The 104,601-nt window shown below is 42.7% G+C and overlaps 4 protein-coding genes across 4 annotated transcripts; 1 reads left to right on the top strand and 3 right to left on the bottom strand.

Annotated features, from left to right (window-relative positions):
- Positions 1-1,385: 1,385 nt before the first annotated feature.
- On the bottom strand, positions 1,386-16,577 carry MCM8 (minichromosome maintenance 8 homologous recombination repair factor). The gene is made up of 18 exons (XM_080616211.1): positions 16,365-16,577; positions 16,109-16,183; positions 15,509-15,591; positions 15,180-15,329; positions 14,327-14,430; positions 13,654-13,852; positions 12,746-12,831; positions 11,104-11,255; positions 9,834-10,032; positions 9,329-9,359; positions 8,659-8,799; positions 6,858-6,999; positions 6,042-6,237; positions 5,569-5,782; positions 4,420-4,629; positions 3,635-3,711; positions 2,971-3,160; positions 1,386-1,488 (listed from the first exon to the last, which is right to left on the bottom strand). The coding sequence occupies exons 1-18, from the start codon at positions 16,489-16,491 to the stop codon at positions 1,396-1,398; spliced, it is 2,469 nt and encodes an 822-aa protein (XP_080472337.1). The 5' UTR covers positions 16,492-16,577; the 3' UTR covers positions 1,386-1,395.
- A 467-nt stretch (positions 16,578-17,044) lies between these two features.
- On the top strand, positions 17,045-32,582 carry TRMT6 (tRNA methyltransferase 6 non-catalytic subunit). Its single transcript, XM_080615820.1, has 11 exons — positions 17,045-17,157; positions 19,483-19,610; positions 20,052-20,161; positions 23,317-23,408; positions 23,495-23,578; positions 25,008-25,132; positions 26,369-26,733; positions 26,942-27,027; positions 30,258-30,360; positions 30,451-30,537; positions 31,460-32,582. The coding sequence occupies exons 1-11, from the start codon at positions 17,057-17,059 to the stop codon at positions 31,631-31,633; spliced, it is 1,455 nt and encodes a 484-aa protein (XP_080471946.1). The 5' UTR covers positions 17,045-17,056; the 3' UTR covers positions 31,634-32,582.
- A 3,257-nt stretch (positions 32,583-35,839) lies between these two features.
- Positions 35,840-61,754, bottom strand: CHGB (chromogranin B; the record flags this gene model as incomplete). Its single annotated transcript, XM_080616009.1, has 7 exons — positions 61,667-61,754; positions 59,146-59,283; positions 56,753-56,852; positions 42,370-42,413; positions 41,000-41,093; positions 37,571-39,312; positions 35,840-35,923 (listed from the first exon to the last, which is right to left on the bottom strand). Exons 3-7 carry the CDS (start codon positions 56,820-56,822, stop codon positions 35,840-35,842), a joined length of 2,034 nt encoding a protein of 677 aa, XP_080472135.1. The 5' UTR covers positions 56,823-56,852; positions 59,146-59,283; positions 61,667-61,754.
- A 4,795-nt stretch (positions 61,755-66,549) lies between these two features.
- SHLD1 (shieldin complex subunit 1) lies at positions 66,550-103,645 on the bottom strand (the record flags this gene model as incomplete). Its single annotated transcript, XM_080616010.1, has 2 exons — positions 66,550-67,186; positions 103,483-103,645. The coding sequence occupies 2 exons, from the start codon at positions 103,643-103,645 to the stop codon at positions 66,666-66,668; spliced, it is 684 nt and encodes a 227-aa protein (XP_080472136.1). The 3' UTR covers positions 66,550-66,665.
- Between the last annotated feature and the right edge of the window lie 956 nt (positions 103,646-104,601).

The raw sequence follows: 104,601 nt of genomic DNA, 5'->3' as shown, positions 1-104,601 counted from the left end.
GGCCCCATCCAGCCTGGCCTTGAGCACTGCTGGGGATGGGGCATAAATAATAATAAATGTTATTTATATTTCCATGGCACAAATATAAATAGCACATTCCTATGACGTAATGGCCATTAACACCTATGATGTGACGGGTTAACCAATGTACAGGGAGGTTAGGGTTAAGCCACTTGCTTAACATGTTAGTGCTTACTCATGCTTACTCAACAAATGCTGCTCAACACTTACTGTGCTTGCTGGAACAGGTGGGAGGATCAAGGCCATTGATAAGAGGAAGGAACAGTAACTCAGTTCCTGTTCTCTGGCCACCTAAACCAGCTGAAATCAGCTTTGCGGTTTGGACAGTGACTAAACACCAGGGAACACGCGCGACGACTGAAGGTGAAGAGTTCAAGGAAGACTCGTTTACTTCATCTTGAGACCCTCGCCCACAACCTCCAGGAGACACTATGCAAGCAAGGACCTTTTACGTCATTATAATACGAAGCGGGGATAGGACATGAATATGTATAGGTGTGTTGCGTAACCTCAGGAATATGTATAAATATGAAGGAGAACAACACTGAGGCACGCATACCTTTGGAGGAGCGATGCCCCATGCGTCTCAGCACTGAATAAAGCATACCTACTTTACAACTTTAACGAGTTGTGGAGTCTACCCCGATATCACCTACACCAGCATTCACTATCACTGGGTAACACTTAAACAAAACACAGATTTCTCATACATAAAGTTTAATGAAAGACATAAATAAAAGCCAAATGCCATTTTACAAATTAAATAGGGTAATAACGATATTTTCTTATATCAGACTTACATTTCAAATGAAAATATCATCTACAAAGAGCAACAAATACAGAGCTACCAAACAAAATCAGGTCAGTTTCAGTAAGGCAGCATTTCTTAGGAGTGACAAAACTGTATTGTCTCAACATGAAGGTTCCCAACTTTTGGGCAATATTCCCATATTTAAAATTCTTCTAATGAACTACAGTGCTAAAAATATAACTCCCGTGTTCTCATGAAAGAGGATGTTGTGGGTCCAATGTTTCTTGTAGAAGTAAAATCTGTTACGGTACTGCAATCATGTCAATACAAAACACACTCCCCCTTCCTCATGGATGATGAAGCATGTGCTGGTCTCACCCAGTCTCATATCCTCAAGCAGACCTAAGATGTGTCAAGCAGCAACGCCAGGTGTCTGTCCTACAGCACCCTGTGGGCACCCTTAGTTTCTGAAAGGTGATCTCACACCTCAGTGAGCAACAGTGCCAGCAATACCTTGACTGCTGTGCTAGGCTGCAGCTCAGTGTGCTTTATTGCTGCAGGGCCATCAAGTCCATTACAGGTGCAATGATTAGGTCTCTAAAAGTTTTGCACTGTGGCTGTTTTCACATAGTCTGAAGCTGATAAATTCTTGAGCCTTTTTTCAAAAGATAACCCTGATCATTTAGGGATCCAATAAAGCTTTCAAAATCAGATACCTGGGAAAAGAAAGACAAAAATGTATCTCAAACTGGAAGAATGATATTTTATCTGATGTAAAACAACAAAGTTTAAAAGAACTGAGTGAAATAAATTGAAACTTGCCTAAGAATTGGTTAGTTTCCTTAGCAAATTGCTGATCTGCTAGGAGGTTGCACCCTTTTGCACTCTACTTACACACTGTTTTTAATGTGGTGTTACACAGAACAAGTGTTCTCCACTTAATGACATGCAGAAAGTATGCAATTACCTATGTCTAAGTTCTGAAACACAAATATCTGTCGAAGAAAAGTCCAATTTCTACATCACTCACTGATTCCCAACTATTTGTTACAGGTGTAGGGCTTTGAATGCGGAGAATAAATTATTCTATATATGAAGGGAAGACTGGAATGAATAATCCTGTGAGAAGAGAGCTGGCAGTAATATGTTCTGTCAGACAGGATTCACACCAAATCCAGTCTTATGTACAGTCAACATCTGAAGAAGTTTGGAAACTGAAGCAATCTTGCTCCAGCAGACCAAAGCAGGCTAACCAGGGAACAGAAAGAATAACACTATTGCCCATAATAAGTTCCATAAAGAGAAATTAATTATCACTACTTTTCACTCATTACATGTGAAATCCAGTTTTAAGCTTTAAATTGACATCTGAAGCTTTTTCATAGAATCACAGAATGGTTTGGGTTGGAAGGGACCTTAAAGCTCATCCAGTTCCAACCCCCTGCCATGTGTAAGGGACACCTTCCACTAGACCAGGTTGCTCCAAGCCCTGTCCAACCTGGCTCTGAACACTGCCAGAGATGGGACAGCCACAGCTTCTCTGGGCAACCTTTGCCAGGGACTCATCACTCTCACAGTAGAGAATTTCTTCCTAATATCTCATCTAAATCTCCCTTCTTTCAATAGAATGAGCTATCAATATTTTTGTTTGGCTGAAGTCCCCACCCATGTACAGAATGCAAATCAATTGCAGAATAAAACATGTTTGTGGCCATGTGTCCCACAAGATGCTCTATCAAGTTACAGCATGAGGATGCCTGAAGCAGGAATGAAAACCCCAAAGGCGTATTTGGGCTAGAGGTCAAGCAGAAACATCACTGCACTGCTGAAATAGAACACTGACACCACAAGAGTCTAAATTTGGGAACAAAAATAGGTGTGTCCCCTGGGGAGCCAGAGGAAGTAGAGAACACTGAAACCCACATTGCCTTTCACAAACAAAGCAGAATCTTGTTAAGGACCAGAAGCAGAACCAGCCCTTACTAGTGCAAGGAGCCATTCCTGTCAAACAGCTAGTAACATCAGTAAAGCTAACAAACAAACAAAAGGCAATGCAGGAACATTGTTGAGCCTAGTTGCTTATTTCTGTTCATTGCAGAGGCACAACAGATGTGCCTTTTCTGCTTTCCATTTTGCAATAAATCATTTTGACTGATCTTGCAGTTATTGCAGGAGAAATGCTCAATTTCCTAACTTACTCGGATCTGCAGCTCCTTTGCAATCTGCCGAAGCTGTTGCAAGTCAAAGAGATTGTTGTAAGTTCTCTCTGCAATACTGTTAAGGGCAGAAACAAATCTTTTCGCTTGTGACCGATTGCTCATCCCAGACCCATGCTGTGAACGCTCGAAGTCCAGTTTTCCAAACTCATCAGAGTAGGTTCCCAGCATGCTAAAAATATATTTAAAACAAGAGCAACAGAAGGAAAAAGCAAAAGTGCATCAGTTTGCTTCCTGAGGCATAACCACTTGAGGAACCTTTCAGAAGGCACATAGGAAACCATCCCCTGGTAAGAAAGTCACTATCTAGGTAACTTAGACTAAGCATCTGTCTAAATCACTTTTAAAGTTAAATTGTTCAACTGCAACAACAGAGTAATTACACAAGAGAAAAAAAACCTTTGGCAGTGCCTCATGTCTAATTTACTGTGCACAGATCTACATAACCACTATAATGATACAACTCAAAGGCCTAAGCAATCATAGTCAACTTACAGTTTTTAAAGAGCTAACAAATCTGAATATTTGCATTATGGGCCTAAATTTGATAAAGTAATTTCTTCACTGTGTTTGTGTATCAAAAAATAAAAGGTTTGAATGAATAGCACTGTGATTCTCGGTTTATTTTTAAAGCAGTGTATATTACCTATATTTCATTATTTCTATTACATCCTCAGCATCTTCCTTGGTAGATTTCTCTCTTAATTCCAGTCTTGATCGTGCCTTAAAACAAAACAAAAAACTCCACAAAAGTATATTTAAGATATATTATAGCCGATACGAAAAAAGGCTACAATCACTCCATAACAAGCACAAAGTTCAGGAGCAGAGATGGAACCTAAGCCCACAGGATTTGGAGGAAGATTTCTCTATTTTTTCAACAGCGCTTCCGTGTCATCTCCTGCACATTCACATTATCAGGCTGTAGCTTGGAGTTTATTTGCAGCAGTTTCAGCTTATTCCTGCCTGCACCTACTTTTTTTCCTTTTGGGAGAATGTGATAAATTCTCTTTCATAGAACCGCAGAATGGTTTGGGTTGGAAGGGACCTTTAAAGGCCATCCAGTTCCAACCCCCCTGCCACAGAGGCAGGGACACCTTTCACTAGAGCAGGTTGTTCCAAGCCCCATCCAGCCTAGCCTTGAACACTGCCAGGGATGAGGCAGCCACGGCTTCTCTCTGGGCAACCTGTGCCAGGGCCTCACCACCCTCATAGTGAAGAATTTATACCCCATCAAGGGTGTTTTACTTTATAAGAGGCTTTAAGCAACAGCAGCTCTTAAGCATTTGCAAGTCTCTTGCATTCTTACTGTTTCGTTAACAACAAAAAAGCACAGCAGTGAATAAGCTGTCAAAAACTATAGGGTATCAGCAGCAGTTTAGGAATAATCTGTTTGCTTCCAATCCATTCAGTATTACAGCTTGCATTTACCTCAGTAAGTCGTATCAGTGATTCCAGCTGCCTTGTGGTGATCGGGGTGCTGTCTGCTCCTTGGTTCTGTTTCCGGAGCTCAAGGTAGAATTCCTGGAGGACCTGAGCAGCTTCTGAAGATAAATTTGGATGAACGTACTGCCGAGCATATCCAATGTACTTCCTCAGCAGCTGATGTGGAATGGCATCAAAGTTTTCTCCTGGTAAGATCTAACCCAGTTACAAAGAGTTTAGATTTCTGCCTGTCAGAACCCCATAGAATACAATTTTTAGCATAAAATCTTTATCCTTTATGCTTTATCTGGTGAAATCTTCACTGGAAGGGTTTTAGTGCTTCATATATGAACTGTGTACTTTAAAAGTCCATACACTAGGCTTAGGCATGTAATTAAATACATGTGGCCATCTCAGAAAAAGCAGCTAAAGCTGCTTGTTTGCAGTAAGTGCCAAATACGATTTAATTGTATCAAGAATTCTTACTCAAAAAGAGAAAATCCAATTTCACAATTGTTATACCATATAGCTCCACAGATAAAACGACAACTGCTGATATTCCATTCCCAAAAGTGCATGGGTTTAGCTGCACTAGGAGATATATCTCCCAAGACTTGGCATTTGACGACATTAGCCCTCAAAAAGATCACTTAAGTTCAACAAGAAATATGATTCCTCTCCTATAATCTCCAAATCTGTCATGAGTTGCAAATGCTCAAGGATTTGTTTACATACTGCTTTATTCGGATTCAATACTTCACAGCATATCATGTTATATTAAATTATTGTATCCAGTCCAGTTCTGTAGTTTTTTATTGAAATCTAACACAGCAAATTTGCTTTAGAGCATCACACACAAATTATCTTCTTGCTACCACGACTGAACCCAGCTTGGCTAATAAATTCTTTTCTGTGTGGAGATGAAGATGGCTTAGGCACATCCAGCAGCTCCAGCAGGGTGGGTAACGTTAGCTACAACAGACAGTTATTGGGAACTGGTGGCTGGAACCTTAAATGTTGCTTTAATGCAGAGCAAATTATCATGAGAAGAATGAGAGTGGGAGACTGAGGGCATTCAGCAAGTCAGGCTTGCCCAGGATCCAGCACCAAGAACATCACAGGAAGGGGCACAGCAAGTCACAGGACAAGTCCTACCTTTAGTCTTTCCAGCAGGGGTCGATCTGAAGTGGCTTCAAGAATAGAGCGATCCTGTGTGTTGGTGCGAGTCACAACAGCGCTACTGCACACTGCCTGCTTTCCAGCGCGGATTGCCATCACGTGCTCAGACAGCAAGTGATCGTGGTCTTCATTTGGGGTGTCCAGCAAAATGAAAACAAGATCAAATCTCGACAGCAAAGCACTCCCCATTCTAGAGACAAGAAAGCCACAATGCTCATAAAGAAGGAACTCTGCTCTACTTCAAAAAACACTTAAAAAATCGTGCCTCATTATTCAGAATGAAGTAGAACATCATTTTCTCTCTCAAAAGCCATGAAAATTAATTATTACAGTAAGTTTGTGTTCAAGCTCCAGGAAACTAGAAAGCAGTTATATAGAAGCTACAAGACTATTATAAGCATCTACTCCAGACAGTGAACTATATAAACAGCATTTCAGAAAGTGCTCACTTTAAGTTCTCAGACACGGTTTTGGCTTTGTTATAATGACCTCCAACTGGGTTTGCTGCAGCAACAATAGATGTCCGAGCTGGCAGACTGCAAACAATGCCAGCTTTGGCAAGGCTGATGCTTTGCTGTTCCATGGCTTCCAACAAAGCCTGATGCTGGTTTCCCATCTTATCAAATTCATCTATTCCACAAATTCCTGGAAGCAATTAACAACAGGGCAAAGACTTATTACAGAATGCATTAACTGATGGACGAGTGAGTGCATGTTACAATCCAATGCTACATCAGAAACCCAGCCTAGAGTCTTAGGGACTGCAGGAGACATCGGATCAAGTATCAATTTCAGCAAGTGCTGTTTTCATTTCATGGTGCTGCAGGTGAACCATTATGCAGTGGGTCTGGCTTGTGCAAACAGTGTCTTGATCACACATTAAGATAACAAAACAAGCTTTTTAAAAATATAAATAGATGACATCTTGTAAGCAGCTGTTTTTCAAAGCCAGTAAGAGCAGCTGCCATTAAGTCAGAGATTTCTCAAAAAGGAAGTCCTAGTTCTTTGCCACAGTAAGGCTGGTTTGTGAATTGCAGAACACCAGTTTCATATACATCCTAATCCCTAAGAGAGCAGGAACCACCTCCAGAGAAGTCACTGGAGAGGCTCAGAACTTCTCAAGGTGTGGAAAGCCAATATCATACTTCAAATTTACATTTTTAGTCCACAGTTATGCAAGCACTGTAGATAATCTTATACTCAGTAGCATATACACCCACCCCCCACATACAGTCATATAAACCCGGTAGCATTACATGTATTACCTTGATCTCCAAGCACTAAAGCACCAGCTTCTAAGGCAAAATCTCCAGAAGCGCCATCTCTAGACAGTGTAACAGTCAGGCCAGAGCTGGTGGAAGTGTTACCACAAACATACACACCTCGAGGAGCAACATTGCACACTGCCTGGAAGAGAAATAAGTAGTTTTTCCCTCCCCAAGATGAAGAATTTCATAAGCCTTACTCTAGAGAAACAATTTAAGGTAAACACAAATTTGTATCTTTCTCCTTATGGTGGCCCAGCACCAAAGTTGTATGTCTTCTGGGGTTGCAAGGTGTTACTTCTGCAAAACAGTAGGAGTAACTTTGATCACAATACTTGCAGCACATCCATGTCTACTGTGTTATCAAAACTGCTAGGACCTTGGGCATAGCACTTGATACCTGTCACAGAACTGCAGATACATAGTTTCTGTTACTTCAGACCCCAAGGTCTATTCAGACTAATACCTTGTCCTAATGCCCAACATGCTGGCTGCTTCAGATGCATGCATAGTTCTCCCCACAACTAGGGGATAAAGGACAGTCTAGTCTTTTCTATGTTCTTAGCATCCAGAAAGCAGTCTGCAATTGAAATATGAGCTAGAAAAGCAAAGCATGGTAAGCTTGAACACTGACACGCTGCAGTTCAGTTTGCCTAGAATACAGTTCTAACTGGATTCTCCCAGTAAATATCTATAGTTTTGGGTGCCCATTTTATTTAAAAGATAATACTCAAAGTGTTTTGTTCAGTACCACATATATGACAGGCACCAAGTATTACATAAAACCCCCCAAGCACCCAACCAGACAAAAAGCCCTGGCTCTTACACAACTTTGCTTTTCTCCTTGGGATTTTTTTTCCTGTCACAGTAATGACAGAGGAGCCTTGCCTCAAGGTCTTAGCTGAGGAACAGATTACTAGCTTTTCTTGAATGGCATTCAGCTGTTTAGTAACAGTGTGGAAAAACAAATCACCTGCTGCATGTAGAGAGTCCCCATTCAATGAAAAAAATAACTGAGAAATTTGTTTGTCAAGATGCTTGCATACAAATCCATCACTTTCAGTTATTGCAATTTGTATCCTAACGTAACATGTCCACATCAGAAAGACTCTGACTTTTTAAGTGAGGTACTGCAAGTCCAGGTGAACTCTGTCCCTCTGTCACTTCACAGTAACCATGGGAAAAGACATGGAGCTTTAGAACCATTTGGTTTAAGGTTAAAAAAAAAGTCTATTACTAACGGATTTTATCACAGCCATGCAGAAATGTCCACCAAGATTAAAACCCAAATGCAGCAGCAAGTCTCTTTCTCCCAAAAGCCAAGATCTGTCCTAGCAACATAGCAGGTAAGAGAATGGAGGTAAACCTCATAGAAAGTGAATAACATAATATTTTAAGCTGCATTAGTTCCAAGCGTGTACCTTCTTCATTCAGCTAGTCCATTGTCAAATAAAGTTAGGAAGGAGTAAAACTCTTCACTAGGAAAAACCTCAACTATATAAGGGCAGGACAGCAAGTCTATACTTGAAAACCCACAGGCTTGACCAAGTATATCTGCTTTGGCAAGAGTTTTAATAGGCCTGACCCCTTCGGCAAGGCTCCCTGGAAGGAGAGGACAGCAGGGGACCGCCCTTTCGGTTCTATCCTATATTTGAGGTGTCCTACATTAAAAGATAGCTGTAGCCAGACCCAAGCAACCCTTTGGTCTTGGCACAGCTATCCTAACATGCTTACAAGAAGTCAAGATAACAAGGAATTGGAGAAAAATACAATAGCACAACAGAAGTAAATCAAGCCTTACTTGCAGCATTTGACTTTTTCCCAATCCTGGATCTCCAACAACCAGAACATGTGGATCTCCTCGCACTGGGATTCTGTTCTTGTCATCTACAAACTTCTGACATCCTCCAAATAATGCCAGGGCCAAACCTGCCTTTACAATCTGTAGTGGTACATACCAACACTTGTAAGTATTTGATCATGGTGACAAATTCTGACAGTTCCTTGGTATTGGCCATAACAACGCTTTCCTTCTGGATGGCTGAACTTAAGGGTATAAAGCTGCCATCTCCTTGTCACTGAAAGTGGCTCTGAGTCACAGTTACCTGCAAGTACATTCCCTGCTCCTTCCCGTCACTCTGGATAAGCTTTATAAATCACAGAAAGGTTTGGGTTAGAAGGGACCTTAAAGGTCATCAGTTCCACTCCCCTGCCATAGGCAGGGACATCTTCCACTAGACTAGGTTGCTCCAAGCCCTATCCAACCTGGCCTTGAACACTGCCAGGAATGGGGCAGCCACAGCTTCTCTGGGCAGCCTGTGCCAGGGCCTCATCACCCTCATAGGGAAGAATTTTTTTGCTGTCTAAGCTAAATCTCTCCCCCATCAGCTTCAAGCCATTCTCCTTTAGATGTTTACTGTGGCATAAACATTCCAAACTGAAGTTAGAGACAGAGCTGTTAAATTACTTACCTCATGGCCATAAATTGCAGGACAAAGAGAGCTGAAAAACAAAGAAGATTGTAACCTAAGGGAAATACAAATCTTGTAGAAGAGTACTTCTCTTGTCTGAACTGAACTGAGGGTCTTTCACACCCTCTGCTCAATTCTTGCACCTCTTTCCTCTGCTGTGGAAAAGCAGAGTGAGGAACAAAACAATACTCTTGAGCTGAATATACTCAGTGAAGAGCAAAAATAATTCATTGCTTTTTTTACCCATAGCTTTCCGTCTCGAGGTTGAACTAAAACACTCCTAACTTCCCTGTATCCTTAAATCCCTCTCAAAGTTCTAACACCCCAACTGCAATACTTCTACTTCTTCCCAAGCTCCTTGCCCACTAAAGTTTTTTAAATCTCTGTGGCGTCCGCTGCACAAGCCTTAGATATTTCATAGCTTTGACTGTCATGTTTGTTTGAAGGTGGTCATGCTGATTCAGAAATCTAATCCTAGACCTAGTGTAGGTCTGACACAACTTACTTCACAATGAGCCTGAACAGGTTTTCCTCAGCTTGAATTTCTTGAACAGCGTAAAGGTCTTTGAGTGAAAACTCCATGAATGATCTCTGAAAAGTCTCATCATCAAAACTCTTTGGTTTTTGTCCTTTACTGTTGCTGACAGAATTGGCCTCAATGTACAACAAGAACATACACTTGTCATTCTTACTTTTAGAAGCTCCTGTTAGAAAAATTGAGAAAGGATGAAGGAATATTTTTTCTATCATTAAGTACCAATGTTATTTACAAATGGCATAGGACAATTCAGAAATATTAAATTCAGCCGTGTGCAAAATGTTCGTATTTAAGTAATGGAACATCTGCATTTTCAAAAAAAAAAAAACAGCAAGTTTCTGGTTACATTTGTTCTTTAAGTTCCCTCCGTTTAGGTACACAATAAAATATTCTGCTGGATTAGGAGGTTATATGTATATAGAAAAAAAAACTTTCTCCCATAATAAATGAAGTTTTCCAGGAATTTCAAATTATTACATTATTTTAGTCAAAGTTGAATACAAAATGTTCCCACTCAATATTTAGAGGGAAAAAAAAAATCCATAGTGCAGAATAATTAAACGTGGCTTAATAATTACTTATTTTCTATATCCCCAATGATTACTTAGCAGAGAACGTGGTCTCATGGTAAATCAGTACTGCATTTCTCTGCAACATATTCTATCACAGTTGTGTGCAACATAACTCTTCACTTTGGGGAAAAAAAAAAAAAAAAAAGGAAAACAAGTTGTAAGATTTCTCCAGGAAGGACTGAACTAAGAAAGGTGATACACCTTCACAGCAGAGTGACAGCTTTCCAATCTTTTGAAGGAAACCTTAAAGGGAAAAGGCTAAGCAAACAATGACTCTCAGTGAGACTTCAAGAAATAAGGATGTCCTTGCTATGTTAGTGCTCCAGAGAAAGCTTTCCTATCAGCTGACACTAAAACATCAGATGTCACACTGGTACTTAAGATTCAGGTCAATAGTTGTGTCTAGACCAGTGGACTGCGAACCCCAACATGTCACTGATGGAGGTCTGTGGACGTTAGAGACAGTGCTCCTCTTGGACAGCACTATATCTGGCTTTCTCAAAATAACTCCTTATTATAAAACTTTGACAACTTCTGAAGAAACACGCTTTAACACATCTACAATTTTGAGGCTCACATCAAGGGAATAGCTGTTACCGTTCTTGTGTTATCACTAGAAAAAACACTGCCCTAGGAAAAAGATGTTCTCAGATGATGCGTTTTACCTTCCTCAGTGCTTGATACTTTTACTATGCCTGTAACAGTGACCACATCTCCCGGGACACAGCTGTCCACAAGATCTTGAACCAGTTCACATTCGATTGTGCGAGGGATTCGCCCTGCTTCTTGCTGATCATCTGCCATGAGCTCCTGCACCCTGCAAAACATGAGGTGGGTGCACAATCAATGTGTAACATTACAAATTCAATTACAGCACACAAGATCTGCAGCTGTATGCTTCCAACCAATCCAGAATGGAGACAGCAGGAATGCCCTAAAAAGCTCTAGAAAATGCAGCACTGAATTTGGAGAAAGACTTTTTCAGTTCAGACTTCAATAAATGGGTATACATTATGTATAAACCCCAGAAAGACAATTACCTATAAACTCCAGAAATAATAAAAATTCAGATTTTCTAGCACTGAGGAGCAGAAATAAGTACAGTATGTGAAATAAGATGGAACTCACATAAAAAAAAAAAATTAAGGTGTCAGACACGATAACCCTGATGAATGTTTAACTGGCATTTTAACCCTATCAAAGCCCAGAATATCCCTCAGACCGTAACAAGAACAGTAGCTCGCTCTTTGTATAGTTGTAAAAGGCAAGCAACTAACAAGTTCTTTAAAAGGTTCCAGTTTGCGATCTGCACCTAAAGCTCTGATAGTTTTCCTTGAAGCTCATTGTCAAGCTTTTCTTAAGCAGCTGTGATAAACAGCACCCCCTAGAGTTGCTGACAAGAATGTCAGCATCGGTTTTTAAATAAAATCTTCAAATTACTTTTATTACAGCACGTTAATAAATGAAAAACATTTAGGTGCCATTTGACACGATAAAACTTTTGATACAGAGCACATGAAGTTACAGAATCTGAATCTGAAGTGGGAAAAAGTAAGCAGAGTCCTGCTTTTTCCAAGCCTTGTCCATCCCCTTATCTTAGTCAGGAACCACACATCAGACTCTTCTGAATGTATATTATAGGGCAACAGTAGGCTAGGTAGTAGGCACATAGTAGAATGGAAGCAATGAAAACCAGATCCACCGTCCACCTTCCTATACTTTAGCATTGTTAATTTGTATAGAAAGAGTGACTTGTTCCCCTATAGCAGAATAGCGAAAAAAATATTTAGGCATGCCCACTTGCTGATTAGACATAGAAAGCAGATGAATGGGCACACACAGCACTATTTCCTTCTACTGAGTGTATTTTAGGTGCACAACATCACTTCAACCTAAGATTTCTAGCCCTCAAATTTACTTCCAGTTCACTCAACTGGCATAGCTGACCAATGTAATTTAATAGGGCTTTATAGCTGACTTATAGCATGGTAAAGGGAATCATTAAATAATAGATGCAACTAGAAATGATCAAAAAAAGCTCCAAAGAGCACAAACTGGACATTTCCCAAAGAACTCAGTCATGGTAGGAGGAATTTCCAAGAAACTATTATATTGGGTAGCTTTAATACGTGAAGTATAAGAGTGCTCAGATAAAACCAGTGCTTAATAATATAAATTTTGAAGAGTGCTTGCCACAAAAGAGTTAGATTATTAAACTTATGCCATGTAACATGGTATGAGCCATCCTGTCCCTCTTTGACTACCTTGTTGCATTACATCTTTGAGCAGAAGTGGAGACATGCTTACTTAACAGATTGCCAGTCCACTGTAGTGGTTAAAGGAGAGCTTCTGTCAGCTGTGAAAGATCGACCCCGGCACTCAGGAATAAGGCACTGTAATGATAGTCATTCTAGTTCATTCTCAACTGCTTTTTTAAACATCATAATTTTAAATTGCCTAATTTGATTTAAAAAATATATATATATAAAGAGTGAAAACAAAGCAATGTGATTCATTGACATCACTTCAGGAAAACAGCTAGTTTAATTAGGGCTACAAATTAGCACATACATAATTAATGAAGAGCTATCAGCCTCAGACACATGAACTCAGAGTTGTTAGAGCAGATATAGCTGAATTTTATGATCCCCTTGGTGAATTGGTTCGAGTTCTTGGGTGCTGGGGGGGGGAGATGGTGGGTGAGGGTTTTTGTGGGTTTATTGTTTGTTTGCTTGCTTGCTTGGTTGGTTTTGGTTTTTTATTTTTAATACCTGCAGATGTTCCAGAGGAGATAATTTTTTCACTTGAGCACATCAGCTAACATAATTGGGCACTGTCTTAGGCCTAATAACTTTCTAAATCCAGATAAAAACCAGTGAAATTAAAATTTTCTAAACAAAACCTACAAAAGATCCCAATCTAAACATAGTAAACCACCACAGTGAGGTGGAGGAGGATTTTTAAACATAACTAGTGAAATGGAAATGAGAAGATAGTTCATTTTTTCCTAGATTTGAGTGAGTTTCTACATATTGCTTTTGTTTCAGCAGGATACAACCTTCAAATACCAAGGGTATGCAGTAATACAAAGTTGCTTTTGGTAAGCTTTATGGGTTTTTTGCATGTCAGTTGTGTAACATAGCTTTAAAGATACTGCGTTTTCTCAGATCAGTACAAATAAGAGAAAAGTATGAAGTTAGATGGTTTTAACTTACTTTAGTTGGAAGGGTATACTTTCCATCAGGTAGAGGAACACTTTGAACATCTCCACATGTGCCACATACAAAAGCCAGCTTAGTGCACAGAGGCTTAATGTTACTGACACGCACAACAGTGCCACGCAAGGCAATGTATTTCCCATAGCAGTTGGCTCGAACGTTTTTCAGCTGAGTTAGCGGATCATAGTTGTACACCCTACAGAGAAGTTATAGAGTAACATTTGAAAACTTACCACATTTAAATACAGAAACAAACAAACCCAACAAAAAACCCCAAACCTCACTAAATGCAACCAAAAAAAAAAATTCTACACCCAACTAGTAGCAGTAACCCAGAGCAATAAGTAGAAGTAATCTGGCTGCAGACTCATGGCATAGTCTTTCATTCCTGTTCTAGAAAGTGAAACACTTGATATTCCCCAGGTGTATATATATTAACATCTGTTTCTCCGTTTCACTCTTTTGTTCACAAGGACAGCTTAGCCTTTGCCATGGTGAACCAAAAAGCAAAGTGTAGACTGTTCTGCAAATAGCTTCACAGAGTCAAGTCTCTCAATAAGATAAATACATAAACCTTATTACTATGCATGGATACTGACAACCATTAGATGAGAAGCAAACAGATCTTCCTGAAAAAAAAAACAAACAACAAATACTCAACACACATTACCTAGCATGAATGAGAGGCACATTTATTATAGGTTCTCCTACAAGTGGTAATCCTTCCTGCACCTGCAGCTCTGCAGCATGCCGTTCAAGGTCCTTTGTTAGCACCTAGACACAACAGAAAGGCAGGCACAAATGCAGCGTGCCATGCAACATGGAGTCAATTTGCTGTTAGGTTTGATTCCATTCCTTTACAGTCAGATCCCCCTACTGCAGTCTGAAGAGTTCTCTGCTGTCCAGATCCCTCACTCTGCTTTTGAGCAGTTTTAAGCTTCATTTTAAATGGAACTAAAATTCAACATATTTGTTGTGTTTTGGTTTTTAATTAACAAAGTGTATATAATAATCTTTAATGCTATGCTCAACATACGGATTTTTGTATGACATAAGCCACAAACATCTCAACTTGTCTGTCAACAAGTAGTGAAATGCTCCTTTAAGAGATAACAGAGACAGGAACCTGCTCACCATTCACCCACCAGCTGTGGTTTTGCCACGAGATGGGAGACACAGCACAGATAATTCCCAGTGTATTAAAAAAAAGCCAAAAAACAAAACAGGAATTAGAACTCCCAGTAGGGAGTAACATAAGTGTTGGAACTACATTTAATCTACTGCTTTGATGATGAATAAGCACGAAAGAAAACACCAAGACAAAAAGATTTTCAAAAACATGATTTTGTGGGCCATACAGATATAGTTGGGAGATGGAAGAGTTTCAGTTTTAAACAAAGAGTAATTTCCAATAAGACAGAAAAAAATAGATTTGGGGTTTATAACATAATTGCCTCCAAGTCCAACTGACTTGTTTTTCATTTTGAGGATTATGCCTCTGTGTATTAGAACATCTTATTTACCTGGTGAATTGCCAGACCCATACATTGCAGTATCTTCTGAGGCATGTCCCTTAATTCAGTAGATATGTTTGGTATTGATTTAGTCAGTTCTTTGTCTTGTATCAGTTCTTTATAGTCCACAAGAATACTTCCTTTTCTTTCTATTTCATCCTGTTAAACATTAAGTTATAAAATACACTTAAAATTTTAAACACAACACATAGAAATCACATCATAAATATTTCATATCTATGATGGAAATTATTTTTGATAGAGAAAACACAAGATTTGTAATGTTATTTTATCAACACCAGGCTATTGGGATGGGATATGTTTTATTTTGTTTTTACCTTATCATAAAGCTCAATGCGTTGCATGAAAAACTTTTCAAAGGCTTGAGTCTTCTGGACAAAAGGAGACTTGTCAGCATAAGCTAATTGAAACATGCCATGTTAGTAATGGACAGAAATAATTACTTCCCATTTCACAAAATACATAAGCATTATTTTTCTGCATTCCAAACCTGAGAAAGATGATAGATCATTACAATATCACAGTTATGTTCTATCATTAGACCTGATAGAAAAAAAAACCAGAACTTTGTCTAGGATGGCATAGGACAAGCACATAGGAGTAAGAGAAATACAGCAGAGGTATGTAAGTTCCAGTCTTTGGTAGCTGCAGGATTTATGTAGCTTATTGATCAGGTTTAAGAAAGATCATGTTTTACATTATGCAAGACTCGTTTTCACAGTTTGGAGCCCACAGAGATTACAGTATGCCACAAGATTGAAGTCTCTGTTGTATTCATGTTTATATACAACAAATAAGAATTTCAGTTGCTTTTTGTTGAACTTATCCCCTCCTACTTATAACCAATTCTAAAAAAAAAAAAAAAAAAAAAAAAAAGGAACAAAATACTTTCTAAAACAATTTTAGTCTAAAAATACCTTCAGAGAAATAAAGCTTCCAGCCTTTATAGGGAATAAATTGGTCCAACGTTGATTGAACTAGTCGAGATTTTACTAGGAAGAAAATTATAAAAGTGGGGATTAAAACAATGTGGATATTAGACCTTTGCAAGTTTTATTCTCAGTGATTCTTTTGACCGTGGAGAGGCAAATAGCTGTAATCGCCTAGTGCAGTAGGTCAAAAGCAAAGCATTATAGCTTCAGAGAACAGGTAGAAGCACAGGAGCTGGCTCACCAGGCTCAGGCACTTTTCTCCACTCTTCCTTGTGTCCTCTGCCTCGCCATCCGCTTCGCCATCCTCCTCGCCACCCCTGAAAGCCTCTCCCGCGGACACATCCCCTGCCTCTGAGGTCCCTGCTCATCCCGCTCCGCAGGCGTCAGCTTCGGGATGCGGCAGCAAACTGAGCTGAGAGAATCAGAAGTGTCACCAGAAGAGATTTAATCTATATGAGGGTCAATTGCCGGGAGGGCTTCACCTGCGGGGCTAAGAGCGAAGGCCTTGAGAGACCTCGGAGGCCCTGCGGAAGATTCGGCCACCCTCTTCCTGCCACAGAGCCTAGGAAGCAAAGAGGAGCCCCGCTGAGCAGCCCCGGCAGCGAGGGGACGAAACAACGACACCAAGCTCCGTCAGCAAGAACCTCCACCAGCCCCTGAGGAGACAAGGAAGCTCTCATACCCGCCTCAGCACTCTATTTTAGCGCCCATACACTCCTTCCAGCGCTGCAGCCAATCCCGAAGGAGCATATAGTGTCGCCATGGAGCAGGGGGCGCAGCTCGCCCGCTCTCATTGGCTACCCCTTTCCGTTCCGAGGGAGTCCCACCCCGCCCACTCGCTCTTTGCCTCGGCTTGTTCTGCTCCACCTTCAATGTGCACTTGCGCATGCGCACTGGCCACCTCCGCGGTACGGAAGTGCACGAGGGGCGGCGATGGAGGACGGGCTGAGGTTGGTCTCGTGTATTCGTGAGGGGGACTGCGCTGTCCTGAAGCGGGACGATGTCTTCAAAGCGGTACCCGTGCAGCGGCGGAGGTGAGGGGTTTTCGGTGCTGCTTGTCGTCTCCCGCTTGGCCGAGGTTTGCGCGCTCCCCTCCCCCCCACCCTTAAGGCGGCTCCAGTGGTGGCCTACCTGAGGGAAGGGGGCTCCCTGTGCGGCTGTTGTGGTCTACAGGTCCTTGCTGTGCAATCAGGAATAAGAAGAAGAACAGTCCGGAAAATCACCTGGTTGCGTTTCTTATTTAACTTTGGAAGTTATTTAATATGTTCTTGTGTTTTCGTTGTTAAACGGGTGCTGATTGAAGAGGAGGAAAGGTGCAGCAGTCTGAAAAGCATGTCTCCATCATATTTCTGTCACTGTGGCATATAATATCTGCAAGATGCAACATTGCATTCTTAAATAGGGATTGGCTTCAGTGTTCTCATCGGTGTTAGTCTGGAGGAAGATGCTAGGTGTCAGGTCTGTGTAGTTACTGGCTTGGAGAGGGTGCTATGGAAGGTTTCCTGTTTCTTTTTCCTAGGCCAACTGACATAGCAAGAAGCACCTGCACCCCAGCAGGAAATACTGTAATCAGTGGACACAGCCTGGGCTCTTCCCATTGCAGCAGACAATTTTATAGACTAATGTGTAGAAGTCAGTGTTGGGTAATGTGGCCAGACATCTGATGCAGTAGCATGGAGCTTTAAAGGTACTATGCTTGAATGAGACTGGTTTAAAAATGACATATTTCAGACCTAGAGATTTGGGAGTACTGGTTATTGACAGTCTTAATGTTCACCAGTAGAATCTGGCACTGGAATCAGGTAGTTACCCTGTTAGCCTGCAGAGCTCTGCCAAGATCTGCTCATTGGGTCCCTCTTCACTTTTTGTTTAAAATCCTTATCATAAAATAAAGAATAAAAAAGTCAGAGAGTAAATATTGCCATCTAAATGACAGTTCAAATGACAAAGGAAATTAAATTACTTTTGCATTGATTTTTCCTTTTTTATAATCTGATGTGGGTCAGGACAGTCAAATAACACATGACAGTAGCTGTGGTTGGATGTTCTTTTTTGAATGGTCATCAAAATAAAATTTGAGTACTTGCATGCAATTTTTTATGTATCCACATTATTTTCAGTAATTTCAAGTTTTTATGAACTTTTATTAGTCTTTTAAGATCTGGTTGGCAGGGATTAATAGACTCTGTGAGCAAGTATGTTAATTTTGTATGAAAAGAATTTGGTAATGTCTGACAGAACTTTCTTCTTATGCTTTATCTAAGTTCTGGATTGTACTTGGAGATTTAAGTAATATTATATGCAAAGAATATGCATGAATTGCATTCTTCAGCCAGTAGAAAACTGGAAATAACAAAGAACACAACCTTTTTGCTTAGCTTCAGAATTAGTAATGAGTCTAATCAGCAAAATAAGAGGTCTTAATGATAAATTTTGATTCAGATGTGCGTGTGGCATATACACTGGTACCTGTTTCATTTGACAAGATTGGTATTTCCCTGGTCAGCAAGAAAACCTTTGTAGGTCAGGCTGAAAGGTAAAGGCTTTTTGGATCTTGTTTTGTGTGAAGGAGGAAGAGTGCAAACCTCCTTTAGTGCAATCAAACTGAAAGTGATAATAAATTTTTGTATTAAACATTTCTGCTGTCTTCTTCATAGTCTTTGGCAAATGTTATTTCAAAGGAGCTCTGCAAAATACAGGCTCATAGTCACCAAGGGTATGGCTTTAAACTGAAAAAGGGTAGATTTAGGTTAGATATTAGGAGGAAATACTTTACTACGAGGGTGGTGAGACACTGGCACAGGTTGCCCAGAGAAGCTGTGGCTGCCCCATCCCTGGCAGTCTTCAGGGCCAGGTTGGATGGGGCTTAGAGCAACCAGCTCTAGTGGAAGGTATCCCTGCCTGTGGCAGGGGGTTGGAACTGAATGAGCTTTAAGGTCCCTTCCAACCCAAACCATTCTGTGTCCTTTCTGCACTATTCTGCATGACCCAGCCTAGATTTAATATACTTCAGATTTATTTCATTCCTTACCTTGCTCTGATGTTCTCTGTCACAAATGGTACTGTGCAATTCAAGTGCTATAGACTTGTTTTAGCTGCCATTATAGAATTCTTTTGAACTGGGAAAAAAAATCTTCTTACTGTATGCTCAACTGAAGTTCTTTGTTCTTTCCTGACCAGTTTCAGTTAAATGTGGTTTTGTGGTTAATTTCACTTTTTATGCTTGTCCTCCTGGTTTTCTTCAAGAATATAGATAAAAATAGCATGTGTGAAGCTGTAGTTTAGTTTCAACTGTTGTGGGTTTCAGACATGGTAAAAAATAATGCTTTTAATATCATCAACTTTTTTTATTATTTCAGAAAAATTATTTTTGAGAAGCAGTGGTTCTACCTGGATAACGCCATTGGTCATGTTTATGGAACTGCATTTGAAGTAACGGGTGGTGGAAACCTCCAGCCAAAGCAAGAGGTGGAAGAGATTAACAAAGGTATTGCAAAGGATTGACTGATGTTTGAAAAAAAAAAAACAACCAACAAATGAATTCTAGTTAATTTGTTTCTTTGATAATACCAAAGGTGATGGAAAAACTTTGTATTAATCATTGATTAATCATTAACTTAATGGTACTTAACATTTTTTCTGTCATAAAAGTGCATGGTTTTGTCTTGATCTGCTGTTTCACTAGTCTCATAACAAATAAGCTTTTTAATATGGGAGAATATTTGGGCCTTACTTTGGGTGAATATATATACATTAAGATGTGTTCGACATATTACATTTCATTGATTGCTTAGGCAATACTTTGCAAGGCCATGAAGCATGTGTGTTTAATCCTGAGAAGTCTGCTTTCTGTGAAACTAAAATCATGTTTTTCCAACTTAAAGATGTTTAGAAGGAGATTTTACAAATCTATATCCTTTTCCTTTAGAAACAAAAGAAGCAGGTACAGATAATCGTAACATAGTTGACGATGGAAAGTCTCAAAAGCTGACTCATGATGACATAAAGGCTTTGAAGGACAAGGGTATTAAAGGACAGGTAAAATAAGGTTTTGGTGTAATTTCTGTGCTACCTTGATGGTTATATTTTAGCTTACGAAATAGGCTATTCTTTTTATCAATGCATAGACTTCAGTGCTTTTTCTTTGTTCTGCTGCTCAAGTCATTGATTTCCCTAAAGATCTGTTTTTACAAAAATGCAAAGGCTATTTTGAGAGAAAACTTCATGTAAGGTTGGTAGTTCTGTCAATAGAGAGTAAATTATGAATTTATATGGCATCAGAAGTCATAACAAGACAAAAAGAAATATTAAAACCTGTAAAGAAAGACAGTTCACATAATCACCTTTCAGTTTTGTTTGTTCATAAGGTTAAAATCAGTGTTTCTATATTACAGACCTATTAATTATGCAATAATTAATCAAAGGTGTAGGAAAGGATTATAGATGAACCTCGAAGTGGTAACAAAGAACACTATATAACCTGTATACTATCAGTGTGCTTTTAGGCAGTACCTACCAAACACGTGATGCAAAAACACGTGTTTTATCTGCATCTCAAAAGTGAAGAATATTCTTAAGAGATCTGTTCTTTTAGAAAAGGGTTTGATTTTTACCCTGTAGTTTGTCAAAAAGAAGTGAGGCCATATTAAATGTTAATAAACCACTGCAGCCAGTTCTGTTGCGCACATATTATCAGGCAAAATTCTCTGTTGTCTTTGGTTTATCCTTTCAAATAAAAATAAGAAATTGCTCATGCTTACATCAAGTTCATCTCCTTTTTGCATCTTGCTGTTTGCTGCTGCTCCTCAGAGCAGCTGTTCTGCTTTTGCCTGCTTAATAATGGATGGCTCCAAGGAGTTTAAATTGGTATTTCTTCTGCTTCCATGGTTGTGCTGCTAGTTGTGTTACCTCCTTGAGAGGAATGTACTAATCAGTCTGATAGCTTTGATGTTTTTCATTCAATCTCATTATCTGTGGCAGAAGATCGCTCTGGCCTTTCTGTATGTCCTCAGCATGCCTATGCCATGTACCTACCATACTTTTATTTTAGATTATTAAAATATCCTACTTTGTTAACTCTGGTTTCTGAACTGTAGCTGAATATTCATTTTAGACTGTGTTATATGGACAGGGACTCTTCATCTCAGGGACTGTAGTGATAGGACAAGTGGTAATGGGTTTAAACTTAAACAGGGGAAGTTCAGGTTAGATACAAGGAAGAAATTCCTTACTGTGAGGCACTGGAACAGGTTGTCCAAAGAAGCAGTAAATGCCCCAACCCTGGCAGTGCTTAAGGCCAGGTTGAATAGAGCTTTGGGCAACATGGTCGAGTATGAGGCATCCCTGCCCATGGCAGTGGCATTGGAACTAGATGATCTTAAGGTCCTTTCCAACCCAAACCATTCTATGATATGAACAGTGACAGATATTATTCTTCCATAAATGACTGAAAAATCTGAACTCATGTTTGTGAATGGCATGTCTTTGTGATGCAGGCTCATTTTAGAGATGATTGTTACTCGAAATAAAGCAACCTCAGTGTTAATGGGGCCCATCACTTCCCAAATCCTTCCCAGGTGCTGAGGGATAGTTATTAGGATGAAGACATGAAGTGGCATGTACTCCCAGGGCATTGTGTAGTGCTGTCAGGGCATTGTGTAGTGCTGCAGCTTCCTTGTGGCTTTTGATTGCTCTAGAGAAATATTCCTCAGTTTCCTAACTGTAAATTTAACAAAAAACCCCAACAAAACAACACAGGTATTGCATTTAACTTTTTCTGAGAATAAGGCAAAAAAGGAAAGATAAGTTGTCTCATGCCATTAATAATACCTTTTAAGTGCTTGAAGGACTTCTAAGAACTAATAGTTTGAAAAGCAGCAATAGCAAGTGAAAAGTACATGCACCACTGCATTTTGGAGCAGGTTCTTAAAGTGCAATAGGAGATGCGGTGTCCACATTGAAAAGAATCCTTTTTGTCATTCTTCCCCCTGCCAATTCCTGTGAGGCCAGATTATACTATTGTTCTTGTTTAATAGAAACTTACAATTTTAGTAGTTAAATTACTTTGATCACAACAACCAAAACAGCACTCTGCAGCATTTGTTCTTGTATTGCAGACAGGGAGACAAATCCATTTTTTTTGTTGGAGGACTTAGTGATCCCTCCAGCTGTAACCCAAAAATACGAGGAAGAGTTTGATTTGGCAAAGAGAGGAGATGAGAACAAGGAGACCAGGAAACAAAAACTGGAATTCTGAGAAAACCTGGAAGATAGACAAGGAAGAAGTCAGGGGAGTATTGTAGGAAATAGTAAATGCTGAGTTTGACATTGTGCAAGGAGTACAGGAGTCCAGCACAATTTGTGATGCAGACGAAGTGGTATAAGGAAAATGTCTGCAAAGTAGTCAGACTATAGGGGAAGAACTAGGACAACATGGAAAAAAAAGATACCCTCAAAGATAGAGATGCTGAAGTCAGACAAAGAGACCCAAAGAGGGAGTTGGATTAAAGTAAATGTTACATATGACATCAGATCCCTTATTTTGTTTTGTTGTTGTAAAGTATTTTGTCTGTATAGCTTGACACAGGACTTGGGGTACTGTTGTGCAATCCAGTTATTATGGGGAATGTTAGACTAACAGTGTATGTCAGTTGTTCTATAATAACTGACATTAAACATAACTGACTCATTCAAAATACAGGATAATAAAAAGTAGCTAATCACTTGGAGAAAGCAGGGTAGTCTCATCCACATTCAGCATGGGATAGGAATATTTAGGTACTGAGGCTTTACAGTACGAGTTAAAGTAATGACTTGCTGATGCCAAAAGGAACAATCATGGTTTTAATTCATTTTGGGCCAGTATGAGCCTGACCTCTCTCATGAGTTAGTTCTGGCACCTACCAGACTCCTTCCCCACAAAACGCCCTATTTCCAGGATAGGTATTTTCAATTGCACATTTTCATGCTGGCATTAGTAGCTACAGAACGCCAAGAGACAAAAGTAGACGATTAAATTACTACGCTTGTCATGTTGAGTAATAGGAATTTACTTCACAGTTAATGTCAGTCGAAATTAATGGTATATATGCCTCTACTAGAAGAAAATATTTTCAGTGTTTGTTTAAAAAAATACTCTATATAAAATGAACAAGAAATACCAGCTATAATAAAAAGAAATTGTCTCTTCCAAGGAAATAGTTCAGCGGTTAATAGAGAACAGTACAACATTCAGAAACAAAACAGAATTTGCTCAAGATAAATACATAAAGAAGAAGAAAAAAAAGTAAGTGAATTTCAAGGTGTAGAAAATATTTAGTAGTTCTCTAATTTGCAGAGCTTAGAATTAGACTTGCTGTGTGTTTCTTACAGATATGAGACACTTATTACAATTGTGAAACCATCCACTCGCATTCTTGCAACTATGTATTATGCAAGGGAACCTGGAAAAATTAAGTAAGTTTTTATTTTGTTTCTTTTTTCAAATTATAATTTATAAAAAAATATAAATTCTGTTATAATTTTAAACAAATTATAACAAAGATATTTTAATATTCTTTCAAAATACCTGTATTATTCTGGAGTATATAATATTGAGTATATAATATTGAGAAGGCAGCCTTCCAGTATCTGAAGGGGGCCTACAAGGATGCTGGGAATGGACTATTCATCAGGGACTGTAGTGACAGGACAAGGGGTAATGGGTTCAAACTTAAACAGGGGAAGTTTAGATTGGATATAAGGAGGAAATTCTTTACTGTGAGGGTGGTGAGGCACTGGAATGGGTTGCCCAGGGAGGTTGTGAATGCTCCTTCCTTGGCGGTGTTCAAGGCCAGGCTGGATGAGGCCTTGGGTGGCATGGTTTAGTGTGGGGTGTCCCTGCCCAAGGCAGGGGGGTTGGAACTAGATGATCTTAAGGTCCTTTCCAACCCTAACTATTCTATGATTCTGTGATTCTATATTCACATATCTTTTTCCCTATTAATGGAAAGAAAATTTAAAATGTGATATAGAAAATGAATCAATATGCTATTGCAGCAAAGACGAAGACTTTTGCATCCAAACTAAGCTTTCACCATTTCCCTACCACCACCATCTTGCTAATTATCTATGGAGGCAGAGGCTTTCCACATGTTCAGAACTATTTCTTATCTGGTTTTGGTCAGTGGCATATCACCTCTTGTTTTCTCACTCAGTAATCAAAATAACAAGCCACGTACCAGAAGTATGAATTTTTGTTTTTAATGTGTTAGGGATTCAAAACCTTCTTCAGTCAGAAGTCTTTCTAGAATTTAAAAATATGTGGTTAACATTGAGGATGGGGGGTGACAACAACAGAGATCTAGCAGTGTTTGATTTTCACTTACCTAAATTAAATGGCGCACTGTTACAGACATTGTTTGAAGTGGACTTATTGTTTATAAAGCAGTAAGAGTAGATCTAAGATGATGAGACTTAAAACCCCCAAACTTATGTTATTTAAGGCTTCCCAAATCTTTTTCCTTCTCCTTCGCCCATGTCCATCAGTTAGCTTTATTTATCTGCTATGATTATTTGTCATTTCCTTGGCCATCACTGAATCTCTCTAGTACATGTGCTGTGGCCAGTAGAGTTTGGTTTTGGTCCTGGATTGCAGGTGGTGCATGTTGCTGCAGCACAGGTAAACATCACAAAGGACACATCACTGGATTAGGAAATACATCCAAATACCGTTTGTTCTTTACAAAAGTGACCTATCAGAGAAAACAAAGTTTAAAAAATATTTTGTCTCACTGACACAGCAGGTGTCCAATTTAGCTTTTTTTGACAGGCTCCTGAGCTAATACACTATTTCTAACTCTTAAGAAAACTAATTTGATATTGCTAAACCCCCCCTGTCTTCCAGCCACCTGCGGTATGACACCCTGGCTCAGATGCTGACTTTAGGAAACATCCGTGCTGGCAACAAGATGATTGTAATGGAAACATGTGCAGGCCTTGTGCTGGGTGCAGTGATGGAGCGAATGGGAGGTGAGGAACATGGTAGCTTAAGTAATGTATGGACTGAGGGCTTACTTGAAACTTAAGAAATGCATATGTATGTGGTACATCTAAAAGGCAGTACTTCAAAATGCATTCTCAGTTTTTAAAATTACTTTCAGTGTCTCCACTATTCAAAGAGATACTTGGTTTTCCATTGGAGACGGCTGTATTTTGCATATTTCAGTTTGATTTATTTTACACCATTTAAAAAAAGAATAGGAAATTTAAAGTTGCTATCACTCTATGTAGGTCTGTTTTAGTTTCTGTCTTAGCATAATGATATTGTGTACAAAAAAGGCTGTAAGGAGCTTGTATGCTGATTGTTCCCAGGCACTTGGGAAGTCCAGGAAGGTCAATGGCAGAAAACCGGAATAGTAGCACTGGAATTCAGACAGCCCACAGCACCGGAAATGTCATCATTCCTCTTGTTCACTGCACCAGAGGTTTAATGTATGCAAAATGTGCATTTTAAAAACTAAGTCAAACTTATCCTAGAATATGCTCAAGAAAATGTCATATATGACTTTTATGTTTCAAACTTAGTTAATTAGTTTCATTACAAATCAGTCAAAGACACTAGAGAGAGGTCACAGTTATGTTCCAGAAGCCTAGAAAGGTAGGAAGTGTGATCTAATGTTGTGCACCCAGATGTGCTGACTGTTGGCTGAGGAGCTCACTGGCAGCTGTACTGTAACTTGGTTTCTGTTTCAGCAACTTTTGGCCATATGGATACTTTCTGAAGTACATTAAATAAGATGCCATTTCAGTCTAACTATTGAAAAGTTCTTTTTAGTATGTTTAAACATCTGACATCTCTTCCTTCAGCATCTGGATGTTGAAGAAATTCTTTGCCTATTAATACTGTTTAAACTAAACCACTCCATAGTTATAAGTAACAAATACTATATCAAATGTCTTTTAATTCTTAATTAAATTAGCTTTTCTAACAATTTGTTACTACTTACATGTTCTGTGCTCATCCTAAATACATGCAGAATCTTTGAGTTACCTTATCCTTTTGAATTTTAGTAACTTGTTCTTCCAATAAAGATCTTCTGCCTTGAGGCATGCTTCAGCATCTTTAACCTAATGAAAGTTAGATTAAACCCAGGCAAATTACTTATCTGTTTCTAAATGAACACTTTGTTTTAGCATTTTAGAAATTTTAAGCAATTTAAGAAATTCTGGCTTTCCAATGTGTTTTTGATTCTCTTGCTCTTGTAGGCTATGGATCCATTATTCAAATGTATCCAGGAGGGGGACCTGTTAGAGCTGCTACCAGTTGTTTTGGATTTCCGAAAGTCTTTTTTGATAACCTTCATGAATTCCCTCTCAGCAAAGTGGATAGTCTGCTCTCTGGGACATTTTCTACAGAGACTCTGCCTTCAGAACCCAAAGATAATGCACTAGTGGAAGAAGAAAGCAATGGATTGACTGATGAGAAGCAGACTTCCCTACAGGAAACAGAAGAGGAATCTACTACTGAAGCAGCTATGGAGACCAACCAAACAGAAGAGCAAGAAACAATGGACATTAATGCTGAGGATGTAGAACATAAAGAGAACAAAGAAAAAGAAAATAAAGAAAATGTAAGAATATTTATCATGGCTACTGAAGTTTTACAATGTCTGCGTACTGTCACAGTGCCATCGGAATCAGACATGCTGAAATACAGCCTAATCAGGTGTCAAAATGGAACTCTGGAAGTTGTCTTTTGTCTTGCATTTTCTGCATCTTAGATGGTTTAATGCATAGTTACCAGTTAAAGTGCAAACTTATTTGTTTTGTTGTTCAAAGGCTCAGGAAAAGCAAAGAAAACAGTGGGAGAGAAGGAAAAAGCTGTTAGAAACCGCTGCTTTGTTGAGAGAGAAGAATGCTGATGGGTGAGTTTGTAGTCAGAAACATGTTTGAAAATACACCTACAGGAAATAATTTCCTTTGAAACAAATCAAAGCTTTGCTTTAAAAATACCCCAATTTACTTCTTTATATTTACAAGCAAGCAGTCAACCCACATGTGTCTTGGGTCTGGTTTGGTTCTTACCTGATTGAGATTTTTTTTTTCTGTTATTTAAACAGTTCGAAGTTTCATGATCTAACAGTCATGGTTTCCCCACTAGCTATGAGTAAACATTTAAAAAGAAATAAATCTCTTCCATCCAAAGAGAAACAGAATCCAGGAGGAATTTCATACAAAATGATTGCCAATTAAAAATAATTCCAGGATTCTAATTGGCAAAGTAGAACCTGAGGGTTTAAGTTTATTAAATTGGATCCAAGTTTGTTGGTTTGGAGTTGGTTGGTTGTTTTTAGAAACTCATTTCTTTCTTACACAGGAGAAAACACATAACTTCATTTTACTGCTTTAGCCAGGATCAGTTGTTCCCAAGGAACAATTTAAAATAAAGATTTAGTATCATAAGTTTAAAACAAATATAATAAATATATTCCTAGAAATAAATGTGGGAATATATAAAAATAGTAAACATGTATTCCCACAGTAGTGTAAGAGCATTTGGTGGTTTTAAGTTGTGACTTCTTCATGATGTTCATAGCAAATGTTGAAGTTATTTGAGTTAATCAAGTAAAGTTGATTTAATTAATAACATTCATTTTCCCATCTTAATAATATTGGCTCACTGGGAATAAAGCAGTTCTGCTTGGGTAAATTTTAATACACATTTATTGGTTATCTTTAAATGCTTGTGTATAGCTTTGTATTACTATGAAATATTTTAACTTGTGCTCATTCATGTCTAGCATTTTTAAGTGGTAGAATTACTATAAAAAGGGAGGGACAGGGCACTCTGTGTTCCCCAAAGCAATCAAATGGTACAGGACGTTTGTAAAAAGTCCTGCACATCTGTTTGGCAGCAGGAGCACCACTGGCCATTGCAGTGGGTGACCATTGTCCTGGTTTAAACCACAACATCATTAAGCTGCCTAAATAGCACTGGAGTTTTACCCTAGCTGGTTTTACCACTGTCTCCTGCAGCCATCATTATAATTAGTGTCTGTGTGTGGTCTGGCAAAGTGGAAATTAATATATGATTTGATATTTCCTATAGTGTAAAATAGTATTTTTTATTGTTGATTAAGTTTGAATTTAAGGAAGTCTATTTAGTATTTGTCTCCTGTTCAGTTGTTTTCAGTCACTTGTATACTACTTCTGCCCTTTGTAATGCATGAAAGCTGTAACAAATTACCTACTTGAAGGGAGGAGTGATTTCTTGCTTTAGGAAGTCTTCAGCATGATGGGGGGAAGTTTATGGTTGCCTGAAGGCACTGTCACAGATGGTTCAGTCAGGATCACTTTTCTTTAGTCATCTGCCTTTTATAGTTCACCATTTGTTTAGATCAAGAACCGCAGGGAACATACTGCTAAGCCAGGAAAAATTGGCCTGGAATAAAGAAATGCTTCAAACTAACGACCTCGTGCATGAGTAGAAGCAGGCAGGGAAGTTAGGGGTTTGTTTTGCAAGAGAAACAGGGAAAAGGATAGGTAAAAAAGGCTGGTTAACACTGGAGGTGGGCAGAAAGATTAGGATTTACTGTCAGAGTAAAGAGGAACTGGTTATGAGGTGAAGACTCGCACCAGCTTTAGGAGAATTAATTTTTGAGATCCTGGATTTAACAATATTTACTACTTAATGTAGAAGATAAAAATTTTATTTAAATTGTATCTTCTGTGCTGTTATGTGCTAAAACATTGCTTGTACTACACTGATTTGTTCAATTCCATTTTTATGAGAGTTGAAGTCTGTCACAGGTCTTTGGGGGGGGAAGGAAGACATTACAGATTTGGTATTCTTTTAAAGAAGACTTCTTTACGATAGGGTATTTTTCTGATACTACAGAAGTGGAAATTTGTTCATAGACACTTCATGTGTTCAGAATTAGACCATATCCTCCTCCCTGCCCTTCTGTGCCCTTCCTCTCTCCTCATCCTCCCCTCTCACCCATTACATTAATTTTGTGACTGGCCAGACCACCTGCCAACAACAATATGTGCTGCCGTATGAGGGAACAGAATTTGATTTTTCACAGTCTGCCTCATCTCTCACCTTCCTGTTGTCTGGCAGAGCTCCTGGCAGCATCAGTGCAGCATTCCAAGCCTTCTGAGACTCAGTTTGGAGTATTTCTCTTTGTGGTCTGCTTGGTTAATTACTGAGCATGTTTTGAAGTTTGGATTTGAAGTAAATGGCTCGCAAGGCCACAATGGGCAGAAAAACAAAATGAAAACCACTAAAAGAATTGTCTCACCTCTTTATTGTGTTTAGAAAATTGAACATCCATTTATACCTCCCTTTTGATAGGAAGTTTAACAGTGTCTCCAGTGCTTCATGCTCCCCTGGAGAACAAATGTAAATTGATGAGTCTTCTCGTAGAGTATCTGTATACTGGAGAAGTAGTTTTATTAGCCAAATCTTTTCTGCATCAGAACAACTTACTGATTTACTCAACCAAATCTAGTTTAGCAGTGATTTTCTTGATTAAAACTCTACATTAGTCTATAGAGAATCTTAACTATCAGTTATACTATGATATTGAAATGTGAGAATGGAGAATAAAATATGAAACCTTTAAAGGACAACTTAAGTTGGCAAGGACATAATTTCTTTTAAAAAAGTTTTTAGTCATATCCATTAAGGGATTGTTTTATATAATAACTTTTATATAAAACACTTTAAATAGATGAAACACTTTAAATAGATGATCCAGTCTATAAAGAATCACAACTGAGGTTCCATTCTAGGCTACAATTATCAGTCACAAAATGTAAACTCTATTTGGAGGGTGGGCTTAGAGTAGAGAAAGCAGCATGCAGATTCTTGGGTTGGAAGAATTAGTGTGGAACTCAGCACAGCTGAACTGAGTGCTCCTGTGGTGCCTTCAATATACTGCACTTTAGGGAGCAAGTGTTTTACCCTCTTAATTATGCAAGTAGGAAATCGTGATCTGTTCTTGTATTTGGGGAGTTGGTGGAGCCATGAAAACATGCTGATGAGCAACATTTAAGCTATAATTGATTGCTGTACTAAGTAGGAGAAAATGACACTTGATGAATAGGTTTCAGAAGGAGAAGACTAATGTGCATGAAATTTCTTTTGCAGCTTAATTGTAGCCAGCAAGTTTCATCCCACTCCTTTACTGCTTGCTTTACTGGAATTTGTTGCTCCTTCAAGGCCTTTTGTTGTCTACTGCCAGTATAAAGAGGTAAACCATGTTCGTTACTTTAGCTGTTATAGCTAAAGTAAAGTTTGGGACTGTTCTGCTCTGTAACCTACTATTTGTTTTCTCTTTAAGCCATTATTAGAATGTTACACAAAGCTGAGGGAAAGAGGCGGTGTTATTAACCTAAAGCTGTCTGAAACCTGGCTACGAAACTACCAGGTAAGGAGTACAGTGAGTGGCTGTAAGAGAGGGTAAAATGCCTCCACAATGAAAAATACCGGTTCCTCTAACTTAGTTTGAATTAGATGTTTGCACATGTGGAGTAGTACCCTCTCAACAATGAAGAAGCAAAACCATGCCTGATTTCTGAGCAGCTCACCACTTCTGAAGAGGTTCTTTTATCTTCCTGACTTTCTCCTTAACTATAGGCTTCTGGAGTCCATGAGGAATTACCATTTGGGGGATGACTTAATTCAAGGGTAGCCATGATTACTGACTATTGATCAGGCAGCCAGACTGGGAACAGTGAGGAGACTCATAGATGAAGATGTCCACACAAGTTAGGCTTGGCGAGGGTGACTGTGTCCAGGTGCAGATAGGAACAACACACTGCAGTGTCCTGAACACAGGTAAATGAGCGTAGACCTGTGATGGCAGTCACAGCAATGAGGAAGCGTAACTGAAGAGAAAGCATTTACGGAAAAGTACAGTGTAGCTGAAAGTGATGGTTCATTGCCATTCCTTACCTGAGGAGTAGCTATGTAAAGATGATGGTGACAGAACTGGAAATTACTGTATTACTCAATGCTGTTAGACCAGCTGTGGCTTTTTGCAGAGTACACCAGTTCTGAACACGTTACTGGGACTTTCATGGATCGCAAACCTTGGCTTTACAATTTTGCTGGAAAGGCAATAAGTAGTAATCAGCAAAGCCCCTAATCTCATGTATTTCTGTGGTTCCTGGTATCAAATACTTGGCCCTTTAAAGACAAAATACGCTTTCCAAAGGGCTGTTGTGATGACTGGAAAAAAATGACATCTTGCACTGTAAGTTTAAAATACACAATTTGATGTGCACCTACAGAGTGAGTTTTTACAGATGCTTGTTTTCTTGTTTGTTTTGGGTTTTGTGTTTTTAAAGGTCTTACCAGATCGAAGCCATCCAAAACTGACAATGAGCGGAGGTGGAGGGTACCTTCTGTCTGGTATAACTGTTGTCTTGGATAAGGGCAAATCTGATTCTGGTAACTTAGAAGCACTGAAGATGGAAGAGCCATCATCTAAAAGATGCAAAGTTCAAGACCTCCATTGTTAACATTTGAAGAATTGATTTGGTTTTTAGATCTCAGGAGTCTTAACTCTTAGTAAAATAACAAATACACATTCTGTGCTCCTGACAGCACAGGAATTGTACCTGCCATACATCTGTCAGCAAAAAGCAGCAGAAGTGCCTGCTACAGAGGACTGGCTCACTTTTTACCAGCATACGTGATCAGAATGAGAAGAAAAACCCCTTGGAAGCAAACATCACAGTGATTTCAAAGAAAAGAGAAGATCAAGTATCGGTGAAGTATCAAGTATCCTGCGCATGGCAGGGGGGTTGGAACTAGGTGATCTTAAGGTCCTTTCCAACCCTAACTGTTCTATGATTCTGTGATTCTATGATTCTATGAAGGCATTCCGTTTGTTTGGTGCCAAAAGTGGGCATGATGAGGTAGTTTTTAAAAGGTTGAATTCCAAATCAACACATGGACCTTTGCTTTCCATTTTCCCAGAACAGCATCAAGATGACATATTGTAGGTAGTGATCTACCCCCCCTTGGGACATAGAACCTGGATGTGGTCAGCAATTTAAGAAAGTGGAATCAACAGCAAAAATCAGGTTTCTTTCCAAAGGAACAGTAAAAAGAGAATACTAATGCCAGAACTTTACAGCATAATACCATTTTCCTAAATAAGTACAGAAGAGAGTGCATGTTCATAAATTAAAATATCAGATATTTAAACAGAATATCTCTGTTAGCATTGCCTGTCATTTTCCTGGGAGTTGTGATATGGTTTGACACCACTATGTGTGTGTATATGTATTTATTCTCCTGGCTTATCTTTCATATGTAGCCTCTTTTTAATTATTTTTTTTAACTTTGTCATTTCAGTTAAACCACAGGATGCTTATCCTAAGCAGCTTTATTTTAATTTTCTTAGTTTTCCCTCTTTTGGGAAATAGAGGTCTGGCAGAGGCTTTAGGAGGGGAGCACCCTTGCGGCTGCGCACCCTTGCTGGCTGCGCACCCTTGAACCTCCTGTTGGGGAGCTTTAGGCTGTGGAGCCAGCAAGCTTGGGCATTCTTGCACTTGCTCGTTAGGGGCAATCTGGAGCTCTGGGGTCAGGTAACCAGACTTCATAAAGCTGTAAAATTCTCTAATGAAAGCAGCATTGTTGAAATGCAGGTTATGATTGAAACATGTGGGAGCCTTTATTTTTTTTACAAGTAAGTAATTGGGGAAAATAATACAAAATTGAGAGAGAGTGCATCCTGCAAGATTTTAATATATTAGGTTGAAAATTATGTAATAAAAAGTGTATCAAAGAGAAAAGACACACGGGGGGCTGAGGAAGAGATAGATGGCACTTGCATATGTGTGTTTAGTCTCTATCAAGCATAGCTCAGGAATCTGCTAATCAGGATGAGTGCCTTGTGTGCAGCTGCCCATTATCTGCATCTCCTGATGTGCTCCTCCAAGCATGAATCCTGCCCAGAGAGGGTGACGGAGGAGACCCAGGTGCTGCTGACACCTCAAGAGAGCCTCAGCCTTCCTGCAGCAGCCAGCAGGTTCTCAGCTCAATGGCTCACTGAAAGCTCAAGCCTCTGCTCCTGTAACACACTGGAGATATCTGGCACGGCCTGCCTTGGCCTGGCAAAGGGATCGCTGCATGTAAAGGGACTTGGCACCTGTCTTTATTTCTGCCTTTCGTCACAGAGCAAACAGACAACTGCCTTCACTCTGCAAACTGGTTGAAAATAGAAGATTAGAAGAAATGAGCAGTTCCTGAGCTTTCTAGTCCTGTGCTTTACTAAAACTACACATCAGATTTACCTCTAGCCAGGGGTGCATGAGCCAGAAGCAAGACAACACTTTCTTTCAGAAGCCAAAACCACCATCTGTGCTTCACTTGATTTCCTGGAACAAGGTTGTGCACGTCAATACACTGAGACTTGTTTTAAATTGTACCACCTCGCTTCAATGCCAAAAGTATGCAATTTGCCTTTAAATAATGCAAATTAATGAAAATCGTATTGAAGGGCTGTTAAAAAAAACCCCTCTCATGTTACCCATCAAAAAGTCTTGAGCAGGGAATGCAAATGTGTGGATAAAACGGAACAGGCACCACAGTCAACAGCCGCTCGGCTCTTGGTGCTGGTGGTGTCAGCCCCGCAGAGCAATGCAAGTGGAGCAGGGAAAGATGACAGATAAAAGGGCTGTCACAAAGCTCTTGGAGCCACCAAATGATATTTGGTTTTCAAGTCTTTTCAGGGACGTGTTTAAGCAAAACTCTGCTGATTCATGAGTGTGTATTTGCATAAACTGAGCTTTTGAAAGAAGTTACATGCTTGGAACAGTTTAGAAAGTTTTCTGTGCTACAACTAAAGCTGTTTGCTTCTCGGTGTTTACATACTCATGGACATGCTTTCTCTCATACCAGCTAGGGGAGAGAAAAAGTGTCCTCAGCTGGGACACTTCCTAACTGTCCTTACTGTTGCTGGAAAAGTCTCATGAAACCATAGAATCAAGTAGGTTGGAAAAGACCTTTGACACTGTCAAGTCCAACTGGACTTTGCCAACTCCTTTGAGCCAGGATTCAGTCTTCATGTACCTTAACCAAGCAAGATGAAACATCTGAATGGTCATACCAAAGTCCCTGCCATAGCCATGCTCACACAGTTCAAGAATCAGCATCTTACTATTTTCACTTTGTAGTGCCTTATAGTTAATTGGAGAGTGTGTTTGTGTTTTACTGAGCAGGTGGATTAAAAGGATTAAGCTGGGATGATGGACACTGCACATTTACTGATAACATGACTCAGCTGAATCCTTGGTACAGCACCTCTCTCCTGTGTGCAAGCATAGCATCACAGAATGGTTTGGGTTGGAAGAAACCCTAAAGCTCATCCAGTTCCAACCCCCTGCCATGGGCAGGGACACCTTCCACTAGACCAGGTTGCTCCAAGCCCCATCCGACCTGGCTTTGAACACTGCCAGGGATGGGGCAGCCACAACTTCTCTGGGCAACCTGTGCCAGGGCCTCATCACCCTTACAGTGGAGAATTTCTTCCTCCTACCTAATGTGAATCTACCATTTGTCATTTTAAAACCATACAAACAAGACACTGTCACAGCAGAAAGTTTATAAAAAACATATTTGGGTAAGTTTAATTAAATTGAACCCCAGATACTTGCAGTAATTGAAACTAATTATGGGATCATTTCTTTTACTGCTTTGTAATTCACACAGCTTCATAGGTTACTGAGTGGTTCCTTCCACGCATCATTTACTCATGGAAGGCATCCTACCAGTGATTACAGAGCCCATCCTGCCCCATCGCTGCCTGCTGGGAAACTCACCTTGCGCATCGTCAGCTCTGCTCCAGTGCTACATACAGGCTCTGCAGTGCTGCTCGCCACGACCTGCTTGCCTGCAGCAGGCAGAAAGAACACATCATTAGCAAAGCATATTCATTAGGTGATTAAAGTAATGGTACCACCCAGTCTTAGTAAGTGGCAAAACCACCATGTAATGCATTGATTCTGAAACACCACGTGCTTTCCAGATTAACAGACATCCATTTGGCATTGCAGCCTCTGCTGCTTTAATGACTAGTTTCCAAAACTAAATAATTCATAGGATGTTTCTGAGTTACTGGAGCAAATTAATTGTTCCTTCTTACCTCTTGTGCTCCTGCTAACTGCCAAATAAAGGGCATGGGCAGGCTCCCTGTAACTTTGAAAATCATTGGTGAAACACAAGTCAGTGTGAGTTTTAGTGTGAGGTGTCCCTGCCCATGGCAGGGGGGATGGAACTAGATGATCTTAAGGTCCTTTCCAACCCTAACTATTCTAAGTCAATGTTTTGTACACAATCTGATACAGCTTACTTTGAAATAACCCAATCAATCAAATAAGCAAGGAGAAAGTTTTGTCCAAGATCAATGGTTTTTATTATTTCAAACTCAGACAAATATATCTCTGAAGAACACCAACACAATTATTTTCACAAGCATATTAAAAATATCTGCCTTGCATGAAAGGGTAGAATACTAAAATTCATGCTATTCAAATCTCAATAGCATAATAGCAAATCAAAGACATTTTCAGCTGTATAAATCACTACACTATAGTGGACAGTAAATAGTATTTCCTGTCTTTAGGGCAAACAACAATCCAGTGGCAGTGAATTTACCACAAAATACAGGTATTGTGAGTGCAGCTACACTGAGCTTTGAAGCGCCAAGCAGCTCATCTTCAGCCTCTCCTGTTGTCGTTAAACTTCTCAGCTATTTTCTGCAGCTCCAGATCCATAGCGGCCAGGTTCTCCAATTCTTTTTCCTGGGGAAACAATAAAGAGCATTTCACACATCAAATAACATTGGCAAATGTTTTGTTCCATGAGAACAAGAGACAGACATCTCTGGCTGCTCACTGGTCCCTGGGCAGGCTGCTAGGGCTAGCAGTGTTAACAGCAGCACCTGCAGCACATACTTTGGGGATTTGTGTAATTTCCTCCTTTTAACCAAATTAGGGCTGGGGAATGTATTAAAATGCTCATTCTGAGACCTGGCCTAATTACAGCTTGATGTTCTTAGCTTTAAAGCACCATTATCAGCTCTGGGGCCCCCAGAACAAGAGGGACGGGGACCTGCTTGAGCGAGGCCAGAGGAGGCCAGGAAGATGCTCTGAGGGCTGGAGCACCTCTGCTATGGAGATAGCCTGAGAGAGCTGGGCTTGTTCAGCCTGGAGAAGAGAAGGCTCCAGGGAGACCTCAGAGCAGCTTCCAGTGCCTAAAGGGGGCCTACAAGAAACATGGAAAGGGACTTTTGACAAGGACATGTAGTGACAGGACAAGGCGGAATGGATTTAAACTCAAAGAGGGGAGATTTAGATAAGATATTAGGAGGGTGCTGAGGCCCTGGCACAGGGTGCCCAGAGAAGTTGTGGCTGCCCCATCCCTGGCAGTGTTCAAGGCCAGGTTGGATGGGGCTTGGAGCAACCTGGTCTAGTGGAAGGTGTCCCTGCCCGTGGCAGGGGTTGGAACTGGATAAGCTTTAAGGTCCCTTCCAACCCAAACCATTCTGTGATTCTATGATTATCTAGCAGTGACCTCCTGCTATCTCACAGCTGCTGCTCCCTGAGGTGTGCATTCTCTTGCTGCCCAGGTGAAGATCCCTTAGGAGACTACAACCTTGTGATCACAGTGGTTCAGGTTTATGGCACACAGCAAGCACTGTGCAACAAGACGAACACCTCCACGTTAACAGATGCTGTGGGGGAAATACATGCAGCCAGTTCTTGTTTATTACTATGACTTGCTAACACTATTTAACCTCTATGTAAATGAGGATTAAACCTCCACTGCTCCCAGCCCAGCTCTGTGCAATAGATACAGTAACATACATGAGGAGCATCTAGCTGATGGGTGTAGAGTCAGTTTTCCTAGACATAACAGGAGGTTCCAGAGCATAACAGGAAGTTCAACAAGAAAAGGACTCACATCCATGGGAACTACATGCACGAAGCAGGCTTACAAGTGCAAGCCAGGCTCTGCTCTGCTGTTACAGCAGAAGTCAATGGACAGCTCCATTTTACTCAATGTCTAACTCACTTTTCACTCAATTTAAACAACCGGACAGACCAAGTGGTGCTTGTTAATCGCCTCTCTGCTCCTTGCTGTTTTATTAGTCTGCAAGACTCTAGGGGGCCCAAAGAGGAAGAAAATCTCCTTTCTCTTCCTTGTCTTGCAGCAGATATAAGCTAATATATCTAATGTGTCTTTATTGTATGAACTGCGCCCTAGGGTAGTTCTGCTGAATTTGTTCAAAGAAAGCAGATTTTTGTATCATTTAAGACCTGTCAGTGTGACTTAAATCATGCTTGTGTTTCAATAAGCAGTTAACCAGCTGCCCTGGGAATGGATTTAGAAATGTGCATGTGAAGTCAGCTTCCCCTGGCTTTGCAGGGAACCACCGGCACACGTACCTCCTCTTCTGTCAGAGGCCTCTGGCTCAGACTCCTTCTGTCATTCCTGATGTGACGTTTTTTCATGTCTTCCCCAGAACTGTACAACTCTGGGAATTCAGCTGATTTCTTCCTGTAACTCAGGAGCTGTGCGAGTGAATCCATCTTCTTGTACTGCCTTTTCATATCGTATCTGTTCATCTTGCCAAAATTATTCTTCTCGCTGCGCCCGTGGTTCAGAGCACTCAGGATTTGCTTTTTCTCCCACCAGTCATAGTCATTATATTCAGGGAAAAGACTCTTCTCGTCCAGGGTGGGCCTGCCTTCCTCTTTGCCCTCCAGAAGCTGCTCTCCTGCGCTATCTCTCTTCTCAAAACGCTGACTCTTCCACCACAGCAGTGGGTAGAAAGAGCTGTAGGACGCTGTGGTTCTCTTATTCTCTGCAGGGAGACGGCTTCTGTACTCTTCCATCTCTGCGTATCTTCCCTCTTCCATGTTCTCCTCTTCATTTTCCATCTCATCACTGCTGTGATGCTTCTTTTCTACTTCCTCCTCACTGTTGCCAGGGTAGCGCTGCTGCTCTACACTGTCCTCAGTGCTGTAGTGTTTTCTGGCCTGCCCTTTGCGCTCTCGAGTGTACGCTTTCTGTGCCCCTTCGTCTTCATTGTCCCACGAACTGTATCTCCCTCCAGCACGATGCTGCCTCTCCTTGCTGCCACCACTGAGGTACCTGTCCAGCTCTTCCTCGCTTTCATCTCCAAGATACGTCCTTTCCTCAGGATGGTGCCTCCTTGCCTCACGCAATTCATCACGGTGTCTCCTCTCCTCGTGCCCTTTCTCATTACTTTCTTCACTGTGGTGATGCTTCTTGTTCTCTTCACTGCTCTCTTCACTCTGCTGCCACCTTTCTCTGTATTCCTCAGTTCCCCGCTCTGCATGGCTCTTCTCCTCCACCTCTTCAGACCCATGCCTCCCCTGGTAACCACTCTTTTCCTCACGCTGCTGCTCAGATTCTTCATAGTGTTTTTGATGGTGGTTCCTTTTGTCCCAGAGAAGCGCTGCCTCTCTGTTTGATCCCTCATGTTGTTCCTCTTTCCCACCACCATGGCCCCTCTTTTCTTCAGAGGTGTCACCCATTCTGAGCTTCCCTTGATAACGTTTGGGTTTGGAGGGTTGCTTTTCCTCCTCTGTTTCTTCACTTTCATCAGATTCCTCATGCTCTTGCTGATGGGAGAAACCGTGTACCTTAGACTCATGGTAGTATTTTTCACTCTTTTCTTCCTCTGCTTCTCCCTCTTCACCTTCATGAATTCTTTTATAAGGGCTCTTCATTCCCTCCTCTGAATGCCAGTGGCCCATGGGGTGCTGATCATTCCCATTAGGCAGCTCCTCTGTGCTTGTGCCTCCAGAGTGGGGCTTCCTGTTGAGAACAGCATGCTCTGCCTCTTCATCAAGGCTCTTGCTCTCTTTGCTGTCTTCACTGAGGTAGCTCTTCTCCTGCTCTTTTCTGATTCCCTGATAGTGTTTCTTTTCTTCTGTATGCATAGGTGCGTAGTGTCCATCCTCCTCTTCCTGGCTTTTACCTTCTTCATGATCAAGTTTCTCCTCATCACTTCCTTTCATGTACATTTTAGACTCCTCTTCTATCTGACTCTGTTCTTTCTCCACACTCCCAGTTTGATGTTTTTCAGTCTCTGCTGGGTCTTTCAAATGCCTCACTTCGAGTTGTTTGTTTTCATTTCTCTCTTTGTCATTTCTACCACCTATAACAACAAAAGCATCATAATGCAGTCATCCAACTCTCCACTGCAGCGGAGTTTTCAGTTTAAATAGATAACTGTCTTCCCAAAGTAACAAGAAGATTTGGACAGAATCAATGTTTTAATTCTGCTTTTCAAATTAGCCAGTTTCTAACATTTTGTACGTTTGCCTGGACAAGCATTAACTACTTTCCATTTAATTATGTGTTTATATAAGTTCCACTGAAACTTCCAGAATAATTCTTCCTTTCTGGCTTTTTTCTCTGTCTGTGATCAGATTTTTAGTATTGAATTAAATTCACTCTCATTCCCATTAAAAAAAATCAATGGGATCTGGAGCTTGTTCAGTTCTCTGAATGCCAGGTCTTATCCATCGCATACTCTTATTCACAAAAAAGACAACCATCTCTTTCAAGATACTCAAAAATATCTGGGCCTTTTAGCACATTCTAAAAGTTCTAAATTGACTGAGTAAAAATAGTTACTTCATAATAGTTTTATTTAATCAAATGCTGCTCCTTCCACTATTTCCAACACGCTAAATGAAAGTCTGACATTGACCACAACAGTAACGGTCTATTTCTATGATGATATTGTTGCTTCACTTGTGCCCCGGTAACATCAGAAATAGCTCATGATTCCTAGAGGTTTTCAGACAATGGCTGCACAGGTTTAAAAATAACTCCTTATTTCCGAAAAGCTTCCCATCACCTGGTATCCTGTGCAGTGAATTAGTTGCCTAATGGCAAAAATACAGACCTTACCCTGGCTCTCTGCAGTAAGCATGCTTTTATTTTCCAGAACATGGCAAATGTACTCTTTTTTTTCCTGCAATCAACGGTGTCATAAACAAAGCTCGATGCCTGATGGCATTCAGCATCTCCTAGAAATTTGGAGCTGAGGACAAATACAAGTATTCCCAAAGCCCCAGACCCACTGTCTTCTGATGACTTTATTAGGGCCATGCATTCCTCTATGAACAAAGAGGAGTCGGATGGGTTTCATGATTGCTTCCTGCTGGCAGGTACGGTCAAGAGCCTTTTTATTGTTCTGTAATCACATAAATGTAACTGGACAGAGGAGAAAGACGTGTGTGTTGTGCAGTTTCGCAGGGTGTCAAACTCAACCATGCTTCACTACAAACAGAGATCAAGCATGCAAACAAGCTTACACCTGACACTGAGGCAGCTAGGCACAGTGCTGCAGGAATGAGCTCATCTGAAATGAGCACTTCCACAGGGATCCACAGGGAGCTTTCAGCACACATCTCCAGACCTCTGGAATCAGTACCACAAATTGTTTCCAGGCTGAGCAAAAGACTCCCCTCTGCCGAGCGGGGCACTGATTCAGTTGCCACCAGGCACAGGAGCCGTGCTGGTTTAAGTGGTGGTTATTTGAAGCATTTCATACTCTGGGAAGCATTCACCATGTGGCCCAAACCTCTCAGGCTACCTAAAGAACTTGTCTCAGACTCTCCAGGTGGCTTAAGTAGAGAGCCACATGTGTTATCCTGGAATCCCTGACAGTTACCAGGTCAGGCTGTTTGCTCTGTGAGCAAGACAGACTAAACAGAAGGAAATGAGAATTCTGACAGCTTCACATGGGCTGAAATAACAGTTCTGCAGCTGCAACACAAGACAGAATCCATCTACCAAATCCCTGTCAGAAGTTCAGGTGATGTTGTACTTACCCTTCCTCAGGATTTCTTTGCACTCAGGATTAATTGGTGGGGCATTTGGCTTGGAGAGAGCGTTAGACAGAACCTCCACTATGCACCGTGTTACCTGGGAGAGACAAAATAGGAGAACAAATTCTCACAGCAGAAATAGAAATCCTACTTCTGACCCAGTTAGTGAGGAAAGCTGCTTTGGGACTGGAGTTCACGCTTACATTTATGAGTTTTGAGTAATTCCCAGCTCTAACACAACTCGCATTTGGGCAACAAGTGCTTTGCTCCTCACTCCCATACCAGTAACAGCGGCGTAGTCATTAGCTCTTTTTTATTCCCCTTTTCTCTGCATAGGTAACAGGCTTCTTTAAAATACTAAATACCCTATTCAGTACAAAGGAGAGTCAAACAACATGAGGTAACAGCACCCTACAAGCAAAATAACCAACACTACACATGTTCAAAAGATGAGGAGTATCCTGCAGGATCTGTCCAAATGGGGATGCTGCAAAGGTGTTACCAGAAGTACTGCTTGGATTGCCAATAAATCAAAACCACTTTTATATCCACTGTGACACGTTCCATTTTTCCTGCCCTGCCTCTTCAGTGCTTAACATTCAACTGGGTAAGCTTCTGGAAACAGAGGAACTCAACTGATTTAGGGAAGCCACACAACCTCCTCTAGTCCTAAGTGCTACCGGGGTATGAACTCCTGTATGAATTCACACACCATTTTTCAAGTGTTGAAGCTGCTGGTTGTGAGCAAGTGCTCAGATCATCAGCAGTACAAGAGCCTCAGGCTGACAATCTGGGTGCCTGGATGAGAGGACACAATAAAACATTCATAGAGACGTTTGTGCTTTAATTGTTTTCAGTTATTACCAGGTATTTACTAACCTAAATTATTACACTGTCAACCAGTGGAGAGGGTCTGACATCAGGTTACAGGGTCTGAGAGCAGCTAATGGCATCTATTCAATCAAACAGGTTAAGACTCTCTTTCCAAAGTAGGAGAAGGCAGGACTGCATTAGAAAGTCCACTACATAGTTGGCAACTGTAGATATTTCATCTTTCTTCACGGTTGCCATCTCACTTTTTACAGTTCAGTAACATGTACTATCAAAGAATGCTTCAGATCATTTTTGGGGCAGCTGTACAGTGTGTAACACCACACTGACACAAGAAGCCAGCTTCCATTTTCATTAAATGCACTGAAGTGCACGCAGGCATCTTCTGACAGCTAAAGGGACTCTGAGCTCCCCATCACCAATGATCTCGTAAGAGTTTACCCTTAAGGAAAATAAGCATTACCCTGAGAGTTCAAAGACAAAACAAGGAGAGCGTGTGGCCATTTTCTCTCTGAAATTTGCTTTCACACCCAGCTACTCACCATGTCTTCAACATGGTCGTTTTCCACTGGAACTGCACTGACACCTAGAAGAAAAACAGATTATTACAGACTCATTAATCCTGCAACAAGCATCACTGACATGAGTTCTCAGTCAAATTACCCACAAAAAGAACACACACCAAGAAACAGAAAGCAATGCTCAAATTCCAAGACAAAAGCTTTATTGCAAGTTAGATCTTCACGTAGCTGCACCCGTCTGGTGGTGAAAAACCAGGATACAAGCAAGGCCAGTTTGCACCTTTTGGCTTCTGCAAGGGGCTCTGGGTGCCCCATCATCACGTCCCCATTAGGATACCATTCTTCAAGACTTTAAAGTGATTGCTGTCCTAGTCCTGCTGAGAAATCCTGTGTCACTTGGATGGGAAGTGGCATCTCAAGGGAAGGACAGAGCCAGAAGGGACAAGGAAAACTCCATTCACCGAGTGGGCCGTTATCACCCCAAGAAATAAGAAAAATCAAATCCCAGTGGAAAACACTGCCCCGGAAGGAAGCCACACAACCTGCCTCAGTCTCTGTCCTGAGGACATGCGGGGTATTAACACCTCCTTGCACCAGTTCTACTCAGTCCAACATATTTGCTTACGGAAGGGAGCTGTCGCAAATGCAGCCTCCATGCTGCTTTGTTTTGCCATCACTGCTGCAATATGTCTCCAGCTGCCTAATGAGCTTGGCTGCATTGTTCAAGAACCAAGTCAAGTCTCATCCACCTTGAGGTTTGCAGAAGTGAAGTGAAGCAAGTCTGCCAGCCACACACCAGTATGTAGAGAAAAGGCTCATTGTATTGTGGCCTCGTGGACTTACTGCATGGTACATAATCACAGTACACAAAGGTACAGTTGGGGTGCAGCTCTGAAGTTTCGACACAAGTCAGGGAAGTCTTAAATTCATCTATCACCCTCTCTGCAATGCTACTTGGTTGGGGACGGAGTTCTTCTGTATCAGGTGAGCACAGAGCAGGTTATGGAGATGAAGGGGGTCAGTCTACAATACAGTGGCCAGGAAAACCAATACTGCCCAAGGAAGCTTCCTGAAAAGCAGGCAGGAGCCTGTAGCCTTGTACTGCTGACAGCAGCAAACCCTTTTGTTCTATTCTGTGCCTGCAGGGGAAGCAGACATCCCCTTGAGCACTGACTCTGTGTGTAATAACTGAACACAACACAATAATAACTCTCTTGGTATTTCCGCTGCCCTCTATTTTTGCTCCCCAAGCACATACGTAGGAAGGTGCCTCTCCAGCCCCCGTCTCTTCACTGCGTATACAACTGCGCTCAGAGAAGGGAACCCACTCAAGGCTAGCACAGAAGGGATTCCCCCAAAATAGCACTGCATCCCTACCCCATCGTTTCCCCTGAATGCCAGATGGTGTGGGGGGAGATGGTGCTATCAGAGCCAACCCTCTCCCCACCTCTTGCTTTCAGGGCTGACTGAGCCAGGCTTTTGGTTACTTTATTTACTAACCTGGTATGCAAATAACTACCACGCTGCACAGTGCTGACGCTGCTGCAGCCCAACCTGCCTGCATCCTCCATCTGAGGATAAGGATGTACGTACACATGGGGGTAGGAGGCTGGCAGCAAAGTTCCTTCTACTAGAAAATAGTGTTAACCACTAAAGGAACATTCTCCCAATCCCAAAGGGGTTGGAGACGCTGCTCTTACGGCACGAGCTGCTCACAGTCACCACTTGCATGTAAAGAGAGGGGACGACCCACTTCATTGCTTCTTGATGAGGCTCCTCTGGTCCTCCAGCCCATGAGAGATCATGACATGTAAAAAAGCAAACATCTGATTTTGTCCTGTTGGTTGTGATGCTGCCACAGTGCATCTCCTGCGAGTTACACCCAGCTGATGTGATAAAACACAGAACAAACTTCTGAATGTCTTTTGCTATGAGAGATGCCAACTTGAGCGCTACATCAGTGGTGCAGGAATATAAAGCCAGGCTGTACTCACTGCCTCTGCCCTGCCACTCCAAAGCTCCTACCTCTCTAAGGAGATCTACAGATAGATTCATGACCAAGCAAGTGCTTGGTTACTGATGAAAGCTGGCATGCACAAAGAGGAAGCACGGGCTAGGCTATGACAGCACAGCAATCGTAACATCAGAAGAAGCAAATGGAACTGAACATATGTCATATTAACCTGCCGGAGGAACAAAATGAGTGTCCAATCCATCCCAGAGCCTGAAATAATACATTGAGGCAGCTTCTCTGCCAGAGCCAAGATAGGAAGCCCGTGGGGAGCGAGTGTGCCCCACTTTAGTGCTGGCAGCGCTTGCCCATGCCAGCTGGCAAGAGCTCCCTTAGGGCCACGCGCCAGCTGGAGATGGCTGCCCAGCACCTCTGCCTTCCTCTCCTCTCCACGTGTGGTCAGGAGGGATGAAGCCATCGCCCTGGCACCGCTGATAGCGCCGGGCGCCCTCCGACCCAGCAGACGTACAGCTGCAGGGATTCACAGCAGAAACACAGCCAGAGCAAGGACCGAGATGGAAAACCTCCCCCTGCCTGCACGCAGACCCACACAGTAAAGCCAAGCCCTGGGTCTGCTTCCCCCTCCTGAGCCAAACCTGCCCAGGCAGTTATGATCAGGTTACTTGATTTTGCAGAGGTGTTGAGAGCTGATGAAGATCACATAAAAAGGATGAGAAATGCAGGACAAATTCACGTGGCTTTTGCTCGTGTCTCCAAGATTGGGACACATCTTTTGGTGGGTGCCTGATGAAATCCCCGCATGGCTTTGTTCCTTTAATGCTGATGACTCAGTGCAGTGCCATTGCTCATCAAAATGTCAGCAAGAACCTTTCCTAGGAAAGACCACAGGAACTTTGGCATATTGATTTGCAGAAGGAGCACTAGAAAGTTCTTGAAGTTAATGTTTCACCCATTCCCAGCCCCAAAGAAAGTCCCTTAGCTGACTGATTCTCTCTGCCGTTTTAAAGCAAGGATGTAAAGAGGTACCCGACTTATTTTTATGGCACAAACAGGAAAAACAAACTTAGCAAAGAATCCCCGTGGGCTCTGTGAAATAAGTCTGGTGAGCTTCTCGGAGCTGGGGTCTCTCACCTACCTTCCACCTTCCCTTCTGATTACAACAAAGGTACCTGAAGGATGCCAACTTCATCACAAAGTACAAGTCCCAGAAGCATTTTGATGTGGATACCTCTAATAGACCTAAAGCTGAATTACTCATCACAGGACAACACTGATTCATTCAAGAAATGATGTAGCACATATAAAAAGCTATAAAGCTGAGCCACTATCTCATCCTATTGTGTTTAATCTTCATTTCACAGGGTGGGTTTAATATTTAGTGCCGAACACCAAGAATATGGTGTTGTGTTAGTTAAAGATGCAGAGCTGCTACTTTACAGTCATCCCTCAGTATTAAGAACAAGGTGGCAAATACCTAGCAGCACCACTTGAATAGGATTTGTGGAAAGAACGTGTACAGAGGGTGGGGAGCGGGGCTGTAATAGACCATAGAATCAGAGAGTCCAGCCGTTATCCCAGCACTGCCAAGACCATCACTAACCCATGTCACTGAGGGCTTCACCTACACGGTTCTTGAGCACTTCCAGGGATAAAGGGGGAGCAGCGCACAGCAGCAGCGGGTGCGGGACCAGCCCGGATACGGCTCCCTGGCCCTACCTCAACCCTGCCTCGTACCAAGGGGTGACGCAGGGCGGGCCGGGCATGACGTCATGACCCAGCGGTGGCGTCACCCCTCGGCTCCAGCGCTCTCCAGAGGCAAAACCCGCCCGTCCCCTCCCAACCGCCCCACGGCCACGGAGCGGCCGCGGCGGGGGCTCGGGTCCCGCTCACCTGCCAGGGCGGCGGCGCCCAGAAGGCCGAGCAGCGCCAGCGGCCCCATGCTCCGCTCCGCTCTCTTCGGCTCCGCTCCGTTCGGCTCCGCTCGGCTCCGCTCGGCGCTATTTAAAGGGGGCAGAGGGGGCGGAGGAGACGGGCGGGGGGCGCCGCTGGGAGCCTGCGTCACTGCAAGCCCCCGGGGGCGGCGCCGATACCGACACCCCCCCACCGCGGGCCGCCCCCTCCCCATCCCGCCTCCATCCCATCTTCATCCCTTCTCCATCCCTTCTCCATCCTTTCCACTCCGGCCTCGAGGGAGCTTCTCCCAGGCCGGCGAAGCTGAGCTCGTGCTCCCTTCCTTCGCAACTAACTACCAGGTATCTTCCTCCTGCCCCCGTCCATACTCCTAATAGCCCTGTACACCCCCGTAGCCATCCCCTAAGAAAAGGAGAAGAGCGGGATTTCCTGCCCCTTTCCCCAGCTCCCAGGATGCAGGATCGTCCTCAGGTCTTTCCCGCCGTTAGAGGATGCTGAGCCTCTGCCTACAGGGAGGAGGTGCGGTAATCCAGCCCTCTGGAACAGCTCTCACAAGAAATCACCGCTGCCTTTCCAGGTGCGTTTCCGACCAAAGCCTTTTCAATGCTGCAGCAGTCTCTTTTTTCCTGCAAGGTTTTTGTCCCTTCCATTCAAATCATTTTGTGTCCCCCCCGCCCTTCACACAGCAAACCCCGAACCAGAGAACGACTGGAAAGTGATCCTGGTACTTATGTCATCTGGTGCGTGAATGACAGGCAGGGTTCCTCCAGAGCTTTACTGGGGAAATCACTGCTCTCAGCATCTATCTCCACAGGCAAACCTCGTATTTACTGTGATGATGCTCTGGGGAGCCACAGCAAACCTACAGAGATGGAGGTCTGCATAATTTTCTTAAGACAGCCTCACTGTCCCAATTAGTCTGTGATGGACTGGAAAGCACAAATTACAGGCTATGATGAGCTCTCCACAGAGCAAGTGTGAACGCTCCCCCGGGTTCCCTTCAGAGCCAGGCAAAGACATTGTAAGACTAGAACTTGTTTTGCTTTTCCTTTCATTAACTCTTAGAGGGCCATCTCCAAATTACGCGTATTTTTCAGCTGTTCTTTTTTGTTTGTTCTCAGGACTAAGCAGGTGGTCCTCTAATTGCCAGTGTTCATGGAGGACAATGGATCTATACATCAAAACGGCAGTTATCTCTATTATCATTCTGCACAATACTGCACAATAGCACTGTCTATTGTGTATCAACAATACCAGGCTGCTATAAGCAGACAGCCTTTAAACAGATAAAACAGGACACAAGGACACAAGACTCCAATAAAACTCGCATGTAGCTCCATCTGTCCATGAAGGAAGCCAGGAACTTCCAACTCCATTTGAAACTTGTTTTACCTCTAGGGCACAAAGTACTTTGTCCACCTTGCATTCAGATTACAGTTTCTGCAAGCAGAGCCCCTTGTTACCTGGCCACCATGAAAAGCAAATCCATTCTGCAATGTCTTCACTCTTCCCTCAACCTCCCCCTCCTGCATGCTGCTCTTGCCTATACAAGCCCCATCTCCACAGGCAGAAGCTTCTTTGGACGTCACCAGCCTGTGGGAGGTTGAGAGCCTGATCCAGGACTATGAAGGATTTCAATGTCTCCAAGGCCTCCATGTCCTCTCCTGTCTGTCTGAGGATTCAGCCTGGCCTCAACCTCCTCAGTTGCTCACGAGAAAGAATTTTAGATGAAATATTTGTCTTTTAAGAATTCTGTGCTTCCCCAGGCATATAAATAGCACTCTCTGGTTATCCTTGTGTAACTGCTCTACTCCAGCATTTGCCTGGCTGTACTTAACTTGGACATGACAGTCAGAAGAGACAAGTGATACAAAGATGCTGAGTAAAAATGGCCAGTTTTTTTAGTTTCTATGAGGTATTCATATTAAGTACCTGTACCATAAATCCTGCTGATGATCAGTACAATCACTACTACAGAAGCCTTCTTGCTGCAGAACACACAGCTCAGACTACGCAGTCCCACGCCCCTGCCTCACATGGCTTCTAATCCATCCCTTTCACTGCAGCAGTGTGGTGAGCCACTGCAAGAGAAGCTGTGGCTGCCCCATCCCTGGCAGTGTTCAAGGCCAGGTTGGACAGGGCTTGGAGCAACCTGGTTTAGTGGAAGGTGTCCCTGCCTGTGGCACGGGGGTTGGAATTAGCTGAGCTTTAAGGTCCCTTCCAATCCATTTTGTGATTCAGGGCTGTTTTCTCAGTGCCAGTTGGTTTATTTATATTCAACTTGTAGGATTTCTGTGAAACGCTCCCTTACTTCAGCATTGTGTGGGCTGATCCCAAAGAATCAAGAAGCCCTGTATGTGCCATTGATAAGAGAAGATGTGAGAGCACTGCCAGGGCATGTTTTGCCATCATTTACATCAGGGTCTAAAAAAACGCCTTCAGATTTTATAAGAATCGAGGTTACAAAGATTTGCAAGCTCTGCAGGAGGTCTGTGACAGGAGCTGGAACAGAACTGGATGGAATATATCTAATTCCATCTTCAGCACCCAAGGGTAGGATTTCTAAACATCATCCTACAGACTTTTCTTTCCAGTGCTGGAAAACCAGATAGAGAAGACAGAGGAAATCCAAGCACCTTGCCCACAGTTAATTAGGTCAGCATGTGTTTTCAAAACAGTGTTGCTTCACATGGGCTTTTACAGCTAGGTATCAGCTGGCATGAGTTTTCCCTTGGATTAAGAAAGAGATGTGACTGCATTAAGTCAAGGTTACAGCAGGCAGTGGCACATTTCACTCCATGGGTTGTGAGTGGCACACCCCAACCTCCCTTCTCAGATGTGTCAGAACTCTGACTGCAGTGATATATGCGCCTCATAATATTGTGACAGTCTATCGTGCTATGAATAAATAGCATGTATCCTGCTGGATTCTCTCAAATATAAATGCTTAGAAAAACCCAAACATGTTTGGCTCATGCTAGAAGCAAGAACTTCAAAGGATGACAAGCGAGTTCCTGTGTCTGAGCTCCTTCTAAATTGAGACTGCTTGGGGAATATGAGGATTGCTTTCCTCTAATTAGATATGCTAGTTGGATTATCCTCATTCTTGGATGCCAATTAGTTTTCATGGATTGAAAATCCTGCAGACCATTTCAGGAACAAATTCATCTCATTCAGAATGTGCTAAGGGGACAGATCTGGAGAAAACACCAATCAAATCTGAAAAGGCAGCACCTCAAGGGACACCATCTATCCAGCTTCACTAATGGCAGCAAAAATTGTTTCAGAGGTCTTATGCATATGCAGTGCTGGTTGCAACATAACGGATAATGGAGTTGCACACATACTTCGGCTTTGCTGTTGTTATACATCACTCTCTATATATATTCACCCATAGCTCACTAGTACCAACTGTTACAGTGGCTTAGAGCTGGAGCAGCACACGGTTGAACCAAGCCCCAGGAATTCAATTATCATCTTAGTAGCTCTACAGTGAGGCAGGATGAGGTGCCTGGCTCATCTCTTTGTTCATATGAGGAATTAAAATCGATCAGACACATCCACCAGAGAAGGAACAGGCCAGTGCTCAGCTGGATCTCATCTGCACTGTGTCCAGACAGGGGACCTGGCAAAGCAGAAGAGGTGCCTATGCCCATATACACCCCAAAATCCTTGCATTGCTCCAGCCAAAGCCTCTGTGCGAGGCAGCAGCCAGGACCACGCTCAGACCTCTTCCTTCTTACTGAGATTATTTATCCTGTACCACGCACCTGCAGTGATGCTAATGAATGGAGCTTGCTTGTCAAGCTACAGGAGGATCTGACAAATGACAGGGACAGAGGTATCAGGAACAATGTCTGCTTGAGCTAAATCAATGGGAGATGAAATGATACTGCTATTAAATAAGCCATAATGCTTCTAAGCACACCTTGCAGCAGCCTGTGCTTGGGCACATCAGGCTGGTACGGTTTGTTACTTGTAATGGGTGCTCAGCCTGCACCTTTCAGTTTAGCCTGTTATCCAAAACCCAACAGTGATAAAAATGCACCCTCACAGCAAAACTGAGTCCACAAGATACAAATCACCTGAATACACCGAGATATAAACCCACCTAATTCTGTATTTACACAATCATCAGCTTTCAATTTCAGTCTAAAACCACATCTTTTGGCTCCACTGAAGTATTTTGGGTCATTTTCCCCCTGAAAGTTAAATATGCCTGTCACTGCCTGTGGCCTTAGCACACGGCATCAATGAACTGCCTAGCAAACTGAACTCCAGTTGAGAGAGGAGCTGTGAAGAGACGCTGTGTGGTACAGATACGTAGTTTCTGTAATGTGGGCAACTATCTTGTTTTCCTTACTATACTTGCACGGTACCTCACACAGTGGTGTTTTGTTCATGACACGTTGCTCTTAGGCAGTACAGAAACAACTGCTAGAAACTGCTAATCTTTAGTCTCAAAGGCTTTCTTCAAAGAAAATCTAAAGAATCTGCAGGATATTCCTGCTTCAGAACCAAGAGAACCTTAAAAGTTCAGGTGGACTCTTCTTCAATTGTCTTTCTAGGTCTTCTTTGAAAAAAGAAGATTTTGCTCCCTTCTAACTCTCTTCCATGCAGGATCCTTCTAGCTCCAGCTCTTCAGTGATATACCTATATGACAGGAATAAGGTCAAATGTTACATGGCCAAACTGAAAAAAGGTTTAAAATACACCTATAAGACATGTCATAATTGTTAAGGAGTATTAAAAATGCATGCACAGACTCTGCTGTGGTCTTCTGGTAAAAGCTCTATGTCAGTTGACACAAATCTTCACGGCCTCTGGATAGACTTACAGGCTACAGAAGCTGTAAAAACCTTCTAAGCCAAACCCAAAACAAAGGTGAGAGAGGGAAGACCTGAAACACAACCATTTCCCTGATATCCCAGGTTTTCCACATGAACATCTTCATACACACCACTCACACCTATCTCCCATCCCTCCCCAATCATTCCTCTTAGTGTTCTCCAGCTTAGGTGGGAGAAAACTACATTATGCTGCAATACAGAAAAAAATACATAAACAAAAAGCAGACGTTGGGAACGGCACTGTCAGCATGATTACCCCTAAAAAGCAGTGCCACTTCCAAGGTCTTCCCCTGATAGCAACTCACTGATCTTGCTTGCTCCAGGCAGTATACGCAACTTAGCTCTTGAAATTACACTGGTATGGCACCCATGGCAAAGATGACATTGATGTGAAATGATAAGTGTGTTTCCGGCCCTCCTACAACAGAAAGTTGGAATTTGCCTAATACTGCTGCGTTGCTGGGATTTTTAGTCACAAGTCTCTTCATCTTCTCTGTGCTGCCACTTCTCACCTTGGTATAAATTCCTGATCTGCTGTCAGAAAATGATGTGCTGGAGTCCCAGTCAAAACCTGCCACTTCAGATGAACTGGGCATCAAGCTAAAATGCAGCTTTGGATCCACAGGAGCTCAGGCAGCCCTTACATGATTACTCATGGCTTTATGAATTTGGCCATGACTATATCCTCTCCTAGCTTTGGCTGTAATTAAATTGCCTTGCTGACAACAAGAGCGACCTCTGCAGCCCCAGACACCTGCTCTTGCTCAAGGAGAAGTAACAGCATCCCAACACCCTCCTCACCAGAGATACGTCCTGGACAAAGAGCAGCCCCCAAAGGCTGCCAGCATGTCGCCTTGGCCCTGCTTTCAGATGCTCAGCGTCACTGTGTTACTAGAGCTCCTAGGCAGCTGATGCCCAGAGAGCAGCCTGAGAGCTATGGAGCATCTCACACTCCAGTCTGGGCACAGTGGAGCTGTACATCCAAACCCCCTAACCCCTAGAACCACAAAACAACCCCTGCTCAAGCCCCCCCCCAATGTTTTACGTACGCAATTAACCATGCTGGTAACCTCCCTGGTGAAGCAGCCCGGGGCTTGTGCAGTAGACTGTAAAACAGGATGGAAATTTTCTTTCAGCAAGCAAAATGCTGACTTAAGCCCTCGTATTCCGAGTGCTGCTTGTCATTAAGCAAAAACGACTTTTACGGTTGCCTTTGCACTGCAAATAATTTCATTTAGGCGATGAAACGGCCCCATTCAGTGTTTCTGTCTGCGTTTTGTCAACTGTGTATGTTCCATTTAATATTTACAGACTAGGGCACTAGTCTGGCTTACTTAGTAATTCGTTTCTTTAAATATTTATAGCACTTTTGACTCTCAGCAAGGGTTCTGTTCGGTAAGAACAATATTGGTCTGTGGTTGACAGTGTCATGGAAATTTCAGAGGCAAATTTCAATATTGTAAGATAAAAATACATAGGTTTTTGCAACAGACCATAATGATTTCAAAGGAAAGTTTTTAATGCTGAATGATACATGTATTGAAAAAAAAAATCCCATTATGCCCTTACACATCATTCCAGACTGAAAGCACAGTGCCGAGAGATCTATTTCATGACACTGGTACTCACACAGCAAAAGCGATCGCCAACGGAATTTTCAATCCCCTCTTTTCAATTGCCATTGACACTAAAAGCAGAAATCCAGCTGCAAGAGGACCTCCTGACAGAGAGAGTAAAACCTCCAAAATGCAAGAGGAGTTTTTGCTAAGATCTCTTCCCACTAGAAAATCCCTTTTTTCTTTGCATATGCTGATTTTAAGACTTTTAGGCTCTCTGTGTGAAATGCTGTGTGCTTATAAAAAAGGCTTAGGAGGCTTAAGCTTAAAGGCAGCCTTGGGAATTGAAAATATGTGGCAGATATTACTTACTCCATCAGTGTAAATTTGTCTAGCTCCACTGATTTCAGAGACTACATTCAAATGATACCAGTAGAGACCCAGGACCAGAAAGCACATCCCTTGCCTGTCATTCTAGGCTTTGCTGGAGATGCCTAAGTTTTCAGGTATTCCTTCCTGGGTAAGACAATAACTACCTACATTTGTGCTGTAGGAACAATTTTCCAGAGGCAAATGACAGATATAATTTCTCTGCAAAATGCCAGATGGAAAAGTTGCGGCCTGTCAGGAATGTTGACTTCTTCATGCACAAACCCCTGTTCATTGGGCACCACCATCCTTTTGCTCTTGATTTTTTTCCAGTCTCATCTCCCCTATTACAAGTCCAGGGACATCGGATAACTCACCCAAACAGCGAGGCAGAGGAAGCAGAGACACTGCATTTCAGTGTTGATTTGATGTTCTGCAAGACATACTCCATCTCTGGCAGTGTTCAAGGCCAGGCTGGACAGGGCTTGGAGCAACCTGGTCTAGTGGAAGGTGGCCCTCCCATAGCAGGGGGGTGGAACTGCATGAGCTTTAAGCTCCTTTCCAACCCAAACCATTCTGTGATTCTATAAACCACCTTCCCTGCCACTGCAGCACACCAGCCAGTAGAGCAATCATCTGCCCTGGGACTGAAAAAGCAGCCATCACGATAAGTAATATCAGTAGGAATAAGCAGCTGGGAGTGAGAATGATTAGTGGGAAAAAGCCCAACACACAGTGGCTCTGCAAGCCAAGTGGCAGTAACTGCTTCTCCTTGCAGGAGGAGACACCAGAGTCTGGCTCCCTGACCATGAAGGCTTTCAAATGCAACCCAAGCCTTCCCTCCAACCCTGCAATAACCAAGAAAGTCCCTCTCAAGGATAATGAGAGTATTTTCAGAGTGGAAGAGCTATTCTGCAAGAGGCAGAATTAATGACACATGAATTCAAAGATTCTGACTGCATCTTTTTTCTCCCCAGGGATCCCAGTGTGCTCCTGCATCCCAGCCCACCCATTCCCCTGCTCCATCCTGCCCTGTCCTCACCTCCCTCCCTCTTGTTCCAGCCATTTTGGTTGGGCATGGTGCAGTCTGGCACTGTGCAAGTGCTGACTGGCCAGGAGGATGGACATGAGCTGATCCCTCAGGGAGGCATTAATTTAGGTCTCTATCCATGTGCCAGTAACATTAATTTAGGTCCTTCTCTTCAAACATGGTCACAAACCTTCTGGCTTTGCCACCTCTGTACAAACAAGCCAGTCAGCACTGGCATACCAAAGCTATAAGCATAGATGATACACAGGGATCCTATGGCTCCACATCAGGGCCACCACTCTCTCCCTTCTCCAAAGATCCCTCCCTTCTCAGAGATAGCAACATGGTCTGGCAGAAATTCACTTCCACAGTGCCTGGCACTCATTACTCCTCTCATTCATCTAGCTGGTCTTGAAGAGAAGTTTATGGTTTTGTGGCTACCAGAGATTGGGTATTTGGTTCCTGCTGGGTTCCTTGGAAAAGCACCTCCTGCAAGAAGTTCACTGCAGCTGGCACTTGGCAGCCTACAGGCAGGACCAGGCAGAGAGCAATGGGCATCCTTGCTGACATCCAAAACCCCATCACACACGTCTGCCCCTGCAGCTTTCCAGCCAAAAAGCCTCACAATGTGCTGCAGGCCCCTCGCCAGGGATACGGAGCCAGCACACAGCCTGCCAAGGAATATAGAAAAAAGCTCTTTCAAGATTAAATGTCCTCACAAGGTGGAAACCAGCAGATGCCAAGAGCTGTGATTTGTTATTCAGTGGTACTAATGTGGGAGCCTGCCACTGCTTCCCTCTCCAGACCTTGACCAGCTGGAAGCCAGGCTCCCATGGGAATGGGGTGGTGCAGCTCTCCCTGGGGTCCTCAGCACCTTTGATGCCACACTACCTTGTCCTCAGGTCTATCTCTTGAAAAAGCAGGTGCAGGACATTCTCTTTGGCACAAGCTCTCTGGATTTGCAACACCCCACGGTTTCCTCAGCCTTTCTGCTGGCAGCTGGTGCTGACCACACTCAGACAGGAGGCCCATAGGGGTGACTCCATCCAGCCACTCCATGTGATGTTTGAAAAGCTGAGCAGAAACCATTTTAAACACTGGGAGGAAAATGATATGTGTTGGTGCAAGCCCTGATGAAAGGCCCAACATACAGTTGTAACCCTGAGAGCAGAGAGGTGATGCAAGTGGGAAAAGCAGGAAAAGTGACCCTGAAAGAGGCTCCGCAACCTGGGGAAGAGCAAGCCATAGTGGCTGGCTTTGCCAGCTCTCATGTGAGGTGAACTAAGTGTCAAACCCTGGCTTTGGGAGGAGACAGCTCCCAGATGGCTCCTGCTCCAATGCAGATCCACATTGAGTGGCCACCTCAGCAGAGATATTTCAGCTCAAATGGGCCAAGTGTGGCAAACTTACACTGGGAACAAAGCTAAGAGGACACCTCCGTTCAAGGTTGGGAGCACCCAGTGCTGGCTGGGCAGTGTATATGGGTGACTGTCACACCCAGACTTAGTAGCTCTGAGGACAACCAGGGACCAGGGCTGTTGAGCATGCCTGCTGCACTCAAACACTGAACAAAAAGCATCTGTGCTTAGCTGGCTTCATTTCCTTCTCCTCATGGAAGGATAGGTGCTGATACCTGCTCCTCTCAACAAGCACTAGCACCGCAGAGGCACCCCATGGAAGCAGAAGCAGGAAAGAAGGGCCAGAAATCAGTCTGCACCTTGTCCAGAACACCACTGCATTTTGAGTCTGATTCACTGTTGCCTCTGGAAGTACTTCCCCAATCTTCAAAACAGTCTTTAGCCACAGTCTGTTCTTTCTCATCCCAGTGGATTTTTTCTCTTTAATTCATATACAACAGGTTTATTCTTGAACACCAGATGATCAGCATTAACAGTCACAGAGACAAAAACACAGACATGGGACTTGTCTATATGCTTCTCACCACTCCATGTGGTACTCACCTCATGGGCACCTCTTTCTGCTTCCAGCACCAAACATGTCTCAAAACTAAGACCAACCTTTCCTTACTGAAGTGAGAACTCAGATGACAAAAAACCCACTCCAAAATACAAAAGCAAGCAACTGCCCTATAGGTCCAGCCATTCCGTAGAGGGAAGAAGTGCTTTGAGAACACATAGGCAGCTATCTCACAGCTGCCTTCAGCTGTGTCCTGACTCTCTTGGCTCCCAGCCCATGCTCAGAGCAGTGATGCTTCCTTAGGGATCACCAAGACCCAGGAAGGCTGAGGGGACAAGGACATGAAGACAAGCCAACCTCACAGAACACATGCTCAGTCACTTCTTAAACAAGGGGACCTGGACCACAGACACAAACCCATGTTATTTCAACCTCTAACTGCAGCCTTTTTGGGGAAGTTACTGTTAGACAAAAAGGGGGTGTATGCCCTGTCCTCTCACTCTTTCTTCAAAGCTCTCAACATACCCAGAACAACCTCCTGGAAACTAAGAACAAACCAGTTTGTGAAAGGTCACACTGAAAATGTGTTGCAGGGCACAGCACTCATCTCCCCTATCCCCACACTGGTGTCTTTAATCACAGAATCATCTCATTTCCCTGGTGCTGATTTTAGCACCCATTTAGCAGCATTCCTAGCCCAGATACTGCATCTTACCCAGAAATGCAGTCATTACAGCTAATGCTGGATAGGGTTACCTGCCCTGAAGTTGACTGACATTTCCCAGTACAAGAAACCTACCTTCTGGAGTGAGTGGAACTTTGTTCAGCTTCAACTGAGGTGAGATTTTCCATGCCAGATGTCCTTTCATTACAAGACTTTCCCTCTTAATTCACAGCACCTGCAAATAAATAGGTCATTGCAAAGGCAATTTAAATAAAGGTCTGACCTTTCAGCTATGAGTTTTCTGGCTTTGGTTAGATCCAGCTACTGTCTTAATCACATCTTATTATTTCATGCTCTGTGTGCTATGTGCCAGTTTATACTTTTAAGGAAGAAATGCTGGCATATGTTGTTGGCTAGTAGATGTGTGGGGAAAAACAGTCATTAGGGAAAGCCTACAGAACAGGGTATTTTTAAAATGAACTTTTGTGTTGTGGGAAAACATATGCCCCATACAAAGTCACCTACACTCAATAATGAAATTGACACATTTATATAGGATGCATATTGCCTCTTGTACACTGACTTTAGCAACCTTATGGTTGGACAAGGCCTTGAGTGACATGGTCTAGTGTGAGGTGTCCCTGCCCAGGCAGAAGGGTTGGAACTAGATGATCTTCAGGTCCTTTCAAACCCAAACCATTCTATGATTCTATGCTATACCCACACATAGCAAACCACCTCAGACTCCTGGGAAAAGATCTTCTATTGGTGTAAATGACCCCAGCTCCGTTTGCAAGCTGGGAGCTGCTGAGGATGTGCTCCAGCACCTGCCTGTCACAGGAGCTCAGCTCCCGGATGGGGCAGGTCATCGGCATGAATCAGTGCCTCCCACTAGCAGCTGTGTGGGAGGGAAATCAAAATGCTGTTGGAGTAGGCATCAGTGAGGCCATCAATACCAAAAGTCCTGGAGGATCTCCCAGCTGAGGAGAGTGCGGAATGACTTAACAGCAGAAGGATTTGTCAAGGATGACAAAACAGTTTGTATCAGGCATTTCTGTAAGGTTTGTTCTGGGAATAGAGAGGTAGCGCTCAATGCCTGCCAGGCTTAATCTGAAGATGAGCCCCAAGGCAACGCAGGTGGCTGGGGAGGGTGTGTGCCTGCTGCAGCCTGAGTCACCGTGGGCTTTGGATCTGGGCTGAACAGCAGGGCAAGCCCTTGGGCACTGGCTGTCAAGTCCTGTGTTCCTCCTACTTGGCAATAATGGATCAATTTTGCTTGTCATACCTGCTGATGTTATTTTCCCATATTATACTTCACTTGCACATATCACTGGAAGATCTTGTGGAATCTTGTATACCCACAGCCCTGAACAGTGTTGTGGGTTTTAGGTGTCGTCCTAACCCAGCCTCGGAGCACTGCTCCTCTGCTGTGAGCCAGGACACTTTTCTGAACAAGCAGAAGGGAAAAACACACTTGGATTTGTTCTACAGTGAAGGACAGCAAATGCCTTTGCAAAAGCAACCTCCACATCCTACTAGAGAGCACAGAGAAACAAACTGAGGGGACAAAGGAAGACTAAACTTAGGCACAGCTTCCTGGGAGCAGCCCTGGGATGGTGCAGGGTATGCAGCTCCAGGGGCTCACACCAGGAGACAGAGGGGAGGCGGGTGGAAGGAACACGGGCTGCAGAGGAGACACTTTCACTGCTTCAGGCCACTGCAACCAGGGAGGAAACAAATGTGCCTTGCATGTGTTCAACCTCCGTAACAGGGATCAGGAGTTCCTGCTCTCCTGTGCCAGTTGCCAGAGCTGCAGCAGCATGATTTAGGGAAAGCTGGGAAAACTTCCTCTGACCTCTTAAAGCAGGCAGAGGGCAGGAGGGTGCCTGGGATCATACTCCCCTAGGGTCATGCTGCCAACTGTGCTGAGCAGCATGTCATGGTTGGGATAGAGCAAGGGAAAAACAATAGCTCAGAGGGATGTTTCCCACGGCACAAAGGGGCAACTTGCAAGCTATCTTGCCCAGAGCATGCACACAGCAGTTTTTCTGCCTCGCAGGTAAATATTCAGTGGTTGCAGCTAAGTCTGCTTTTGAAAGCTGAACCAAAGCAGCCCAGCTGCCTACTGAGCTCATGGTGGTGGAGTATGTTTGGGTACAAAGTGGTCCAGCATTGCCTGGTTCCTCACCCCCAGGGAAACAGGTTATTTCCTGCCTTAAATAATGCAGTGGAGGAAAAAATGAAACGGTGGGATGGATCACAGAAGCAAACAAAGCAAATGGAGAGAAAACAACACCAAAGGGGCTCTGAAAGACAATGGTTTACGCTTCATTGAGTGCTGAAACCAAGGAAGCATCAAAGCCAAGTTAAGTGCAAGGCAGGCAGAGGAAAGCACTTCACCTCTCAGAAAGAAACACTTTCCCTGACCTTGTTCACAGACTGGAGAGAAATGTACAGAATGTGGGACATTTCTATGAGGGCCTTGTACCACTCTAGGTACTTAACATCCAGAAAACCCTGTTATTTACCTGGAAGGAGCCATCATCTATCCACCCATGGATGGCCATACTTCCAAGCCACTGTATCAGTCCTTCTGATGAGCAGAGCTGGATCAAAAGTAACAAGCCTGTGACCATGCTTCTGTGGCTTCTTCCAGTCATGGAAGGCTGAAAAAACCCCAACCAAAAACACAACAGGACTGAATGTTCTTGAAATTCAGGCAATAGCAACAAGAAAGGAGAAGGCAGATATTCCACATAGTAACTGATACCCAGAAAGTGTAAACTCAGCAGTGTATCGGGGTCATGGCAGCAGCAAAGCTGGAACGCGAACACTGAGACATACCTAAGGGCAGGAACATCTGCAGGGGAGTGTTCATCCTCTCCTATATGTAGGGATAGGGCAGAGGGAGAGCTAAGTCACTTCAAAAGCATTGAACCTTTGGAGTAACAGCATGAGTTTATTCATGTCTTTGACTTCAGAAGGGATGAAAGACAACCACAGTGCAAAGCCTTTCTAGATGTAACTGCTACAAATATCTTGGATATTAATAACCTGGATATAGATTCCCTCCCATCCCAAGAGGAAATTTCAAGATGAATTTTCACTTGTTTTCTAGGAATGCGCCCCAAGCACATAATTTCTGGTTTTATTCACAAAGGACACAAGTTTCCTCCCCTTTGTTCTGCAACAAGTATGGGGGCCCTGTCTGTGAAGGCAGTGACCCTAGAGGTGCTTTGTAGCAGCACTTCCAACCACACAAACAATAACTTTGGCCAACTCTTTCCAAACCACATCCCAGCATGTCGGACTGTCACCCACCTAAACAAGTGCTGAGACGTATCCCCTCTCCATTTTCCTTGAAGGTAATTTACCCTTCCTCAACACTTAGCCTCTCAACCACCTACTGTGCAAAACAGCACGGACACAGGAATCAGACTCATACTCCAAAGAAAACAAACACAATTAAGAAAAAATACCTCTCTACAAGACAAGATCTGTGTCAAATGTATCACCTGCTCCAGAGATGTCTATTCCAAAGGGCTAAATCTTTGCCCTTCCTTCTGTCTCAGCATAAGACATACATCTATTTTTGGCAGGCTTATTGGCATGAGCTGAATATTGTATTGTACCTGGAAGTGAGCAGCACACAGAAGAACCACAGGCAGTCCTGACCGTGAGGGATGCAAACATCTCAAAAGGTGGCATGTTTCAGTAGCACAGAGCTTACCACATCCTCTGAGAGATGCCAGCCAAGACTTGTAGATGTGAGTCATAATCCAAATTTTTCAGCTGCATCCAGGCTGTTCTGCGTACATTGCTCTTTAAAATCAAAGTTTCATGCTCTCCTCTGTCACTATCTACCTTCATGCTCTTTCCGCAGCTGCCTATTCTCTGTTTTGTCATTGCTTCCATCTCATTTCCTAAAGGGTTGAAGAGTAATGAGTCCTCTTTTCCCTCTTCTTGAACATCAGAGATTTCTAATAAGAAAACCAGGATGTTAAAGGCAGTGGCTGTGCGGCCCCCATGAGCCTGGAGGAGCTAAAGCAGAAGCATGATTTCCCTGGAGGCACCTCACCTCCCCTTTGGCCCTTGGTGTGTAGAGAAGCAGCATGATCCCCCCACAGCAGGACCCCAGATTAACTTCCTGGATATGTACCTTCCAAACCAAGATTGCCTCATTTCTGCTGCCCAGCAGAAAAGGACCTGGGAGTGCTGATTGATCGTGGCTGAACATGAGCCGGCTTGTGCCCAGGCAGCCAAGAAGGCCAACAGCATCCTGGCCTGTATCAGCAATAGTGTGGCAGCAGGGCCAGGGCAGTGATTGTCCCCCTGTACTGGGCACTGGTGAGGCTGCACCTTGAATCCTGTGTTCAGCTCTGGGCCCCTCACTACAAGAGAAACATTGAGGTGCTGGAGTGGGTCCAGGTAAGTGCAATGAAGCTGGTGAAGGGCTAGAGCACAAGTGTGATGGGGAACAGCCGAGGGAAGTGGGGTTGTTCAGTCTGGAGAAGAGAAGGCTCAGGGGGGACCTTATCACTCCCTACAACTACCTGAAAGGAGGTTGTAGTGAGGTGGTGGTCGCCCTCTTCTCCCAAGTAACAGGTGATAGGACAAGAGATAACAGCCTCAAGCTGCACCAGGGGAAGTTTAGATTGGATATTAGGAGCGATTTCTTCACAGAGAGGGTGCTCAGGTATTGGAACAGGCTGCCCAGGGCACTGGTGGAGTCACCATCCCTGGAGGCATTCACACAACCGTGTAGATGAGGTTTCTCAGTGATACGGTTTAGTGGTGGCCTTGGCAGTGCCGGGGTAACAGTTGGATTTGATGATCCTAAAGGTCTTTTCCAACTTAGTTAATTCTATGATTCTATCATCATTTAAAACCCATAACAACAAATGAACAGCTATTCCCTTGGATGTTTTCAAAACCTCATTCAAAAAGCAGATAAAAAGATGGCAGCTCAGGTTTTTCCAGGCCTCAGGAGGAGCACTCTGTGTGTGCTCTCTCTCCTCACAGTCCCAAAGACGGGGTCCAGACAGATACCTCACATTCGTTATGAGTGGAGAAGGCCACGTCTGGCTCCAGGGCTGATCTAGGGTGAGACTAGAGTCCATTAGGGTTTCTTTCCTCTTCTGTCAAAACCCAGCAGGTCTTTCTCAATCATCAGTAGCAGCAGAACCCTCCTAAAGAACAGGAACCTCATATTTTGCTCTGAGCTTCCTTTGTGGAAATTGTATGGGTTTGGATTTGGGTTTTTAATTCTAACAAATCTGAGTAGCAGACCAGGTGGTAAAAACCCAAAGCAAAAACCAATTAATCACCAAACCCAATACAGCAACTGAAGGGCTCCAGATGCAGTCCTTTGACTTCTTCAGCTCACTTCTCCAGGTTATTTCCCTTAAATTGGCAGTTAAAAGATTTTCCACAGCAGCTCATATTTAAGTGTGTAAAAGAGCATAAATACTAGTGAAAAATTATGAGCAACAACATCTGATTCACACTGAAGACCTTCCTTCCTCCATGTACATCCTTAGCAATAGCTCCCTACATCCATCAGTATTAATGCCCTTGTAGCTGTGGCAGATGTGTGTTGGTTAAGCAATGTGAGCTGGCAGGGAAAGGCCAATACCGTTTCTGTAATTATTGATAGCACACTCCAGAGCATGTTTATTTTTTCCAGCTGTATCTATTGCTGAAGCAGTTGGTACTACTCTTCTCCATAATTTTCGCCTGCAGGATGCTTTTCTCTGGATTCCTGCAGATCAGCACCTGCAGACAGATTTACTACTACAGAAATTATGCTGGATCCTCCTCTCAGCTCCTTTTTATCCCTAGCACCATTAACTTGAGTAGCTGGCAGCTGCTCCAATATTCTGTGTGCCCTCCTGCCATAAAAGCAAGCAAGCAACACCTTAAGCACAACCACCAAGAAGCCAGATATATCAGTTTCAGGATGACTCAAAGACAGCACGACAGTTCCAGTGTAAATCTATTTGCAAAGAGAGATTGCATCAAATCCATAGATCTTGGCAATAATTTGCAGACAGCTGGGCCAGCAGGGCCTCTTCCTGCTCTGGTTGAAGCCAAATTTCCATTGCCTTTGCTGGAAACACCTGCAGAGCAGAGGAGCTGTGCCAACCTGCTGGGGGCAGCAAGGCAGGAATAGCAGCCCCATGTGAAACTGCAGCAGGCTGCACGAAACACGAACACCCGTGCTTGGATCTGGCCGAAGAGGAAAGGGAAGAGACAAGGAATCTCAGCAGCTGGGCTGGCAGGGTAAAAGCTATCTCCAAACTGAAATGCTGAAGATCAAGTACTAGAACTGCTGCAAGCAGTGTGAGTAAGCACATTAGCTGGGAACCCTGAAGTTGACCTTTGAGATCCCAACTGTGCTTTCTTCTTTGCTCATATGCTGACAGCTAAAGCACATCCCCTCCCCCTGCTTTCCATGCTTCCTTGAACACATCCACACTGGAGAATGAAAGGCCTTCCCAGTCAGCAAGCAGCATCTCGCAGCAAACCACCCCTTCAGTGGACAAAACAGTGTGTGGAAAACACGCAAAAAGGCACACGTCTTCCTGGCAGAGGGAGTAAAGCAGCCAAAAAGCCACGGAGTGAGTAGATAGGAGGCCTCCAAGACAGAGACCTTAAGTGGTTGCGTGTGGGTTCATTGCTCTGTTGCTAACTGACATCAGGCTCTTTGGGCTCAGAGACATCTGTTTCATTTTAAATGGAAAACTCCTCCAGGGATCTCATTAGCACTACCACAAAAGACATAAAGGAACTGGAAGTTGGTGGAGGGATGATGGTGGGGAGGGAAACAGGACAGAAGTGCTGTCAAGCTGTGTTTAAACTGGCAAGGAAGGAGCACTCTTCCCCCCTGGGGCTGCCTCCTTCTCCTGTCCACAGGGTGACTGGCTGGGGTGGGGGGCAACATCCAGGAGAGCAGCTGCCCAAAAGCCCAACCTGAGGCACCTACGCACCCACCTGCATTCCTGGGGCTGTTTTCCCCCTGCCAAATCCCTCCTCCTGCTCTCTTTGTTCCTGGGGTCTGTCCTCACCTGTCTTCCATCACTGGCTGGATACTCGTGTGCAGGGGGCACTGCTCTGGCCAAGTTCGTGCCTCTACAACTGGCAGCAGAGAACAAAGCACCTGTGTCTGTATTTGCAGTGGTAGGAGATACACTGGCCTTTTAACACAGCTGTCCTACTCAACACTGATAGGGACTGGCCTGACACAGGATCTTGGCAGCCCCACACATTTTAAGTTGATTGCTCCTTCAAAGCTGCTTCCATCTTTCTGAAGACTTCACTGCAAGAGGTGAAGTACTCTGTGAAAAGAGTATTTTAGTGGATCCAAAACATGGATGGATTGCCCTTAGGCTAAGAAAAGTCACAAAAGCAACAGACAAAAAAAGCAAAGAACCCACAAAAATAGGAGGAAAAAAATCCAACTTAGTTAATTTAAAGCAACACAGATTAAGCAAATCAGTTTAAGAAGTTCAAATAGACATAAGTTAGCCCCCCTGTGCTATTGCTCACCAGAAGTAATACGCATTATTATGATGTCTTCTATGTAGCATCATAAAATGCTAAATATGACTGTACTTCTTTCGAGAACAGCCTTTTCAAAGCAATTGGTGAGTCTTGCTTGAAACACCTGGCAAAGGAGAGAGATGCATTCATCTCCCTATGTCTTGAAGGAATTGAGGAGAGATGTTTATCAAGGAAATGAGTAATAAAAATGGTTTGGCTTTCAGCAGACTTTGAAATACATAGAGCAGGTTCCAGCACAGGTTTGTAAAAAATTAATTAGCAGTTAGTGGGAAAAGGAGTGATGAGGATTATTCTCTGTGCTGCAATCTTGTTTAACTTAATAAAAGTGATTGAACTGTAAGATTCCAGTGAAACACTTCCTAATATTACGTGCTTCTGCAAGAATGGAGGTGTTTCACAGAAGTAATGATCAGGTATTCTAAACTCTATTGTATTTCAGCTCCTAACACCAGATATCTGAGAAGACTGTCAGACTTGCCTAAACATTCAGCTTGTTTTGTCGTCATTAAAAACCAATGGGATTTTGGAGCCTAATTTACCTAGCTGAGCTCTGCTCAGCTTCTGCAAGCACCTAATATATGAAAATCTGCCATAAATTAATTAGGTTTATTCTAAATTTTAATTAAAATCAGCAATAAAAGTTTGGAAAAGACAAAACTCAGAATTTTTCCAGAAGGAAAGATTTGCAAGCTGTGAAACAAAGCAAAACCTGGATCAAAGCAGTGGGCCTGGCAACCCTGGTAAGGACTACAATGTACCTATCTTCTCCAACCTAAGTGTCTCTTTTAGAGCCTGATACCTCATTCAAGAACAGAATATTTATAATTGCAGACAGTAAAGCATAGCTTTAATGACTGATAACCTGTCCAGAGAGGGATTGGACCTGGCTGACCACTTCAAAGAGCTCCCACATGCTGAACAGAGGGGCCTGAACTGCAGCCCTGTGTGACAGCAGCACCCTTCCAACCACAGCTTTGACAGTGGGAGCCCAGTCCCACATCCCTTGTGCAGCTATTTTCCTTGGGATTCACCCCTGGATTCCATAAGCACAAAGCAAAGGAGAATTAGACCTGCCAAATTCATAGCAATGCATCAGACTCAAAGCACTTTAAATTCCCCACCAAAACCAACTGCTGGGGATTAGTCCTTCAGGTCACCTCTTAATGTCATAGGCAAGTGGCAGCCACCAAAACCTAAGTTGGGCAACCAGTGCATTAGGCAAGTTCCCATTGCAGCCAGTGCTGATCTTGCCAACTAAAACCAGAGCAAGAAAGTTCTGAGTATAAACAGCAGCAGAGCTTAGAAAAACCAAACCTTTGCTGTAACCAACACTAGATGATCCCTACTGCTGGGATGGCTCAAACATCTCACAGAACATTTTCCCTCATCCATCAACACACCAGGGAAGTGATCACAAGGTCTTGTGCAGTGCCAACAAAGATAAGAATGTACTCGACCAACAAGCATTGATTTTCTCTCTCTGAAAACTCTGAGCTCAGGCCCTGTGGTAGCAAAAATCAGCAAGAGCTAATGTGTAGGGAAACAGCTGGAGAAAGCAACATCGTCCCTACAGAACCAAGTAAGTGACCCACAGTCCTGGGCATGCTCATATGTGAGCTCTGCTTTTCCTGCTTTTCCTTACAGCAGGCAACTACCAGGGCAGCTGGCAACAACTCTGCAGCTTCCCTACAGACACCTCTGCACAGGCCTTACTCATGAATCTATTTCAGGTTGCTCTTAAACCACCTCATACAGACACGAAAAAAATCCTCAATCTGTTCAGCTGGAGCACTTGAAGTGTTAGAAACATCACTACGGTGATAAAGCTTTTTTATTTTCTTTTTTTATCCTTCCTGTTAAAAAAAGAACCTTCTCAGAAGCTGTATTTCCTCTCTGATAAAAACACACACTTTTGCTTGTTGAAAAAGCTCACCCGTGTTGCAGTCATGATCTGTGGAATCGTATATCTGTAAGTAAACACACAGAGACATCAGGCACCCTGTGGAGGCACAGGACTTACAGTATCTGTCAGGTACAGAACAAAGTCTTAAGTTTCCTCCCTAGCTCCGAGGAATACTGTTCCAAGCTTGTTCAGTCAGTGTGTTATAGTCAACAGCACTTGGACATCCTTGCCTATGCAACACCTGAATTTGGGCTGGGCCACTGTTCAGCTGGTGTAGAAATGCAGGTCAGCTTAAAAGCTTGGTAGGTATAAATCATCATGTTTGATGTCCCAGCAGCAGCCACTGTATCACCCGTCACCCATTCCACTTAAGTCAACACATCCAAAGAAGTTTCATGGGGACCAGAGACTTTCCTTATGCAGCGCTGCCCTGCAGAGACCAAGATGGCAAGGTCTGCTTCAGCTGAAAGCCTCCATGGACTAAGTGTGCTCAAGATAGTGCTAACAGAACAGTTACTTTCTAAGAATATCACCTTTTTTCACAGTGAAAGCTCCAATGACAGTAACATCCCTATGTCTTGCTCACTTCTCACGTGACACGTCAGAGCTCTGTTCTGTCCGTGTTTGTTTCAAGAGGAATTGCAGGACATCATCGGAGAGTCCAGGTGTTCTCTTTATGTCTTCCAATACAACTTCTCCTTCAGCTGGCTTTGAAAAACAAGCAGTAGTGGGGTGGTTTGGAAAGATCTTACACCCGTCTCTGTTCAAGACCACTTGGGCCATTTGCAGGCAACGCGATGCATATTTTGTTCCATCCCGGTTTGCCAGCTCTGAAATTTTCTGTGACAGACATCGTGATGCAGCCTCGTAGGTGGGATCCGTTCTGTCTGGCCGTTTTTTACAATACATTTTGTAGAAGCTATCAAGAGATTTCCTGATATTGGTATCTTCTGCATTATCATGTTCATACGTGGAGGAGAGTGCAGCACCGATAGGTTTGGTGGGCTCACACAACCCTGCTTCCGGATAACATCTCACATTTGCTTCCTCAGAGCCTCCAGCAGCAAAGCCCGCAGGAACTGCAGAGGACAGATTGCTCTCTCCTGCAAGTACAACATCAATGAAACTGATTAGTCACCAGGTCATCCCCGTGGCAAGATGGGTTTTTTTGTCCCCCCTCACTGCAGTCTGGCAAACAGGCTCTGTGCAGGCACAATCTAAGTACTGCTTTAAAGCTGGCTGGACTGCCAGAGGGGCTTGCTGCACAGACTCATACAAGATTGGCTGTATTTGGGGATATCACAGTTGTCCAGACTTGACCCTCTGCAATGACTGAATCTACTCACTGGTACAGACCTTCCCCTCAGTTCCAACGAGCTGGAAATTGGGATCTGCTGCTGCTGGAGATGACATCTGAAGGGAAGTCTAGTCTGCAGCTGAAGCAGGTCTTCCTCTGTTTCAGTTTTCTCCCTTCATCCCTAGGGTCTAATCCTTCCCTTTTCATAGTCTCAATTTTACTCCTACAGCACAACGGGCTGCCCTGTCCCCTAGCCTTCAGCCAGATCTAGAGCCTCCAAACCAACAGTGTGTTATGGTCACTCCATGGAGTTTGGGAATGGGGACTGCAAAAGGGGACCTTGTGCTTCCCCATGAAGATCCAGAGATTGGAACTAGATGATTTTTAAGGTCCCTCCTATGATTACATTCCAAATGTTCTCTGCACATCCTGCAGCCTTCTACAAAGGGTGAGGACTCATTCTTGCCTAGCTCTTCTCCTTCCTTGCTAACACACATCTCTGGACAACAGTCAGGCCTGTGGTTCTCTTCTGTTCCAATGCAAGCAAAGGGGATGCTTTGTACTTGCACATAATTAATATAGCATCAACAGAGAGACACTTGCTAATGACATGACCAGGATGATGAGGAAGCCACACACAGCTTCTAGTAGGAAGAGCCTCCATAAAGAGACCTTGAATTAGGCTCTGGTACCCAGTGTGTGTGTCTAACTGCAATCTCATCTCCAAGCCTGCTGCGCCACAAGCCTGTGTGCCAAGCACCTGAGTCACCGACAGGAGAATTTTCCAGGGCTCAGGCAGAGGTTGCACAGCCGTCAATGCAAGTTACATAAGTAGGACGCAGGAGCTAGAAAACAGCTTGGTCTTTTCTAATCCTGTGAAACAGGAAGCAGGGTGCAGCCCTTCGCTTTGGTAAGAGACCATATTCAAAGCAAATCTCAGTGCAGCGGCAGAAGGCTGTTCTTTCCCCCCCGCCCCAGTAACACAAAGAATGACCCTCGCCTCCCTGAGTGGTCAGAGACTCATTAAAATGAAATTGTCTCTGCAGCCACACTGCACATTGCCTCTTTCTTCCTCCCCCTACTTTCTATCTTTGATCTTTCTTTTCAATTTCACTTCATCTCCGATTCTGCAATTTAAAATAGAACTCTTCCTCATCTTGCAATGTGTCATTTCCAATGCAGCACAAAGAAAAGCTTAGTGGGCTTCTTTTAACATCAATATATGCCATCAGAGTAGCAAATCAGAGCAAATCAAAGAGAACAGGTCCATTTTGCCTTGGTGCCGATGTTAAGCTAGAACTGAAGGCTCATGCATCTCAGATAATTCAATCAAGTGGCACTTGTGCTCAGACCTCTGTAGCAATTGCAAACCCCTGTGCAGTGCTGTTGTCTTCCTACTTCTTATGCACAGCTCAAAGCCATATTTTGTGAAAGAGCAGCAGCTGCCTCCAGCTATAAATCTCAACCCTATGTGATGTGGTAAGAACAAAATCCTGTTGGTTTCATCCTGTCAGGGGAGATCTTTGCAATCAATGCTGTTCTGCCTTTCTCCCGCCATCCTAGATTGCATATTAGGAAAAATCTCTTCACTGAAAAGGTTATCGAGCACTGGAACGCACTGCCCAGGGAACTGGTTGAGTCACTATCCCTGGAGGTATTTAAAATGGTTGAGTGGTGGGCTTGGCAGTGTTAGATGTCTAGTCAGATGAGATGATCTTAAAGGTCTTTTCCAACTGAAACTATTCTATTCTAGTATGACCTATGAAGCAGCCATCCTTTGTGGAATCACAATCCACTGAGGAAGGTATGTATTTCAGGGGGCTGGAGCTTGATTAGTCAGAAAGTACTCAATTATAGTATTGGTGGAACATTTTTCTTTCAGCTACTGATTAGAATTTATGTATCTCTATTTTTCAACAGTAGGTCTCTTAGTTGATTACTTTTCCAGCAAAGCCTTCTTAAGGCAAGACATGGGAAGTTAGATGCAGGATTTCCAGAACCAATCTACATCCCACAAAGTTGCATCTTTCCTCAACTTCCCTTACCATTTCCCAATACCTTCTCAAACTACGTGCCAACTTCACAAATACACTCAACCCTTTTCCTCCCTAAAAGATACCAGTCAAGGTCCTCCCTTGACACACTCTAAAGAGCTGATGCTGTTGTTGTAAAACACAAGTCCCCTGAATGATCTGTAAACCACAGGGCACAAGCCCAGTAGCTGGATGCCTGCAGGGTCCAGAAAGAGCTTCTCAGCTGGGGCACACATACAGCACTCAAGCACACCATGTAGGCCAGCAAACACACTGCTAAAAGAAAAGGCAGCATTAAACTAATCAATCTCTTTTCCCTCTCCATGCACTTGCACACCTCAAGAAAGTGGGGATTCCTTGGTTCCACACAGCAGCAATACTTCAAAGCCCAGACCTCTCTGGCTAGCTCTCAGCAGCAGAAAAACTGTAGTTTTGTACTCTTTATCCTTGCCCATCCAGGGTGGCTGCCTCATCCCTGGCAGTGTTCAAGGCCAGGTTGGACAGGACTTGGAGCAACCTGCTCTAGAGGAAGGTGTCCCCAGGGGGTTAGAACTGGATGAGCTTTAAGGTCCCTTCCAACCCAAACCATTCTGTGACTCTATGACTTGTGTGACAAGACTGAGTAAAGGGTGGGGGAATGATACCATGGCAAACTTAACAACACAGCTGTCACACACCCTTGTGTTGACTGGGCCTACAGAAGTCAATGCAAAGATGAGCAGGGCTGAAAACTCACACTCCATTTGCCTGCAATGGAGTTTCATCACCAGTGAATCTGCCTCTATTTATTTTTAGCTATTTTCACTCATTTATACTACCAAGTATGCATTAAAAGGAAAACAAAAACCACCAACAGAAAAGCCCAAAAAAACTGAAACAGGCCATTACTCATGTCTTGTTTTTATTCTCACATAATGGATAATTATCAGTAAGAATGTATCTTATTTCATCTGCACCTCCACTCCATGCTAATTAAAGTTCAGCATTTGCAGCTTATTAGTAAAAGACCTGGAGGCTGATAAAAGGATATTCTTTGTGTTTATAAACCTGCTGATGAAAATTTAAAGTCTCCATCTGGTACAGGCACATAACCTGACCGCCTGAAGCACATAACCAAATCCTGCTTTGGACTTGGGCCACTTTCAGTGATGCAACACCTCTGCAATGTGCTTCTACATTAGCAGCTCATGTAGTGGTTTGAGTCTCTGTGCAACTGTGTTCAAGCATATCCAGAGTGCAAAGTAAGCCATCCTTCAAACAGCAGAGCTGTTACACTGCTGGCTTTCTGGGGAAAGAAATCCTCCTCAATTCACAGGCTGAGGAAAAGACTAAGAAAAGCAAGTTTGGTAGGTTTTTTTTAACAGAACTAAATTCATTTGGAGACATACAAATTGCAGTATAGTAACAGTAGCTATTCAAGTTCAACCAGATGTTGGTTAGGTGATCATAGACTCATAGAATGGTTAGGGTTGGAAAGAACCTTAAAGACTGTGTGATGCTAGAGCACATCCCTGTGTTGTAAAATCAGTGACAAGACTTATCCAGAGTGTCTCAGAGTGACAAAGATTATTGAAGTACACAGCTCTGCCGCTGTCCTCAGAAAACATGTGTCTGCTCCCTGCTACAGCCATTCTGCTGGCTGCAGAGGCCCAAAGAAACCATTAGGATCAGTTTGTCTGAACAAATGTCCCTGAACAAAGATTACCAGAGAACTGAGCAACACAACAGCAGAAAGGAAAAAACAAAGTAAGGAGAGAGCTAGAATGAGACAGACACTCTTTCCTTGGGTGAGACTACCCCAAAAGTCATCAATACTTTACTTATTTTCCCTGGGAATTGATGGGGCTGAGCATAACTGAATACAGCTTTTTTTCAGAAGCACAGAACAGAAGCAGGAGATATGTTCTAATGAGTAACAGAAGCTGGGGAGACAAACTACAGCTATGGACTCCCATATCAGAACTTAAAATAAGGCCTTGTCCAAGGCACCACCAAGCTTTTATGCCAAGTTCAAGACCTGCAAGTGACCACAGATTCTGCCTCTTGGCGCACTGCAGTTAATTAGTGCTCCCGAACTTTTCCTCAGAGAGGAAGACAGAAGACCGTCCTCTGTTGGTCATGAAAACCAGCCATTTCTTGACCTGGACACCCCACATGCCCTGGACACTCCCATCTGTACCTCAGCATGCTCTTTGTACCCAACGAGCCTTTTCCCCACTGTGCCTTGTTAAAGTCAACACATTCTAAGTGTCCATGGGCAATGATGAGTCATACAAGAAGGACAAAGTTGTTTTGGTTGATGGTACCCATTAAAAAAGGACCATTCAGAAGTTCTCACAGACTGTAGTGTTTCTCTTTTCCCATCAACCTGCCACGCTGTATCTGGGGTGAAAGCAGTTATCCACAAAAGAAAGCGTCTCTTATTTTGTGGTTGCTGTTAAGCGGTAAGACAAGTGAACACAGACTGGGTTGCTACAGCCCTCTCACCATTTCTAGGAAATCCCTTCTTGCCTCTCCATCACACACATCCACATGGCATATGAAAGCTCAAGCAGAGGCGATACCACTTGGGCTTGAGTAGAGCTCCCAGCTGACAGCAAATCTGTGCCAAATCGCGTGTTTTGGGAGATGCTTCTATACACAGAGAAGAAAAGAACAAGGTCCCATGTTGCAGCAGAACTCCGTAAATGCCCATGAACCTTACAATTAGATGTGCTGTGCACCTGAGACAGCTTTTACTTGCATTAGTGACATTTCCATTGATTATAACAGTTAAAAACCCATGTGTGAACTGCTGATTACATCCCTTTACATGAACTGGAATAGATTTGCACTGTATGATTTCCATTACTAGCATTTCAATTGGAATAGCACCAAATGAAAAGAAGTATAAAAAAAACCCCAAGTATCATTCTGCTAGATGCTGTACAAATAGCTATCACTTTGAATAAATGACAGATCCTAAAGCGTTTGTTGTACAGTATTGAAGAGCTGTGGTAGAGTTTACAATTTGTCTGCACAGATCTCTGCCTTGCACAAAACATCTGTTTTCTTCTTGCATCTTTGTTTGGGAAACCTTCCAGCATTCAAAGCAAAGGCAAAATAGATTTTTCAATGACATTATCATTCAAACAGACAGTTATAAGCAGAGCAAATTTGCTCCTTGTGGGTATTTAAATTGTGAACTGAAAGTGAAAATAAGAATATAATAAGCTTTGCTACTTTGCCGTCTCCCTGATGACACACAAAACAGCTTTCTCCTGCCAGAATATGCAGTAGGCTATAGCTCATAAGACAGTATCTGTGAGACTCTCTTTCACACATGACATAACCAGCTATACTCTTCACCTACCAGCTCACAGGAGAGGCACACATCGCTGTGTCTGATTGCTGAGGAGCTGGCTGGGAGCTACGCAAATGCTGCTCTGTCAGGAGACCTGGAGGAGGTGAGCGTGGGAGAGTTGGCAAAAGGCAGCTAGAAAGTAAAGAAGAGGCTGGAGGAATTTGGGGATTGGAGTAGAAAAGGGAGGCAGCGATGGAGGAATAGCACTAGGTATAGCCCAGTAGTCACTCAGGCTCCCTGCTTTTTTCTTCTACCTGCTGCACATTTGTGGTGTGAAAACTTGGAGGGGGGCTTTAATTTGCACAGGTAAGATGTAAGCAGTTATTCCAGGGAAGTATAAACCCTTCCTTTTCTGTCTAACTCTCTTAGAGATTTCAAATTCAAGAAAAATAAAAAGGCTGGCAAATGGCAAAGTGCTTTTGAAATGCAGTAAGCAGGGGTAGTGCATCCCCCTAGACACTCTTCCAAATGTCACATTTTGTATTAAGCTCTGCCCTGCTCTGGGAACTCACATCTGATGACTGCTGCACCATACTTTTAAGACAGCTGGAAAACTCAGCTAAATGAAATCTCTCAGAGAACGCTCTAGTCAAACACGCTGGATTTAATAAACCACAGAGCAAGTCAGCTATGAACTCCTACAAATTAAAACTCCTTATTTGGTGAAAGCCAAGACATAGGCACCACTGCCATCTCACAAACCTGTTCCTAAGCAACCAAGCCCCATGGTCCAGGGCAACAGCTATGGCCAGAAGCAGCATGAGCATCATAAATACCATTACTTAGAGCTAGGCCCCAAGAGTCTCCTGATGATACATCCTCAGCCAGGTCCCAGAGCATAAGGCACTGGATGTAAGTGGGGTGCTTGAGATTTTATTTTTACAAGCAAGTTCCTCCCTTGGAGCTCATCGCCATTGTAAAAATAAAAATAGCCAAGGTAAAAACTCCTCAAATATGTATATTTAGAGTGGTTTCATTTCCATGACTATGTAACCAGTAAAAACCCCTGAAGTATCCTATTTGTCTCAAACTGTGATTTTAAAAAACCTTCTTAAGATCCAACTTAAAGATTCTACTGCAAGAGTAACATTTCTCTGGAACATAAATAATAAAAACATTAACTGTCAGTTAAAGTTATTATCCAGCAGATAATGCCTTGAGGGCATCAAGGGGCTTTATTAAACTGCAACTATCAGCTGCTTTCCTATTATACAAAAAGCCTTGGAAACTGACAGCCAGAAACACCTTGTTTATATAACACTAAAGACACCAATTTCCAAAAAGAAACTCTGACAAGGCTTCTTAAGCTAATTGCTCAGCTTCTAATTAGGCATTAGGAGAGCATGGGGAAGCAACCGCAAGAACAGCACCACACATGTTCATGTGCAGAGACAGCAGTGCTGTGCTAGATCAGCCTCTCCTTAGCCACAGCAAAACTCATCTCAATGGGCTTCCAAGCCTTGAGAGCCAGGATCCAAAATGACCATGCCTGAACCAAGCCTCTGCCTTCTCTGTGGTTAAACTGAGGACCATCATCTCCAGTCAGGTCCACTTATTCACCAGGACCACAGCATCACTCTGCCCACAGGGAGAATGCACACCATTTGAGTCAAGTTTGACCCCTTTCCTCCTGCGGGCAGGCAGAAGCCTTTTATTAAAAAGATAGATTTTTCCTTCTTTTAATCAATAACTTGCACTGTTGCTTTTTCATACACAGAAGGCTCTAATTTAGCCACAGATCGTATTTACCTCTAAGCCCACCCTGTTTCAGAATAAAAGCAAAAGTCTAGTGCTTAAAACTGGTGGGGAACAATTCTGCCTGCCTGATTTTCACTGCTTAAGATTTGTAAAGAATTTTCTGAAGGAAAACTGGGATTTGTGTTTTATGGTGCCTGAAGGAGCTTTCTCACTTTAAAGCGCATTACACGGCTAAAGCAGATGGTAATTGTTTCCCTTCATATTTATTTCCTGCCTAAAAAATATGAATTTGAGTCTTGTCTATTCTCTTTTTTCCAGCTGACTCTGTATTATGTCTTCACAAACTGTTAGCTTTCTGACATAAGAAGCTGAGAGGGAAGGGATTTTTATTCAGCCCTGTGTTAGGTTACTAGCGAGTTAACTCTGGAATTCAGAAAAGGATCTGCTATGCCCACCTCTTCAGCTAAGAGCTGAGAAAGTCCCTTGGGAACCTGAGTCATCCAAGGAGACCTCTTGAAGAGACAAACAGCGACTGATGAAAGACAACATTCTTCAGAGTTCCAAGGTAAAAGACCAAGCAGGGAAAAATCCTTCAAGTTTCTGGCAAGACATACAAAGGAAAGATACTGTACATTCTGCAGATGTTATGCAGAACTGAGGAAGCTATGAGCTGAAATGAAAAGATGATTTAAACATCTATCTGGATGACAATTAGTGATCATAGACAAGTCTAGGAAAAAAAAAATCTGGAAGACTTAATAAATCCTATTCTTTGGGGCTTTAACAAATCATCTGCTAGAAGCAAGAACATGGCCCAACAGGCAGCACATTGCATATTGTAGACACCCGTTTTAGAGGATGGGGAAGAAATAAAGGGAAGGAAATTGCCTCTTAGTCTGAAATATTCAGTAATGGCCACTGCCAATGACAGGAAGCAACTCTAGATTACAAGTACTACTGAGTAAGACAATACCACTGTATATGCAAGTATTAAAAAACGAACCCCAAAGCAATATCCTTTCGTAATTTATTAAATACTTTGGTCTTTCATTCACAGTCACACATTTTCGGCACTCAAGAGGACTGACAACCCTCAGCTGATGTCTTTGACAAGAACAGGAATAAGCAGACAGCTCCCACTGCAAATCAATAGCTCAAGTTTCAACATCAGTTTACAAAAATTCTACCTTCTGCATCTCCTTGCAGAGTGACATGTGTAACAGTTTGCCTGGCAAAACAAGATGATACTATTCATACAGCTAAAACAGAAGAGAAAGAGCCTGTCATGACAGTATTTCTTTAACGAGAAGACCAAAATATTATATAAAATTTGGCAAAGTATGTGCTTTACTTAAAGACTGTGTGAAATTGGAAAAGGTTGGGGAGGGGATGTTCAAAGTACACTGCCTTCCCTTGCCATTACAGCACTTGAAAGTCCAACTCATTACAATGTTAGCACCCACAAACGTATCTAAGGATAGAAGTGACATAAGGAGCATAGGCAGAAAGGCAGTTTCTAGACCAAGAAAATACTTCAAAGCAAGGTATTTTCAAAGCATCCTTTGTTGTGCATCACTTGTTTGGGTATTTTTTTGAAGGGAGGGGAAGTATTACACCTTTCTGTTTTCTAATATTATAATACTTTATTTCAGTTATTAAACCATTCTTATGTCAACCCATGGGCTTTTACACTTTTCTTATTCTCCTTCGCATCCCACTGTAGGAGTGGAGGGGAGTGAGCAAGTGGCTGTGTGGTACTTAGTTGCTGGCTGGGCTTAAACCATGACAGTGTATTTGTTTAACTTTCTACCAACTTATTATTTATGTTCCAATCCCAAATCAGTGGATTAATTTTCAGAAGTGCTGAATACACAGATGCTGTCACCAAATTTAAAAGAAGCCATACAGATTTCAGCTCTTTTGAAGACAATACCATCTAAGCTTTAACTTGACTAATTCTTCAGCAGCAAATCACTACAAGTTGTTCAACAGAAAAAATGAAACCAAAAGAAGTACCTTTTGGCACACTTGCAGAGGTGGTTTCCTGAATTTACGTACAATAAGATGATTTTAAAACCATGCTTCTTGTCTGTGTCGTGCTCCTGAACATATGCTGCATGCCAGACAAGCACAGAAAGGCTGGCACTTGAAGCAGGAGTAGGAAAAAAAAAACCCAAACCCAAAGAAAAAATCCGAAAAAACCACAGCCAAACAGCAGGTACAAGGGTAAAGAAATCTGCTGATATTCTGGGGAAGATCTGGAGGCAGAGTGAGGCATCTTCCCAGTCTCTCTGCAGGCCTGATGTGGCTACACACATTGAACAGCCTGTGCAGAGACATAGGCAGCCCAGGGTGCCGTGGCATAGAAAGAGCAGACCTATCTCTTTGTCATCTCCCCAGCCCCACTGTGTGAGATGTAGAATCACACAGCTTGGGGCTGCTGCTTTCCGCACTGCCAAAGGAAGCTTGTGCACCAAATATTGATAAAAACGAAAAAAACAGACTCAAAAATAAGAATGGAAGCAAGATACCAATCTCAATGTATCAGCTTTCCACAGGCTAATAAATGAAACATCCTCATACGGAAGAAATCAGAGTCGGATATATCAAGGAAATTTTCAAGATATAGAAAATGCAATTTCAACAGAATACAATGAAAAGCAAGCAAGATATAAAAGTTTAATAACTTGGAGGTATTTGTTCATCACTGATCTATGGCATTTTGGCTTGCCACTTTAAAAACACTGAACAAACGTTTGAGCCATCTAGTTTTGCTACAGTATTACTTGAAATAAAGTAATGAGTATAAAGATTATTAGACTAGAGCAATAGGCACATTTATAGGCCATTCACAAATGCTGGAGGCTTGAGAAGCACAAGGGGTTTTTCTTAATTATCTACATGCTAGTTTGGGAATCACTGAAAATCTCTTCCATCAGAACCAGCTTGACAGAAAATTAGGTATTGAACAGAACTGTTTTGCCATTTAATCAGTCAACTTTCTGCAGGAATTGCTGTGCTGCTAATAAATCAAGCACCTGAAAACTTAAATAGGAAATGGTTATCACATCAGAATTGCATTGGGAGTGAATCCTCAGGGCCTTAATGGGCTGCACTCACTTACCAAACTTTCCTAAGGTGATGTGGGACTATATATGCATCTGAAGGGACTAAAAAAAACCTGAAGGGCAGAACAGAAGGAAGAAAGCAGAAAGTCCTTACTAAGGAGTATGACTTTTAAAGCTAAAAAGGAGAAAAATCACCAAGCAAGCAACTAGAGCAATCTCCATTCATCTCCTCACTTTGTCCTCTCAGCCAGTCACAAGAGAAGCTTGGCAATACAGGCATTTCCCTGCTATAATTCAGGTTTGCCCTCAAAGGCCAAACACTAAAAAGTTTCAGTCGCTCCAGATTTGTTCGCAATCCTTTAGCTGGGTGAACAGCCTATTAGGCCTGCTTTTGAAGAAAATTTTTTAGCCACGAGCAGATCTGGTTGCACTCAAACCTTTCAGTTCTGCCCCAAACAAAGCATTTCACCTGAATTACTAGTGGACACAACTCTGGGTAAACTATGAAAGTCAGTGAGAGCCTAAATGCTGTTTAAAAAGGTAACCCCATCCCATATGATTACCCCACAGCAATTCTACACCAGGGAACCAGGACAGCTCTGCTGAGAGGCTGCACAGACTTTATCAGGCAAGAGCCTGGTGCTGTGTGCGAACCACTTGCTTGAACAGTTTTTCAGTAACACCTTCAACTACTGACGAGCTGTGGTTAGTGACAGTTACTGCAACCACGTAATGTTTATTCACCACGCTTTTATGACACAGATTATTTTCAAGCCACACGTAAGAAATAACAAGGTCTTGCATCACCACACATAGCTTGAAAACATCTTATGGTGTTCACTAATACTTATAATCAGAAAAATCGGTTAATTCCTGCAAAACAAGGAAAACAAAAGGACAGGTAAGTCAGAACAAGTTAGGGCAGTTCAAATGTTCAAAATATAATTCAAATACCTCCTTAATCCAAAAATAGTCACACAAGTAGCAAGGAAGGGAAAAAGATAAAACTCCTTTTAAAAATGTAGGAGAGAGAGGATTTATTGCAGGGATCTGTGAACAGCGTGATGTTTTTCATAATCCATCCGATATTTGCATGTGTAAATATTTGTACCATTTACAAATAGTAAAGAAAAACACCCCAACTATTTTTCAAGGTGATGTGAGAGCATTTTTATGACTTCCCACAGAGTAGGAAGGTGAATTATGATCATATTTGTTTAGAATTTGTTTTCTGAATACAGGCTGGAGAGACTTTAGAAACAGACACCCAGATACTGGGAAACATCAGTCAGCTCAGAGTTTTTAGCTTATTGATCAGACTCTCAGTTTGCCTGGCTCTTTTGTCAAGTGTGAAGTAACCAATGCTACTGGGACATTCAGCAATTCCCTTGTGTCATCTGATTGAGAACATGGGTCTCCACACGCAATTCCCATTGCTCTTTTGTCATCTGAATGAGAACATGAGTCTCCAGCTGCTCCTCTCTCCAAAACAGTATCAGAAGGGAAAAAAGGATGAGAAATAAGATGATGAAAATAAACATGAGTAAAGCTGAACTAATAGGTAATCAACAGATAAAAGACAGTGCTTTTGAGTCCAGACAACCAGAGGACGCAGCACAGGTGCCAAACGCATGAAAATTATATTCCTAGAAACAACATACATACTAAAATCAACCAGCTCTCTGGGCATGCAACAAGCTTTCTGCACCAGGAATCCCCTAGCAAATGAGTTTAGAGGTATCCTTGGACTAACGATGGGGATTCTTTAAGAAACAAAATACTTTCAATATTATTAGCCTTGCTCCAAGTTGGTTTTATTTCACTCAGATGTCAACCAGAGACGATATCTAAGCACCTTGCTTTTCGAAGTACATTTTAAAGGACTTGTGAATATTATTCTACTTGTTGAGAAAGGATTTCTGGCCCATGAGAAAATATAATCTGAAAATGCAACATGTTTTTGAATGAGTCTCTACTGAAATGAAGGGCAGAGGTATATATAAATTAAACCTCTTTGGGGTGGTATTCAGGTTTAGTACTCTGGGAGCCAGTGAACTAGACAAGGTAAAAAAGCCATTACAAAGTGGAATGTCTCACTGAAACATGGGACAAAATTGTTACAGAAGCCTCCAAACTCAGTTTAATTAACAAAATAGTTCCAAATCCATGGAGTTCATAATTCATTCTCAAGGCGAAGCTCATTCATTCCAGCAATGGAAGCACCTGCTAACTTCAGCTATCAAATCTCATTTTCACACAGGTGTTCAAACAATGGAAGTTTGGACATATTCTGGACTAACATTTCCTCTTCTTTTAAAAATGTCAATGAATTAATGTCAGATCACGACTGATTAGCACTCCTGGCAAACATTAATTCAAACATAATTAATAACTTCTTAAGAGGAAAAGGCAAATATTTAATATAATGAATGTCTTAACAGATGACATTTTTATCCAGTCATAATACCGGGTATGTATAATGTTTGTATGATATAAAACAGATCTTTAACAGTGATGGTAGATTCCATTTTTCAAACAAAATAGTAAGTTTGCCACTATTCCATTTCCTCTCTCTAGGCTGGAGATACTCTTGACAGCTGTGTTCTAGTACAAGCTAAAGTCTCCTGGTTCTTACTTGAGATTGGTTGGTGGGGTGGGATTTGTCGGTCCAGATAATTTATCCGATCATACATATGGGAATTTTCTTTTAACTTTTTTAACCCCAAAATTTATGATCAGTTTAAGAATTTGTTTCTAAAGGGCTTAAAGAAAACAATTCAAACAGACTGGATGATGTGACCGTAGTAAATCCATCTGTTTTATTTATAAATAGAACAGGGAATTCTGAAACAAAGACTTCAGTGAACATTTTCAGCTCAGATTTGGGATTGGTCTTCAAGGGCTACTTAATAGGGTTGGTTTAGATCAAATGTGGACACCATGAGGATGTAATTAATTACTTTGCACTCCACTACCTTGCCAACCTGCTTCCTTAATCTCTTTCATTTGCTCATAAGCCATCCAGAAAGCCTCAGTACCCTCATAAGGGAGGACACTTCTGCACAGTGCATAAGCACTTGTGCCTCTTAAAGAAGGTGTAGCTACAGATCTAAAAGCATACCAGAAAATGCTCATATCCAAGAATAACTTGGAGTTGAACATTATTAACTTACAAATAAGGTGGCTAGGTGCATTTTCCATTAATTAAATTAAGTCAGGAACAGTTGTCAGAAAATAAAATTGACATGGTGGGGAAACTCAGCTCTGAAGTTTCAAAACCTCTAAGATCATAGCACTGGAGTCCTTCATTTCCTCCACTCTACAAACAAATCCACTTTCACATTTTTCTACTTCCTCTTGGTCACATTTACTGCTGAAGGTTAATCATGAATCTTAACACAAGAGGAGATATCTCCTACGCTTCCTTTAGCTGTAAAAATGTTTAATGCATTAAGGGCACAAAAAAGGCTGGCGCCCTTCAGTGAGCAATTGAATCAGGATAAAATAAAGGTCACAGAGAATTAAAACAAATATCTGTTTGCACAGAGTCTCAGTTGTGCCCCCCCTCCCCCCCAGCAACTGTCACTCATTCTTTATAATAAAAAAGTAAGAGGCCAGTCTGCTACAGCACAGACTTGAAAGAATTCAGAGATGAATGTATTCAAACAGAGGAAAAGACAAAAGGTGCATTTTAGTTACAGCAGCACTTGTGGTCCAGTGCCAACATATAAGCTCAAGCAGAGCACAATAGGCAAACAAAGGCATACAAGGTTAATCATAAGGTGTGATCTTGCTCTTTTGAAATACAAGTGCATCGTCACTGCCACAAAATCATACTTTAAAATATCTTGGGGTGTTTCTTCTTTTTTTCCCTTTAACCTCCAGCATAATAATGAAGGCTCATTCACCCTCCTGCCACGTCATGAAGAAAAGGAGACACAGGAAAGGTTATTTAAATCTGCAAACCACTGACACTACAAGGAGGTCAGAGTCCATCTGAAGACAGCAAAAAAGTGGTCTGTCCTGGAGGAGCAGGGATTGTGCAAAGCTGAAAGAGACACAAGATGTTTGCTACCCTGCAGAGAGGCACCTTTGCTACCTTGGCAGAAATGACGGCATCAGCCCCATGCTGCCTCCTTTCAAAGTCTCACCTTTTGTGGCAGTGTTCACGCTCTGGTCTACTGCAGGGTGAGTATTCTCATGGTTAAAACAGCACGTGCATGTGAGGTGTGATGCTCACCTGGTCCAGGCTCCAGGGAGCCTCTGGAGCAGAAAATGGGTTCACCACAACACCATTGTGTGCTCCCAGGCAGCTGTGACCCCAAGGAGGAAGCAGGCTCTGCTGCACTGGACCATGAAGGAAGCGGTGCTCTCTCCAGGTCTGCCCCTGTCCACTCTGCACAAGTCATTTCAGTGTGGAGGGGTGGGATTTATCCCCCCCAGGCAAACCACAAAGTGATGCCGAGCCATACTGATGGACCTGGCAAATCACATTGAGGAAATCTCTATGGGAAATCTCACAGTGGAAGTCACCTGGGAATTTCAGATGTGTTTCTAGGAATTAGGTGCCATCATCAGTAGCTGCTTTCTAACATCCACTGTCTCAGTGGGGTCTTTTCTTCCTCCATGAACTTACAGACTTCACAAGTGTCTCACCAAGTTTGAGAGATCAGGCTCCCAAAAGAGATATCCATAGACTACAATCAAGATAGTCAGTGTTTATTTTCTCAACTACATTATAAAATCTTCCCTCATGTTGCAGAAAATGAACTAAAAGAAAATTTGAAATAGATGCAAATAATGGCCATTCTTGTGCTTGTACAAAAAGCCCTAAGCTTTTAAAATGCAATTTACGCGAAAGGAGACAAAAGGATTTAGTACTCTTTAGCAAAAAACAGCCCAAGGGAAAAAAGGTGATTGAAAAGAAATTACATCCTGGCTACAGGTAAATTATATTACAGATAGCTAGTTGTCCAACAGGAACACTTTGGACTGTGATACGCATCAAAATAAATCTAATTACCCTTAAAAATCAGAGAATCAGTAAATTTACCTAAAAAATGGGAGATGAGCTTTTAATCGTTTTCACTGTAGACACAAACAGAATGCACTCATTAACTTAATGGGCTCAAGAGAGGTAATTATTTTGCAGCAGATGCATCTGTAAGAGCAATTCTGTGACAGCTCCAGATTTAATCTGCCTTTGTTTTATGAAGACCATCTCCACAAGTTGTTTTTCCCTTAGATTTTAGGTTTTGAGATGAACTCTGCTGAGAGAGAATGCAAAACTCAATTACAGCCTAGTATCAGGACTGCCTGATGCTAGCGACACATGCTACAGACTGAGTCTAATGAAAACTCTCCAGCTGAAAACAGAGTTTAATTTCCGTTAAAAAAAACCACAACCCACACTCCCCAGTTTTGTAAAAATATTAAAAGGATGATGGAAAGCAGATGAACAGATTACTGAGCACAGATGAAAGGGAGAATATTTTAAGGGTTTTCTGCTTGGAAACAAGCTAAGATATATTTCAATGAAATAATGTCTTATGGCTAATGTGCTGTTTCATTCTGCAATATTACCCGAGGAGCGGAGCATAAAGGTAACAATATCCTGTTTTACTCTAAATCCACAGACTTGAAAAAGTGTTTAGCAGGAGATGCCAACATCTTCGTATCAACTTTCCAGTGCTATTTCACTGCAGACTGTAGCACTGATGCTCTCTGCATGCTCAGAGATAGCAGAGGGGGTGAAAAGGGCAACATCATCACACAGTAAGTGGATCAGTGCAGACATTCATGGCACTACTCCAGCCCATCCTAATCTGGGTCTTGAGACTTTTCTCAGCTGTCACTAGATTCCATAGTGCTCCCACACAGGCCACCTTTCCAGTGGGACTGGTCTGGGGCTTTTTCTGGTAAGAACAAAGCAGATTGTGCTGAAGAGCTGGCAGTCACAGAGATGGAAAAGCACAGATGCCAGCATAAAGTAAGGACACAGGTTAAGTCATCAGACAGGGCTTCAAACTCAAGCCTCCAAAACACTGCTCCAGGCTCCCTTCACTGATCTCCAGCCTTGTAAGCTATGTAACCAAAGTGGCCTGCTGTAACCTAACACAGCAGCTTGCTGTTACACTCACGCCTTGTGTGGCAGAGCCTTTACTCCCCCCAAGATTTGCTACCTCTGACATGGACTGTGCTAAGATTTTTTATTTCTCAGTGTTCTCTGGGCTGCACTTCAGATGGAGCAACACCGTGCCCCAGCTCACCAGCATCTGTTTTACAATGGACTATTAGACCAGCTCAAGGTTATGTGGCTGGCTTTGACATTGGGCAGACTCATAAGCAACTCAAAGCTCCTGAAGTGCAGGAGCTGCAGCACTCCAGCTGCCAACCAAGGCTTGGACGGGCCATAGGGTCAGCAAAGAGTTGACTATGAAGAAAAAAAGCCTCAGTGAGCACAACGACAACTGAAATCTCCAGAAAAGCAGAGGAATCCTCCTTTGGACAGCTTTCCCACAAATAATTCTGGCCAAAACCCATTTGCTCTCACTGTTATTTTAAAGGTAAGTCCAAGGTTCAAGGCAAGACAGGGTACCTCAGATTCAGCAGTTCTGATGAACTAAAGCACTAGCTGTGTGTGACCATCCTTCCCAGATGGCTGCTTCTGAGATGCCCAGTCATCTCCCAGGCAAGGCTTGAACTCTTCTCCAAGTACTTATAACCACCAAATACTTAACACTCTTCCACCGGCACTCATCTGCTGTGTGTTTAGTGCCTGGAGTTCCACACAGACAGGAAAAGTGCAGTAGGTTTTATTTATTTAAATTAATTCACTGAATGAGCTATATCATCCATGTCAAGTCTAGTCTAATGGGCACTGATTAGTATGATTTCAGGAGGTGTCCACAGAGACACTGTACAAAATGAAGCGATCGGTACTCACGCTTGTCTTTGGAAGCACACGCTCTGCAGGGTGTCACATACTGTATGTGCCAGGCTTAAAAGTGCTCTTTGGATCAACGTACAGCTAAGGCAAAACAGATGGCTTATTTAATCTCTTTTGTCTGAATTTTTTGCCTTTAAGCAGGACTCAACGTGCACCAAAGTACATTTGGGACAGTGGTATTTTTCAAAGACAGCACTGAGCTTTAGGGAATATTCACATGAACGTTTATGAAATCAGAAATGTTCTCACAAATAGTCCCAGAGGAAAAACAAGGATGGTTTTGGGCAAAGTGTTATAGAAAAGGACAAAGCAAGAGTTAAATCAGCATAGTCACGTAGATGGTGTGCTAACAGATGCAGAACGGAGAACATTAATCTCTTCTTCAGGTTATTAACAGCAGCAAGAAAAGGCAGGGACAACTACATTAAAATTTTAGTGAATTATCTCCAACCAGACATAGTTCTAGATAACATTTAAGTTTTCTAAGCAGTTTAGCTCTTGCCTAATTAGTTATGTTCTGTGATAAGATACAGTAATGGTAACAACTGATCTGGCAAGATCAAGCAGCACCCAGGCCGATGGTAACAGTCCAACCATGAAAAGAGGAAACAGAGGACAAAGGTTGCTACTTGGTACACCATCTGCTTCCCATTTTGTTTCCTCTCACTGTCACAGCCTTGCTATCAAAGCAACCTGCCACAGGCAAGACACCCTTCCAGGTGCATTATTCCATAATAACTGTACTCCAAGTAAAGTGCTCTAGGCAGATGAGAACTAGAATATTGAGTTGACAGTCAATACATTCATATTCCCAATAATATGCACTTTATAGTCCCCACAGTGTTTATGCTCTCCTTGAGCAGGCAGGAAAGGCGCAGAGACAAAAGCCTGGCAGATACTGTATGTGGCAGTAAGCTGTGCAAGCACAGCAGTGGGGTGCCTGTAAGTGCTCACTCAAAGCTTGAGTCTGCCTGGTCCCTACATCCCTTAAGAAGATGGGCTTTGCTTTTGCTTCATTGCTTGCTCTCTTCTTTCATCACAGGTGGAACTGCAGTATCTAAGCCAAAGTACAGGGACATTCAGATATGCAACCAAACTCTCCACCTAAGTTTCAAGCAGCAGGCCATCTCTGTTGCTGATTCACTGGTCGCTAAAGCAAGAACAACTAGGGATACTATGGTGTCCAGAAGAGAAGTAAAATCCACAGAACACATTGGCTCATCAGAGAGGAGCAGAAACAATTGTTTTCAAATTGGCAGTAAATGGTGTTTTGCAGATGGAAAACCCCAGGCACATTACCAGATGTATCAGCTTCCAAAACAGCAGTAAAGCCTGATTACTTTCCTATGCAATAATCAAGGGAAGGAACCAGATTCCAGCAACAAGCCAATAACATGCTGGCTGAGAAAAGCTATGGAGGTCTGCTTGAGAGGTGACGAGAAAGTGGGGGCCAGCTATTGCCTGGCGCAGCTTCGAAACTTGGAAGATTAAGAATAAACCCCTCTACTGAGGCTAATGAACCAAACTAAGCTTCCCACCTTCTCTCAAATTTGGCCACCCCGCTGTTTCGGGATCACTCTGGTCTTACTAACATCTACACCAAGATGCCACAGGAATCGAGATGAGCAGGATCCTGAGGCAAAGAGGCCAAATTAGTCCCTAGCTGCAGCAGTACAGCTCTGTAATAACGCATTCCTTTCCATGGCTTAGCTGCAAAGAAAATTTGTCAAAGTTTGGTCACTACACATTCATTTAGTACCAGTTTGGAAAGGCAAATTCTGATTTTAGTGCACACCTGAGAAAAGGTGTGACTCCTGCCAGATCCTTTCAGAAGGATTTCCTGTTGAAATCATCTTCCTCTTAAGAAACGGTTAGACTAGTTTGCTGTTTGTTTTCTTAACAAGAGGATTGAGAGTGGGGAAATCACTGCTGTGATCCCAGAAAACACAGACTGCAACATTTCAACACACACGCAGTTAAGACATTGGCATCTAGAAACAGCACATGCTTGCATTCTGAATATCAGATCCAACTTTCAACATCATTTTTGCTTTCATGCTCTGCTAAAGAATAATTCCTCTTCTTTCTCTTAAGAGAAAAAAAAATTCACAGCTAGATCCTCATCAGGAATATGTCAGTGTCTTTATTAACTATCAGTAGGTTGTTGAAAGCTAATAGCAATACGTGATTCCTTCACAAAGCAAAAATATTTCCCGTTATACTCCAAGATTCTTGGGCTGAAGAACACTAGTATTTCCTCACATTCAACCTAACATGGGAATGAAATCCACTGGCGCAAACTCAGTGACTCAGCCACTGGAGCTAACTTCACTTCTGGAATGCTGCCACAGGCTCTGCAGATGATTCACACACACACACATGCTATTAGACAAGTGCCTCATATAAAATAGTAATTATCAGCAATAACAAACATCCTAACACAAAGCACTGATGCACCATGAAATGCATTTTCCTAAGTTATTTTATTTTGCATCTTCTGTTGCCTTTATTCTATTTTAATTAAACCTGCATCGGGAGAAAAATTAACCTAGGAATAACCTCATTAGGCATCCAGAGAAGCAGCAATGTAGAGCAATGTTAAATTCATCTGGGACTGCAGATGGTAGCTCTATAAATCAGGTTTTGCTTCAATTTAGCACTTCAACAGAAAGTTCAGCCCTTTAAAAAATTGCTACTGAATTATAAGGTATCATGAAACAGATCCCACTTGTGCTGCACCCTGACCAGGAGCACAGATGATATATTTCTCTGCAATCTTTATAGATTGTAACTGCTTAAATCATTAAATTCAGAATAAATTTGTAATATGAACAGTACAGAAGGACTTTGGGCTAGGCACCAGGTTGGCATATTAAGGATGAGTATTCCTTAGGCCTGTACAAGTTACCATATTTTGATGTTGTCCTGGGTTCAGCAGTAGCAGTCAGTTTTTCTCCTTCTTAGTAGCTGTTGCAGCACTGTGTTTTTGACTTTCAGCCTGGGAACAAAGCTGATAACACCGATGTTTAGACTGACCAAGGACTTTGTGAGTCTCATGCTCTGCCAGGGAGGAGGAGAAGCTGGGAGGAAGCAGGGACAGGACACCTGACCCAAACTAGCCAAAGAGGTATTCCATACCACAGCACGTCATGCCCAGGATGTAGAACTGAGAGTTCCCGGAAGGGCTGGAGCACTGCAGGGTGGGGGCGAGGTACCGGTTGGTGAGCAGTTGTATTCTCTTCCTTGTTATTTCCTTTATCATTATTATTATTAGTGGTAGCAGTAGTGATTTATATTATACCTTAGTTATTAAACTGTTCTTATCTCAACCCGTGGGAGCTGCATTCTTTTGATTCTCCTCCCCGTCCCTCCAGAAGCGGAGGGAAGAAAGGTGGGGGGGGAAGTGGACTGCGTGATTCTGATTTACGGCCTGGGCTTAAACCACGACAGATGTATGCTGTGGGTTATCCATTAATGAAGTAAAATACTGCTGTAAAATTTACACATGCACAAATACAACTCAAGCTGTGGATCAAAGGAAAGTTTGTCCCTTCCGCTAACTCTGCACTGCCTGCCTCTCTACTCCAACACCCCCCTCCTGCTTCTGCTTTTGGGAATGTTATCCAAGGATTTATTTTCAAGTAACAGTACTTAAGAGGTACAGACTACTGAAGGCAAGAGTTGAAGGCAATGCATTAAAGCATTGGTATCAGCTTTGCCATCTGCAGAATGGGGATCTCTCTTACTCTTTTCTAAATAGGAAAAGAAAGGTGTCAAGCAGGATCAGATCACAAGCATATCTAGTCTACTATGTCCCCTCCACTTGTGGCCTGTTATAGGTGACAATAGGGCAATGTGGTAATGGAGATATGTAGATGTGATCTGACACTTGAAATTAGGCAGTGATTAGTACAAGCCTTGAAACAGCACCCTATGTATCCAGTGTCTCAGCAACATTTGTGTCAGCAAGAACTATTGACTTAGCTTGTTCTTATTATACAAATCAGTGTATAATCCCTTTTCTTAATACTGCTAAGTTTTTAGCCTCAATAACATTCTGTAGCACTGGGTTTTATAATCTAATTACTTGCTGTGTAAAAAGCGCTTGATGTTGATGCTACTATTCCTTTCCTTTTCCTTGTTTTCCTTTTCCAACACATGCAGCAGAACCAAGATTTAGATTCCCCCCTACAATTATTTTCTGGATTTAACCTTGAAAAAAATAAAATACAAGTTTTGCATAATTCTTTGAGATAGAAGTACACATACAAAATGGACCACTATAGAACTACCAAAGCCCCCATTCATATACCTTAGCGTGGAGGCTCGCTGTAAACACAGAAGCACTGCTCAGCCTGACAGCATTCCATCTGTCTGTGGAGATTTTACAGGAACATAAATGTGCATGTGCAAGCCAGCCAAGGGGCTCAGTTACTACGAAATCTACGACATATAATACCAAGAAGGAACGGAGTGGGTTGGGGAGGTGTGAAACTCATGAAATGATGGAAGAAATCAGACGCAGGAGGGCTCCAAGATAAAACCTCATGCACTATAACCCACGCTGATGCTGAATCACTGGCCTATGTTGTTTTGTTTAAAAAAATATTGTGGATGATGAAAGTGTGCTATATTTTATACTCACAGTCTGCTGCTAAAGGCTTATGAGTCACTATTTTTTGTGCTTTTATGCTGCAGCCTCATCAGCTGCACAGCAATGAGCTCAGCAAAGAAAAACAGAGGAATGGGCAAAAAAACCTGAGGTCCAAATTAAGACACACAGAGAACTGGTTTAAATCCAGCACCAGATCTCCCACTTAGATAATTTATTTTTTTGATAGGTGCCTGAGCTGGGATGTTTTAAGAATACTTGATCTGGACTCAATCCATATGGTGTGGTACAAGCCAGATATAACAGAGGGGAAGTAGGGAGACATTAAGAGCAGCATGTGAATGCGAAGGCTGAGACTAAATAACTTCAGTCAAAACAAGGAAAAAAGTCAAAATGATCTCCACAACTCTGGGATTAATCCAGGCCACATCACTGCAGAGAGCAGAAACCTCCCGTCAGAAGCTGGTAATGGCTTTCCAGGCACTAGTACTACGTCCTCCCTCCTCACACAGCTATGGAGCATCCCCTGTAATGCTGCAGACACTAGATCCACCACTAAGCTCTACTAATGCACAGAAAACTAAGACATCCCCACTCACAGCCTCCTGCTCAGCTCTTTTACTTCAAATTTGCCCTGGCAGAATTGGGTAGGAACAAGTTACATCAGAGTCTTGGGAGCAAAGCAAGGAATACAGCTTCTAACTTCAACAGCACTGGCATCCCTTTTTACTCCTCCCTGCCACCAGCCACAGAGAATTCCCCAAGATTTGATTCTCTGTTGCCAATTCATCAGCACCTAAAGAAGCTTCGAAGTCAGGGAATAAATTCAGAAGCAACGAGAGACCATGGCAATCAGGGCAGATGTCTCTTGTTTTCTCTTGCTGCACTTCAAGGACAACTGCCAGTGCAGAGCCCTTTGGGTCCAATAAACATTTTTCTAGCACATAGTCACACTGTATGTCTGAGAAAAGGTTTGAGTAATAGAGATGTGAGTGAAAGCCATCTGGTGAAATGGAGAAGTCAGGCTGTGCATAAATGATCACTGATGTAGAAGATGCCCAAAAGCAGCTGAACTCCATACAGAGAATTTAGGTCTCTGAGGGTCATAGAATCATAAAATGGTTTGCGTTGGAAGAAATCTTAAAGCTCATCCAGTTCCAACCCCGTGCTATGGGCAGGGACACCTCCCACTAGACCAGGCTGCTCCAAGCCCCATCCAACCTGGCCCTAAACACTGCCAGGGATGGGGCAGCCACAGCTTCTCTGGGCAACCTGCGCCAGCGCCTCAGCACCCTCACAGGGAAGAATTTCTTCCTAATGTCTAATTTAAATCTCCGCTCTTTCAGTTTAAGGCCATTCCTCCTTGTCCTGTCACCCCACACCCTTGTAAAAAGTCCCTCTCTAGATTTCTTGAAGGCACCCTTTAGGTATTGGAAGACTATTACAAGGCCGATACTGCTTCCCCAAATGTCCACGCTAACCTGCGTGACCCACACAGCATCACGCTATCAAAGAAATAGTCTGGCAGGCTGGAACAGGAGGGCCTCAGCACAGCTTTCCAAGCCAATTTGCCCTTTTCCATGGTTCTGTCCTAGTCAGACATCTTTCATGATTTAAACTGAGGTTTTTAAGCCATTTTCAGAGATCTTTACACCCACACATAAATGATGCAGCTGACAAGCTGAGACACCAAGGCAGTCTGCAACAGCAAGGAATGGTAATGCTACTTTTACATAATAAGGTTATCACAGGCATTTCATGTTTGCCACTTGCTCAACACAGATATAAATACGTCTTGGGTCATTTTTGCAGTATCTGCACTACAAGACCATAATACAAAGCTGCAAAAAATAGCTGTACTATACAAGAACAGAGCCAACATTTTGGGAGCCCCACAGAATAGAACCTAACATTGATGAAAAAATGCCATGAATAAGGGTCTAGGTAACAGTAACAGCCACACTCCAACGCAGCCTTCCCAGTTATTTCAGTTACTTCAGGAGACACGGCATGCATTTTCATTTTTCTGCAAGAAAAAAGGCAGGATTTTGTGAAGATGTTTCAACTGTACAGCTGTTCTTGCACTCCAAAGTGACTGGAAACATTCATGTACCCACCAGCATGTTTCACAGGTGCTATTACTGTATGATTGTAGCATTTCGTTGTAAAACCCTGGCTTCTGGGCCGCATGACTGCTTTGTATTTCTCCTCTCCAGCTGCTAAGGAAGACTAGAACTTCACCGACATTGCTTCTCTCCCTTAAAAACACAACTAAAAATAGGACAAATACAGCTATGGAAGGTTATCTAGGAATTCAGCGTAAAAAAAAAAAAAGAAGTAACTTGTTTGAAGAAGAGGAAATGTACTGCAGTTTAAATGGTGATGGTGAGGGGTAAGAAGGGAACACTGCCCAGCTCCCACTCACTTGTAAAATATTCTGTCACTGCCCCTGCTGTCTTCCTGAACCCTTCCAGCCCCACAATTACATCAGTGATTGTTCCTCCAGCTCCTCAGCTTTGAAGTAACAACAAAACTAACTGAAATTTATTATGAAACAACACAACCCATTTTGCACAGGATTCATAGCATCTCCCTCAACTTCACAGCTTAATTTCCTTTTTCCCTTTCCTGAATCCTGCACTTCCATTTAACCTGTATCGTTTCTATTGGCACTTCAACATCCTTGCACAGAAACAGAGTATTGCTGAAGGGAATGTAGTCAGGCAACAAAGCAGATGAGGATCTCTGCAAGAGCAGCCTGTGCATTCAATTCCAATCATGTGAAAGAAATGGCTCCTGCTGCTTGCTCAAAGCCAGCACCTGAGTGAGAAGCAGGTGGTAAAAACAGTCCCTGGGCAAGATTCAGCCGATGAGTCAAACTGAGGCATTTATCTCTTTTATGAAAATCTAATGGAATTTGAAGAATTTCTACTACAGCTTTGCACTAAAATAACTGCCGCAGGAAAATAAGAATTTCTAACCCCTGTCTCCCTGCCTGTGACAAGCCAGAGGCTTACGTCATAGAATCAAAGATTTTCCTGTCAGGCCAGGCTTCACTGTGCATGCAGTAAATTTCTTGCAGCCATACACAGAAGCATGAACACATGAAACTGGTATAATATGCATTAGTGCATTTTGGACTCAGCTCCTGAAAGACTAGACAAGGAATGATGAAGTATCATCTTAGGCCATGGCTTCCATGCTGCTGCCCAGAGACATACCAGGTGCCACACAGACCTGTTTACATAGCCTCTCCCTGAAGATCTGGGAGTCTACCTAAAGACAGTTTACAGACAAACTTGTTTCAGATGGGAGCTCTCTGACAGCAGGCATCGTGAGTAGACCTTTGTTTTGTAGGGGACTATTAACTTCAGTGAACACTCTGCTCCCTCCAGCAGCACCAGACGACTGCCAACATGTGGCATTCAGTTGCTTCAGGACAGATCCACCTTCATGGATGACTCCAAGGGGTGAGGAATAGAGCTAACTTTTTGAAAAAGCTGAGTAGGGCTACAAATGAAAGCTTCAAGCACAGAAAAAATTTTGCACTACCTATGTGATAAAAACCTACTTATCAAACAGGGAAGCCCATGGAAGCACTCATTAGGGAGGATCCCAAAGCAAGGATAAGCTTCATTTCAGCTATGTTTGCACTGTATGTTGCATCTTTAGAGAGCCAGCAGCATCTAGCTATGCAAAAACACCCTCATCCCAACCTGCTATCTGTCTGTATCTTGGTCAGTGAGAATTCTTGATAGGTCTTCTTGTACTTCCTTAGAAGTTCTTATTTGTCCCCATAATATTTAATGGTATTGCGGTGGTTACAAATTACGGCTGAAAGGCACAGGTTTTATACAGTCTAAACTCATCTGTCACTCCCCTGTAAAACACATACTTGAATGGTTTCTGTTCTTAATCTACAATTTCCCATTTCAAAGAAGTCCACAACTTGAGAGGATGGAAAATAAAGAACAGTCTTGCTCTCTGTCATTTATTTACATGGTTTAATTCCTTCTTATTTAAATAGCTAACACGCATTAACTGGCCTGATAAAATAAAACAGCATTGGCATAAGTATGTACCAAATTGTCTTGCAGTAACCTTAGAAACAATAGCCATAATGTCATTACTGCAGTTTGAATTAGATGAGGTCACAGCAATGACAAACACTGACAGCTATGATGCCAAGAAGTAAAAGCCCAGGTTGGAATGACAGTTTAGATAAAGATAAGGAAGAAATGGCCCACAGGGACTCTTATTCCACAGCTGCAGGGCAAGGCAAGATTAAAAGACCCCAGTTACACTGGTGAGCAAACACAGCTCTTACATATTTATTGCAGGTTCCACTGTCTGGCACTGATGTGTGCCGATAGCGTGACTGTTACTGCCAAATAAACTAGGCCTGTCTCACACCAGACAACTGGTAAAAGATTAATGAGATCAAAAATACACATCAAAAGGATGCATCAAAACCAACGCATCCAGCAGGTTGAGGGAGGGGATTCTCCTCCTCTACTCCACTCTCATGGGAGCCCACCTGCAGTCCTGCGTCCAGCTCGGGGGGTAACAATACAAGAGGGATGTGAAGCTGTTGGAGCAAGTCCAGAGGAGGCCACAGAGATGCTGCGAGGGCTGGAGCAGCTCTGCTCTGGAGACAGGCTGAGAGCTGGGCTGGTTCAGCCTGGAGAAGAGAAGACCTTAGAGCAGCCTTCCACTTCCTAAAGGGGGCCTACATTAAAGCTGGAGAGGGACATTTTTACAAAGCATGTAGTGACAGGACAAGGGGGAATGGCTTTAAACGGACACAGGAGATTTAGATTAGCTATGAAAAGAAGCTCTTCCCTGCGAGGGTGGTGAGGTGCTGACAAAAGTTGCCCAGAGAAGCTGTGGTGGCCCCATCCCTGGCAGTGCCCAAGGCCAGCTTGGATGGGTTGAGCAACATGGTCTAGTGGAAGGTGTCCCTGCCCCTGGCAGGGGGTTGAAACTGGATGATCTTTAAGGTCCCTTCCAAATCAAACCGTTCTATGATTCTACGATATATTGTTTCTATCTATATGGCATATGTGCACCTTTTAAACCTTCATGATATTCTATAGCTAACAGCAAGACTGCTGTCATCAGTGTGAAAGCATTCATAGCCAGTCCTCTCCAGTAGATGGAGCTTTAAGAAAAGCTACAAACGCATTTGTTATAATAATGAAATTGGCTATATGGCATCTCAAAAACAGTTCCAGCTGTTGCGCAGCCTCCTTTTTGAAATGAACACCAATAATGGTTTGTTACCGTGACATTTATATAGATACACAGACTTCCCTCCTCGCTCAACATTCAGTAAATCCCTGCACTGGCTACTGAAGTAGGATCACATTTATTTTCCTGAACCTGACTCATAGGCCTGTCTGACCTTTTTAAATCACTAAAACACTGTCTTCACATTTCAGTTTTGTCATTTCAAGTCTAAGCCAAAGCTCTGAACCTTATAACCACGAAGGACCGGAAAACCACCTCAGAAAACACAAGGACTACAAGCACAGCAAACATCAAAGGCAAATGCAAAGCAAACAACTTACTGAAAACTGTGCCAGCAGGGTTTTGGAAGCAAAGCCAATAAAAACCATGAAGTTTCCTGGAATAAAAGTCCAGCAGTAACAGCGGATTTACGGATCATATTGAAGACTCCGTCCATGGCATAGGGTGGGAGGACAGCATTTAGGCTTTCAAGTCTTTACTTACAGGCTGACAGAGTTAACTATTGCCATACTGTTTAAAGGACCATCTACTGAAAGATGTCTACACTTCTGGGGATAAAAAGGACCACATTACCCAGAATCCACAGCAGATAGGTGGCTGCAGGAGGACAGTGATGATGTGTGAGGGAAAAACCACCACCACAATTTAGCACAGACTAGGTGACAAGGCAGTGAAACTGCAAAAGTAGGGAATATTATAAGGGAAAGAAAGAAGAGAACAAAGCATGTGAACAGACTGCAATGAACAAAAAGACCAGTAAAAGGGTAAAACACAACTTTGATGGACCTGTAGGGATCGCAGACTTACATTAGTACGTAGTAAGAGACCTTTCAAGTACCTTTTCAAGACCATCTGGCAAAACAATGTGCAAAGAACTAAAAGCAAAAACAAACTGCTCTGAGCCATGACACCAGTGTTGCACTGTGCATGGTTCTTGTCCCACATCTCTAAAAGATCATTGACAAGCTCGAAGGGACACTCAGGAGGATAACCTAAAGCTGCCTGAAGTCTTAGGATGGCTTTTCTTTGATGTTAGAATAAGATACACCAGTTTCTTTAGCCTGGAAAAATAAGACAGGGAGAATGTGTAAGATGTCTGTAGGACCACAAATGGCTTGGATAAAGAATCAGCAGTGATCATACACTGTTTCTTAGCCTGCAGGAACTGAGGAGATTCAGGGAATCAAAGAAAGAAAAAGACGGAAAAAAAGCCACTGTTTACCCACAGTCCCACTCACACATTGAGAGAGGCAGGGATCCGAAAGTAGTTAAATTCTTGGAAGGATCATTCATCAGGAGCTAGTGAAACATTGATATATAAGCCACCTGTGGTTCCTAAACCAAAAATCCTGGAAGCTAAAGGCCTGCAGAGACAGGATCAGTTCTCTTTGTACTCCTCTTAAATATCACTGTTACCTGCTGCTGTAGACAAGTTACCACTCAAGCAATCTCCACTTCGGGCATTCTCATACTACCATGTCCTGCATTCAGAATCACTTAGAAACATTTATAAATTTAGAACATTTAGAAAAATTTAGAAACCATTTTATTGTTAAAAATTCAGGGGGAGCATCCCGAACTGGAAATCAACACATTCTGTTTCTGCCTCTGCATAGAGAGGCTGGCAAGGGTTTTGTTAGCCTATACGCTCAATTAAAAATGATGAAGGAAAGGAAATGACAGTGATGGTCCCTCTAAGTCACCTTCAAACACACAAATTCCAAGTCCTGTATTGTACCAGCACTTTTCAGGAATTTGAGGGTAACATGCAGAACATGTACTATGCTCCTTTCCATGTTGCAAGGCTTGATAATTAGATTGGTGGATACAGACAAAAATATGCTTCATGAGAACAAACCTCCCCTTTTTTGGGGAAAAAAAAATAAAAATGAGTTGGGTAGTAAGAGACAACTCATTCTGAACAAAAAATATAACTCCAAACAAGCCAATACAAAACCTCAGGCTACAGCACAGAGCTGGGCTGTGCAGCTGATCTACAGCACCTCTGAGAGGCAAACTCCCAAGCTGTCCTTTACACACAAGAACATCAGAATCTGATCAGACAACTCCAGTGTAAGTGTAACTCCTTGCCTTTGTTACTCAGGTATTTCAACTGGACTTGATTTTTAATTATTAACGGTTTAGTACAAACTGTTCACTTCCACAGAAAACAGACCTACTCTGAAGCATTAAAGTCTAAAAGGCAAGTCACATGTCTCAGTTTTCCCCCTTACTGATGTAAGTAGAGGGCTCTAATTCTCCTTAAAATAGGATTAGTTTTCTTCCTTGGGCTGTGAAGAATAAAGCACTGTCTTTTTCTCTTCCAGGATTTATTTTTGGTTGGATGCTTTATGTAACACATTTCTGAAAAATTAATTTACAAAAGATGCCAGGCCTTCAGTGCTGCAGTGGTGCCGAGCGCTTGATTTTTTTGTGTCATGAGGTTTCCCTGAGCTCCTTTTATGTAAGGTAGAATAAATTCCACTTTGTAGCTTCATTCAATATGCAACACAACTGGGCCACATAGAGATGCTTGGAAAACTAATGCTGCCAAACTCAACAAAGCCATGGAGTTACCCAAACCAGGGGCCTGACAAGGACTTCAGTGGAGCTGAATAAATTCAAGTCCACTGAGCACCAGCCCCACTGGATCACAACTTCTATACAAAATTATTAGGGTTTGAAAAATCTCACTTTCTTTTATCCTCTTGGGAAGACCAGAGTATTAAGAAACACTCAGCAGTTTCACAGAATCACTGAATTACAGAATTGCTTGGGCTGGAAGGGACCTTAAAGTTCATCTGCTTTCAACCCTCTGCCACAGGCAGAGACATCTTCAACTAGACCAGGTCACTCCAAGCCCCATCCAATCTCGCCTTGAACACTGCCAAGGATGGGGCAGCCACAGCTTCTCTGGGCAACCTGTGGCAGAGCTTCACCACCCTCCTTCTTCATATCAAATCTAAATCTCCCCTCTGTCAGTTTAAATCCATTCCGCCTTGTCCTGTCACTACACACCCTTGTAAAAAGTCCCTCTCCAGATTTCTTGTAGGCCCCCGTTAGGCACTGGGAGGCAACTATAAGGTCTCCTGGAAGCCTTCTCTTCTCCAGACTGATCATGAGAGTGCAACTGGTTAAAAATAACTAATAAAAAACCCCAACACATTCACTTGAAAATAGGTTCTTTTTTGCTTTTGATAAGCTAAACATACCACCCTCCTTGACAAGTAACTGGATGTTTGTAAGAGTAGCAGGGATAAAAGAGAAAGTTGCTAAAACCAGAACTTTTAGAAAGGCTGAAAAAAAAAAAAAAAAAATTACAGTTGCACCCAAAAAAGGCATAATATAACCAAGCTTTAAAGGCTCTCATTCCCATAACAAAATCAGATCCCCGCATGGCTGTAATTGTAACAGACAGAAGTAGGAAAGCTATTTCCAGACAAAAACAAATACTTCACCAACAGAAAACCTTAGCCACTTTATGCCAAGATCCATGCAGTAAGCAATGAACAGCCAATACTCCTTAGAAATATTCCCATATTAGCCCTGGTGATTATTTAGCATCGTTTCCCAACAGCAGCAAACTGATACAGGACTGAGCTTGAAACAGTGACATACATCCCACCACCAGCTGAAAAAACCCAACCCAAAATCACCAGCCCTCTAAATTCTAAGCATGCAAAGCCGGTGTCATCAGAAACAGGTCACATTGCTCACTAGAGGGCAGCAGGAAACAAAGCAAAACCTGTAATCATAGAATCCACTAATTTCCAAAATAGGGCTTATGATCTTCAACAAGGCCATGGCAGTTATGAACAGGTCATCTTAAAAAAGTAATTAATTCTGCTAGTGCTCGGGATCACAGTTCTAATTGAAATGAGTTTGCAAATGGGAGAGCATATTAACCACCTGCAGTCAAAGGAGACCCTTCATAACACCACAAAACGACTTTGTACAGCACCCTCCCCTTCCCCTCCACATCGAGCCAAAAAGTAAAATGTTCTCAGGGCGATCTGTATCTTTTTGGTGAAGGGAGACTGTCAGCAGTTTCTGTACCTGACCACAGCAGCCTGGAGTGCAAGCACAAATCCCTTCTAGTTCAGCTTTGGCTCAGTCTGAAAGTTATTTAAAAATGTCACACGTTTTGGATTTACAAAGTTACACACACCTCTTAAATGAGACCAGCTAAAGGTTTTTAGCTTTCAGGTTGTCTTCAGAACGGCCAGACAAAAAACAATATTGGAAATTCTGCAACTCTCAGCAGCAGTGGTAGCTCAGCCAGCCAACCTATAATTTGTATACCAAGTAATGAATGAATACACTGAGTTCTGGGCTGAACTGAATCCCCAAGCACCCATCAAAAGCCAGCTCTGAAAGGTTGCTGCTGACATGACAAGTACAGCCTGCTCCTTTCATTTTCGGCTTCTATGTCAGCACTTCTGCAAAACTCCCATGGACAAAAAGCACAAACCGTGCCAGACTTCTTCAGTAAACACAACCCACTTCTGCAGAAGAGATTAAGCAACTCCCGACAGGCAAGTGGACATGGTAACAGAAGAGAGCATTTAAGGACAAGCCAGAACACATGCACTACCATTAACGTGACTCCTCAGCTGCTAATAAAAGACATAGCGACTCACTGCAAAACAAGGCATGTAGGTTTCACCGGGTATGTGTAGCATTTGTTTTTTTCAGAGTCCCAACTGCCCACAGAGCCAACAGCTGTGTGAACATGTTGGCAAACTCTGCTTTGTTCAACATCTGTGCTTGGTTGACTGAAAACTCGGAAAGCGACTGGAACAATCAAAAAATCATGATGGCTTTTACTTTTAAACTGGGGTCATTTGTGATCAGATGTCCTCTTGATTTGAGTGGCAGCTTCAGCAGCAGTGCTGCTGGCCCAGACTCCCTGACTTGCCTGGAGCCAGCAAGTCTCCAGTGAAATGGTTCTGCTCCATTTCCCCCAAGCTCTCATGACTCGGTCTGGACAGACTGTTTCTGAAAGAAGCTTAAAAAAAAACTGATCAAAAAGAACCTATAGCCTGACTCCCCACACAGGAAAAGCAATTAATACTCTTAAAACTACTTTTTCCAGAAACCACCATTCTGGAAAGACTGTTGCCCCCTATGAAAGACAGGACACGCTGTAAGCTGTTGTATCTTGGCATATACCTGTGTTGCTGCCACAAAGAGCAGCTGTCCCCATCTCAGCCACATTCATGTGGCTGCCCAGCAAGCTGGGCCAATTGCCTGAGCTGACTCCTCATGTGGCCACCCGAGTCCCAGCACCAAGGCTGGAGCTGGAGTAAGAAGGGGGCAGCCTGGGACTCTCACTGCATTAGAGAGATCAGGGCAGTCCATGAAAAATAACCAAAGGTATGCCTGGGCCCAAACCTGAAGCAAATTGCAGGAACATAAGTAGTGCTTTTGGAGAAGCAACTAAAGGTTGAACACCGCCAATGCTCCCAAACTGGCTTTTAGTAATTTTATTTTTTTTAAAAGTAGCCAGCTTTTAGCTACACACATGCCTATCCAATCACATAGTGAACTCTGCCTTCCTTCACCACATCTCTTCAGCGCCATCCTTCCTTTATTTCCTCTATTCCTGTAACACTCTATTTCCCATGTACCTTCCTCTTCCACCAGGCACTTAGAACATCCATTCTCCTAAGGACACAGCTTTTTAACCACTTTTCATTACAAAGAAAAAGCAATTACAGAAGAAGCTACAGGAAAAACAAGAAGACCCATGCCACAGAACTGCTAGCCCCAGGGAAAGGCCAGAAGCAGATGAGGCTGAGCTCTGACCATGCTTCAGACAGGCAGTCTCCCAAGCAAGGTACCATAGCTGAGCTCTCAAACACTGCCTCCAAACTTGGTCGAATCACTCCAGGCTGTGCTGGCAAAACCCAGCTCTGTCAGACCACGGAGCATGAGCAGAGCCCAGGACCTTGCCTACACCAATCTGTAGAGCACATCTGTAGTCTGATCTCTAACCCTTTTTAGGCTGCAATTTTTCCAGGCAAATACCATGTTTCCACTGTCCCTGGTGTGCTCTGGCTCAGTGCCCTAAAAGCAAAAGGAACATTGCCAGTGATTTATTTCATTGGAAACAACCTTTCAAATACCAATCCAAATAACTTCAGCCTTCCCCCCACAAATACCTGAGCGCTGCCAAGTTTTGCTGGCAACTTTTCTTAATCCAGAGGCGGCAGTGAGGTGTTGCCGCAGCACTGCGCAACAGACACAAACACTATAAATGATTTTTTTTTAATTATTTTCCAGTTTGGGCCAAATAAACAACAACAAAAAAAAAGGAAGCATGCTGAAAGATTCACTGATTCAGTGCAATTTTCTCAGTCTATCACCATTTAAACGCTCATTTTCACTATGACAATAAGCTAGAAGTACGCAGGTTTGTTGCAAGAGCAATACCCTCACTCCTGCACAAATCATAAACCCACTCATACATAACTTACATAACATCCATACTTCTACTAGTAGTAGTTCCACAGGACTACTGTTTTCTTGCCTAGGGATGAGTGCTTTCAGAAGGCCCTGTTTTCATGGCCAATGGGTACTATCTTCTGCTATTACACGTGATGGAGCCTCTCCAGACTAGTAAGACCTATAAATAGTGACTCAGGCTCTAGGAATATCTCCCATATTCATTTCTGACTCCTGAGGCTCAGAGGGCATGATATTTTACTCAGTGTCAGTCCAGTTCTTGTGGCAGATGTCAGAAAACACAGCCTGTCCTGACAGTCTACTTCTCTCCTAAGGAAGTTGTCACATTCCCAGAGACTTAACGGCCTTTTGAAAATGCTTGTGACTCACTAAGGAAGATTCTCACTTTCAAGTTTGATGAGAAGACTCATCATCCATCCTGCCCAAGCCACAATATGTAATCTTTTGATCATACTGTGAGGTGCAAGATATAGCCACTCCAGTTTACAATGTCTTATGAAAAAACAAATAAGCAAAGGAGCTTCCTTTCCCAAGATACATTTGACAGAACTTCCTTGTCCAAGAACATCTAGCACATTTGTTTTTAAAATCATCCTCCTGCCTCTTCAGTCACACTGACCAAACGCAATAGCTTAGAAAGCTGAAGTTCCATCAAAAAAGAGTTTAAGTGAGTATGTATATTGGTTTAACACTGTTAAAAGGAGAGAGGAGCTCAGATGTCTGGAGCATCAATCAGGTCCAATGTAATACTTGGTTATTTTAATCCCAGGAGCACAGCGTAAGGAACCATTTTACAGAGTGCATCCCACAGTTACTGCCAAGTGGTTTCAGTTGCAAGGGGTTTCTAAAACAAGCGATGAAGGAGAGAATCCATAGGCCTTATCCACCCTTCTCAGCACCTGAAATCCCCACTGACACCAGGGGCTGCTGGAGTCAGCAAGGAGGCAGGACCTGTCAGCATACATGTTCCACATATGCACCATAAACTTGCCCAATGCTGTCATCTGAGTTTAGAGCTGCCTATCTTTATTTTGCACATGTCATTGCCGCTATGCCTTCAGACCAGTCTCAGGACTGCTGAGTGGTCATGCAGCTCCCCTGCAGCATCCCATTCATAAGAGCAATTGAATCCATTTGCCATGAACCAAATTATGTCTGCGCAACTAAGCCGCCCTATACACACTGCAGGAGCTGCTGCACAGCTCCCACAATTCCTTCATACCTGCGACACAAGGCTTGTGAAATCTGAGTAAACAAATGCCTTCCAGCCTGTCTCACTGTAAGAGGAACTTCCACATCCTTCTCTGACACAACAGCAGAAAAGGCTTGCTCCGGACATTCCGCACCATGGTGGTCACCACTTATGCACAACAAATAAAGCAAAACCTCAAACCAGATACACAATTCCACTAACGCAATATGGATCATGAAATGTGATATGTATTATGGTTTAAAATAGAGGTTACAGTACAAGATTTGCATAATTAGTAACATAACACATGTGACTTCCTGGGCTGCACAGGAAAAGCTAAGTAAGCACTAGTAGCTACTGTTTGCAGATTTCATTGCAGTTTTGGATGCCCCACCACCAGAGGTGAAGCATAGGCAACTGGTCAGCATCAGCAGGGCCAGATCAGTTGGTAGATGCCACTGCTTACCTGTTTAGCATGCAAGGTAATGGAATTGCCACTGAAAATCCTCACCCGTTGAATTCCAAATTAACTTCATGGAACTAGGCTAAAGTAAACCACTGCAGTGCCAGAGGAAGGAGTGGAGCCAACCTCTACTTTTACACTACTTAAGACTCAAAAAACCCCCAGAAATGTCATCAATTATTTTTCACCTGCTTGGGTGACCTGATAAACCACCTCCACACATTATTTGCTGATCAGATTTTTTTCCCTTTACAATATTAAATATAATCACCATAACCTTCATCCCAGCCAGTTTGAATATAAGGTAAGAAGTGTCACTAGGCCAGTGCATTTTGATTTCACACTTCTTGCCAGTATTTTCACACTGACTAGGCTGACATGCCAGCTATCTCTTGATCTTCTCAGATGCATAATTACTTCTAAGAATCTGAAGTAGTGGCTGACCTAACATGCTATTTCTGCAGGAGTAAGTCCTCCTTCAAGTGAGGAAACTTCCATCTCCCAAGAGTTGAACTGAAGTGGTTCTCTTCACACTCATTTCATCAGCACAAGCAAACATTCACTGTTAACATTAATTTACACTGTTAATATTAAAGTAATGGGCTACAGAGGCCACATCCTGAGCTCATTCCTGGATACAAGATGACACATGAAGAACATAACAAAAAGTTTAAAAACATTTCTTACTGACTATAGTAATTTGAGGTAGTATTTCCTACTGATGTGTGGAGGATTGCTCAGTGGGTTAGTTCAAGTAACCCTCTTCCTCTGAGAACATATTAAATATGAAGAAACAATGTTGTCAAACCATTAGCAGCTGACAGTATCCTCTAAACTCCTCTCCTGTGTCTCATCAGCCCACAGTTCACACTGAATTGGTCACACTGGAACAGAGTAGCTCTGGCAAATTGTGTTTTAAGACAGGCAGATGCATCAGTATCAGACTGCAGTTACTCAAATGACGCACTGCCTAAATAGATAATGCACTGGCTAAGAAAGAGCATGTAGAGAGGCAAAAGCTGTTACCTGTGGGCAGAGACGGAAAAGTATCCATAGAGTGAAAAAGCTCCTCACTGTTTTCAGAACTGTATGGAGGCAGAAAGCGCTCTCCTAGGTCACAAACAGAGGGTAAGTCCAATAAGCTGCTCTCCTCCGAGTGAGGACTTGGTGACACCTCTTTTCTTTCCATGGTCCCACTGCAGAGACACAAACGTGATTGAGCTGGGCTTTTACAGCATGAAACTCTAAGCAGAAGTCAATACAAATGATCTCCCATTTTTGCACGGCTTATGAGCCCAGATAAGCTGTTCTAGCATATTTATACTTCATTTAAGAAAATCAGAACAAGTTTAAAGATGTAAAGAAAGAACACCACCAAAACCCATAGACAACAGGCCTAACCAGGATAACTAGGAGTCCACAACAAATCTGGCTTTCCTAGAGACTTCCCAGAAGTACAGATTCAGGCCCCAAAACTAGAAAGCTATGGAGTATATTCCCTTCAGGGTATAGTATGTATGCAATTTAAAAGAAAACTTCTTCTACAGGGTCCCTTTCCACTGATATTTCTAAAAGTCACAAGTTAAACCCATCCCTCCTGGCTCAGTTCATGAAGTTCATCACACTCACTAGCAGAAGGAAAGAGCATCTTAAAACTTGGTACTCTCAGTCTCACATGGATGGCAAGGATTCCCTGGTGTGAAGACACCAGAGCAACTGTGTTGCATGTCCCATGCACAGCACTTTGGAAAGCTGCAGTTGAAACCTCCCCACATCCCAACACCCTCTTCTTGAGCCCCCTCAAGCAGTCCACTACTGCAGAAGGCAGGAACACACAGCTGAGCAGAGAGCAGGACAGGCCTGGTGCTACCCAGTTCCACATCAAGGGCCACAGTGGACAGGCAACTCTTTCAGAGAGGATGGAACTGAAGTGCTCCAGGCCAGCAGCTTCAAGCACAGCCAAACAAGCATCTGGGGCAGGAGAGAAGCAAAAGGCAAAAACTTGATTGGGCAGGAGCTCACAGAATTAACAAACAGGAAGAGGAAGTAGGAATCCTCCGGCTGAAGCATGATTAGTACTGACTCAGTAAGAGGGGCTCTCAAGGAGAGATGCAGAAGAGCCCCAAACACCCTCAGTTTCCAGGT

This window comes from Psittacula echo, assembly GCF_963264785.1.
Source record: "Psittacula echo genome assembly, chromosome: 4".
NCBI lineage: Eukaryota > Metazoa > Chordata > Aves > Psittaciformes > Psittacidae > Psittacula > Psittacula echo.
This window is presented reverse-complemented; position numbering and strand designations above follow the sequence as displayed.

Excerpts from the sequence above, each read along its gene's own strand:
- MCM8 (XM_080616211.1), bottom strand. The coding sequence starts at position 16,491 with ATGAGCAGGGACCTCAGAGGCAGGGGATGTGTCCGCGGGAGAGGCTTT. Across the intron at positions 8,800-9,328 it reads CTGCAATTTATGGCCATGAG|ATTGTAAAGGCAGGTTTGGC; the intron begins GTAAGTAATTTA and ends GTACCACTACAG. Across the intron at positions 3,712-4,419 it reads CACTGATACGACTTACTGAG|GCACGATCAAGACTGGAATT; the intron begins GTAAATGCAAGC and ends TTTTGTTTTAAG.
- TRMT6 (XM_080615820.1), top strand. The coding sequence starts at position 17,057 with ATGGAGGACGGGCTGAGGTTGGTCTCGTGTATTCGTGAGGGGGACTGC. Across the intron at positions 25,133-26,368 it reads AGTGATGGAGCGAATGGGAG|GCTATGGATCCATTATTCAA; the intron begins GTGAGGAACATG and ends TTGCTCTTGTAG. Across the intron at positions 30,361-30,450 it reads TCTACTGCCAGTATAAAGAG|CCATTATTAGAATGTTACAC; the intron begins GTAAACCATGTT and ends TTTCTCTTTAAG.